The sequence below is a fragment of the Mesoplodon bidens genome, assembly GCF_964165515.1.
Source record: "Mesoplodon bidens genome assembly, chromosome: 18".
NCBI lineage: Eukaryota > Metazoa > Chordata > Mammalia > Artiodactyla > Ziphiidae > Mesoplodon > Mesoplodon bidens.
The window spans coordinates 52,930,882-53,043,107 of NC_138175.1; the positions used below are offsets into that span (position 1 = coordinate 52,930,882).

The 112,226-nt window shown below is 49.5% G+C and overlaps 4 protein-coding genes across 8 annotated transcripts; 2 read left to right on the forward strand and 2 right to left on the reverse strand.

Annotated features, from left to right (window-relative positions):
• Window positions 1-2,712: 2,712 nt before the first annotated feature.
• TPRX2 (tetrapeptide repeat homeobox 2) lies at window positions 2,713-4,474 on the forward strand (the record flags this gene model as incomplete). The annotated part of the gene is made up of 3 exons (XM_081216059.1): window positions 2,713-2,716; window positions 3,296-3,465; window positions 3,983-4,474. 3 exons carry the CDS (start codon window positions 2,713-2,715, stop codon window positions 4,472-4,474), a joined length of 666 nt encoding a protein of 221 aa, XP_081072185.1.
• Window positions 4,475-20,052: 15,578 nt separating this feature from the next.
• On the reverse strand, window positions 20,053-29,477 carry CABP5 (calcium binding protein 5). Of its 2 annotated transcripts, none has more exons than XM_081216215.1 (6): window positions 29,204-29,477; window positions 27,614-27,644; window positions 27,064-27,117; window positions 25,916-26,025; window positions 22,879-23,026; window positions 20,053-20,642 (listed from the first exon to the last, which is right to left on the reverse strand). In XM_081216215.1, the coding sequence occupies exons 1-6, from the start codon at window positions 29,264-29,266 to the stop codon at window positions 20,617-20,619; spliced, it is 432 nt and encodes a 143-aa protein (XP_081072341.1). In that variant the 5' UTR covers window positions 29,267-29,477; the 3' UTR covers window positions 20,053-20,616. The 2 variants fall into 2 exon arrangements, with proteins under 2 accessions (XP_081072341.1, XP_081072340.1); XM_081216214.1 differs by having other exon boundaries at window positions 26,974-27,117.
• A 3,532-nt stretch (window positions 29,478-33,009) lies between these two features.
• On the reverse strand, window positions 33,010-74,592 carry LIG1 (DNA ligase 1). 2 transcript variants are annotated; one of them, XM_081216212.1, is made up of 28 exons: window positions 74,380-74,592; window positions 64,178-64,254; window positions 61,578-61,667; window positions 58,645-58,783; window positions 57,389-57,515; window positions 55,494-55,604; window positions 53,749-53,856; window positions 52,567-52,683; window positions 52,285-52,360; window positions 49,384-49,464; window positions 49,036-49,092; window positions 48,074-48,246; window positions 44,989-45,155; window positions 44,493-44,569; window positions 43,479-43,570; window positions 43,148-43,247; window positions 42,044-42,129; window positions 41,444-41,559; window positions 40,340-40,435; window positions 39,589-39,699; window positions 38,976-39,047; window positions 38,185-38,329; window positions 37,948-38,030; window positions 36,232-36,384; window positions 36,069-36,122; window positions 35,258-35,401; window positions 33,407-33,499; window positions 33,010-33,247 (listed from the first exon to the last, which is right to left on the reverse strand). In XM_081216212.1, exons 2-28 carry the CDS (start codon window positions 64,192-64,194, stop codon window positions 33,164-33,166), a joined length of 2,769 nt encoding a protein of 922 aa, XP_081072338.1. In that variant the 5' UTR covers window positions 64,195-64,254; window positions 74,380-74,592; the 3' UTR covers window positions 33,010-33,163. The 2 variants fall into 2 exon arrangements, with proteins under 2 accessions (XP_081072338.1, XP_081072339.1); XM_081216213.1 differs by lacking the exon at window positions 52,567-52,683 and having other exon boundaries at window positions 74,380-74,485.
• Window positions 74,592-99,220, forward strand: ZSWIM9 (zinc finger SWIM-type containing 9). 3 transcript variants are annotated; one of them, XM_081216209.1, is made up of 4 exons: window positions 74,592-74,849; window positions 75,831-76,223; window positions 85,534-85,846; window positions 97,015-99,220. In XM_081216209.1, exons 1-4 carry the CDS (start codon window positions 74,665-74,667, stop codon window positions 99,202-99,204), a joined length of 3,081 nt encoding a protein of 1,026 aa, XP_081072335.1. In that variant the 5' UTR covers window positions 74,592-74,664; the 3' UTR covers window positions 99,205-99,220. The 3 variants fall into 3 exon arrangements, with proteins under 3 accessions (XP_081072335.1, XP_081072336.1, XP_081072337.1); XM_081216210.1 differs by having other exon boundaries at window positions 74,728-74,845; XM_081216211.1 differs by having other exon boundaries at window positions 74,728-74,845; window positions 75,948-76,223.
• The last annotated feature ends 13,006 nt before the right edge of the window (window positions 99,221-112,226 follow it).

A 112,226-nucleotide genomic window follows, 5' to 3' on the forward strand; every position in this document is an offset into this window, starting at 1 on the left:
TTCCATTTTATGGATATACCATATTTTACTGCTTCATTCATCCATCAATGGACATCAGAGTTGTTTTCACCTTTTGTCTATTGTAAATAATGCTGCTATGAACATGGGTGTACAAGTATCTGTTTGAGTCCCTGATTTCAATTCTTTTGGGCACAAAGGTCACTTCTTTGGGAAGCTTCCCCAAAGTCATCTATCACAAGTCCAAATCCTATATAGGTCCTTTCAAACACCCTTTTACTGAAATGCCCCTAGGGTTCCCATGGTATGTGTTCTCCCTCATTGCAATGAGACAATAAATTTGCTCAAATACTGGTGCTTTCTTGATGGTCTTTGGCCAACTGTATTGGCAGCAATCACCAAGTCTGTCTCAAAAACCAACCTACACTCCCCAAACATGAGAAAGCCAGATTCCCCAACCCCTCAGCTACCAATTCGAGGCATGGAGCCTCTTCTCAATCTTTGCCCATCTAGGGACTTTACTGGTGGTCCCGTGGTAAAGAATCTGCCTTCCAATGCAGGGGATGCGGGTTCGATCCCTGGTCGGGGAACTAAGATTCCACATGCCACGGGGCAACAAAGCCTGCTCACCACAACTACTGAGCTCGCACGTCTCAACTAGAGAGCCTGTGTGCCACAAACTACAGAGCCCACGCTCTCTGGAACCCTAGTGCCACAACTACAGAACCCACATGTCCTGGAGCCTGCGTGCCACAGCTAGAGAAGAGAAAACACGCACGCCACTACTAGGGAGAAGCCCGTGTGCTGCAAAGAAGAGCCCACTGGGCTTCCCTGGTGGCGCAGTGGTTGAGAGTCCGCCTGCCGATGCAGGGGACACGGGTTCGTGCCCCGGTCTGGGAAGATCCCACATGCCGTGGAGTGGCTAGGCCCGTGAGCCATGGCTGCTGAGCCTGCGTGTCCGGAGCCTGTGTTCCACAACGGGAGAGGCCACAACAGAGAGAGGCCTGCGTACCGCAAAAAAAAAAAAAAAAAAAAAAAAAAAAGAAGAGCCCACTAGCCGCAACTAAGACCCGATGCAGCCAAAAAAAAAAAAAAATCTTTGCCCAGCTAAACATCACAATGTTCCATTTAATTTCCTTTAAAAAGTAGGGAGGGCTTTATCTTCCCTGCAAGGTGGAGGGAAGAAAAATCTCCCATGAGAATTCATAACCACGAGCCAGTATTCATAACATTTGTGCCCTAAATTTACACTTCCTATGTGGGGGAAAAAAATCTAGAGCTAAGAATTGAGTTTAAAGTGGTCCCGGTGTGTAATGCCCCAGGGCAAATGGCAGAAGCAAATTTAAATCCTTTTAACCTAAAATTTTGTTGCAAGTTCGAATTTCTAAAGTTTAATGGGGGGGAAAAAAGGCAGCAAGAGTGTATACATTCCAAAATGGTAGTGTGGGAAAAATGGGTTAAAAAAAAAATCTAAGGGAAAAAAAACACACACACAAAAAGTAGGGAGACTGTGGAGGGGTAGTGGGGAGGGTAAGGGAAAGATTGGGAGTCTGGGATTAGCAGATGCAAACTATTATTATAGGATGGATAAACAACAAGATCCGACTGTACAGCCCAGGGAACTGTATTCAGTATCCTGTGATAAACCATATGGAAAAGAATATAAAAAACAATGTCTAGGGGCTTCCCTGGTGGCGCAGCGGTTGACAGTCCGCCTGCCGATGCAGGGGACGCGGGTTCGTGCCCCGGTCCGGGAGGATCCCACGTGCCGCGGAGCGGCTGGGCCCGTGAGCCATGGCCGCTGAGCCTGTGCGTCCGGAGCCTGTGCTCTGCAGGGGAAGAGGCCACAACAGTGAGAGGCCCACATACCGCAAAAAAAAAAAAAAAAAACAATGTCTATATATGTATAATTGAATCACTGTGCTGTACAGCAGAAATTAACACAACATTGTAAATCAACTATACTTCAATTAAAAAAAAAAAAGTAGGGAGAAGGTGGCCTCGAGTCACATCTTACAGATCAAGGACATTACTAGATTCTCCCCTGTCGACAGCAGCGCCATCGACTGTCCTGGTGACCAACGTGCTCCCAACTGCCCAAGAAGCAGAAAAGGTGTCCAGTTATGGCTGAATGTTGCCAAAACGGAGCAGAGTGAATGACAGGATGCCCCCGTGAGCCACAGAGAGTGACGTGAATCGAATAACAAGTTCTCTCTGCATTGTTTCATGCTGTATTTGATCACTTATTTAATTGTCATCTCCCACTGATGATAATAAAAGTCCCCTGGGGATGAGTATAATAAGCTGTGTCCCCCCCTGACCCCAGGAGACGCTGGCACAAGCCAGGAGTTCAGTCTGATGTTTAGTCCCAGGTCTATGCAGCTGGGAGAGGCGGGAAGCTGGGGACCTGAGACCCAAGCTCCTGAGTCGAACAGGCAAACCAGACCCAGTTCATTCATCCCCAAAGGGAAAAGAGCAGGACCCAGGCTGTCTTAACACAGAGGGTTATTAGCAGCTTCCGGGAAAGGCCCAGCGAGTAGTAGCTGTTGAATAAAAAAGGATTAATCAATTATTGCATCTCCTGCAAGGGAGTGAGTCTGAGGGCGGGGCAAGAGAGGGTGGGTTCCAGGACCCTTAGGGTGTGCCCAATGGGCACAGCATAAAGCTGGGATGTAAGCCCCAGGCCCTGAGTGCAGAGCCTCAAATGCAGACAGCAGAGCAGCAGTGAGGAGGAAGCGAGAACCCAAGTATCTCATGGGTGAGTCTGGGCCACCAAGAGGGTTCTGGGCCGGTGGTGGAGTTGTGCAAGCGGTGTCCTAGGGCCAAGGCTGGGAGGCCTCCTGGGCATCCAGAGAAGGGCCCAGCTGTCTGAGAGCGCTTCTTGCGCTGTGCTGGGGGGAGGGCTTAGCGGAGTCTGGGGAATGGAATTACATTATTGGGGTGAGATGAGCAGAGAGCCTGGCACGCAGGGGTCCCCTGTAAACATCAGGGTGGCTCCAGCCCTTGGATGGGAGAGGGGGAGCCCTAAGGAGCCTGTGCTGCGTGCCTTCCCAGGCTGGGGGCCCTGGAATACTCCAGGAGCTGTGATCAGGCCCATTTCAAAGCTGTGTTCACTGAGGCCCAGAGAGGTGCAGGGGCTGGGGCTGAAGTACGGAGAACCTGAGTCTGACCAAGAACATCTGGTCCCGATGCCGCAGGCCTCTCCACGCACTGCCTGCCGCCCTCAGGCCTGAGCCCCTCGGCTGCTCACAAGGGCCTGGCGCAGGTAGGGAGAGGGTGCCAGGCGGGCTAGGGGCTGTTGCTGGGGCTCATGTGACCCTGCTTCCCCCTTGGCCAGGCCCCACACGGAGCTCAGGACCCCCAAAGAGGCGGCGGCAGGAGCGCACGGTGTACACCAAAGAGCAACTGGACGTGCTCAAGGAATACTTCCAGAAGAATGAGTACCCCGGCTACCAGGACCGCCTGCGCCTGGCGACCAGGCTCAGCCTAGAGGAGCACAAACTGCAGGTCTGATGCGCCCCCCACCAGGCCCCGCCCTTCCCCGCCCCCCACCAGACGCGCCCCCACCTCGCCGTTTATCAAGTGCCCTGCCTCTGGGCCACCTTTCCGCCCTCTCCGCTCTGCGGGAGGGGATCAGCAAGGCCAAAGCGGTCCGGTGCTGCCCTGGGTCACGCAGCAAGCAAGGGGTCTCCCGGCTGCGGACCCAGGGCTGGACCCCGAGTCCGCCTCAGTCCTGTGCCGTACAAGTCCTCCAACCCCACCCGGCCGGGACTGACGCCCCCCGTGGTCTCCCTGTGCCCAGACCTCAGGGCCTCTGAACCCGCGGACCCTCTCGGGCAGACTCCTTCCTGGCCCCCAGGCCCTCCTGCCCTCTGCACCCCTCCTCTGCGGCCTCCTGAACACCAGGGGCCACAAATTGGGTCTGGGAGGAGGAGGGGGAGGGATGGCTTCTCACCCGGGGCAGAGAAGAATAAGCGCAGCCTCTTGCCTCTTAACACCTCGTCCCGGTCCCCTGTTTCCCCAGGTGTGGTTCAAGAACCGCCGGGCCCAGCGCTCCCGGCTGCAGCGACTGGCCAAGGGCCGAGGCCAGAGGGCCCGCGATGCTCCCACGGACCCCGGAGCCCACGGCGCCCCGGGCCCTGCGCCTGCCCCTGTCATTGCCGCTGCCGCCGCAGTTGCCGGCCCCGCATTCCCAGACGGCCCGGGATTCCGCAGGCCGCCTCCGCCCAGCCCTGAGGGGATGCTCGCAGCGCCAGAGCCCAGCATCTCCAGCCACGGCCGGGCCATGTGGGCCCCGGCACAAGGCGCCCAGGCGCCCGTCCAGGCTGCTTCAGCACCGGCCCCGGCCCCAGTCTGGCCTCTGGACCCCTACGCCCCCAACTTTGGCCCAGATCCTTTTCCAATTCCAGTGATATTCTCACGCCAAGACCCTTCCTTCCCGACGTCTGGGTACCAAACAGAAGATAGCTTTGTGGATGAGAACGACTTAGGCCCCGGCCGGTTACTGAATCTATAGGGTCATCTGTCCCCGCAAAGTCCTGCAGACCCCGCGAGGCCAGAGAGAACTAACGCGTTATGGGCGCGGATGCGGGAAGTGGTGGCCGCTTGTCTTCACAGCTGGTTATTCTCAGCCACTTGTCCGCACCTCCCTTGATCCAGCCTGGGGAGGGGGCATTTTTGTGTCACTGTGAGGCCATCAAGGGTCGCGCAGCTCTGAATGTCCCCCTCCCAGTTACTATTTGGGGGACACGTGGGCATTTCTGTCAATGCCTAAGTCAGAGGTGGAATTACGTTCGCAGTGTACATTTCGCTTTCGTGGATGCTCCCAAGAACTTTCTGTAGGACCTTCACCAGCCTCGCAGTGAATTTAATTAAAATCGCATTAAATCTTTACCTTTCTTTGATGTCTAGAAAGTTTTGTTTTGGCTTGTCCTTGCCTGTAGTTTCAAATACGTGTGAATTTTAAAAAGCGCATTAGGGCTTCCCTGGTGGTGCAGTGGTTGAGAGTCCGCCTGCTGATGCAGGGGACACGGGTTCGTGCCCCAGTCCGGGAAGATCCCACATGCTGCGGAGCGGCTGGGCCCGTGAGCCATGGCCGCTGAGCCTGAGCCTGTGCTCCGCAATGGGAGAGGCCACAACAGTGAGAGGCCCGCGTACCGCAAAAAAAAAAAAAAAAAAGTGCATTAAATCCATAAACGGTTTTGGAATTAATTGACATCTTTGCAATACTGAGCTTTCCAATCTAGGTATATTACTTATTTATTCATCCATTTGGTTGTCTACAAAGACTCTCCATTCAGTGTTATTATTTAACCACAGTAGTCTTACGTATATCTCTCTGTAGGTTTATTTCTAGCACTTTCTTATTGTATGACATTTTAGATGGTATTGAAATGTTTATTTTATAATTTTTATTTTATGATTATAATTTAATTTTACACTTAAATTAGAAAATTTTAATTTTATATAGAATTTGACTGATATATTTATTTTGTATCCAGGGACCTGGCTCAGTTTTTTAAAAAATTCTAACAACTTATCTGGATGTTGTTTTGGGCTTGATAAGTTGAAAATTCATAAAGTTCATGGTCATCTGGTAAACACTGTTTCCTACAGAGCCAGGGAGTGTTATCCCCTCCTTTGGTTTTACCAAACGCTGTAGGAATCTCTCTCATCTTTTCTCTCTGCACCTCTGTCTCCCCATCAACCTATTCCTCTACCGCCCTCCTGTGGCCATCCTGGCCCCTGAGTCTCCCCACAGCCGGTCCTCTGACCCTGTCCTGGTCCCATTTAGCAAAAGCTCCAATCCTCTTAGGCCAGGCCAACCTCAGCAGAGCAGAGAGAGAATTAGATCAGATTTGGGAGGGGGACACTCACGTGACAGGCTCTGGAGTGGAGTGCTGGGGGGAAGGGAGAGGCAGACTACCAGGATATAATGAAAGGCCCTCTTGCTTACCCGACGGACTCTGGTGAGAATGTACACACACAAGACCACTGAAACCCCACCCACTCAAACCCTGACATTGTAGCCGAGGGCAGGGAGGATCTAATATTCCGTCTATTCCAGGAGAAGGAGCTGAGGTGGGGACGTCCCTATGGGCATTCTGGGGACAGGGGAGGAGGGAGATAAGATTCAGACTCACCCTGGGCAGGGGGGAGGGAGAGGGGTGCCCCTATAAGGATCCTCTCACCCCCTCTGAATCCAGGAATCTTTGCCATCACCTAGGAGGCTCTCCTGGGCTCTATTCCACCTCCCCTCCACAACCTCAGGCTGTGTCCTGACCATCCTTAAAGGAAGCCCTTGGAGACCACCATCCTGCTTTCTCTTTCTCTATGAGTTTGACTAAATCCCTCAGACAAGTAGAATCAGGCACTATTTGTCCCTTCCATCTACCTTATTTCACTTATCCTAATGTCCTTCGGGTTCATCCCCATTTTCACAACTGGCAGAATATCTTTCTTCTTTAAGACTGAGTAATATACCATTGTTTGTATATACCACTTTTTCTTTATCCACTGATCTGTCAAACATTCTCCACGTTAGACTATAGGTTAGGCTAAAGCAGTATTTTGGGTTTTTTTTTTTTTTGCGGTGCACGGGCCTCTCACTATCGCGGCCTCTCTTGTTGCGGAGCACAGGCTCCAGACGCGCAGGCTCAGTAGTTGTGGCTCACGGGCCTAGTTGCTCCGCGGCATGTGGGATTCTCCCGGACCGGGGCACGAACCCGTGTCCCCTGCATCGGCAGGCGGACTCTCAACCACTGCGCCACCAGGGAAGCCCAAAAGCAGTGTTTTAAATAGGGGAAAACTGGCATGGAAGATACCCAAATTCATCTGCAGGAGAATGGGTAACTACACTATAAATCTCAGTACCCAATACTGAGCTAGTTATATAATCAACATGCAGTGACACCCAAATATAAAATACTGAGTGGAAATGTAAGTTGATGAATGCATTATACAGTGTGCCATTTTTCTAAGTTAAAAAAAGCCTCCATAAGTGCATAAATATATTGCTTATGGTCAAACACCACATAGTAAGAGAATAATGCTAGTTTGGGAATTATATACTTCAAAGTCATAAGAATAATAAGTTGGAGAGATACGGGCAATGGAAAGAGAAAGCGCCTTAACTGCTCCATGATTTTATTTCTCCACTTTATTAAAAACTGACATAATTTGAGGTAATACTTATATTATTTCTTTACCACTCTGTATGAATGAAATGAAACATTATAAACATTTTTTTTAAACTGGGATGCCACAACGTGAACTAGGGGCACTCTGAAAATTTTTAACAGTCAAGTCATCAAAGATGCAGAGATTTGATCATTCGAGACTCCAGGATGAACTAACAGGTTTTATGCAATTCCCGCCAGTCATTCCCATGTATGAGGACGGGAGAACAAATATCAATCTCCATATAAGATCTAGAAGTTTTGGAACATTATTCCCATGGCAACAGCTATTGAGGAAGATCTGTTATCTTCTCCTGGAATATTTTATCAAAAGTTTCAGCTTGGGCCACCATGATGTAATTTTTCCAGTAATGCCTGACAAACATAAGATAGAGAGTCGGATCAGATCTAGGGGTAGGTCTGAAGACCCCAATACATATCTTCCTGAATCTATTTCTTCTGTCTACTTGACATGGAAATTGTAGCTAATATAGCAGAATGACCAGTGGTTCATTGGTAGGCTTTTATACTGCCTGGCAGTCATACCCATTTATACCCCTGCCTGCTTGGAAACAATTTCCTACCTTCCCCTCTCCCCCAACTCATCTTGTATATAATTCATCAGCAATAGTGCAGCCTCTATTTTCTGATACAACCAGTACTCTAGCCACTTTTTGCAACCTCTATTTCTACCACCTTGGTCCAAGCCAACGTCATTTCTCACCTGGGTTATTGTACTTGACATCTAACTAGTCTCTCGGTTTTTGATCATTTTCCTTTATAAGTTATTCTTAGCATGACAGCCATATGGATCCCTTGAGAAGCTAAGCCAGATTGTGTCACTTCCTGGTCAAATTCTCTAAGAACTTCTGTTTTCACTCAGTGAAAGTGCTTATGGCATTCTCTGTGGCTTCAGGTGATTTGGTCCCCTGTCATTTCTCTGACTTCATCTCCTATGACCATCCACTCTCTTGCCCCACTCTGTCACAGTGAGTCTTCTGATGCTGTCCCAAACATGCTAGGCATTCCCCCACCTCAGACTACTTGCATTTCATGTTCCTTCTTCCTGGAATGCTATTCTCTCAGATATATCCATGTCTCTCTCATTTGTTTCTTCAGGTCTTTTCTCCAATGCAAACTTCTCAGTGATGTTCTCTCTCACCACCCAATTTAGAACTATAAATCCCCATCCTTGCTGTATTTTACTTCATAACTCTTATCATGTATGATATGCTATATGTATTTCCTCTGTGTACATGTGTATATGGTATGTATGTCCAATATATGTAAGTTTTAGAAATTCACATATTTTTCTTTTTAAATTACCAAAGACAGCGTTCTGAAGAGTCATAGACACATGGTAGGTACTCAAATATTTGTTGAAAACATGATTCCAAGAATGAGGAGTGTACTACTCTTGACTCCATTTTACCGATGAGGAAACAAAGACCTGGAGAAGCTACACTTAGAAATTGATGGATGTTGGGACTTCCCTGGCGGTCCAATGGTTAGGACTCCATGCTTTCACTGCCGAGGGCCCGGATTCCATCCCTGGTTGGGGAACTAAGATCCTGTAAGCTGCATGGCATGGCCAAAAATCAAAAACCAAAACAAAACAAGAAAGAAATTGATGGATGTGGATTTGAAGCCAAAGATTTTGACTCCAGAAGCCACACTCTTAATTATATGATTATATTATTATTTTATATATCATATAAATTAATATGTATGTATCATAGTAATATAGTAACTAAATCAATATATTAATTAAATTAATATATAACATATAACAATGATAATTATATACAAGTTAATAACATATGAACATAGATTAGACCCTCTTATATGCACAGTATTACAACAGAATGTTTAATAAGTAATTGATGCCCTATATACACTTTACTCTCATGCTCATCATTACCTTCATTATTAGAACAATTTTTCATATCATTGATTTCTTATGCTCTGTGTCATCCATAACACACTTGATTCTTGGTAAGGCAGAAGCCCAAATCTCTGTAAATTCAATACTGTCGCCCCTAGTAAACATCAGTCTAGATGAAAGAATCCAATAATTCTATGCAGGTGTCTCTGTAGTTCTAAATCCTAGTTCTAAACCCGTTTTCAAAACTCTACGAATCTTTCAGATGTTAATTTCTGCTTAGGTCTCTCCTTATTCCTTTTCTCTTAAAAACCTCCCCGAGCTCTTGTGTATTCATTTTCTAGGACTGCTGTAACAAGGTACCACAGACTGGGAGGCTTAAACGACAGACATGTATTTCCTCACAGTTCCCGAGGACAGAAATGAGAGATTGAGGTGTTGGCAGAGTTGGTCCCTTCTGAGAGCCCTGAGGGAAGGGTCTGCTCCAGGCCGCTCTCCTTGGCGTATACATGGCGGTCATCTGCCTTTGTCTTCACACCGCCTTCCCTCTGTATATCTCCGTGTCCATATTTCCTCTTCTTACAAGGATACCAGTCATACTGGATTAGGGTCCACCCTAAACAACTCATTTTCACTTAATTACCTCTTTAAAGACCTGATCTCCAAATATAGTTACATTCTGAGGTACTGGGGGTTAAAATTCACATATGAATTTTGAGGAGATACAATTCATCCTATGAGATTCTGCCTTCTGGCCACCCCACCCCACCCCAATTCATGCCCTTGTCGTATGCAAAATACATTCACCCCGTCCCAACAGCCCAGAAGTCTTAACCCATTCTAACATCAACTCTAAGTCCAAAATCCCATATATGTATATATATCTATTATCTATCTATTATCTATCTATCTATCTATCTATCTATCTATCTATCTATAGTGTAAATCAGGCATGGGTGAGACTCGAGGTATGATTCATCTGAGGCAAGATTCCTCTCCAGCTGTGAACCTGTGAAACCAAACAAGTTGTCTGCTTCCAAAATACAACGGTAGGAAAGCCAATGGTAGATATTCCCATTCCAAAAGGGAGAAATCAGAGAGAAGAAAAGGATCACGGGTCTCAAGCAAATCCAAAGCCTAGCAGACCAAGTTCCATTAGATTTTTTTTTTTTTTTCGGTACGCGGGCCTCTCACTGTTGTGGCCTCTCCCGTTGCGGAGCACAGGCTCCGGACGCGCAAGCTCAGCGCCCATGGCTCACGGGCCCAGCCGCTCCACGGCATGTGGGATCTTCCCGGACCGGGGCACGAACCCGCATCCCCTGCACCCGCATCCCCTGCATCGGCAGACGGACTCTCAACCGCGCCACCAGGGAAGCCCCATTAGATTTTTTTGGATCGTATTATCTGTTTTATTATTTTTTCTTTTTAATTTTAATTTTTTGGCTGCGTTGGGTCTTCGTTGCTGCACAAGGGCTTCCTCTAGTTGTGGCGAGTGGGGGCTTCTCTTGTTGCAGAGCACGGGCTCTAGGCACGTGGGCTTCAGCAGTTGCACGCAGGCTCAGTAGTTGTGGCTCACAGGCTCTAGAGCACAGGCTCAGTAGTTGTGGCGCACGGGCTTAGTTGCTCCGCGGCATGTGGGATCTTCCCGGACCAGGGATTGAACCTGTGTCCCCTGCATTGGCAGGCGGATTCTTAACCACTGTGCCACCAGGGAAGTCCTCCATTAGATTGCAAGGATTGAGAATAAGCCTCTTTGTCTTGATGCTCTGACCTCCTGGCCCACTGGGGTGGTGGCCCCCTCTGCCCTGGGTAGCAGCCCTCACCTGCTTGAGGTCTTCTGAGTCGTTTAATTCCTTCCTTCCATGGATCACCATCCTGGATATATCTGAACTATAGTATTCGAGCCCTGGTCCGGGAAGATCCCACATGTTGCAAAGTAAGCTCGTGCGCCACAACTGCTGAAGCCTGCGCGTCTAGAGCCCGTGCTCCACGACAAGACAAGCCACCGCAATGAGAAGCCTGTGCCCCGCAACGAAGAGTAGCCCCTGCTCGCCTCAACTAGAGAAAGCCTGCATGCAGCAACGAAGACCCAATGCAGCCAATAAATTAATTAGTTAATTGATTTTAAAAATTCTTTTTAAAGGCTGGAAGAAAATTACACTGAGATGCCTGCCCAGCAATTGCTTGAGACAACAGTTAAAGCAACTAATCAAGTTAAAGATTGACAAATGTCCTGAGTCCCTTTGCTTGACCCCTCACTGGGGACCTCAAAGCCTTCTACACAAAAATGGATAAAGTGGCTGGGGGATAAAAAGGAAACTTTCTGGGACTCCTTGTAAGACCAAGACTTGTTGATGGGGCCCTAATGGAAGCTGAAGATAAAGGTATAAGTGTTGATAGAATTGAGATGAAAGTTTATAATGATTGGTGTATTTGAAAGGGTTTTATATAAGATGGTAACCTCTCTCTTGCCTAATTATATTATGGGATAGACATTATGTCTTACTGGGGAATGGTTTCCCTGCCTGATGTTATAAGACAGGGCATATAAATCTGCTTCTCAGGCAATATTAAAAACATTTTTTTTTATTTGCTTTTGGCTGTGTTTGGGTTTTTGCTGCTGCGAGTGGGCTTTCTCTAGTGGCGGCCAGCAGGGGCTACTCCTAGTTGCAGCACATGGGCTCAGTAGTTGTGGCTCACGGGCTCTAGAGCACAGGCTCAGTAGTTGTAGTGGACGGGCTTAGTTGCTCCATGGCATGTGGGATCTTCCTGCACCAGGGCTCAAACCTGCGTCCCCTACATTGGCAGGCGGATTCTTAACCACTGTGCCACCAGGGAAGTCCTGCTCCTCAGGCAATATTAATTAAACACACTAAAGGAAACCAATAGGGTTACCTGAGCCCACACACTATAAAGTAAAAACTGGGGACTCATATTCAGGGACTAATAAAAGCAAATTTTTTAAAATGTAGTTGGGTAAATCAATCTTTTGATATCAATTAGGCAGCAGACCAATTCTTTGGGAAATTAAAAGCAACTGTCTTTGTCTTGCAAATCTCTACAAATCAGAAATGTAAATATAGCCCACAATGACCTGAGACTGAACCTAATTAGCTCAGTCAGGTAGAATCTGAAACCAAAGGAAAAAAAAGGATGAAGGGAGTAAATGAGGTCTTTTCATTTTTTAAAATTTTTAAACAAATTTTAAAACTATTTGAAAAATAAAATGTCCATAAATAGGTTTTTTATGATCACTTTTTTTTCACAATCACTTTATCTTTGTGTTATAGTATATAAAGATGTAATCTATTAGGAAAGCATCCGATAAAACATTAAAAAACAAAATATTGGTGCTATAGACTCAAGTACACATAAACATGTGTATATACATTTATATTTCCTTGGTTTTTTTGTTTGTTTTTTTTCATGCCCCCTCCCCCCCATTTCCTTGTATTTTCCAATAAGGTAATGAACTGCAAACATTCTAAAAGGACAATAGAAAACTTTTTAAATATCCTTGGAACCTTCAGAGAACATTTTTGTTTTGCTGAGACTTCCCAGCTTCTCATGAAGTTCCAAAATGATAAATAATTGAGCAATTTCAATTGTTGTTTTGCCAAAAGGTACTGTGTGTGTTTTTCTGTTCACCATGACTTGTGAAATTCAGCTGTATCCTTGGTCCTAGCTAGCTAGAGCTGGGAAAATACAAAGCCATTCCATTACGGCTCAGAGAGGACTTTAAAAAATTTTTTTTATTTTATTGAAGTATAGTTGATTTACAACGTTGTATTAATTTCTGCTGTACAGCAAAGTGATTCATATATATATATATATATGTGTATATATATTCTTTTTCATATTCTTTCCCATTATGGTTTATTACAGGATATTGAATATAGTTCCCTGTGCCATACAGTAGGACCTTGTTTATCCATCCTATATATAATAGTTTGCATCTGCTAATACCAAACTCACAATCCATCCCTTTCCCCCACTCTTGGCAACCACAAGTCTGTTCTCTATATCTGTACTTACGTTTCTGTTTCATAGATGAGTTCATTGGTGTCATACTTTAGATTCCACACATAAGTGATATCATATGGTATTTGCCTTTTTCCTTCTAACTTCACTTAGTATGATAATCTTTAGGTCCATCCATATTGCTGCAAATGGCATTATTTCATTCAAAAAGAGGCCTTTTAAAACTCAAACTGCTGCAAAGTCTCCCTCACCCCAAACTGAATTCACAGAGAAATATATTTAGGACTATTAATAAATAATGTTTGTTGCCACACTAAAAAGTTTTCTATAAAAAAGCACAAGTTTTTTAGAAATCATAAATAGTGTCTATAATTTTGCCAGTCTACAGAATGCTAATGTAAAAGACAGTTTGTAATTGCTTACACCTTAGTTAAAGTAAAATTTGAGTAAATACATTTTAATATTAAAAGTAAGCTGGTACAAAACTAGAATTTTGTTTTCTCTCTGTGTTAAGAGAACAAAGGTTTTTTGGAATATTGATCTGCTTTTGACAACGGACTGTAAAGTTTCTTTACCTTTTCAATAATCTGTGGTAACTTTCTGTATTTGCCTTAAAATTTTTTTATTGTATTGTCACTTTGGTTGAATGAGTAAGTACTGTTTCACAATAACGTATGATCTTATTTGACCAAGTATGCGGGCCTCTCAGTGTTGTGGCCTCTCCCGTTGCGGAGCACAGGCTCCGGACGTGCAGGCCCAGCGGCCATGGCTCACGGGCCCAGCCGCTCTGCGGTATGTGGGATCTTCCCGGGCCGGGGCACAAACCCGCAACCCCTGCATCAGCAGGCGGACTCTCAACCATTGCATCACCAGGGAAGCCCTTAAAACCTTTTGATATCTTTAACAAACTTCCCCAAGTCAAATTCTAAATGAATTTCTTTTGACCTCTAGCTAACTTTGGGATGATGTTTCAAGGGGACCCTGAAACATCCCAAAGAGATAAATTAAATTGATTGAGTTTATTTGATATATTAAATTACATGGGAAACATTGTCAAATAAGAGGTGATGAACCTTCTTAGGTTATACTGTATGGGTAAATATCATTAATATAGATATTCCAAAAATTATATGGAATTCTTAAAAATCTGGTATGTCCTGGTTATTATTATCAGTAATAGTTCTAGTTATTATCTTAAAATGTTGTAGGTCACAGAAATAGCCAAGTTTCTTTTCAATTGCATTATAATCAGATCTTTAACCATGCCACTTTAAGTCTTTTGTCATTTATAGACAGTCACTGTTTTACTCTGATGCTTACAAAAGGAAGATCTTCAAGACAATTCATAAAATAGACTTTTTGACAAATAAGGTTTCTGATGATTTTCAGATCATACCATTGAACTGGGTAAGAAATTAAAAATTCTAATGGAAAACCTGATGGCTTCATCCAGATCAATAGGAATTAATTACATGGGACTGAATGAGCTGATAAATACGATTTATAATTTTATGACTGCCTGAAATATTACTGGCTTTTAATCTTTGTTTTCCAGAAACCCTTTCCTCTTAGGCTAAATATATCTTACAGCAAAATGATAAAGTATATCTTTGTAAACAAAGATGAAACATTTATCTTTTTCTCTCTACCCGATCCCCCCAGATTTTGGCTTCTCCAGCTGACTGCCCTCTGGACTTGATGGCTTATTGCAATCCAGATTAAAACTAGTTATACTAATCATTTTAATTTTCTCTCTCTTTGTGGTTTTCAAACTGTTTATGCTTCGTGTCTTTCTCTGCTATACTATGACCTTATTAATGTCACTAGCTATATTATTTACATCCTGTCTATTTTGTAAGATTGCAGTCTCTTGCATTACCCAAGGTGTAATCAGGCCTCTGACAAAATGAATGATGGATAAATGTCTTAAGGCAATTGATCACATATACAACTATATAGAATAATTGTAATAGTGCAACTCTAGGTATAGGAAGAAGAAACAAGGGAAAACATTATCAGGATCATAATAGACTAGTAAGACAGACAATCCAGACAACTTTAGTTTATCAACAGGGCCTAATCCAAAAATAACATATTGAGTGTCCTGTCAATGAAATTCTCCTCTGACCTAGGAATGAGACATCATAGAGTTGTGATACAAATTGGTCACCAGATGCCTCCCAAACCTTGGTCAAATTTATGACCAACAGGGGGCACTGTAAACAAAGAATATTGCCTGCCATTCCAGTTCTACAAGGATCAAGCCATTAGCCACTGCAGCTGCCCACCAATGGTACACCTCAAGGGAATTCAGGATGGAGAAAAACAGGCAGAATTCTTTGCTTTGGATACTGGTCCTAGATAGTTAAGACTGCATATCTAAGGAATAATTTCAACGAATCCACATTCTTGCATCTTCCCATACATTAAAAAAGCGCTAAAGTGATTAACTTGCGAAATCTGGTCTTTGTAATGCACAGTACTCTCTAGATGTTCAACTACATGTTTTTCTTTCCAGCAACAACAAGAACAAACAAAAACAAAACAAACAAACAAACAAAAACCCTAGTGTATATCTTTGTTCCTCTCTTACCCCTTTGGAGCAGTTCCTCAGAGCTATCTGAAGGCTGTCTCCCAGGCTAGAGTCCTCGGTAAGATCCCTGAATAAAACTTAACTCACAAGTTTTCAGTCGTGCGTTTTTCTTCAGTTGAGAGTTCCAATGGATAGCACTGAGTATGTGATATTCAAGCAAATGCTAATTTATTCTTTTATCCTATCAAGGAAATTGTGCAAGGAAATGCCACCCATGTGCTCAGGAGGTGGAGGTATGAAACAGATTCAGTCCCTGATCTTCCTGAACTTCTGGGGGGGACAGGTGAGAATGCAGGTCATTTCAAAGTAGCAGGTGAAAACATTGAAGAGCCTGAAGAAGCCCTCAGGGGAGTCCCTCGCCCAAGCCTTGTGAGAGAGGTGCAAGGGCTAGAGCAAGCCTTAGACCTCAGTCTGGGCATTGGGGACATTTTGGCCCGGATCATTCTTTGTTGAGCAGGCTGTCCTGTGTACCTACAGCATGCTTAGCAGTAATCCTGGCCTCTACCCACTAGATGGCAGTAGCACCCCTGCCCCCGGTTATGACAACCAAAAATGTTCCCCATGGGCCCTGGTAGAGAACCAGTGTCTTGGAGGAAGGGGTGTGAAAGCTGATATTCTCAAGAATAAGGACAAGTTACCCAGGCAAAGAGGGTCTGCGCCTCTCTGAGAGAGGAAGAATAGACCATCACCGGGAAGTATATTTATAATAGAGGCCATCTTCCAAATGGACACATATTTCCACCTTTCACGTTCATTATTCTGAATCCTAAAAGCAAGAACATACTGCAATTGCAATAGCAATAATATAAACAACAACAGCAACCATAGCTGGTGTATTTGAGGTCTTCATGCTGTTGATGACTAGCCCTCAGTAAGAGAAGGAAGTGGATTTACACATTGGCTGTCTGAATCCAGAATGCACGCTCTTAATTACAACACTGTAATTATCAGTTTGATCCAACAGGAAAAAAAGATAAAGTAACTCATCCTTGGTCACAGAGTTAGAAAGTGACCAAGTTGTGATTCAAAATCTAGTGGGGGGCTTCCCTGGTGGCGCAGTGGTTGAGAGTCCGCCTGCCGATGCAGGGGACACAGGTTCGTGCCCCGGTCCAGGAAGATCCCACGTGCCGCGGAGCGGCTGGGCCCGTGAGCCATGGCCACTGAGCCTGCGCGTCCGGAGCCTGTGCTCCGCAACGGGAGAGGCCACGGCAGTGAGAGGCCCGCGTACCAAAAAAAAAAAAAAAAAAAAAAAAAACAGAAACAGAGTCACAGACATAGAAAACAAATTTATGGTTACCAAAGGCAAAAGGAGGGGAGGGATAAATTAGAAGTTTGGGATTAACAGATACACACTACTATATATATAATAGATAAACAACAAGGACCTACTGTATAGCACAGGGAACTATATTCAACATCTTGTAATAACCTATAATGGAAAAGAATCTGAAAAAGAATAGATATATGAACATATATATGAACATATATATATGAATAACTGAATCACTTTGTTTTACACCAGAAACTAACACAACTTTGTAAGTCAACTACACGTCAATTTTTTTAAAATGGTGCTCTTTCTATTGTAATATTAGAAGACCACTTGACCAAAGGGAACCATTGTATTCTTTGTCTCTTTCTTAATTTTTTAAATCAATAAGGAAAAAAGAAACAGTATAAAAGAAAAGGACTTTGAGAGATTCTGTTTATGTTTTTTCAAAGCCAAGACACTTTTGATCATTATATGATTTCTATTTTTTGTGCACAGGACAAAAGACATTTAGTTTGTTTTAACTAATATCCTACTGCTGGGTATTTAAACTGTTCCTGCTAGTAACCATCTTTTGCATATTTAGGATTTACTTTTCCCTGGTATCACTGTCTTTCATTCTCTTAGATCAATGCCCCCCCCTTTTATAATAAATATAACATCCTTTTTACTCCCCTGAAATGAAATTTATAAATAACATTACCTATGTACATTCATCATTTCAAAACAATGAACATATTTCTTAACTGTAATATAAGGCAGAAATAAAATGAAGGAAATTGATACTAAAGTAATAAGCATGCATGACCATAAATAACCTAAAGGACATTAAAAAGTGGCCACAGGATTGTACCTCTAAGCAGAATCTCTTTGATTACACGAGCTAAAGTGACTACAAGGACTTCCCTGGTGGTCCAGTGGTTGAGACTCTGCACTTCCATTGCCCGGGGTAGGGGTTCTGTCTCTGGTCAGGGAACTGAGATCCCACAAGCCGCGTGGCGTGGCCCAAAAACAAAAACAAAATGAAAACAAACAAAACAAAACCTGGAAGCTATTACAAGTAGACCTCAGAGATATTGTGGGTTCCATTCCACACCACTGTAGTAAAGTGAGTCACATGAATTTTTTGGTTTCCCAGTACATATAAAAGGTATGTTTACACTATACTGTAGTCTGTTATGTGTGCCATGGCGTTATGTCTAAAAAAAGTACATACCTTAATTTAAAAATACTTTATGGCTAAAAAATGCTAACCATCATCTAAGCGTTCAGGGAGTTCTCATCTTTTTTGCTGGTGGAGGGTGTCACTTGATGCTGATGATCGCTGACTGATCAGGGTGGTGGTGGCTGAAGGTTGGGGTGACTGGCAGTTTCGTCAAATAAGACAGCAATGAAGTTTGCCATATCAATCGATTCGTCCTTTCATGAAAGAGTTCTCTGTAGCCTGTGGTGCTGTTTGACAGCATTTGACTCAAAGTAATGTAGAACTTCTTTCAAAATTGGAGTCAATCCTCTCAAACCCTGCTGCTGCTTTATTAACTAACTTCATATACTGTTCTGTATCTTGTGATGTCATTTCACCAACCTTCACAGCACCTTCCCCAGGAGTATTTTCCATCTCAAGAAACCATGTTCTTTGCTCATCCATAGGAAGCAACTCCTTATCCACAGCTTGTGCGTTTCAGGTTGCCCAAAACAATTATAATTGTCACGTCAAAGATCTCTGATCACAGATCACCGTAACAAATACAATAATAATTTAAAAGTTTGGAATATTTCGAGAATTACCAAAATGTAACACAGAGGCACGAAGTGAGCAAATACTGTTGAAAAAATGATGTCAACAGACTTGCTCAATGCAGGGTTGCCCCAAACCTTCAATTTGTTAAAAATGCAATATCTGTAAAGCACAGTAAAGCAAAGTGCAATAAAACAACGTAAGCCTGTACCGCCTCTGTTGAAAACTTCCACCCCGGTTCAGACAAATCAGGATCAACTGGTTGAAATTGAATTAGAAAATTAAAAATAGACATTTTTTTTAAATGCTGGAAAAGAGGTCCCCAGGGAATTCCTTGGCAGTCCAGTGGCTAGGACTCTGCGTTTCCACTGCAGGGGACATGGGTTCAATCCCTGGTCGGGGAAGTAAGATCCCACAATCTGCCTGGTGCGGCCAAAAAAAAAAAAAGAATTAAAAAAAAAATGTCCCCAAACATGCTTAAGACATATAAATGGAGGCAAAATTCTGCCAAAAGTACATATACAGACACAATCAGGGCCAAGAGATATTTAATTCCATATCACTGTTTTGAACAAAGTAAAGAATGCAACCCCTGCTTTTTTTAAAAATAAATTTATTTATTTATTTTTGGCTGCGTTGGGTCTTCGTTGCAGTGCGTGGGCTTCTCATTGCGGTGGCTTCTCTTGTTGCGGAGCATGGGCTCTAGGTGCACGGGCTTCAGTAGTTGTGGTACATGGGCTCGGTAGTTGTGGCTCGCGGGCTCTAGAGAGCAGGCTCAGTAGTTGTGGCACAAGGGCTTAGTTGCTGCGCGGCATGTGGGATCTTCGCGGACCAGGGCTCGAACCCATGTCCCCTGCGTTGGCAGGCGGCTTCTTAACCACTGTGCCACCAAGGAAGCCCTGGTTCCACTTGTTTAAATTTAAATTAAAATTTTAGAAAAGGAGGCTATTGAACCAGGTGACCCATTCTCTACGTCTACTTAATCGACTTCAAAAGTGAGAAAAACTCGGAGGAAGGTGTCAAATGAACTCTTTATTTGGAGGACCTTTGAGTTACTGAAGTGTCCTGCTAGCAGGCAGAGGTAAGGAGGAATATATCTTTCCAGTTTCCCAGCACAGATCAGGGTCAGGAGGTGAGGGATGGAATCTAACAGAGGGAACCTCCCTGAGCAGCCCAGGGCAGAGGCACGCGGAGGCAGGGGGCTTCCAGGAATGGCTTTGCGGCGACCGGCTGAGCCGAGGATTTGGAAGAACCCACCCTCACTCTCTTTGCATGATGTCATTTCAAGGGGGATTAATTCCCTGGGGGATCAATTCCCTGGGGGATCAGCTTGCTCTAGACCTTGATAATCCAGATTTGTGATTTAATTCAGTGGTCTGAGTATCTGACACAAGGAGAAGGAAGTAGGAGGCTAGAGAGATAAAAACAGACTGTGCTTCCAAGAAATCAAGGAGGGGTGGGGGGGGGTCATCTCACTTGGATGCCTCTTTAATTAACCAGTTCCATGCCCAGTCTTATCAAGAACGCTGTTTCTACCCTCATGATTGACATGCCTCCTAGTACTGAGAGAAAGAAACTGAGGAGATTTGAAGCAGTTGAAGCAAGAAGGGGGAAGGGTAGACTCTGTGCTGAACTCTTTGAGTCTAACAGGGGAAAAGACTACTTTAACCCAGAGGAACTGCGGGAAGAGACTCTGGCAGGTCATAGGGATTTAGGATTACGTGAAGTCAAAAGATGTCATTAGTCTTTGGAATTTGCGGAGCGGCAACTAGACTGTTCTGTTCACATTTCCACACGCAGACTCTTCCTTCTTAAACTAGTTCCAGAGATGTAACCCCTACCCCATCTAACCCCTATGATAGCCAAAGCTATCGTTTCTAGTCTAACCTCAATCCATAGCACTGCAATGCCAGTCTCCCACCCTCCCTCCTTTGAGGGCCCATGGGGATGTGGTCCTCCACTAGGGCTTGATTCATGTTGACCAGGTGGAGAGTGACGGGGGATTCCAGAACCTCCTCAACGAGACATCATCTTCACAAACTCTGCAAAAACAAAATTTCTGGTGAGGCACCTCTTTGCTGGTTTTTTTTTCTTTATTTGATTTTTAAAATAATTTTTTAATTGGAGTATAGTTGATTTACAGTGTTGTGTTAGTTTCAGGTGTACAGCAAAGTGATTCAGTTATACATACAGATATATTCATTCTTTTTCAGATTCTTTTCCCTTTAGATTATTGCAGAATATTGAGTAGAGTTCCCTGTGCTATGCAGTAGGTCCTTGTTGTTTATCTCTTTTATATATAGTAGTGTGTGTATATGTTAATCCCAAGCTCCTAATTTATCCCTCCCCCCTCAGTGAGGTACCTATCTGTAAGAGTAGCTGCCATTATTTTTTCCAGCCTTTACTATGTGTCAGGAACCACTGGTGATCTTTGGGAAATTAATAACTTGACCCCTCTATGCCTTGATTTCTTCATCTACAAAATGAGAATCATAGGATTGCTATTTACCTTCTATGATTTTTAAGATGGTTAAACAATATAATGCTTAAAAGACACAGTCGGTGTTCAATAAATAATCATTATGAGTCTCTGATTTCAACTTTTCAACCGATCTTGGAGGGGTAAGTACCGTTTTACAGGTAAGCAAACTGAGGCTGGTCAGGTTGACCAACATGGCTGAGATCACGTGAATGGTGAATGGAGAACCCTGGAATGAACCCAGGCGGTACTTGACTTTGCTGGGACTCAATGTCAGGTGGACTTATTGGTCCCACCGAGGTCTCGAGGCCCCTCTGTCCTTCCCTGGCCTGTGATTGGCCTGAGGAACTATTTCCTCAAACCATTGTACCTCTCCCAGATATTCATTGATACCTACTCTGCACCTGAGCCTGGCTAGATCCAGCAGGCATCCAGCAAACATTTGCTATGTCACAGCCATGCAACAAACATCTACTAAGTTTCTGTGCTGGGAATTGCACAGCAGAGATGGGTTAGAGAAGCTCCCTCTGCCCCACAGGAATTTACAACCCAGGAGGCAAATGTAACTCAAGGTCTGCAGTCATAACTTCCTTTGGAGAGGAAGAGAAATATCCTTGTATGTCTTTACAGCTGGGTCTACTACACCAGGTAAGGATGAAGGGAAGCTTCTTAGCAGAGGTTGCACTGGCATGAACTCCTGAGAGATGCATAGGATTTGAAAATGCATTGATAACACGGGAAAGGTGTGGTAAGTGGAAGGAACATCAGGGAGAAAGGAACAGAAGTTGGAGAACACAGAGCAGCACCAAGTGTGCACCAGAGCATAAAAAGTCAGAGTGGTTGTAGAAGATAGAGGCTGGGTGGGTGGGTCACTGGGGCAGCAACATGGATGCACTTGAATATCAGACTAAGAGTTTGAACCAGAGAATGTCACGACGCGAACTTGACGTGCCCTACTGATGTCTCCCACAGAAATGATCCCCCCTCCCATCCGCTATTTCTCATTTATCCAATCACTCAAGACACATGTGCTGAGCTCTCTGCTAGGAATTGGGGTATAATGATAAAAGATTTAGTCTGTGGCCTCAGAAGGAAACAGGCAATCAACGATTGGAAGCTACTGTGATGTCATGTGCCAGTATCACTGCAGAGGCATGCATGGGTGTTACGGGAGCACCGAGGGATGCCGAGCCTGGTAAGAAAGATGGGGCCCCAGCCAGGGGCATAACTAAGACTTAGCCAGAGGAGAGAGGAAAGGGTTTTATGGACAGGACATGAGCAATGACAGCAAGGGGTCCTTAGTGCATGATTTCTTTTAGTTTTTCTCTGAAATTGGGGAGAAAGGTATCATCTTTACTCCCATTTTGCAGGTGTGAAAACTGACACTAAAAGAGAGGAAGTGACTAGGATAAGGCCACATAGTTACTAAGAGGTGATCCTGAATTTGAAACCCATGAATCTGACCCCAGCATCCCAGCGGCTAACTAATCCACTCTCCTTCTGATGGGACATTTTTTTCCTATGACAAAGGCATCCAGGGAACAAAGAAGGGATGGGAGAGGTGGAGTAGGAATGGGCTTCTGGACAGGGTGTTCCAAGGAGTGGCCAAGACAGAAACAAGGAGAGGTGAGAGGCACTGAGCTCTTGGAAATGACATGGGCAGAAAGGGATGAAACAAACACCTCCAAAATCTAACTCCCCTCCTCCAACCTCAAACTGGGTGAAGGGTGAGAAGGAATGGCCGACTTGCGAAAAGATCACACTGGGGAGATGGAGGTGGCTGCCCCACACAACATCACCTTCAAAGTCGACGGTGCCATCTCCGTTAATGTCGGCTTCCTGGACAACCTCAGAGATCTCCTGGGGAGTGAGCTTGTCTCCCAGGAGCCTCTGCATGGCCTGCTGCAGCTCCCCCAGGGTGATCTCCCCATCTCCGTTGGCATCAAACTGAATTGGAGCACAGGGGATGATATTAGCAACAATGACCACAATAATAATAATTAATAATAGCACTGTTTACTGATCACTTACTGTGAGTCAAGAACTCAGCTAAAGATAACCAACAAGGACCTACTGTACAGCACAGGGAACTATGCTCAGTATCTTGTAATGAACTATAATGGAAGGGATGCAAAAAAAAAGAATATATACATTTATATATATATATATATAAAATGGAATACATACAGTTATATATATATATGTATAACTGAATCACTTTACTGTATACCTGAAACTAACATGACATTGTAAATCATCGTAAATTTCACCACTGTGGCCCTGGGTCCAATCCCGGTTGGGGAACTACAATCCCACAAGCCACGTGGTGTGGCCCAAACAAACAAACAAACAAACAAAACTCAGCTGAGAGCTTTTGCACATTATCCTCTAAAAGTCAGCTCCTTGAAGGCAGGTTCAAGGAGTCTTGTTCCTTGTTCCATGCTTAGCCCTCCCTATGCTGCACACCTTTAACTAATCCACTAGAAAGTCTTAGAACATAAGTTCTATGTCCAAACACATCTGGGAGCCAACTGCCCTTCTACAGCTACATTGATGCTAACTAACCTGGTTCAAACCACAATCATCTTGTGCCTGATTATGGCGACAGCCTCCTAATTGGTCTTCCAGCTCCCACTGTGGTCCTACCTAATCTGTCCTCCACACGTTGGGACTTGACATTCGTGTTCATTTAAAACACCAATCAGATCTTGTCCCTCCCTGGCTTAAAGTCCTCCGATGGCTTCCTATCCCACTCAGAAGAAAATCCTGACACCGCTCCGTGACACGCAAACTCCTATGGGATGGGGTCCTGCCTTCAGCAACTCTTGTTTATTTCATGCTACTCTCTGTGGCTCATGCCTCTCCAAGTACTCCAGGCTTGCTCTTCCTCAGACATGCCTTCCTGCCTTTCAGTGTTTGTACCTGCTGCTTTCTAATCCTGGGATGTGATTTCCCCTAGAGCAGTGCACTGCCCAAAGGAAATACAGTGTGAACCTCATGGGTAATTTAAATTTTTCTAACAGCCTCCTACCGCACATACACAAATTTTAAGGGAACAAGTGAAATTAATTTTTTATAATTGATTTTACTTAATCTATCTAATATATCATTTAAACAATTTAAAATGTAAGCAATTTAAAAATTGATTTAACCATGTAATCAATTTAAAAATTATTAATGAACTATGCTACATTCTCTTTTTCTTTCTGGCATCAAACCATTTTATTTACCCAACGTCCTTCTCCTGGCCGGGATCTCTCCAGCTTCACAGTCACTGAAAAGCTGTTATATTCTTTTTATGCATACTGGATTTCATAAGACTTAGTATAATACCATGCTAAGGACTTACTTAGTATGTCCTTAGCATGGTTAGTTAACACACCTACCCTCCAAAGATACTTAAACTAAGCTACTAAATCTTAATCCAGCGTGTATTTTATACTCACAGCACGTCTCAATTCAGACACTAAATGTTATCAGAAATACTTGATCTGCATGTAGGTTTCATGAAGTATATAGTTGAAAAGGTGGATTTGCATACCCAAGTTGTTCCAAATGAAAGTTTTCCAATAATTGCATTGAGTATTCCTTTTTAGATTCAAATGAATTGAAATTATATTCAATTGAATACAAATGGAAATTTAATTGGAACTAATCAAAATTAAATACAATTATGTGTATGCAATGGAATATTACTCAGCCATAAAAACGAATGAAATAATGCCATTTGCAGCAACATGGATGGACCTAGAGATTATCATACTAAGTGAAGTAAGTCAGAAAGAGAAAGACAAATATCATATGATATCACTTATATGTGGAATCTAAAATATGACACTAACTAAGGATTGGGAGTTTGGGATTAGCAGATGCAAACTGTTATATAAAGGATGGATAAACAAGGTCCTACTGTATAGCATGGGGAACAATATTCAATATTCTGTGATAAACCATAATGGAAAAGAATAGGAAAAGGAATGTCTATATATGTACAACTGAATCGTTGTGCTGTACAGCAGAAATTAACACAACATTGTAAATCAACTATACTTCAATAAAATTTTTAAAAATTAAATACAATTAAAAATTCAGTTCCTCAGCCACACAAGACACATTTCAGGCCAGTGGCTACCACTGTGGACAGAGCATTTTCATGATCACAGGAAGTTCTATTGGACGATGCAGCTCTAGATCTTTACATGAAACTGAGACAGAAAACCACACAGCTAGTAGGTAGAGATCTTCCTGGGATTTGGACCCACGTTTGCCTGACTCCAGGGTGTCCCCTTCCGAACACTATACACTTCTTTATTTCTGCCTCACATAGTTGAAAGCTCTCTGAGAGAGAAGAGCATTTTATCTAGGAATCTAAGTGAATTTCAGCAAGCCCCTTACCCTCCCTGGATCTCATCTTTTTAAAGCATCCCTACAACAAGTAGTTTCAACCAGATGATGTCTTGCAGCTTCTTTCTGGGATCTCAAATTCTTGGATTCCCTCTTCCCATTACAGGCATGAGGATTAGAGGTTCTAGCATGTGTTTTGTAGATTGCAGGATCTTGGATAAAGTATGCAATGTCTATGAGCCTCAGTTTCCTCATATGTAGTATTGGGATACATGACTACTTACCCCTAATGTTATTTGTGAGGACAAAATTAGATGAAATAGGTAGAGGACCTTGTGTATTGCAAGTGCTTGAAATATGTTATTTTCCTTCCCTATAAATCCCACCATAGTTAGAAAAATAACTGGTTTTGGTGGGTTCTGTCCATGGTTAATGGCTAATCATTAGACCTCTTGGGTCTCCCTCAACCACCTCCAACATTATGAAACTTACTTCCTTGAAAGCATCTCGCATCTCCTGGACACCAATCATCCCAGCTGTTTCTGCAAGCAATTTGGGGGCCATCAGCTCCACAAAATCGTCAAAATCTACACGGCCACCCACTGAGGACAGAAGAGGCAGGTCTAGTGAGATTCCATATGCCCCCAACCCTCCATTACCTCACTTTGCCCTTCAACTCTGTTCAAGAAATAGATCTGCTCCAATCTCTCTGCCTTCTAAGAGCTTCCTTTCTTAGCCAGCTCATGCCCTCTTGTCCCTCTCATCTGAACAGGAGTGGATGGGGTGCCGTATGGTGGAAGTAACTAACTGTTGGTGTGACCTTGAGAAAATCTCTTAATTGGTTCAGATCTAGGTTCCCTCACCTGAAGATCTGGAGAAGGGAGAATATGAATTAAGTGGGCACTCAATCCCTTCCAGATATGAATACTACCACCTCCTTGAATTCAGCATTGTTTACTCAGTGACATGCCCAGAAGCAAACCCCGTAGCAATTTTATCCCAGCTTCGATGACAAAATCAGCTTTTCTCCATCTAAAAACCCATCTTTCTTGTAACATTATTCACCAACATTAGGCTCCAACTCCAAGTTTGTTTCCAGCATCAAATACAGCTCCAATGTTGCCCCCCACTGACAAAGATAGTAATAACTTATGTTTAATAAGCATTTACTAGAGGCTAAGCCTTTACCTGTATTAACATCTTTAGCCCTTCCTTTCTACAATCCCACAAGGTAAGAAGTGATATCATCTTCACTGGGTGGATGGGGAAACTGAGACTCAAGAGTGGGGGCCAACTCCACTTCTTATATGACTACAATTAGTAAATAACAGAACTGGGACTTGAACCCAAATCTATCCCTAAAAGTCACGCTTTTAACCACTTCAAATGCTGCCTCCCTAAGTAGAGTCTGAACTGTTTCCTTCCAGACTTCTAGCCCCTCTTCCCTCCTCCTTATCTCCAACTCTACTCTCAACCTCCATATATCCTTCCTAGTTCCACCCTTAGCCCTCCCCTAAGCCCAGTCATTCCTTCCACCCCCCTGGCCTCACAGTTCATGCGGATTTGCTGGCCCAGTTCAATCAGTTCCATCTCCGTGGGCATGTAACCCATTGTCCTCATGAGATTCCCCAAATCCTTACAAGAGATGAACCCATCTCGGTCCTTGTCAAACTCAAGAAATGCTTCCCGGAGCTCTGAAAGTTGAGAGAAGAACTTTGGGGAAGTTGAAACAGTCACTGGGGAAGAGTAGCATGCCTTGAAACTATCAATGAGGTACTGACTAAAGACTCCTCGAAAAAGAATACATTATAAAAATTTTTTAAAGGAGTGATGTATGAAATGTGTTAGCAGAAAGACTAGTTCCTGAGACCACTAAATGATAGCATTGAAGTCCTTCACATTTTTGGGTGAAGTTATGGGAAACTTCGAAACTACCAAGAGAAAAAAAACAAGTTTGGACTCATCCTAAAACTCAGGCATCATTTGTGGGTCTCTGAGACGCTTGGGCATGGGGATGGTTTCTAAACACTTGGGGAAGTACTTAAACTGCCACAAAATCACAGTTGAGTGGGAAGAGAGGGTGTTGTAAAATTTTCATGTCAAGGGGTTTACATTGAAATGCACAAGGGAACAGAGAGCAGGTAAGTGGGTGGATGGCAAAGTGGGGGCATTTAGGGGAGAGAGCTTTACCTTCAATCTCATCTGGTCCCAGTGGTCTTTCCTAGAAAGGAATGCAGGGGGCAGGGGATTTGGAGAGAGGATCAGGGATCCACATTCACTTCTTGAAACACATCTCATCCTCATCCTTTCCTGTTTCTCTTCCCTTCTTGCTCCCGTCTCCCCCTCTCACCTTCTTTCTCCCATCTCCCCCTCTCACCTTCTTTCTCCCATCTGCTGACTCCCATTCCATGGCTATTTGTTCCTCCTGTTCTTCCTCACCCCTTCTCATTTCCTCTCTCCCATCCTTGAATCTTGGTCTCTCTCCTCCTGCCTTTCCCAAATAGACATCCATCCTGTTGTGCCGAAATGTGTCCTGGAGGCCATGGAATCCAATCCCCTTCTTCTCCAGATGAAGAAAGCCAGACTTAGAATCACAGCTCACATACTCAGTTTGCTGACTGTGCCAGGCTTCCACAATCATTTCATTTAAACGTCTCTGAGGTAGAGCCAAATATCACTCCCATCTTATTTAAGAGGAAGTCGAGGGACAGAGAGGTTAAGGAACCTGCCTGAGGTCACACAGCACGTAAGTGGCAGATCCCCTCCCAAAGCAGGGAGACGTTAAATCATTCCTTTGAGGTCATGCAGAAATTCAGGTGCATTGAGAGCTGGGATTTGAATGCAGGTCTACTGGCTGCCAGGTCAGAATTCTTTCCACTATACCCCACTGGCTGTTTTTTCCACCTGCCTCCATGCTTTCTCTCAAGGGTTAGAATCCCCTGGCTGTGGAAGCTGTGTTCAGTGGCACCCAGGCAGGATGATCATTGCCAGCATGACCAATTGCTAAAACCTTTCATGTTGCCACCGCCCACTCCTGGACATAACTGAAGGGTCAGGCTTGGGTACATGGCACATCACCTGGAAAATTCCATCACCCCCTGGCCTCTTTCACCCCCTTTTCTCCCTTTATCCTTGGAGATTTTCCCCCAGCTTCTCTTTCTTACTATCCCCTTCTCCCCAAATCTCTCTCAATCTTTCTCTCTCTCATGATCTTAAAAACTAACAATTAAAATCATGACCGTTGGAACCAAACAGACCTGACTCTGCCATTTACTAATTGTATAAGCTTAAAGCAAGGGACTTCATGACTCAGAGCCTTAGTATCCACGTCTGTAAAATAGGAATGAAAGTATTATGGACCTCATGAGTCATTCCGAGGATTAAATGACATCAGGAATGCAAAGCCCTTTGCACAAGTCTGGGCACACAGCGATGACTTAATGAGTGGCATCTATTGTTATCACCACCTCCGTCATCATCACCACCGTCATCACTATGGGTGTCAAAGAAAAGAATGAGGATGATCACCAACAATGACATCATCGTAGTTCCCCTTTCCGTTTTCTTTTTCTTCTCCTTCATCTTCCACCTTTTGGTCCTGACTTCTGACTTCACCTTCACGCATCTTGCTGACCCACGTGTCCCCACGATGCTCCCTGGAATTCTCCTGCCTTCTCAGTTCATGCTCTCCCCACCGGCTCCCCTCTCGTCCCTTCTGTTCCCCGCATCCCAGCTCCCTTTGCCCTGCCCACCATCCTCCCTCATTGTCCCCAGACTCACCCGCTGTTTCTCAGCGATGCCTTTTCTTAGGAAGATGCAGGCGGGACCCATGGGAAACTGCATGGAGGGGGCAGGGCAGAGCTCGCCAGGCGCCAATCTCAAGACGGCTCCCCCCCTTCCTGTCCCCCGTCGTGGCTCTGACTCCTTGTCTTCTCTACCACTCCTTTGCCAACTCTTCCTGCCTCTCTTGGCCTCTCCCTCGGTCACCTTGGCCCCCTTAGAGCTGTGACAGCTGGGTCAGAAATCTCTACTCGGGTTGGGGAGGGATCACAGTTGTTCCTGCCTCCCCATCTGGCTTGAGAATGGAGGCGGAGCCAGTGTCAGGCTCTGACCTTTTATCCCCAGAATAGAATTGGAAGGATAGTTTTGAAAATGAGGATTAGAGCAGAGGGCATCGATTCGCACAATGTTTCAACAGGCACGTTGAGGGATCAGTCTAAGCCTGGCCTCTGCTGGCCTTTGTGTGTGTGAAGATGGAGAGGACATCTGGCCTCCAGGAGCTCTAGGGTAACTCAGGGATGTGTGTAAATGAGCAGAATGCAAAAATTGCGTGATAACCTGACTTCAGGAATAGACATGCACAGTGGCTCAGAGGGGGATATTTGCCCTTCCTGTTGCTCCTCTCGTCCCTTCCTTTCTTCCTGAATAGTTCAGGGGGGAGGGGCGAGGTAGCCATCCAGGCTGGTGGGGGTGGTCAGAGCCCAAGGAGGCCATGAGGGTGCCTGCACGGAATGGGGAGGGGACTGGGGGCCATCGGTGTGGGGAACAAGACCTTAAATAGGAGAGTGGAGCAAGGGGTAGTCGCCACAATTCTTTCCACTATCCCCCCTCAGGCAGGGGGGTGGGGGGTGGAGGTGGCGTGCAGTCCCGCCCAGAGCGTCAGGGCCTGGGAAGGTGAGGAGGAACCCATGGAAGAGCAGCCTGGTGTGGAATACTGGAGCGTGAGCTGGGTGATGAGGATGTCTACACGCAAGTCTCACATCACGTAGGGGAAGGGTTTGCACCATGAGCAGAGTGAAGGCAGCGCTGTGTAGGGTGTTGAAGCCAGATCATGGCGAGAGGCAGCCCCACAGGGGTGGGATGGCAAGGGAGAAGGGAGGTTGGTTACATGTGGGATTGTATGGAGGCTAATGGGAATCGGGTTGCTCGCTGCTGGAAAAGGGAGTTCCTAATGCAGTCTAGAAAGGGGAAAAGGTAGAATGAGCTCTGTGGTGTTGGACTGGAACGGGAGGCATTGGTATATACTCATGGATTTCAACTTACAGAGAGGGATATACAAAGAAACACAGACGTCACTGTGTGTGTAGGGACATGGGAACATATATTCTCTAGCTAAGAGGATACAGAAGCAGTGACACCGCAGCATTAATGAACACCTCTACCATCCAGATCCTGACTTCTAAATACCATTCTCCACTAAATAGGAACCAAGTCTCCTAGAAGCAATGGCTGATTTCATGTCTGGAGCAGGACAAGTGTTAATATTAGAAGATGAGCCTGAAATTTACATCTTCTTGTGCCATAAAGCAAGAATGTGCTCAGAGTTATGGAGGCATGTCAAAAGAACACAGAGGTCAGCTTGAAGAAGCTCCACTGGCCATTTGAAAATTAAAACAAATTATATAGGATAAATAGGAAACCAGGAGTCCATACAAATATAGATAAGGGGAAAGTTTGATATTTACACAGCTCAAAGTACCTCCTCACAAAATACTAATCTCAAAGGAGAGTCCCTTTATAGTGGGGAAACCTGGCAGACACTTTTTCCTTTTTTTAAATATTTCTTTATTTGGCTGTGCCAGGTCCCAGTTGCGGCACTCGGGATCCTCGCTGCCGCATGCAGGATCTTCGTTGAGGGCGTGCGGGATCCAGTTCCCTGACCAGGGATCGAACCGGGGCCCCCTGCATTGGGAGTGTGGAGTCTTAACCACTGGACCACCAGGGAAGTCCCTGGCAGACAGTTTCTTAAATGATTAAAATGAACATCATCAGTAACATAACAAACCAAGATGACACATTCCAATTCATATGCAATTATGAATTTTTGCTCCTGCAAACCTCCCTGCCTCCCCTCCTGCAGACTCTTCCCAGAGCCCAGCTCCAAGAATCATCTCCCCTTGATTGGTTCCAACAATTTTTAGAAGGAGGAACAGGATTTCACCAGGGGGAACATGGTCTCCGCTGCTCCCCTCAGCTCCAGGCTCATCTCTTCAGGGTCTGCAAAATCCAGCCGTCAGCATGATCTTTTCACCCCTAGACCGTACTGTGTCGCTTCTCTGACTGCAGGATAAGGTCACACCCTCCCAGGGGCACACAGGCCGGGCTTGCCACGAGGCACTTTATTTAGGTGGGGTCTGAGTGCAGGGTCTCTTGCAGACTGCCCAGACCAAACCCTGGCCCTCCATTGCCTAGATGGTAGACCTGGGGAAAGTAACTTACATCCCTGTGCCTGTGTCCTCATCTGCTTAATGGGGACAATAAAAGCACCTACCTAGCGGGGTTGTCATGAGGGTCACTGATGAGTGAGGACATCCCTGCCCAGCCCTGGCAGAGGGACATGGCAGCCCTGGCTGGTTGAGTGTGTTCACAGGGGCCCTGCAGGGGCATGGCGAGGAAGGGCATGTCCCTGCCCCCTCTTTCCTCAGGAAGACCCCGGTCCACGCCTAAGGGAGCCGTGGGGATCCATGCAGAGCCGGACTGTCACTGGAATCCCCAGACATACAGTACTTAACACCTAATCAAACATTTTGCCTTAAATGTTTTATTTGAACTTGATAAATACGGATGCACATTAATTGCCAATCCTTTAAGGAAGAGATCTTTCAACTATGAGAAACAAACCCCATTTTTACAGTGGTGTGATCACAACAGGATTTTGTTATTTTTTTCTCCCACCTCCACCCCACCCCCAGGACAAGAAGCTCAGTTAGGCAGCTGCTGCCCTTGGTTCATTGGTTAAGGGTTGTCAGGGTGGCTTTCTCTTGTGACTCTCCTGGTTCGTTCCTCATGATCACAAGGTGGCAGCCCCAGCACCAACCATCACATCCACAGTCAGGGCAGGAAGGAAGGGCTGCCACAACCAGGTCTCCTTTCTGATCAGGAAAAGTAGCACTGACTATACTCCAGGCACTGTGCTATGGGCTGGGGGATGTAAGGATGGGGAAAACAGATAGGTCCACTGCCTGCCCTCACAGGTCGGGTCTGGAAAACTGTGCTGAGGATTCAGAGGCCAGGCGTGGTCACTAGATGGCGGGTGGCAGAGCTGGGAGTCTCACACACAAGTCACCGCACTTAACAGTCTCCCAACAGGATGGGGACCATCCTGGAAAGGTGTGGGGCCTGAAGCCAGACTGCTGAGTCAGAAGCCTGGTGTGGTCCTCCCAGCAGCAGCCCTGGGGAAGCTACTTCCCCTCTCTGTGCTTCCTCATCTGTGAAACAGGCTCTCAACGTGCCTACCTGGTAGGACTGCTGGGAGGTTAAAGGAATTAATATAGAGAGTTTGGATGGCCCCTGTCCAACAAAATAGCCATTCGGCACATGTGGCTATTTAAATGAAAATTAAAAATTGAGTCCTCAGTCATACTGGCCCCATTTCAAGTGCTCACCAGCCACATGTGGCTGGTGACTCTCACACCGCCCAGCGCAGACGTGGCACATTTCCATCACTGCAGAGAGTTCTACTGCAAGGCCCTGGTTTCGACAGTTGAGACACACTGTTACACGCTATCAAAGGGTGAGCTGTTATGGCTGTACCCCCAGAGTCCAGCACGGACACAGAGCAGGTGTTCAACAATTATTTATTGAAAAGAATGATAGAACCCCAGACCCCGGCTGAAACCATCCCCTCCCACACGCACACCTGACTATCAAAACCCGCACCCGGCAACACCAGATTGCTGAGCACCTGAGGCGACACCCCTGGGCCCCCTCCGCCCCCAGCCCCCGGGGAGAGCAGGGGGCCTAGTAGAAATCTTCCAGGTCGGAGTCTGCCTCTGCGCCTTGCTGGTTCTGAATCTGACTTTGCTTCCGGTACAGACAGGCCACCTGAAGCGAGAGGGTGGGTGGTGGGAGGGTCAGAAGCCCTGGGGCTGCCCCACCCCCTTCCATGCCAAGCCAGGCCAGAGCCCACCTTCTCCAAAAAGTAGGCCTGGCCAGGCAAGCCCACCCCTGAGCCAACCACCCACCCCCTACCGCAGGCCTCACCTGGGCACTGGTGGTGGCCTCCTCTGGCCTCTTGTCCTCACGGACGCAGATAAACCGAGGGAAGCGGAGGGAGATTCCCTTCTCGCTATCCACCTGCGGAGGCGAGGCGTGGTGGGTGGAGTGGTGATGGGGACCAAGCAGCAGTCCAGCCTGCTCCTGGCAGCAATTCCCCATCCAAAGTCTCCTCCCCACCCCTACGCCTCTGGCCTGTTTCCTGATCCATAAGCGATGGATCATTGTAAAAATTAAATAAGGTCATTTAGTGCTTGGGGCCGCTCCGCGGAGCAGGAGGCTGCAGTAGCTGTGCTTTATGCTGTTATTATTATTAGGGCCAAGGGGTGGATTCTAGAACCAGACTGTGAGGTTCAAATCCCAGCTCCCACTCTCGAGAGCCTCGTGACCCTGGGCCAGTTACGCTCCCTGGGGCTCTATTTTCCCATCTGTAAAATGGGATGGTCAGTGTCTTGGTGAAGATGAGTGTGAACAAGTGACATGCCTGCTTCACCTAAATGCTCGATAAATGTTGTTCCCATCTCTTTATTACCAGGGGCCCCCGACTTCCTGAGACGGTGCAAGAGTGAGAAATTTCAAGAAGGAAACTAGATAAAAAGTATGAGTTTTGCCTTTACATGGAAGTCAGCTGCTAAGCAGAAAAGCACATGCTAGCTTTTGAAGGATCAGAAAAAATCCCAAAGGGAGTATGCACTTTAAGATTTCCTGTTCCTCAGTCAACTATACTTTAATTAAAACAAAAAACAAAAAACCTCCAAATTGATGTTTCTAAGAATCCATAAAGAGAAAACAATATAATTTGCATTTTAACAATGTTATTAAGATTTGGGATCTCTGGATTTTAGTGTTGAACACTTTGGTTGACAATAAGCTGAATTTTTGTGCTAATAAAAGACATATCTGTAACAGTAAAAAAAAAAAAAAAAAATTTCCTGATCTTCGGAAGGAGGATGCTAAGAGCTGTCCTAGTGACTTGACGGTGGGGGAGTGTTTCCCTGGGGATACTGATCCTCTAGCAGATGTGGAGGACAGAACCACTATGAGAGAAATTAGCCAAGGAATGTTAAAACTCGGTAGCGTGAAAATTAACTACAGTTGAGAAAGAAACACAGTAGTGGACCTAAATGCTCAGCAGGAGGTATCCTAAATTTTTACTGAAAAGAACTGTTTTCAAAAATTACTTAAGAGCGGAATGTGAGATTATGATATTTAAGAAAGAGATTTTAAAAAAGTGATACCAATGAACTTATATACAGAACAGAAATAGACCCACAGACACAGAAAACAAACTTATGGTTTACCAAAGGGGGAAGGGGTGGTGAGGGATAAATTAGGAGTTTGAGATTAACAGATATACACTACTATATATAAAGTAGATAAACAATAAGAACGTACTATATAGCACAGAGAACTACTCAATATTTTGTAGTAACAAAGGGAAAAGAATCTGAAAAAGAATATATATATGTATGTATGTGTGTGTATATATATATAAAACTGAATTACTTTGCTGTACACCTGAAACTAACACAACATGGTAAATCAACTATACTCCAATAAGAACATAAAATTTAAAAAATAAAAATAAAAAATTTTTTTAAATCAAAGAAAGCAATTTCACGGTTTTCTTTCTACTCCTGGGGAATTTCTTTTTTTTTTTTTTTTTTAATGAGACTTTGACCTCATTATCTGAAACCCAAATAAAACGCAAGCTCCAGTCTTCCTAAGCATCACCCAGGAAGCTCAGACATGGGCTCCAAGATCCCCTCCCCCCGTTTCCCCACCCTCCCAGCTGGGGTTCCTTCGGAGGGTCTATTCCAGGGTCCCCCAGTTACTCACCAGGCCCCGGGCAGCCGGATAGATGGGGGAGAGGGAGAGGTCTGCACACTTCACCTCCCACACGGTGCTGGGGTCCAGCCAGTGGTCGGGGGCCACGGCGCCGTCGGCCCGGACATAGGAGCGTGGGGCGGGCAGCACCAGGGCCTGCAGCCAGTGTCGGGAATAAGGGAGAAAGGGTCTTGGATCTCAAAGTCAAGGCTGAGGGGAGGGTTGTGGGGGGCGGGACTGGAGAGTGAGGAAAGAGGGAGGAAGACGGGGGAAGGGGATAGATACAGATGCCCCTCCAAGTAAAAAGCTGGTGGTAGGTGGAGCCGGCGGGTGATGGGGGAAACGGGAGAAAGGAAGAAATGACAGAGACCCTGGGAGCTGAGACAAGAAATTAAAGGCAGAGAGAGTCAGAGAGAGGAACCGAGACCCAGAGACGGGGAGTCAGAGACCTGGGTGGGGGGACACCAAGAATGGGACAGACAGGGCCAGAGACACCAACACACAGGAAAGCCAGAGCACGCCCCAAATGCCTGGGACCAGGACAGCAAACTCCGCGACGACTAGGGGCTCCACTGGCATCCTAAGAGCGAACTCAGGGAATGAGCAACACGCCCTCCCTGAGCCTGTCTCGGGCGCGGCCGAGGCACTGAGCCCGGGGAGATGAGGCTCCCTGACCGGAGGCTCTGGCCGGTAGCTGGCAGGGCTGGGATGGGAACTTGGACGTGCTGCACTCGGAAGCCAGCTCTGCAGCGCCGGGCCCGCGCCCCGAGCCTCCCAGCGAGAGCCCCAAGCGCACACGTCGGTTGTGGGGGTGGGGCCTCACCTGGAGCCTCTGGTGATGCTCCTCTAGCTCCTCGTCGCTGAAGCCCGTTCCGAGCTGCGAGGAGGACGGAGGTCAGAGGCTCCACGTCCTCCCAGCACCCAGCCCCCGAGGTTGAGCCACACCCACTCCCTTCCCGCTTCTGTGGCCCCCCAGCTCCCGGCACCTTGCATATGGCCTGCAGTTCCTCACTCTCCTCGTCGTAGGCGGCCAGCAGGAAGCCCCCGTACCGGCCGGCCCGCTTTCCCCGGCCCAGGTAGGCGCCGATCACCACGAGGTCCAGGGTGTCGCCCACGCCGTCCAGGTAGTCCTTCTTCAGCTGGGAGGAGGGAAGGTGGGGGATGAGGGTGGGACGCTCGGGTGTGGCTCCACCGCTGGAGCTTAAGCACCCTGCGAGGAGGGGCTGGGTGAGAAGACCCATGACAGTCACCGTGTGGAGACTGGACGTGGAACAGGTTTCTAGGCTGCAAGGGTTGATGAGACAGAGGGGACGCAAATGCGAAGAGGAGGCGGGATCGAGGGGACAGGTCAGGCGGGGCGACCTCGGGGGTCACCCCGGAACCCCCCTCCGTTCGATATGGAGGCACATTCCACTCCTTCATACAGAGAACATTTATCCATTCATTCCAAAAACGTTAATTAAGTGCCAACTGTGTGCCAGGCAGGAGCTCAGCCGTGGGGATACAACAGCGAATATTTCTTGAGACTGGCAAGGTTTGTACCTGCACAGCCGCTTACAGCTTAGTGGGGGCAGGACGGACCATAAACGACTAAAAAACACACAGGGAGGGATTTCCCTGGTGGTCCAGTGGTAAGACTCCACACTCCCAATGCAGGGGGCCCAGGTTCAATCCCCGGTCGGGGAACTAGATCCCGCAGGCAGGCTGCACCGAAGATACCATGTGCCGCAACTAAGACCCGAGCAGCCAAAATAAGTAAATATTTAAAAAAACAAACAAACAAACACACACACATAGGGAAACCCTGTCCACAGGCTCCGCCAGCTCAGCGCCCGGCTATCTCCCGCTTGGATCTCCCGGCCCCCTCCTCACTGCTGCCTATCTGCTCAAGCTCCCATCACCTCTTACTGGACAGCTGCCTTCGCCTGCCTGCTCCCACTTTTGCCCAGCACCCCCGCACCCGTCCACCACCCAGAGAGTGGCCGGAGGACTTGTGCCAAATGACAATCAGACCAGGTGACTTCCCCCTTAAAATCTCCGCTGGCTTCCTGAAACCCTTGGAGGAAAACCCAGTTTTCTTTTACCACCCACTGCTGGGTGATCTGGGACCCACTCTCTGCCCTGACCTCACCTCACGCCTCGATGGTCCTCGACCCCTGCGCACACTGAGCTTGTTCCTACCCCAGGGCCTTTGCACTTGCTGCCCACCCCCAACCCCCACCTACATGCTCCGCCCCTGATCTTCACATGACCGACCACTTCCTATCATCCATGTCTTGACCCAAACACTGCCTCTGGAAAGGCTTTTCCCAATCACCCAAAGTACTGCAGACCCTCCCTGGCCCCAAGTGGACTTGCTTTCTTCACAGCACTCATCACTCCCCGACTTTATCCCGTTTGCATGCTGGGCTGACTTCCTGGCGGAAGGCAAGCTCAGAGGGAACAGAAAGCTCCTTGGGTTCCCTCACCCCCACATCTGGGGTGCCTAGCCGGGGGGTTCTCCACCAGTCCTTGGTAAATTTGCTCATGGCGACTCACTGGGGAACAGAGCCAAGGCTGGCTGCAGTGGGAGGTGGGAGGGACTGAGCAAAGGGCTGCGGGGCTCAAATGGGGTGACTGTGGGGACTGGGCATGGACCACCCAGCAGGGGCAGGCTTCTGGTCCCCAGCTCAGCAAGAAAGGGGGTCGGGGGCAGGCTGCACCTTGAGCCAGTTGTGCGACCTCTTGGCGATCTCGTAGGTGGCGTCCACATCCAGGGTCTTCACCATCAGCCCCTCGCAGGAGTCTGGGGGACACATGAGAGCCCTGTGAAGCCCCGGCTCACAGCCTCACAACAGACGCAGGCAGGGTTCTGGTCCAGTCATCCAGGGTGGGGCTGGGATGGGTGCAGATCTTGAGGGGTGGGCGGAGGGGGCACAGACCTTGGCGGATGCCCTCACCTTTCACCGACTGCTCCAAGAACTCGGCGATCTGGTCCGTGTCCTTGGTGTCCAGAGAGGTGGCAAAGACAAACTCGCCCTCTGTCTCCACGAAGTTCTCCCGGAGCAGCTGCCGGCGTCGGGAAAGGGGCTCACGTACCAGGGACTGTGGGGCAGGATGAGAGAGGTGGGACAGCATCGTGGAAATAAAGAGAAGAAACCCCGACCTCGGGAGAAGCAGGAAGCGGATGGGTCACAAGTCATCATGTGGCTTATGGAAATGAGTGTGAAGAGGGGCATTATTTTATATTTTTGCCAATTCTCTAATGTCTGGTTTAACAGAGGTTGGATTCTCACATCTGCTTCTGCATTCGGACGGCTACAAAATGTCGTTCAGGTTGCAGGACAGGAAGGAAATCTCCCTCACACAGATGTTGGGAAAGGGAGGGCCTCACGGTCCACATTTTGAGAACCACTGCCCGAGTGCGGCCTCCGGGCTCAGTGATGAAACTCTAACCGCTGGTTCCCAAGCTCTCCCCCCGGGCTTCCCTGGTGGCGCAGTGGTTGAGAGTCCGCCTGCCAATGCAGGGGACACGGGTTCATGCCTCCGTCCGGGAAGATCCCACATGCTGCGGAGCGGCTGGGCCCGTGAGCCATGGCCGCTGAGCCTGCGCGTCCGGAGCCTGTGCTCCGCAACGGGAGAGGCCACAACAGAGAGAGGCCCGCGTATCGCAAAAAAAAAAAAAACCAAGCTCTCCCCCCACCACCTCAAGTCATGCCCCAGCTGACCCGGACACGATGCCAGAACTCACCTCTCCATTGAGGTAGATGAGGTCGAAGGCGTACAGACACACCTGCACCTGGATCTCTGCCGCGTCCACCTCCTGGGTCAGGGCAGGATGGAGACCAGGAGCGGGGGAAGGTGAGATGGGGCCCAGTGGGGTCCCTTCCCATCATGCCTGAGGCAGACACCCCAGTCACCTGCCATGCCCCCCTTCTCCCCAGCCAACAGGCCGCACACCTGTGAGGGCAGCAGTGCTGCCAGCCACACGCACTGAACTGTGATGGCTCTTGGCTAATCCCAGCCACCTCATTCACCACTGCTAGGTATTTGCTCTCCCAGCCTCCCTCGCAGCTAATGGGGGTGACATGACACAACTCTGGCCAATGAGAGTAAAGAAGATTGCTGGGGTGCAGGTTGTGGGAGCTCCTAGAACAGATCTTTCACAATAAAACAGATGTTGGAAAAGAGGCCTTCCCTCCTTCCAACTTGGCACGCTGGGATAAGAATGCGATGGCTGGAGCTGTGGCAGCCACACTGCAAAAGGCTGCGAGAACTACAACCCAACTGATAGCTCTGTCTCTGGGATTGCACAGGACTGGGTGGAAGATGAGGGCAGGCGGTGGAGAGGGCGCAGAGGCTACCTTGCGTTTGCGGGTGGTGAGCACTTGGAATGGCTGGATCTGCTTCTTTTCCCGGTCCCAAGCCACGGCTTCCGTGTCCAGGATGAAGGATGTGACTGACGGGAGTTTAATCTGAAAGGTGAAGAGGGGGACCCAGGGCTGGTGAGAGGTGGCGGATGAGGCCAAAAGACAGACGCAGGGAAACAAATATCTTTTTCCTTCTGCAGCTCTGAAGATCCACTGACAAACTGACGTCAACCTTAAAGAGACACATGTGAACACAGACCCCTTCTCTTGTTCCCCACCGAGAGGGGAAAAAAACTATGTTTTCTGAGGACTTACTATTTGGTCCCCTATGCTGGAGTCAGCCAGGGGTGGTAGGAGGTACCCAGAAAAGCACTAACTTTCTTTGTGGGAAGGGATAGAAGCTGGAACCCCTTTCCTGTCTGTCTGGAAGCGTGGTGGCTACTTGGAGACCACAGGGGACAGGCATTGGGATGAAATGGAACCAGCCAAGGACAGTAGAGGGCAGAGGACCAAGCTGGGTTTGGGGGACCCTGGTGCTCAGCTGAGCTAGCCTAGGGCCACCCGCCTTCAGATTTGAGAAGAACAGAACATCTGCAGTTGTTCCGTTATTTGCAGCCCAACGCACTCCAATCTCCTTCCCATCAACCCCTGCTGTGCCGAGCTGGCCTGGCTGGGCCTCAGTTCCCTGCACCCGTAAGTGCAGCCCCGGCCCCCATCTGAGTGAGAGGCAGCGGCAGGTGCCCACCTTGTGGATGCGGCTGATGATATCAGGGTACCTTCCGGTATTGTCCTCCTGATTCCTGCTGAAGATCTTCACCTCCCCGCCTTCCAGAACATGGATCTGCCACAGGGGGGGAGCGGAGAGGGACTCAGGGCCAGGTCCGCCCCCAGGGCCCCCTCCTTTCTCTTCTTGACTCCACTTTCATTGGCAGACGGTTCCAGAAGCTCTGGAGGAGGTACTGGTGGAGATCTGAGTGAATCCTCTCCTTGGTTCAAACAGCACCTCCCAGCTGTGTGTGTGGAAGCCCCCACCACCTCCGCTTCATCTCCAATCCCTACCCTCCTCCCCATGCAAGCACAGGTACTTGGCTCTGCGCGTATGTATGATCTGTCTGGATGTTGTTAGGCTGTAAACATCATTCTGGCTTTTATGATTTTAATTTATTCATTTTACTACGTCTGGGCCCCAGTCCTTGAGTAGTGCTACATATGTGCCACCCAACACGTATATTATCCCAAGAAATAGTAGTGTGTGTGTATGACGTAATATATGACTTTACATATGTATTTTAAAAAATCACTGCCACTATGGTAACTCATTTTGTTCATCTTCTCAGCACTGTATTTCAAAGATCCATCTGTGTTGTTAAGCGTCTACTGAACCCACTGTGTGTAGCCTCCTCAAGGCACCACAGGGTGGTGCCCACCAAGCTCGCTTATCCATCCCCAGGTGAGGAACAGGGCGGAGCCAGCCCCAACTCCCCCCAGGACAGAAGAGCCGCAAGGAGCATCCTTACAGCCCAGACCAAGGCCATCTCCGGCCCTGGGAGGCACCCGTTACATTAATACACCCACCAGCAGGGCACGAGTGCAGCCGATGCTACTTGAGCTCCCACTGCCGAGGGTCAGGACTGTGACGATATTATCAAAACTGATTCTCAGAGAAGCCAGTCAGGTGGCTATGATCGCGGATTGCCCGGAGGTGGGAACTACAGCCCCGAGAGATGCGCACGACCGGACGGGTAGTCGTGGCAGAGGCCGGCCGGCCTGGAACTCAGGTCTGAGGGACCCCACGGCCCTGCTCGACGGCGTGCCCCTTTCTGCAGAAGGGATGTGTCCACCCCCTTACCTGTGCCCTCTGCCCATCGTATTTGTACTCGCAGGTGAAAGCTGCCTCCTCAAAGCGCCTCAGGACCTCGCTGACGCCCCGGGTTGGGTGGGCCAACATTGGTTTCAGGGGGACCCCTGGGGGGGTTGCGATGAGAGTGAGGTCAGGTAGACGGGGTGGGGGGGCACATTAGGGTGACAACCTCAGGATGACGAAGTGACGAGACAGAGGGAACCTGGGTGGCTGAGCCCTGGAGTGCCGTGCAGCCCCTCCCTGGCCTCCTGCCTCCCTCTGGACTCTTATGTACAAGAAGACGAGAGTCTGTCTGTCTGCCTGCCTCGCCTTTTGGGGTATCTCTGGTGTAGCAGCTCTAAATCAGAAGCGGGAAGTCCGAGCAGAAAAGCAACGGCTTTTGGCACAGGGGACAGGACTGACTTTAGAGGAGAGGGTCCTGGGCTTCTGAGACGGGTGCTCTCTGGGCAGCGGGCCCTCCCACGGCCGCCCTGGAGGGCAGAAGCCAAGGCCAGGTGGAGGGAGCGGAGCCGGAAGGCGGCCAGCCCAGCGCCTGGGGCCCAGGGTGAGGCTATAGACCGACTGCAGAGGGGCCCGTGGGGCTGGTACCTGGGCTCAGCCTGCAGTGCTCCGGGAGCCGCTCCAGACTGTGCTCCAGCAACACGGGGATGATCCGGTCCAGGTCGGGCACCTCGCTGGGGTGGGAGGCGAGAACAAGGTGGGGCACGTGTTTCTAGAACCCTGCTCTCGGGCTGCAAGATCCACCTCTGCGGGCCACCTGGCCCCAGGTCTACTCCAGCCTATCCCCGACTCCCCTTGTCGCCCCGTCTCTGTCGTAGTCCTCCTCAGCGTCACTATATATCACTCTGACTCTGGCTCCCTTGAGCCGGGCCCGCCATCGCTCCCCAGTCTGTCATCATGAGACGAGCGATTCTCTACCTGGGCTACATGTCACAGCCACTCAAGGACGTGTTCAAAAAAGTGTTTCTTCAAGGCCAGCCTCCACCTGCAGAGATTCTGATTTAACTGGCCTGGGCAGGCCTGAGAGCGACAGTCTGTAGGTGCCCACACAGGGGCAGAGTTAAGGCTGCCGCCCTGGCCCCAGAGGCTCTGCAGGGCTTGTCTGCCTTGTGTACCCAGCACCCAAGGGGCCTGGCCCAGAGCAGGTGCCCCGTGGGCATTTGTGGAATGGCTCATTTGCCCTCCTGCCGCTGACACTCCCTCTGGGCTGTCACTGTCCCGCTGGGGCCAGCCCTGGGTCGGTAGCCAGCCAGGTCCCTCCACGCGGCTCTCTCTGGAGCCCTCACCATCACTCCACAGACGTCCTCTCCGTGACTGTCACGACCCCTCATTGTGCGCCAGTCACCAGCCCCCATCTGGGGCTCTCGTGGCCTCTCCACATGCGCAGTCCTGTCTGGAACTTGCAAACCTCTTGATACCTCCTCCTCTGCTCTGTGTCGGCATCTCTCCTTGCCCCTGTGTCACTGACCCTTCACTGCTGGCCCTCTTCCCGACCTCTGTCATCACCCCTGTGCCCAGCACCAGCCTCGTCTGGATCGCCACCCAGTGCTCTGTCACTAGCCCTGTGATGGTCACGGATGCTTGCTGGCTGCTGGCCCCTCCCACCTCACCCATGACCCCTCGGGCCCTGCCCACCGCCCCCCTCTGGCTCCCCCCACCCCTCTCGCTCTGCCCAGGGCCCCTGGAACTCACCAGAACGTCTGCTTCAGGATCATGCCTTGCTCCTCCAGCCATGTCTTTCTGGCCTCTGCTGTCTTGCCCTTCCCAGCATCCACCACGGCTGGGGGGAATTCTAAGACAAGCCCCAGCAGAAGAGGCTTTGGGATGGGCCCAACCCCGCTCAGCCACCCGAGTCCACAGTGGGTGGTGGTGCCAGGAAGTGTCCGCAGGGGAGAGAAGCCTGGAGTGGCAGTGGGAGGTGGGAACCACGTGTAGGGGTGGGCGTGGGCGTGGACTTCTGACAAGGAGAAGGGCAGCCAGGTTAACTCGAGTGCTGGGCACGGGGCCGGCCACGGGGGCTCACCTTGACCTGGCGGGGTGAGGCTCACGGCCTGGGCGAGGGCCGCCAGCACCGACTGCTCTGCCAGCCCGAGGCGCAGCCGTCCACTCAGGGCTCTGGGGAGACAGCAGGTAACGGGGAGTGGGCTTGTCCGTATCTGTCCGACCCCGCCCTCTACCCCTTGCTCCTCTCTCCTCCAGTCTCCCCCACCTCGACCCTCTCCTCAAAACCAGAGCCAGAAGTGACCTGAGATCGCACAGCCCCACTTAACAGAGGAGGAAACTGAGGCCGGCCAGTAACCACCGCGACCGCTGGCAGCGCCTGCGGACAGAACTAGGGGCCTTGCAGGCGTCTCCGCCTCTGTCCTCAGCTGCCCTCTGAGAAACTGGAGTGGCTCGGGGAAGGTGGGGCAGGGCCAGAGCTGGGCCTGGAACTGGAAGGCAGCCTGCCCCAGGGGTGCCAGAGTGTGATGGTCAGGAACCTGTCCCCGCCACAGGCCTTGCTTTGAGCCAGCGACCTCAGGCAGGAAGCTTCACCTCCCTGGGCCTCCATCTCCCCTTCTGTAAACTGGGGTGAGGCTAACAGGGCCCACCTCCGAGAGCTGCAGGGAGGAAGAAAGCACGTGGCATGGGGCAGGGTACCCAAGAAACACTCCAACGACTATGTCGGACAAATACTTCAAGGACGGCTACCGCTTGGCTACCCTGCTTACTGTCCCCACTCAGGCCAAGGCTGAAACCTCCTGGTTTCCTGGTTTCCTCCCCAGAGACCCTCTCCCTGGGCACGATTAGTGATGTCTGCATCACTAATCAAGCGCAGCACTCTTCACCCACGAGCCCCCACCCTTCTCCAGGCAGTGCTACTGAGAAGAGGAGCCGGCTGCGAAAGGAAACCTATGTTCCCATCCCGCCCCCTCAGGGCCCAGGCTCCTCTCTCACGCTGTTCTCATCCAAGGGCGGTCGGGGCACTAGCAGTGATACAGCTGCCAGTCCCTCTCCACCGTCACCTCTCCCCACCCTCACAGGCCTCCATACTCACCTGGCGATGAATCGTGCTTCTGAGTGGCGGCAGGCCACAAAGAGGCCTTTGATGACGTCCATCTTCTTGGCTGTGGACTGAAGATACGGGGGAAGGGCAGTCAGTGCCTGGGGTGAAGGGAGGGGAGGGGACCACACCTCCCCGCCAACCATGCTGCCTGGGGAGCTGCCACCCTTGGAATACCTGCCCCCCATCCCCCCCTCGCTCCCCCATCCCACGGCCGCGTGCTCACAGAGCGGTGAAAAGCTCGCTCTCTTCTTGCCTCCCACCCTAGCTTTGCTCAGCACATGTCTGTGGAGCCGTGACCCACGGCCCGCACTAGATCAGGGCTAGACTCTCAGGAAGAGGTTCCCTCGGTCTTGAGAGCAGCAGAAGGAAAGGAAGCTCTGATCCCACAGGCAGGACCAAGGCGATCCAGCCCTGAACAGTCTAACCAGAGCCTTTTGGGTCCCCAGGGGAAGAGTCTGGAGAGGGGGTGAGCTGCCTGCCTACTCACAGCGCTGCCGGCCAGCTGCGCGATGTCCCGGAACTTGGTGAAGACGCCGGCGGCGGTGAGGGCGGGCGGGGGCAGCACGAGCCTCTGGGTGCTGCGGCTGCTCTCGGCCACCAGCCCCACGTCGCCCTTCTCGGCCGCCTCGGCCCGGACCGACTCGAGCTGCCGGCCTTGGGGGGCGGAGAGAGAGGGTGCTGAGGGCAAGGAGAGGTGTGGCCACATGGCTCCTGGCTCCAGGCGGCCTGGATGATGAACCCGTCTACACCAGAGGGGATGTCTGGGGTGGTGTCATCAGTGTGTAGACGGGACTTAAAGCCTTGGGGTGGAATGCAATCACCAGGGGAGCAAGTGAGAAGGCGGCCAAATGCAATCACCAGGGGAGCAAGTGAGAAGGCGGCCAAGGGACCCTGTGCCTGCCCTCCAGTTGCTCACTAACGTCCTCCAATGGGCCTTTGCTTGTTTTCTGTCACCTTATCCTTTTGAAGTCATCAATTTAAATACAGTGGAGGTGTTCTGGCCTTACTTATTGTCTAGGCTGGGTCCCATGGGTGCCCCTTGCTGTAAGAGTAGGCGGCTGGACCCCTATGTTCATGGCAGCACTATTCACAATAACCGAAACATGGTAACAACCTAAATGTCCATCAACAGATGAACGGATAAAGATGTGGTATATACATACAGTGGAGTGCTACTCAACCACATAAAAAGAAAGAAATAATGCCCTTTGCAGCAACGTGGATGCAACTAGAAATTATCATACCAAGTGAAGTCAGACAGAGAAAGACAAATACCATATGATATCACCTATATGTGGAATCTAAAATATGACACAAATGAACTTATCTACAAAACAGAAACAGACTCACAGACACAGAGAACAGACTTGTGGTTGCCAAGGGGAAGTGGGGGTGGGGTAGGGAAGGACTGGGAGTTTGAGATTAGCAGATGCAAACGATTATATATAGGATGGATAAACAAGGTCCTACTGTAGAGCACAGGGAACTATATTCAATATCCTGTGATAAACCATATGGAAAAGAATATGAAAGAGAATGTATATATATTGGGTTGGCCAAAAAGTTTGTTTGGTTAGTGAATACATTGTTCAATAAAATTCCTGGTGAAAATGAAAAATGTGTCTTTTATTTTTACTTAAAACCGGACGAACTTTTTGGCCAAACCAACATATGTATGACTGAGCCACTGCTGTACAGCGGAAATTAACACAACGTTGTAAATCAACTATACTGCAATAAAATACATTTTAAAAAGAGCAGGAGGCTGGGAAGGTGGAGGCAAGTTATCACAACAGCTCTGCCTAGCAGTTCTCAACCTATCAGAACCACAGGCCCTTCCCAGGACAGGCATTTTGTGTCACTCCTCTCTACTCCGGAAGAAATGCAGAGATGACACAACTTACCCACACATATCAGGTCAGCACAATGCCCCAACTCATGTACAAAGGAAACAGAGGGAAAGCAATTCACAATGAAACAGCAGGCATTTCAATCTCTGGCCACTTGGCCAGAGATTTTTTTTTTTTTTTTTTTTTTGACAACGACCTACACTTATCTATTCCATAGCATCGCTGATACGCAAAATACAAAGCAGGTTCTGGTGTCTGGATCTACCCCAACTCACTTCCAAAACAATTATATTCCAAAGCTTTATCTGGAAGCCACGAGGACACATGACTGAGTTGCCAGGCCCCGTGCCTGTAAGTGGTATCGCCTGACCAACTCTCCACACCTCCTTGGGCCAGGCAGCCGAGGGGGGCCTGAGGAGACACGTGTGAGCGTGAACACGGAAGGGCGGAAACCGCCTCGGCCCCGCGGTCCCGTCTGGCAGGGAGGCCGGGCGGCACTGGCTGCCGCCTACTCTCTGCTCCTCACTATGTCGGAAGGAGAAATCTTCCTTCCTTTGCGCCAGCGTGGCTGGGTTTTGTTACTGGCAGAGGGAAGTATCCTAGTGGACACAGTCTGCAGCGGGTCTGGTGCGATGTCAGCACCTAAGGAATGTGTCTTGCGTGAACGCGTGGGAGTGTTCTGATCTCAGCTCCTCTGGCTCCGACGACCCCATGACTCTCTTCCATTCCCAGCCAATCTTCCTCAGGCACCTTGTCCTCTCATGAAACCCTCAAACCTCTTCTTCCTTAAGCGCTGGTGCTGCGCAAGGTGTGACTCAAAGCCCCGCCCCTCTCCTCCCCAGAGACCCTCTCCCTGGGCACGAGAACGGGCCAGCACGTAACCAGGCCTCTGAAGCTCAGGGCTCTGTGACCCAGATCTCCTGAGCTTCGTTTCCTCGATTGTTAGGTGGCCCACAGATACAGGTTGGTCCCAAGCTGAATTTAGTAACTTCCCCTGAACCGGCCTGCCCCTCAAGGTGTCTTGTCCTGGTGGCGGGCCCATCATGATGGACCCGGGAGTATTCTTCTCACCTCCCCCACCCCTGACCCCCGCAGGCAGTTCCCTCCTGGCCCCCGTCTCCCCTCTCTTGCCCTCTCCCCTGCTGCCCACAGCTCCCCTGGCCTCAGCTCCTCTTCCCCCAGACCTCTGCCTCACCTCCTCCCCGGCCTCCTGGTTTCCTGTCCATCCTCCACATGGGCCCAGAACCGACCCTGCCCTTTGCCTGCTCAGGACCTTTCCACAGCTCCCCAGTGCCGTCACAATGAACATGGAGCATTCCAGGCCCTTGGCGGGCAGGAGGCCCCGTCCACACGGCCAGCCAGCCTCTCCTAAGCACCGAGGGCTTGGCCCTTGGAGCCTGCCGGCCCCGCCCACAGCCTGCTCTTTCCTCATCTGCCCTCGTGACTCCGCTGGTCAAAGCCCTGCTACCTCCACAAGCCCCAGCCCTCAGTCCCGGCCCCCGGCCCGCTCTGGGCCTGCAGCACCTCCTCCCACCCCGACCGGGCCTTGGCGCAGACCTGGTCCTGCTCTCCCCCCGCACTCCGCTCGCTGCCCTCGCTCTCCCCGTCTCTCCACCTTCCCAGTCCCCCTCCATCGTCTCCCAGGGGCTCCCGGCCTCTCCACTCCCTCCCTCGAAGCTCCCCCCGCCACCGCTGGGGCTTCCACCACAGCACCCCCCTCACCTGTGGCCTGGGCCACCGCCTTGAGGAGGATGCCGTCGCCAATGCCAAGCTCCAGGCCCTGCTGGGGCGGCCCCAGGCGGTTGAGGCTGAGGTAGAGGACGGGGAGGAGGTCAGCAGGTGACAGGGCCGCCACGGAGCGCAGGAGGTTGCTCAGCGTCTCCACCATCCGGAGCCTGCAGGAGGGGATGCGGGGGTGGTGGGTGACCACCTGGCGTTTCAGGAGCAAAGTGGGGCAGCGGTGGAGGGATAAAAGGAATCCAGGCACCGAGACGAGGAGAGGGCTCACGACCAGCGCCCGGTGTGTGACCCAAGCCACAGGCACCATCACAGGCTGCTGGGGGAAAAGGACCTCCATTTGACCGTCATCTATAGAGAAGTAACAGCTGACGCGCATGGACTGTTTTCTAGGTGCCGGGCACTGGTGTTAAGCCCTCTGCATTCTCTAACTCCCTGAACTCTCACAGCTCCCCTGAGCTAGATATTATTTGATTTTACAGGCAAAGAAACGGAGGCGTGGAAAGATCGTGTAACTTGCCCAAGGTCACAGAGCTAGTATCAGGCTGAGATGGGGTTCTCGCTACGAACAAGACCTGGATTTCCTCTAACGTCGAGGCACGTCAGCCACGTGGCAGCTACTTCTGACTACTTAGGCTAGACTCCGTTCCTGCCACCAGGAGGTGGGGGCTGTTTCCTCACGCCAGGGGTCTGGGCTGACCCTCACATCTTGCTCTGACCAACAAATGAGGCAGAAATGATGGCTGGGCCTCCTGAGCCTGGGCCTCCGGAGGGCCTGCAGCCACTCTCGTGGCCATGCCCGTGGCCTGTGGTCTCGGGTGTCAGGGTGAAGCTGAGAGAGGAGAGGTTAAAAGGATTAAGCAGCTGGAGGCGCAGAGGCTTCCAGAGAGACAGAGCCGGAAGGGCCTTCACCCAGCGGCCCCGGCCAAGCCGGCCTGGTTAATTACCGCGCAGAAACCTCTTCGATCTTCTCAAACGTCCGGGCCACAGCCAGGTAAGGGACTCTGCGGGAGGAAAAGAGAAAACAAGAGCTGTGCGTACACCCATGCTGCCCCTCCAGCCACCTTCCTCCCCACACCTCCCTGGGGACAGCCTTGCTAAATCCCCAGGTGCATGCAACCCCGCCCAGCCACTGCCTGGGGCGTTCTCTCCGTCCCCTTCAGAGCTGCCGATGGTCTCCCCAAAACACGGAGGGGAGAGATTTGCCAGTTTTCTCCCACTGAAGCTTCCGGAGACGGGGCCTCCTGCAGTGCCAGGGACTGGAGAAGGACAGTCTGGGGAGGGCCAAGCCTCACCTCTGGCCCACCTTCCAGCAAGCATCTTCGACGGGATGGTAGTTGTTCTTGGCAGGATTGTAGCTGGATGGGTCCAGGTGTCTGTGGAGGGAAAAGGGAGACTGTAGGGTAGATGCCTGGGTCGAAGGGAAGTCATTCCTCCCGCTAATATTTACTGAGCACCTACTAAGTGCCAGGTACTATTCCAGGCACAAGGGCACAGAAGTGAATGAAAACAAGTTTGCTAACCTGGAGCTCACATTCCAGAGGGAGAGTCGGGGGAAAAAACAAACAAACAAAAAAACGTAAGTGAATAAGTCATTTTAGATAAAAAATATTTTAGAAAACCAAGTAGGGGGAGGAATCGGGATGGTAGGTGCTACTTCAGAGGGCGGTAGGGGAAGGCCAGAGGAGACATTTGGGCAGAATGATGTGAGGAGTGAGCAGTGTGGGTACCAGAGAGAAGAGCATTCCAAGTGGGGGGAACGGTGAGTGCAAAGGCCCTGCGGCAGACACACACCTGGCATGTTTGAGGAAAAGAAAAGGGGTCAGCGTGGCTGGAGTGGAGCAGCGTGATCTGAATGTTTTTCAAAGTCCACTCCAAGAGGCAAGGACCTCCCCTGGCCTCTCGACCAATCCCTCCCTCACACTCTGGCTGGAACAGCAGGAGGAGGGTACAGTCCCTGGGTGCCACAAAGAGCCAGGCACCGTGCTAAGAGCACGTCATCTGCTAGCAATCAGCCCTGTAGGCAGGGACTCTTCTACCCTCCGTATCCAGATAAGGAAACTGGGCACAGAGTGGTTAAGTAGCTCACCTGAGGTCACACAGCTAGTAAGCAGCACAGTTCCAGAGCCTGTTCTAAACCTCTACATTATACATGCCTCTAGAAATGCCTCACACTGACCCCATTAGAGCCACCGCAGTCACACTCATTTGGGTTAAAATCCCTGCTCCATCACTGACCAGCTGTGTCGTGGTGAGGAAGCAGCTTCCCTCTCTGAACCACAGTGTCTCCATCTATACGATGGAGCCACCAGGAGTCCCTACCCTGACACGTTGTCATGAGGTTAAGGAAGAAATTATGGTGAGGGTTCCCACTCCTTGGTGCAGTCTGCGGGGAGCATTTTTAGAACAACACTGACTCCCCAGCCTCAGGCCTATTTCTCTACCGAATGTGGGGGCACAGAAGGGCGAGGGAGAAGACTTCAGATTTTTTTCAGCTCTTCAGCTGATCCTGATGCACAGACTGGGTTGAAGATGGCTGAGCTGGACAGAGCATGCTCAGTGAGTTGTAAGGACTCAGCGTTTGATAAGCGGTAGCCCTCCTGGCCCTTCCTATCATTACAACGAGAGAGACGGCAGAGCGCGGTGGGTAAGAAATTCTACAGCCACACTGCCTGGCTCAAATCCCAGCTCTATCATACACCCCGTCTGTGACCTCAGCAAGGCAATCAAAACAATAACAGTAATAATAGTAATAATAGCAGCCACAACTTGCTGAGCTTGGGCATGGCCAGGCCCTAGTCTAAATGCTTCAAACCCTCAGGACGAAACTGGCCCAAAAAGGCTAAGTCACTTGGCCAAGGTCACACAGCTGACAAATGTAGAGCTGGGATTTCTAACCTCTCCACAATACTGTCCTGCCTCCAAGCCTCACTTTTCTCACCTGTGAAATGGAGATACCAGCAGAAATGACGCACAAATTTGCTGTGAGGCTTCGATGCATTAGGATATGGAAGGCACGCTGCCTGCTGCCTGGCACACCATTAACAGTGGATAAAAGAGTGTGTTTTTGCCACTGATAAGTCCCCATTTTAAAAGCAAGGAAATTGGAGGCCCTGAAAGTTTGTCTCCTGGAGGCAGCCATCAGCGATCAGACTGGGAATATGATGTAAGCAAAACCATCACAGGGCGTCCCTGGTGGCACAGGGGCTGAGAATCCGCCTGCCAACACAGGGGACACGGGTTCAAGCCCTGGTCCAGGAAGATCCCACATGCCGCAGAGCAACTAAGCCCGTGCGCCACAACTACTGAGCCTGTGCTCTAGAGCCCGCAAGACACAACTACTGAGCCCACGTGCCACAACTACTGAAGCCTGCGCGCCTAGAGCCTGTGGTCCGCAACAAGAGAAGCCACCACGACAGAAGCCCGCACACCGCAATGAAGAGTAGCCCCCACTCACAGCAACTAGAGAAAGCCCACATGCAGCAATGCAGACCCAATGCAGCCAAAACTAAATATTAATTAATTAATTAATTAAAAAAAAACAGAAAACGATCATAGTATCACATGAAATAAAAATCAGGACATAAAACTTCATGTCAGGCAACGATTCTGTTAGAGAAACTTATTTATAAATAACATAAGCATGGACACAGGCCCAGAAGGCAAGATGGGGCAGTAGTGAAAAAGAGGCCAGGCTTAGGAACCAAGTGGACCCAGGTTTCAGGCCTGGCCCTACCCCTGCCTCCCTGTGTGACCCAGGGAAGATGACCTAACTTCTCTGGGCTACTAGTCTCAATGTCTGTGCAATGGCTAAAATACCTGCTTCCTCCGCAGGACTACTGCAGAGATGAAGTAAAAAGGCATAACATAAACCTTTAACACCGGATCTGACACATAGTAGGCGTCCAAGAAAAGGAGCCGACCGTTCCTACAGCGCAGTCACATGCTGAAATGGGGCCATGTAATCTCAGTAATCAGGTCTCAACTGGGGTACAAACTTGCCATTAAGAATCTCCCCCCAATTTTTATTAGAATAATTAAACCCTAATCACAAAAGTTTAAGGCTGAAAGCGTGTTTTTGGTGACCGCCGGGTCTCCTTTTGGGAGGCCTACCTACAAGCAGGTCAGAGAGATCTTGGACTCACTGCCTCATTCTGTTTAATCTGCTGCCGTCTCTACAATAGATCCTGACTCACCCCTTGCTCTCAGCCTTTCTCAGAGCGCTGGGTCCCTCTTCTTTCGCTTCTTTCTTGACTGCTGGCTTCCGGGGAGCTGGGAATGAAGCAGGGAGATGGTGGGTCCTTTCTCCTTCTGACAGCCCCTGCCTGCCAACCACTCTCCAGCCAGCATTGCGAGAGGCGAGTTAGACTTTCTAACCAAGTTAGACTTTTTAACCCACGGGAAAGCCGCAGTCTCTGGAGAAAGATCCACCCACCTCTCCCCAGTGCAACCCTGCAAGGTGGGGGGGAGAAACTCACAGAAGAAACTGCTGAGCGTCTTGGGAGCTTTGGGGGGAGGCTTAGCCTGGCCGTCCTCCTGTGGTCCCTGCTTCACGGCCACCTTGGGCTCTGAAACGCTTTCTGTTGGGGGCTTTGCTTTGAAAGCGAGAGAGGTCAGATGGTGATGCAAACTATTTTGACTAAATTTTTTAACCTCAAGGTCATTCTGACCCTGAAGATGGAAGACATAATCAATTCTGCCCTTTTCCTTTCCATAGTTTCATTTTGGAGCCTCTCAGGCCTGATGCTTCAGGACTAACTAGTGGAATTCTAGCATCTGGCCTGAGATTGGAGATTTACGGATGGTGGGAAAAAAATCTCAGTACGATAAGAAGAAAATATTCCCACTTCTGCAGGTGCAGAAAATCAGATACGATCCTGCATCCCAAAAATATCCTCACAGCGTTTTTTCTGCCATGGGAGGCTTCTGGACACCTCACTGCAGGAGCTGTTCTATGGCCTGGGAGGGTAACTTTAACCTCTAAAATCTTGTAACTCACCCTGGTTATCTAACTTAAAAAAATTATTGCTCGGGACTTCCCTGGTGGTCCAGTGGTTAGGATTCTGCACTTCTACCGCAGGAGAAGCAAGTTCGATCCCTGGTTGGGGAACTAAGATCCCACATGCCGTGTGGTGTGGCCAAAAAAAATTTTTTTAATTAAAAATTTTAAAATTATTGCTCAATTAATAACATACAGTGCCTATAATTTCTGAAAGATATTTTGTTGGAGGATGACTGGCTCTTTTTTTCCTCACATGCACGGAGGAACAATAACAATAAAAATAATAATAGCGGACTTCCCTGGTGGTCCAGTGGTTAAGACTCTGCAATCCCAACTCAGGGGGCCTGGGTTCGATCCCTGGTCAGGGAACTAGATCCTGCATGAAGGAACTAAAAGATCCTGCACTCGGCAATGAAGATCCTGCATGCCACAACTAAGACCCAGCACAGCCAAATAAATAAATAAATATTAAAAAAAAATAATAATAGCAATAGAACCTATAATTTCCCCTAGAATTTGCATTTAGACAACACACTGGAGAATCTTATTTAAGTCTTATCTCATCTGAGCCTTATTTAAATTAACTGTCCTCCAAAGACATCTGACCCCCAAAACCAGAGAGGTGGGGCTTCAGGGAGGAAGAGGACCAGAAACTCACTGGAGGTCTTCAGGGGCTCAGGGGGTGACCTGGGCTGGTCTCCTTCTTCTGCTTCCTTCTTCTTGCCCCCTTCAGGCTCTGTGAGGCTTTCTGTTGGTGTCTCTAATTCTGAGGACCGATTAAAAAAAAAGCCAGGTGGCAAAAAGTCACTATGACCGCTCCCCACAAAGGGCATTTCGATTCCCAAGACACTCTGCCCCCGTTTTATCTCCGCTGTGCTGACTGAACATCTGTGAAGTGATGGGAGGTGTGAGAGCCTGCTCCTGGTCAGCCCTGAACCAGGCAGGGACCTTGAGGGAAACCAACCCCGATGCTCACCTGGGCAGCTAAGAAACAGAGAGGGCCAGTCTTTTCTTATAAACCATTATTTTAGAATTATTCACTGCAAAATAGAACTGGAAAGGGTTCAAAATGCCAACAGTAACTTGTTAGAGATAAAAATAAAGGTGCTGGTTTTTTTTAAGCTGACTGGAAAAAAAAAAAAAAACCCACATCCAGGGTAATAATAAAAACTGCATCAACTATCTTGGGAAAAATCTGCCTCAGTAGAAAGAAGCCCCACCTCACCCCCCAAAATCCCCAGACACAGACAATGGCTAAAACTGCATGATTTTTAGTAAAATTTGTTACTGACTAAAAATTGCCAACTGGAAATCAAATCTCCACCAAACTCAGATCTTCCCTGGGAAAGATAAACCTAATAAGGACCTTATATTAAACAAACAAATTGACAGTGGCAAAGGCTATGATTATTATAATCTCGTATAAGCCCCAAATGATCAATGGATCAGGTCTTTATGGTTGTGTTTCCCACGGAGCACATTTTATATTTTCAAGGGAAATTGGTGACATCTGCTGGACACCGTGTGACCTACTGGCTCAGGGTATTTTGCTTGTCAGTATTAGATCACATTATTGGCAATTCCTGACGTTAGCTTTCTGCAAGGCTGGGTACTCACTGGTGGCGTGATAAAAACCAAGTACTGCACAAAAATCAACAAGGAAAGCGGCAGTGTTCAACTGGATTCCAAAGTCTGAGCAATTGTGCAGTGCCCAGGAGACATCACAACTAGTAACTAATTATGATTATTTAACAGTGAAATTAAATATTATTTTTCCTTTCAACGTTATATGTATTATTTTCTCAAATGCCCAAGCTGCTAGAACATAAATAAATAGTTGTTCAGACATAACAACTTAACAAACCGAACAGTAAAGGTACTGGCCTTGAGGCACCGTGAAAAAGTTACTAAGGCACCATGGGCCCTGCAAGTTTTCGAACCTCTCTGCCTTCTGGTAAGATTTACAACAAAAAACAAACCATTTAGAGGAAAATATATTCCATATGAGAAACATAAAAATAGAAGAGAAAAATGAGAAGCTGTATATGAATTCGTACTGAATTAAGATGGCCAAACGAATGTATTCCAGAATGTTTTCATGGCAAAATTCCCCGGTTGGGGCTGTGGGATTCTGACGGACTCGTGTGGATTCTTGGACAGAGGTGTCAAATCAGTGGGGTCCTCACACCCTGCCCTCTCAGACAGGCTTTCGCCCCTCCAGATCACACTCTCACACACACACACAGACACAGTCAGTCCCACAGGCCCCTGCCTCTCCAGATCACACTCACACACACACAGTCAGTCCCACAGGCCCCCACCCCTCCAGATCACTCTCTCTCTCTCTCTCCCCCACCCCACACACACAGAGTCAGTCCCCACCCCCCAACCCCAGGGCCTTACCTTCCTCCTCCTCCTCCTCCTCCTTCTTCTTCTTCTTGGCTCCTCCGTCCTCGTCCTTGCCCTGCTCTTGCAGGACATCCTGAAATGTCCGTTTGGAAAGCTGCTTCCGGGCTGGGAAGGCAAAGGGCTCAGTGTGGCCTTCTTGCCGGCCCTCCTGCCCCACCCCGGTGAGCTCATACCCCGCGACGATGGGGCCCTGAGAAGGCTCTGGGCTCCTGCCCTCCTCCGCCTGCCCACAGCCACGGCTCCCGTGCAGGTCTCTGCTGCTTCCTGGCTGTGTGACCCCGAGCAGGTTCCTTCACCTTAGGAGCCAGCAGCCACCCTCCTCTCTGCCTCACCTCTCGCCACACACTATCCTCAAACCCTTCCTGCTCCCCAAATCGCACCTTATTGCCCAGAGACGCCGAGGTGTATGGGATTCCCCCATGTGCCATGCTGTTCCCACCTCGAGGCCTTTGCACGGCTGTCTTGGCTGCAACACTTCCCAACCGCCCTTTCTCAGCACAGCCAACCCTAACCCATCTTCCAAGACTCAGGCCAGATGGCACCTCCTCTGGGCCACCTCAATCCAGAGCTCCCCTAGCGTCCAGCGTTACCACTATTTTTCCTTATACCAGCACCATCAGTGGAAATATACAGTGAGCCACGTACATCATCTTTAACTTTCTAGTGGCGACACTGAGAAAAGGAAAAAGAATCAGGAGAATTGTTTGAATAATATTGTTTACTTAACCCGATAAATCCAAAATATGATGATTCCAACATGTTTTGAATATTAAAAGAAATGAGTAACATTCTTTTTTCTATGCTAAGTCTTCAAAATCCGATGCACTTGAAAGCACATCTCAGTTGGGCACTAAATTTTCATCAGAAATACTCGATGTGTTTAGATTTCATGGACTTTACCGTTGAGAAAGTAGCTTCACATATCCGAGTTGATCAAATTATTGCAAAGCTTCAATAATTGAAACTAGAGTCAGCTTTCCAATTTAAGTTGAATTAAAGTAGCATTAAAAATTCAATTCCTGTACTGTACAGCACAGGGAACCCCACTCAATACTCTGTAATGACCTACACAGGAAAAGAGTCTAAAAATGAGTGAATATACGTATATGTATAAGTGACTCACTTTGCTGTACAGCAGAAACTAACAATATTGTAAATCTATTATACTCCAATAAAAAAAAAATTTTAGTTCCTCAGTCATCACGGTTCAGGGTCTCAGCAGGCCGTATCATCCTGCATCATGTGGGGGGGGTCTCTCCCCTTCCCATCCCTGTGTAAAAATCTTCCCACCCCCCCTGGCGACAGAGGCTCCGCTTCTCAGACGGGCTTTCCATGGACCTGCTCTAGTCTCTTTGCTCATTGTCCCCAACCCCACAGCTCTGAGCACCAACACACCTAGCCATCAGTGCCCCCAGGCCCTTTTCCACTCACACTCCCCCAGCCTAGAACCCTCTCCCCTCCTCAGTCCCTGCTCACTCCTCTTCTGTCCCTCAGGGCTCAGCTTGGTTAAGCTCTCTTCTAGAAGTCTCCCTCGAGTCAGGGGCCCTCCCCTGGGCTCCCACAGTGAGCTGTGTGGCCTCCAGCACTGCACACATCACAGTGACAATAACCAACATTTACTGAGCGCTTCCCAGTTCCAAGCACTTACACGTACTCACTTTCACTCCTCCCAAGATCTCTGGGTGGGAGGCACTGTAATTATCATTCGTTTTACGGATACAGTCCGGAGAAGGGAAGTCATTTGCCCAAGGTCACACAGCCAGTGGATGGTGGAGCCGTGCTCTTAACCACAACACTATCGGAGCTGTCACGAGGATGGCTGAACGATGCAGAAGTCCAAGTGTGGACAAAGACAGGCAACCGAAAGGGCGAGGCCAGCGGGTCCTTACCCGTGCGACGCTTCGGGATCCCTGATGGGGAGACGACCGTGGGAGAGGTGCTGGAGTGGGAAGGGCTGCTCTCAGGCAGTGTGCCAGGACTGGGAGGGGAGACTTGTGGGGAATCTGGAGCAGGCTTCTGGAAGGGGAGAGAAAGCAATTCCTGAGTGAGAGGAGGAAGGAGGGAGCACCCAGCTACGTCATTTTCCAAGCACTTGAGAGTACAGAGGGACTCAGCCCCACTTAGGCCTCATCCCCTCTTACCTGGGCCATCCCTCCACCATCCTGCGTAGTTTCATGGTCCCAGACTGTCCCTATCATGGACCCCAATGACAATTCTTTTTTTTCTAAAGTAAAAGAATCTTTGATTTTTAGCTAGGCATAATACAGCCCAACTAAAAACTATACTTCCCAGGGTCCCCTGCAGCTAGGTGTGGTCAGGAGACTGAGGACTACACTTCCCAGCCTCCCTTACATCGAGGTGTGGTCAGAAGCCCCAGGTCTACACAATGCAATGTAAGGATATACAGGTCCCTTGGTTCAAATAACATTCACCTAAAGGCAAGTGGAGTGCCCTGCTCTTCCCACTGGCTGAATGTGGGCATTCACTTGGACAAGGGCATCTAGGGATGGCAAGCAACAGTATAGAAGCACCCTGGGGCAGAGTTAGCCAAGGAAAAGACGAACATGACAAGGAAGAAGCGGCTTCTGAGGGCCCTTGGCGGCTCTGTAAGGACGAGCTTTGGCCTGCGCTGGCAATGCCAGGGGGTTTGAGCAGAGGATCGCACTTCACCATCGACAGCCTGAGAAATGCTGCACTTCAGACGTTATTCTCAGAACAGCCAACAGGCATGAAATGACAAATGAGAGGAGCGAGCGAGCCGATGCACTTGAAGATGGAAAGCCCTCCCACAACAGGAGAGACTGGACGGATTTCCAAGCCCTTCCTCCGCAGCAGGCATTCTTCTCCGATCCGGGTGTGAACCGACTCACTGCACCTTCAGGGCCACCCTACGAGGCTAGGGCTATCTATCGGGAGCTGCTCGTGCCAGCTGAGGCTGCCCAGGCACCCCAGGCCAGGGAGCCAAGCCCAGCCCCCGGGCAGAGGTGGGGTTAGGAGCACAGAGCCCAGGCAGGACCACTCAACTCCTCCACCCGCTGTGGCATCATCTCCAGAATTCTCCTGAGCAGCCACTGCACTCAGCTCCAAAGGCCAATGGGAATGATGGTTTCTTCTGGTAAACGTGGGCAGGCTGCTGGGGCCCTACCTGGCTTTTGGGGGGTTTGGGGGCGTCCTCCTCCTCGTCCTCCCCTTCGCTGCCCAGGACCCGGGCCGCCTTCCTCCCTGGCCTCTTCACTGGAGAGTCGCCCTCAGGTACCACTCTATTCCGCTCCTTCAGCGCCACCCTGGAGGATGAGAAAATGGAGGGTTTTTTTCCAGCAGATAGAGTGGGGACGCTACTCCCAAATTCTCCAGGCCCTTCATTATGTTTCATTCCCTTCCTTGCCTTTCAAGCATTCAATGAACATTTTCTAGGGGCCTCCTCAGCATATACTCTTAGTCACCCATCCACCCATCCCGCTCTCTGGAGGCCTCCTGTGTGCCCACCCTGTGATGGGTGATGCTGAGGAGCACGTGAAGTCCCTACTGAGGGCAGAGACTGGCCTCCAACATCCCTTTGGAGACGCTCTTTCAGTCATGTAAGCCCCTGAGCCCCCTACTGCTTGTCCTCACTGCTCTCTTATCCCTAGAACTTCGACTTGCTGACCCCCTTTGACAATGCAGATGAGGGCAGGACAGAGCAGAGAGAGAGGGAGAGAAAGAACCTGGGTCCCAGGACCACCAAGTGGTACAGAGTCGCCTAGCTGCCCCAAACTGCTTAAACAGCTCAGAATCTTTCAAGTGAGAAAGAGGCAATTTTAACTTTAACCAAGTCACCATGACTTTGGTTACTGGTAAAGCAGCCCAACGACTCCCCCGACACCAGCTCTGAGGCACTCCCAGTCTGGTGAGGAACACAGACACGGCTGTCAAAATACAGCCAATATGCTTGCTGATGGAGGTCACTTAAGGGGCTGAGAACACAGCTGATTCCTACCGGTTTCTGCACTCATAAAGCTCGCGGTCTGGACAAAGACCAAGATGTACACAAACACCTCCCTACTTAGGTCAATGACAGCACGCTTTTGTCATGGAACATTAAAGAGAATAAAGTAAGTTTAGATGAAGTGCATAGCTCTAAGACATTTTTTTTTTTTTTTTTTTGCGGTACGCGGGCCTCTCACTGCTGTGGCCTCTCCCGTCGCGGAGCACAGGCTCCGGACGCGCAGGCTCAGCGGCCATGGCTCACGGGCCCAGCCGCTCCGCGGCACGTGGGATCCTCCCAGACCAGGGCACGAACCTGTGTCCCCTGCATCGGCAGGCGGACTCTCAACCACTGCGCCACCAGGGAAGCCCAAAGACATTTTTTTGTGGGGAGAGAAAGTAGACTGTCAAATCTGCGAGAGGAGGTGCTGTTGATTTTATTCACTGCTAAACCCACAGGGTCTAGGTGCCCGGCACATAGTAGATTCTCAGTGGATATTTGTTGACTAAATGAATCTATACAGTATGATTCCATGAATGTAAAAGATACATGAATGTTTGCCCATATGTACCTGCAACTTGCATACAGAATAATCCTGCTTTTCCTATTTAAAAATAAATTAAAAGTGTGTATTATTGGGCTTCCCTGGTGGTGCAGTGGTTGAGAGTCCACCTGCCGATGCAGGGGACACGGGTTTGTGCCCCGGTCCGGGAAGATCCCACATGCCATGGAGCGGCTGGGCCCGTGAGCCATGGCCGCTGAGCCTGCGCGTCCGGAGCCTGTGCTCCGCAACGGGAGAGGCCACAACAGTGAGAAGCCCGCGTACCGCAAAAAAAAAAAGAAAAAAAAATGTGTATTATTATCTGTTGTATGTCAGGTAGGTGCCAGCTACTTGAGATATAACAGTGACCAAAATGAGAGTCCCTGCCATCCAATATATAAGTGTGGGAAACACTTATTCACTCAGCAATTACCTATTGAGCACCTACTATGTGTCATAACTAACTGTATTAGGCGCACGTATGTTTAATGCATAGAAAAAGGTATGGAAGGATACACCTCAAAGTGGTAACAGTAGTTCCTCTGGAGAGTAAACACTGGAAGCACTTCAAATTTTTATTTACCTACTTCTGAGTTGATGTATTAATAATTACCATGTGTAATTCCACATGTGGGCATCTATGCTAGAAAAAAAAATCTGCATGTGTGCCCAAGAAGTCACACATACAGACTAAATTGCACCATGGATTGTTTCAGCCAAAAAGCAGAAACAACCTAAATATCCCTCGGTAAGGGGATGTTAAATAATTTCTACAGTACATCCATAAAATGGAACACAAAGCAGAAGGTAAAAGGGATCGGATGGTCCTTTGTGTTCAGGAGTGGAAAAAATCTCTAAGTCATACTGTCACTGAAGAAAGCAAGTTCAGGAACCATATACACAGTATGATCTCTATTTTTCAAGACATTAAAACATGCCACAGAAAATAAAACCACACACAATAAGTGTGTATATATAGCAGTGCAAACACAAAGGGGGCAGATCTAAAAGTCGAGAGGGCTGATAAATTATGACCTCATTCTTACCACTTACTGAGCGTCTTTTATGAACCAGGCACTGTTCTATAAGTTGTTAGTGTGTTAAGGCATCAAATCCACACAGAAAGCCTGATATAGATCATGATACCCTGCTACCCGTGAGGAAACTGGGGTACAGGAAGTGAAGTTACTTGCCCAGGCTCCCAAAATGGGGATGTGAGCTAAATCTACCCCGAGTGCATGCTTTGGAAAGCTGACCAATCCAGGGGCAGGGTCTTCCCAAGAATCTGTGACAAGGACGCTGGAGGAAAGAACATTGTTCTCTTCTATTTAGATGCGGCCAGTGGCAGGGTCTCTGCCTTGTGGCGTCTGCTCCAGAATGAAGTCAAGACACTGGGACGGAGCCCTGAAGACAACTCTGAGGCCCTGGATCCAGCTGTGCCTGAAGATGACCCTACCTTTGGCTTGTCCAGTTACCGGAGTCAAAAATTCCCCTGTGGGGCCCTGAGATATTCTGAGCCAGGTCCCGACTGATAAAAGGAACAGATTCACCACATCCCAGCCCCAGAACATACTTTGGAGGGGACTCTGTTTCTCTGGTGCTGTTGGATATCTCCTTCTCTGGCTTCTTCACTTTGCCCTCTTTCTTGGGCTGGAAAAATGACCTGGAGGAGCAGAGGGGGGGGCAGAAAAGGGAATGATAACAGAACCAATAACCCCTCTAACACACGCCACATTCCACAGCTTCCGATGCCCGTCCCTGTCCCAGGACGCAACAGAAGACTTCAAACAACCCCCTTAGACCAATAAGGAAAACTGAGGCTCATCAGACGGAGGAGGCAACGCTCTGCTTATTTTCTGCCCCGACTTGCCACTCACCTGAGAGACAGGACACATCCCGATTTCCATTCCACAGGGATTAACTATGCACTTACTATGTGCCAAGGCCTGTCCTTGGAAGCTAGGGGCAGGGGAATGACCCAGACACATATGCCCCTGCCCGGGAGGGGCTGACACTCTAGTGGGGTAGGCAGACGTTAGCAAGTAGCTAAATATAAAATGTCCAAAGGCGTTACGTGCTCTGAAAAAGATAAAGGTGCCCTCCCCTCTACCTGAGCCTGGTTAGGCTGAGTGGCTTGCCCCAGAGGGCAGAGTACTGAGAGGGGAAAAACAGGGGCTTGACAGCGCAGGGACCTGGCCAAGCGAGGAAGGTTAGCATTGCCTACGATGTCTTGGGGATGTCGTGCACCCCCAATATGAGGCAATGAGAGGGCACCTCACCTCAGTGCCCCAAACCCCAGGCTAATTATGAGAATATCGGACAAACCAAACCGGGGGTAAGGCTACAGGTGACAAAGGAAGCCTGAGAAAATGTCACCCAGAGGAGGCATGAGAGCTAAATGCAACATGGCTCCAAATCAGATCCTGGAACAGAAAAGGACATTAACAGATAAACTGGTGAAATGCAGCTTAGTTAAAAGGAATGTATCCCTGTTGGTTCCTTATTGTGACCAATGGACCACAGTGATGTAAAGTGTCAGCAATGGAAACCGGGTGAAGGGTATACAGGGGACTCTCTGTCCTATCTTTACAACTTCTTGGTACATCTAAAATAATTCCAAAATTAAAAGTTTACTTAATCTTTAAAAAGTAAAATAGGGACTTCCTTGATGGTTCAGTGGTTAACATTCTGTACTCCCAATGCAGGGGGCATGGGTTTGATCCCTGGTCAGGGAACTAAGATCCCACATGCCATGCGGCATGGCCAAAAAAGGAAAAAATTAAAAACGAAAATAAAATAAAGTAAAGCAAGGTGACAGAAAGCAATCAAAAGTGCTATCATCCCAGGAGACACTGTCCCCAGATTTCTCATCACGTGAGAAAAATGCAGCCTGGGATCTGTGTAAGCCACCAACTCCCAGGTCTGTGTGGGTGACATCCAGGTCTGGATCTGTCTAGAATCCATCCCCTCCTTCTGGGAATAGCCCTCCACGTTCCTCTTGTGATGCCCGTTCCCCCACATTCTCTCAGTCCCTATGGTTCGCGTGGGTCTGCATTTTCACCCACAACCAGGGCACAGGCCCCGGACCTGGCCACTCAAGGCCCTGCATCCCTGGGGCTACGACAGTGGCTGCTTCAGGGACCAGCATGCGGCCCAAGGTGGGCCAATGAAACTTAACTCTAGATATTGTTGTGACAGCTGGGAGAGAGACCACCTCTTTCCACCGGGATTGCTGACTCTAGGGTACTAAAAGCCTAAGGAAGACAGCCTGCCAGAGTGATACAACATCCAAGAAAGCAGAGCTGAACGGTGGAGACAGAGTCCCAGGGAGAAAGTCTGCACAACTGGATCTAACTATTAAAGCCAAGTTTCAGGCTTCCCTGGTGGCGCAGTGGTTGAGAATCTGCCTGCCAATGCAGGGGACACGGGTTTGAGCCCTGGTCTGGGAGGATCCCACATGCCGCAGAGCAACTAGGCCCATGAGCCACAACTACTGACCCTGCGTGTCTGGAGCCTGTGCTACGCAACAAGAGAGGCAGCGACAGTGAGAGGCCCGCGCACCACGATGAGGAGTGGCCCCCGCTCGCCACAACTGGAGAAAGCCCTCGCACAGAAACGAAGACCCAGCACAGCCATAAATAAATAAATAAATTAGTTAATTAATTAATTTTTTTAAAAGCCAAGTTTCCACTACACAAGCCAAAGAATTCCTTTTCTGCTTTTCCTGAAGCTAGCGTGACTGAGTACTGGGTTCCTCAAGCTGGGCATTACCGACCGGCATTTCAGGCCAGATCACTCTTCGTTGTGGAGGGCTACCCGGGGCATTGTAGGATGTTTAGCAGGCTGCCTGGCCTTTATCCACTAGATGCTAGTGGGAAATTCCCTCTCCCCACAGGTGGTGACAACCAAAAATGTCTGTTGTTCCCTGGGGGACAAAACTGCCCCTGATTGAGAACCAGGGGTCAGGGTCTCTGAACCTTGCAACTAAGAATTTTGGTTACTACACCACCCATTTTTCCGATCCCCCTTCCCACTTCCCGTACTGCTCAACTCCTGGAAATCCCTACATGAAGACTAACCCGAACTCTTCTAAGACAAGGCGCAGAGTCAGAGAGGCGAGCAGAGACCTTGGAGTACGTAAGCCGGTGGCAGGGGTGTGGGGAGGGTACTTACATAATACTTCGCTGCATGATGGCGTCAGAATCCTCCCCTCCCCTCTCCTCCTCCTCCTCTTCTGCAATGGGCAGTTCCTGAAGTAGACATCCAAATACTTGGTGAGGATACTGATGGTGCAGAGATCAAAACAGAAACTTTCACACGTTGAGGTTTGGGGAAATCACCCTGAAATCTACATCCATCACCTGGCTTGAACTTGACACTCACTGAACAGCCCATCATATGGCCTGTCAAACGTACAACGTGCAGCTGCTTTAACCAACTAAAGAAGAGAATGCATTTACCAGAAATAAAGAACGTCCACTCTGAAGATAGGGATAAATGTCTCCCTTCCTATGACAGCCGGGCTAGTAGCCCTTCAAAGACAAGGTTCCCTTCCCAGGTGCCACGGCCATACTGACTCACTGTGTCTGCATGCTAATCTTTTTTTTTTTTTTGCGGTACGCGGGCCTCTCACTGCTGTGGCCTCTCCCGCTGCGGAGCAACAGGCTCCGGACGCGCAGGCTCAGCGGCCATGGCTCACGGGCCCAGCCACTCCGCGGCATGTGGGATCTTCCCGGACCATGGCACGAACCCGTGTCCCCTGCGTTGGCAGGCAGACTCTCAACCACTGTGCCACCGGGGAAGCCCTTTTCCTCTTTTTGAAACCTTGAAGGAATGTACTCCCGGTCGTGTTTGATGTACGTTCTTTGTTCTAACAAGACATAGAACTGTGCTGAAAACCATGCTTCTCTGGAGCAGTTCCTCAGAACTGAGAGGCTGTCTCCTGAACTACAGTCCTCCGTTTGGTTCGAATAAAACTCTTTTTTTTCTAGTCCCATTATAGATCGTTTCTCAATTATTTACATTGACACTTCTTTTCAGAAAGCAAAAAAACCCACAAAATCAGAAACACGAGTTTCCCCATCAAGAAGAAACTCCAGTTTTTACAGACCAAAATGATTTGCTGGTGAGATTTATTAGTGAAGAAAAGGGGTCTGAGTCAGAGAACAGGCGCTTCCTTTACCGTATGGAGCCTGCTTTGTGTCTAATACAATGACATAATGAAGACCAAAAGGTTTGTTCAGTTGGGTTTTTTTTTTAGCTAAGTTTTCAGGTTAGTGAAAAAAATTTTTGCAGTGATTATATAATGTGCTACAATGGCTGTGAGACATGGCAATTCATTAAGTCATACCCACAGGGCTAAATAAATCAGCTGCTGAGCAGTTTCTAAGGTATACTGTTAACCGAAACAAAGGGCAGACCCTCGTGGGGGGCACACCAACCTCAAAAGGGTGCGGACTGCATGATTCCATTTACATGACACTCTCCAAAGGACAAAACTCACGTGGAGATGAGCAATTGCCAGGGGGCGGGGGCTATGAAGGGGTAGGTAGCACAGGGATTTCCTCTGGGGAGACGGCACTGTTCTGTATCTCAACTGTGGTGGTGCGTCCACAGATCTCTGCATGGGATCAAACTGCATAGACACAGACAGTCACACACACACAGGAGCGCATGTAAAAACTGAACAAGGGCTAGAATCCAGCTAACAGTACTGTCCAAGGCTAATCTCCTGGTTTTAATATTGGATTACACTAATATAAGATGTCACGGGCTTCCCTGATGGTGCAGTGGTTAAGAATCCACCAATGCAGGGGACGCAGGTTCGAGCCCTGGTCCGGGAAGATCCCACATGCCGCGGAGCAACTAAGACCGTGCGTCACAACTACTGAGCCCACGAGCCACAACTACTGAAGCCCGTGCGCCTAGAGCCTGTGCTCCACAACAAGAGAAGCCATCGCAATGAGAAGCCCGCGCACTGCAACTAACAGTAGCCCCTGCTCACCACAACTAGAGAAAGCCCGTGTGCAGGAATGAAGACCCAATGCAGCCAAAAATAAATTTAAAAATAAATTTAAAAAAAAAATGATGTCACCTCTGGGGGAAGATGGGTGTACTATTTTTACAACTTCCTGTGAGTCTCTAATTATTTCAAAATAAAAAGTAAAAAACAAAACAGAATGAAGGCACTATTACTGCTATAGAAAGAAGGCCTAGATCTAGTAAGTAACATTTTAACTAATAACAATAAATAATAAAGGAGGCAGAACAGTGGATATAATATGCTATTGATTTTGCAAGACAAGGGAAAATAAGAATATACATATTCGTTAGTACTGCTTATTTCAGCCAATCAGAAACTCTGGAAAGATAACCAAGAAAGCAACAGAAGTGGCTGGGGCCGACAAGGTGACGGGCTGTGAGCCGAACTGGTCACTGTGTACCTCTGTCCTGATTTTATTTTGAACCATACATATTTATTACCTGTTCAACTTTTTTTTAAAATAGTAAATCTAAGCCCCAGATAACTTTTCTAATTGTCTTTCTCAGCCCCCCACGGGCTCTTCCCTCTGGTGAGGCCCTGCCCCCCACTCCAAGGGCCAGTCCCCTTCGGCCCAGCTCCGAGCTGTTGGGCCGCCAGGAAGCCTCCTGGGGGCACCTGCTAGAAGAGCAGCTCACTTCCCTGGCCTCTCATGGTGGTTAATTAGTACTTCTCTCATCACACTTATTGCATCCACCCCGTGGTCCCCAGATTACGTTCAGCTTAACTTTCCAAACAGATGTGGGGCTCTGGAGCCATGGGGCTGTGCCTGGTTCACTCCCATCTCCTCCAAAAATGATTTCCCAACCTTCAGACATTCTTCATACCACCCTGGCAATTTCCACCATATCTAGGGAAACCCTGAATTTTTTTTCACTGAATTATTTTTTCTGTGAAAGAATCAACTTCTTATGAACTGAGGTGCTTAGTGGGCGGTAGGCACTCTTCCGAAACTTTATATGAATTAATTCATGCAAAAGCTATTACAATTCATCATTGTCCTGATTTTACAAATGAGGTGACGGAAGCACAGAGAGGTCAAGTAACCTGCTCAAGGTCACACAACCTAATGAGTTGCAGAGCCAGGATCCAAAGCCAGATGTCTGGCTCCAGAGTCCATGTCCTTAACCACTAACATTCTGAGGGTGAGGAAAGAAGGGGTCCCTCCATATTGGGATCAAGGGAGATGGAGGTGGCCCTAGAACTGGGGGCTGTTGAGGTAACAACTGTACCAACAATAATGTGACCCCATACTACCCAACCACCCACTCAAGCATTTCCAACTGTTATCCCCATGTCACCGATGAGAAAAGTGAGGCACAGAAAGGTTAAATCACTTGTCCTGAATCACAGAGCTCGTAAGCAGCAAACGGGGGATCCAAATTCAGACAACCTGGCTCCAGATCCTAGGCCCCCTGCACTCCCATTTGTGTCACTCCCACAGACAGAACAGCATCGCTTGTCACAAATAGGAGACAGCCGCAAAAATAAAAAGAACAAAACCAGATGATCAGGTTCTAGTTAAAAGCACCGGCTGCTGGAGGCTCCAAGCCCAGACCTGCTGCTTTCTGTTTGTTCAGAGTGGTAATTAGCCAAGTGCTAGAGGGGGCTGTGAAAGGTACCCTGCACCAAACGGAGCCTTTCTAAGACAAACTGAAAGAGAATATAAAGGGATTAACTTTCTCCTTATGAGCATTAGTGTTATTTAATGTCATACCCATACACCACTTCAAGTTTCCTTAAGTAATTCTGTTAATTTTTTAATGTGTGAAACTCAAATCAGAAAAAGCCTTTACTGCTTAAAGAAGCATGCTGAAATAAATAGGGACAAAATGTCATGACGTCTGTAAACTAGTTCAAATATTTCAGCAAATGCCTGAAGTTTGCTTTAAAATAATTCAGGTGTTTTGGGGGGAATTAAGGAACATACAGATGCAATAAGAATGAACATATTTTGATAATTCCTGGGGCTGGGTAATGGGTACACAGGGATTCATGACACTACTCTCTACTTCTGTGTATGTTTGAAACTTCTACAATAAACGTTAACTTTTTTTTTTTTTTTTTTTTTGCGTTACGCAGCCATCTCACTGTTGTGGCCTCTCCCATTGTGGAGCACAGGCTCCGGACGCGCAGGCTCAGCGGCCATGGCTCACGGGCCCAGCCGCTCCACAGCATGTGGGATCTTCCCGGACCGGGGCACGAACCCGTGTCCCCTGCATCAGCAGGCGGACTCTCAACCACTGCGCCACCAGGGAAGCCCTGTTAAATTTTTTTATTCAGAAAATTAGACGGTGCAAACATAGCAAAATGTTAACAGCTGTAAAATCGAGGCGGTGGCACATTATCCTAGTTGCTCTACTTTTCTGTCTGAAAGTTATTATGAGTCAAAGGCGAAAAAGTAACCTAAAATTGGGAATAAAAATATAATTTGCGTATACAGCCCAAAGCTCAGAATTCATGAAAATCAATAAGGTAGTGAATAACCCAGCCCCTTTGCCCCTCAAAAAACACTAGTATTGGTACGAGTCCCTCACTTGAGAAAGTTCTAATCTATCCTGGACATGAATTATCTGTCAAAGTCAAGATCTTTTCTTCCCAACCAGCCAGGGAGCCCCTAAATTCCCTTCCACACAAGGAAGAACAGAGCCTCACGCAGAAGTCACTGCAGGGCTCCCAAGACTTTCAGTCTCTGGGACAATACAGGAAAGGAAACCCAGGCCCTGCTCTTGAAAAACCTCACGGGCCCCACTGTCAAAGATATGCAAAGTACGGGACGTCCCTGGTGGTCCAGTGGTTAATGCTCCACGCTAACAAAGCAGGGAGCAAGGGGTTCGATCCCTGCTGGGGGAACTAAGATCCCCACATGCCGGCGTGGCCAAAAAAAAAAAAAAAAGTACAAAGTAAGTAAGGGTGAAATAGGACTCAGCGCTCCAACAAGGAGACTGGAAAAAATGAAGGAACGAACAAACAAATTAACGAACTCGACTAAAACCCAACTTCTTGATTCGAGGCTCAGGGCTCAGGGCCCTGGCGATAAATACCATTTATATGCTGATTTATATCTCAAACAGCCTATTTATTCTCCAACCACCACCCCTAAGTTGCCAGCCAACTTCCTTTAGGAACCCAACTCCAAAAGTTTCCCAGTCCTTCCCTAAGTCTACAAACCAGTCAATCCTCCTCCTTTTCACTTTCCTTCTGCATCACGTCCTCCCTTCCTGCCTTGACGCGGGTGGATTCCGGTGCACCATTACCGTCTTTCGTCGCTCTCTTGCTCTTGACTCCGGCCCTCCGTCTCACCGTGCAAAACCCCAAAGCTGCTGATTCCAGCCAACTTTCCACCTACCCTGTGCCTGCACCCGCGGAACGGACCTGGACTGGTCCCCAGGGGTCCTTCAGACTCCGGTCCAAGTCTCTCCATTCCCCCAGACCCTTCAACCCTCCTGCTCTCCCAGACCGTGTTTCACACCAGCTTCTCCAGCCGCCAGCACCGCCTCCACTCTCCTCCTCGGCGGAGGAAATGGCAGCAATCGGGAGAAAAACAAGTTCCCACCACCTTATCTGCCTCCGCAACTGCGTCTGAGCGCAGGCGCTCCGACTCCCAGCTGTAGGTACTGGGACCACCCAGCTGTGCCCTCATTGAAGGCCAGACCCTCGACCAGCGCACGCAGATCTTATGCCCTCTCACCTCCTCAAACCCCATGCTCCAGCACGCCTCTCCCTTCTCTCCTGCGTCTTTTCTCTCTCTACTAGACCATCCCTATCAGTTTACAATTCTGCTGTGACTCCTCCCACCTAAACAAACAAACAAACAAAAACCCCTCTCTTGACCCCACGTGCTCGTGGCAGCTATCGCCCCATTTCTCTGCTCCCCTTTTCAGAGAAGTCATAGAAAGAACTGTCCCAAGGCACCACCTCCAGTGTCTCTCCTCCCATCCCCGCTTGAACCTTTAAGTTTTCCCACATCACTCCGCTGGACCTTGCTCATCAAGGGGACTGAGGACCTCTGGGCTGCTAAATCCAAAAGTCATTTCTTGTTCCTCATCTTGGCCCATCAGCAGCAGTAGAAACATCTGACTCCTAGCTCCATTGAAATTCTTCCTTCAAACCACACCCTCACCGATTTCCTGGATTCCTGTGATGGGTCTTCCTTAGCCACTGCGGTGAGAAGAATAAGTGCTCCCAAAGATGTCCCCACGCTAATCCTGGACCTGTGGATATGTTACCTTACGTGGCAAGAGACTGCAGATGTGATTAAGCATTCTGAGGTGGGGAGAGTACTGTGGATTATACAGGTGGGCCCAGTGCGATCACTTAAAAATGATTACAGGGGCCTCCCTGGTGGCGCAGTGGTTGAGAGTCCGCCTGCCAATGCAGGGGACATGGGTTCGTGCCCCGGTCCGGGAAGATCCCACATGCCGCGGAGCGGCTGGGCCCGTGAGCCATGGCCGCTGAGCCTGCGTGTCCGGAGCCTGTGCTCCGCAACAGGAGAGGCCACAACAGTGAGAGGCCCGCGTACCGCCAAAAAAAAAAAAAAAAAAAAGATTACAAGTGATCCTTGTAAGTGGAAGGAGGGGCTTAGAGTCAGAGATTGGAGATGCTAACTTGCTGGCTTTGAAGATGGAGGAAGGGGCCACCAGTCAAGGAATGCAGGTGGCTTCTAAAAGCTGGAAAAAGCAAGGAAATGATTTTCCCTAAAGCCCCCAGAAGGTATGTAGCCCTGCCAACACCTCGATTTTAGGGAAACCAATTTTAGACTTCTCGCCTCGGAAACTGTAGGAGAATAAACATGTGTGCTCTTTTTTTTTTTTGCTGTACGCGGGCCTCTCACTGTTGTGGCCTCTCCCGTTGTGGAGCACAGGCTCCGGACGCGCAAGCTCAGCCGCCATGGCTCACGGGCCCAGCTGCTCCACGGCATGTGGGATCCTCCCAGACCGGGGCACGAACCCGTGTCCCCTGCATCGGCAGGCGGACTCTCAACCACTGCGCCACCAGGGAAGCCCCCATGTGTGCTCTTTTAAGCCACTCAGTTCCTGGTAATATGTTACAGCAGCAACAGAAAATGTAGCAACTCACTTTTCTAACGGGTGCAGTGCCCAAGGCCCAATCCCTCCTCTCTGTCCTATTTACACCCACTCCGTTGGAGACCTTATCCAGTTTGATGGCTTAAACATACTCTGGGATGATGACGACCCCAAAATGTCTACCTCTCGCTGTGACTCCCCCTCTAGACTCAAGGACTCATATTTCTAGTTTTCTGTGCTGTTATCTCCATCTAGATATCTAACCAACATCTCAGACTCAATGGGACCAAATCCAAACTCTTAGAAAAGACACACACACGCACGCATACACACACTTTTATCCCTCCTCCAACCAATGTTCTCCATCTCAGCATTGGTAGCTTTTTTCACCCAGCTGCACAGGTCAAAAACCTTGGAGTCCACTACATACCTATTATTTAATTATCAAACAAGTGACAATACCAAGGGCTGGGGAAGATGTGGAGCAACTGGAACTCTCATATATTTCTGGTGGGAATGCAAAATGGTCCAGTCACTTTTGGAAAAGTTTGGCAGTTTCTCAAACTGTTAAGTATACATTTACCGTATTGACCCAGCAATCCCACTTCTGGGTATCTACCCAGTGAAATCCTATGTTCACACAAAAACCTGTAATCTAACGTTTACAGCAACAGGTCTGTTTATAATCGCCAAAAACTGTAAAAAACCCAAATGTCCTTCAGTGGGTGAATGGATGAACAAATTGTGGTACATCATACAATGCAGTTAATTGCTGGCTAGTATTCCATCGTAGAATATTCTAAACTTTGTTTACGCTTACTCGGCAATAAAAAGGAGTGATCTACTGATACACTACAGGAATGGAGAGGAATCAGTGGTTGCCAGACGGAGGGCTTAAAGGGAGGCCCAGAATCGTTTTTAGGGGTGATGGAACGGTTCTGTACCTTGATTGTGGTGGTGGTGACATAACTCTAAATGTTTCAAAATTAACAGAATTATACACCGAAGAGAGTAAATTTTACTATATGTAATTTTTTTTATTATTAAAAAAAAATCAATGGAGTTACCAATGATTCAGGTCCGGCTACCGCCACCCCTGGCCTGCTGTACTGTCCCCCGCCTCTTTTTCTTCACAGCACATAGCACAACCTGACCTTATAAGTTAGAATCTGTCTCACCCTCTAGAGCAGTGCTTCAAACAGGACTTTCTGCCTGATAGAAATGTTCTCTATCTGCACTATCCAGAAAGGGAGCTCTAGCCATATGTGGCTTCAGAGCATTTGAAAGGCAGCAAGTGCGACTGAGGTACTGAGTTTTTCATTTGTTTCTAATTAATTTGAATTTCAATAGCTACTACTATGTATAAAATAGATAATCAACAAGGACCTACTGTATAGCACAGGGAACTCTACTCAATATTCTGTAATAATCTATATGGGAAAAGAATCTGAAAAAGAATGGATATATGTATATGTATAAGTGAATCACTTTGCTGTACACCTGCAACTAACACAATATTATAAATCAGCTATACCCCAGTATAAAATAAAAATTAAATTAAAAAAATAATAAAAGTAATACCTACTCATAAAAAAATTCAATAGCTACACGTGGCTAATGGCTACTGTATTAAGCAGTGCAGGGCTCAAATGTAAGTTCCATAAAGATAGGGATTTTGTCTATTTGTTCAAAGATATGGCCACGGGACCTAAAACAGTGCTGGCACTGAATGCACTGGCCCACACACACTCCTTTGATTACTAAAACTTGGGATAACAAAAACATTACTGAAGAATTTAGGGTTTATAAGCAAGATCTTTCAAACCTGGAGACCATGGTAACAAGGGGGAGGTAAAAGGGTGTTTAGGGGTGAATGGTCTGAGGATGACAGGCCAGAAGGCTCAAGTCTGCATTTCTTCTATTTAGTAAAAGCTCACATTTCCTGACCTGTCCCCTATCCTCACCCGACCCCTGCGAAATATTTTACACCTTTCCCATAAATATGCTACTCTCCCTCCTGCTCTGAGGTTTAAAACAGCTCAGCATTCCCCCAAAAGACAACTCAGGAAGCTGAGACAGGAGAGGGAAACTGCCTTGTCCAGGGCCACACAGTTGGTCAATGACGCATACTATAAACGAAGGGTGCCAGTTCTGAGAACCGCCAGGGATTCACGTTTAAAATATCCCCACCGCACTCCCAGACCTACTGAATCAGAATCCTGGGAATGGAGGGGGAAAATCTGCAGGCCAACCGAGCTCCCAGGGAATCCTAAGATAAGATGAAATTAAGGAGGTCTTACTTAACACGTCCTTCCTGCCTTTTCCTCGTGCCTTCTTCTCAGGCTGCCTAATAAGTCAGAGATTCAAACGGGCTGAAAAGGGGATGGTGGCCAAGGAGTGAAGTCCTTAATCCCATTTTCTGCTGGCTCCCCTCACTGATTCTCCTCAGCTTTCAGATGCCAGCTCTCCTTTCCAAACGCCCCCTCTTCCTCCCAAGTACCCTCCCCCTTACTCTTGAAGCTTCCCCCTCACTTAAGGGCCTCAAGATCCTTCTCTCTTCCCTCCCCAAGCTCTTCTGGCCCTCCCTCCACCATCTCAGGTAACAATTAGCCCAGACCTTTCAGCTAACCTCCTCTATGGCCCCACCCCCTCCCAGGCCTTAGCCTCCTCCTCGCTGTCCAGCCTCCCCTTCACTGCTCTTCCCTTGGCCCCGCCCCCTCATCAGGCATACACAAGGCCAGACCTCCCCCCGTCCAGAAGGTTCGAGACCTTTCATAAGGCCTTTGCCTAGGCCTAGCTCTTACCACTGACTTTCCTCTGGCCCCACCTCCATCTACCTGGTCTCACCCCTTAAAGCTGACCCCTCGCCTTCAACCTTTCCCCCGGCCCCGCCCACTGTTCAACTTTTCCCTAGCCCCACCCCTTCCAGGTGGGCACACCTCCCCCGGCCCGTCCAACTTCCGGATGGCCTCGCCCACCGACAGCCTTTTCCCCGCCCCTCATCCCTATATAACCACGCCCCTTCCAGGTAGCCCGCCCCTCCAGGCCTCTCTTCGGACCCTGTCCCGTACAAGGGTTTCGGCCCTCGTCTACCTTCTACCCGGCCCTGAACCTCCAGCGGACGCAGCCCCGCCCCCTCCAGCGGCCTGCTGCCCGCGCTCTCCCCTCCGCAGCGCGCTCCCCGCCTCCTCAGCGACCCCTACGTCCACTCTCTGCAGCCGATCGACCAGGAGAAGGCATGAGCCCCGAGTTTACGACACGCGTGCCGTTCCCCAACCCTGAAACCCCTCACGGCCGGCGCCACTTGCCTCGCGCCGAGCCCGCGCGCCGCTGTCCAGAACGCCACACCCGGAACCGCTCGGCGTTACACTGCAGTCCCAAATTCGCGCCACGGACTTCGCGCGCAGACTTCGGCGGGCGGGGGCGGGGCCGAGCCGAGGGGCGGGGCCGGGCGACGTCCGCGCCACCGCCGCGCGGAGGACGCTGGGAGTTGTAGTCTCCCAGACGCGGTAGTGCCAGGAAAGGGGGTGAAGTGGGGCAAGTTCTCCCGCAGAGCACGCTGGGAAACAGCCCCAGGCCTTCTGTTGCTCTGGATGAGTGGGTGTGGCTGGGGGTCTGCGGAGCGACCGGCGGGAAAAGGGAGATTCGGTGGAAGTCGCTGCGCGACGCACGGCGGGAAGAGAGGCGGGAGGCCGCGCAGGGCATCCCGGGAGCAAGGGCCGGGCCGGGCCTCGGCGCGGGGCATTGTGGGATGTGGACGCCGCTCCGGGGCGGGTAGGTGAGTGGGGAGGGGCGGGAAGGGTGCACATCTGGGGGAGGGGAGAGGCACAGCTGGGTGGGACAGCCGGGATGGGAGGTGCCAAGGCAGGCGGGGCTGGGAGGGGTTGCGGAGGCTGGAGCCGGTTGGGAGAGGCTTCATGAGGAGGGAGGCGCAGCTGGACGTGGGGGAGCATCTGGGGTGATGAAGCCCATCTAAGGACGACGGGCCATGTTTAGGACGAGGACCCATATCTCGGGGAGGATGATAGATGTAGATGGGAGGAGGGGGCCACAGCTGGGCTGGGCGGTGCATCTGGGCAGGTGGGGACCACAGATGAATATTGGTGACACTTCTGAGAATTGGCCACAAGTGAATGGGGCACACACCTGTACGCGAAGGGGCCATACTAGATGTGGGGAGTAAGTCTGGATATGGGAGCATCTCTGGGAAGCAGAGGCACAGCTGGATGTGGCAACCCATATAGGGGTCACATGTTGGAGAGGAGCAACAACTGCCCAGTATCTGAGACACATCTGGGGAGGAGCGAGCCACAGGTGCATGAAGAATATGACCGGGGGTGAGGGGTCCATGACTGGATGTGCAGAGCACATCCGGAGATGGAGCATCTTTAGAGGCGGGCACAGCTGGATGTGGGTTATAGCCCCTGTGTACGCTCATGGAAGGGGGAGTTCCAGACGAATGGAGGCACTAGAGGTTACCGCCAAATGTAGGAGGCACATCTGGAAGGGGAGGAGGTCCTACCTGGAAGCCGGGAACACATTCGAGGAGGTGTCCACAATTGAGTTTAAGAATCATATATTGGGAGAGGGACCCCAACTGTGCCTAGGGATCACATTTATGGAGGAGGTGACCAGAACTGGAGTTAGAGATCAGGATGACAGGTTCCAGCTGTCCCAGGAATAAAGCAGGGGGGTGGAAGGAGGCCAAAGATGGGCTAGAGGTTCATGTATAGAGATTAACGTGTATATCCCGCCCCAGGCCCCACCTGGATAGAGGCATCAGCACCCAAGAGGCAGGCCGAGAATGGAGGAAGCAGGACGCCTTGGGAGGGGATGGATCTGATATCCACGTGTCCTCCCCACCCCTCCCACCCAGGCGCCCCAGGATGGAGCCCCCACCCGGCACGGCAACGGGGCAGGAGGAACAGGATCTGCGGGAGAGGGCCTTCTTCTCGTGGGCCGAGTTCAGCCGCTTTTTCGACGCGTGGTGCCAGCAGCGGCTGGCGCTCTTCTTCGTCAAGAGCTCCATGCACCTGGCGCGCTGCCGCTGGGCCAGCGCGCCCCCGCTCTACACTCTCATCGATGTGCTGAAGTACAGCTACGTGCGGCTGGTGTGCAAGGACGTGCGCGCGCCCAGCCGGCCCGCCGTGGGGTGCGTGAGCTGAGCCTCCTGTCCTGCTGGGGGCTGGGGGGGAAGGGCGGCCCGGGGGAGGGGGAGGCAGTGAGCCCTCACCCCAGAGATTGGGAGGGGAGAGGTGCCAACTAAAACCGCTAAATACACCTTGAAGAGAAGCCGAGAGGGTCAAGGAGGGAAGCTTCCTGAGATGGAGACAGAGCCAGTTTGCTGGAAGGACCGAGGCACAGACAGAGGGTGGGCTCCACTTAGAGATTTTAACAGAGACCCGTGGAGAGGCAGGGAGTGAGATAGACACACACAACCAAGAGACATTAAAAAAGAAAATTCCAGAAACATGGAGACGTGGCACCAGAGACACCAGCCAGCCAGAAAAACAGGTGAGAGCCAGATTTGGGACACCTACAAAGAGATCAGAGGCTGAGCTGCAGAGAAAGCCACAGGACAAAAATAGAAAAAAAAAAAAATCCATCCATTCAGTAAATACAGGGCCAGGTCCCATGCTGGGAACTAGGGATATTTCACTTGGGGGAGTGGGGAGTTCAGCAAGACAGACAAATTCCCCGCCCTTCTGGAACTTTCATACCGGACAGAAGGCTGACATGATATGAACAAACTCACAAATAGTTCCCTCCAACTGTAATGCTACAAAGGGCTTGAGGAATCCAAGAGGGCTAGGAAACATACCCAAGTGGCCAGGGGTGTTTTAATTGACCCCAATTTTAAACCCTAAACATTCCCCATACAATGTTGGGTTTCCAGCTTCCCTTCAAGCTCGGGAAGAGGCTGAGACCTTGTTCTCATGTGGCAGATGGCCACCCCAATTAGACGGGGCATTGGCACTCAGGTTTGCCCCAGACTCCACTGCTCTCTGCCACCTCATCCTTTGCTACATCCTTGTTTTGCCTGTCTGGCCCCTGTCTGTGTGTGAGTTGGAGACCCTTGGATGGGAGCCATGGACAGAGAGGTGCACTTAAGAACACAGGCTCTGCCTGCTGGCTGCTTGAGACTGGCTCCACAACTTCCTGGGTGGGTCTCTTTGGGCAACGGACTTCACATCTCCAAGCCTCAGTTTTCTCATCTCTGAAAGGGGGTTAGCGCAGTACCTGCCTCGTGGGGCTGTTAAGAGGTTACCGTGAGCAGGAAGGCGTTTACCCAGTGCCTGGAACACGGGGGGGCTGGGTGCAGGAGAGCTGTTACAGGAGCCAAGAGCACAGACCAGGGAGCCGGCAGCCTGGGTGCCCACCATGGCTCCACTGATGATCAGCCTGTGACACTGAGCTCGTGACGTCCCCTCTCTGGGCCTCAGCTGCCTCCCTGGGAAAAGGCGAGAAGCCATAGTATTGATCGCATAGGTTTTGTGAGGATTAAATGAGCAAATACATGCCAGTCATTCAGAAGAGAGCCCAGGTGAGCACTCGGTACCAGTGATGCTCACTCACAGTTAATTAAACATTTATTGTGAGAATTACGGTTCTCAGTAGCTTACTCACTGCTTATTCAGGAAACAGACTTGGAGATCCGGAAGCAGAACAGGATCAAACACCCATCATCACCCAGATACCTAGAACACGAGAGCTTGCTGGAAGCTTAGGCCCAATCTGGAATCTCTGCTTGTTAACAGAACCCAGTGCAAAGCAACAGACACTTACTGAGCCCCTACTGTGTGCATGCTCTTCGAGAGGCGTGTGGAACCCAGAGAGCAGGTCTCTGCCCTTGAGCAGCTCAGGATCTAATGTAGGAGACAAAGACACCCCCCCCAAAAAAAGATGGCCCAAAGTAGTGAGAAAGATGTTGAAGAGGGAGATGGAGGAGGATAAAAGAGGAATGGTCAGCTCTACTGAGAGTCTCCAGGGTGGATCTAGAAGGCTTCCTGGAAGAGGTGACCAGTAAGTGGAGCCTTGAAGGATTTTCTTTATTTATATATTTGTGTATGTCAGTATTTGACTTAAACACATGGCACATATTACATGCAGGCACTGTCCCTCTACAAATATCGGAGGGGAACCAGGGGGCAGAAGGGATGGGAGGGAGTGACAGGCCAGCCAGGAGGCAAGGACAGTGCCTTGGGCTTGGGCCTGGTGACTGGGTGGACAGTGGGATGTTACCTGGATGGGGAGCCCATCACTTCTGAGCCCCTCCATCCCTCTAGCTGCTCAGGAAGGGCCTGACCAGTGTCACAGCCCAGGGACCAAGGACAGAGTCTGGAGAATTAGTATATTAGAAAAGGCAGGACATGTGGCTAGCATGGTGTCAGGCCCAGACCTGCGGGGCTGAGTCCAAGGGCTGGGACTTTATCCTAGGGCACTGGGGACCCCTGGGAGGGCTGTGAGCCGGGTCAGCTCTGGGGGTCAGAAGACCCTCTGGGGTCTCATGGGGGATGGACTGGAGGAGAGAAACCAGAGGCCAGGCAGGTGGCTGGGGCTAGGGCCCAGGGAACTCACAGAAGGGCCATCTTTCCGGCCGCTCCTTCCGCCTTTCCTGGAGGTTGCACAGTGACCTCCAAATCACCGTCCCTGCCTCTTCCCCCCTCCAGCTCCGGCGCTCTCCCACTCTCCCCCAGCCTCTCACGGCACTTCTGTTGCTAGAACAGGATTGCCAAACTTTCCCAACACACACCAGCCTTTGGAAGCACAAAGATCTTGAGAACCTGAAAGATCCAGAAGAAATGGACAAGTGGAGTGCAAAACAAAGCAATGGTACTTTTTAAATCTTTTTGGCTGCACCGCGTGGCTTGCGGGATCTTCCCGGACCAGGGATTGAACCCAGGCCACAGCAGTGAAGGCCCGGAATCCTCACCACTAGGCCACTAGGGAAGTCCTAGCAATGGTACTTTTAGAAGAAAAAAAGATGTTTGAAAATAGCAGCGACTTTTTAAACTAACTGTTTACCAGGCACCAGCCCCTTTTCTAACCATATACATAATTTAATCCTCTTATTGAATCCTTCAACAACCCTGCAAGGTCAGTATTATTATTAGCCCCAATTTCCAGAAAACTGAGGCACAGAGAGGTTAAAGGATTTTCCCAAGATAACACAGCTGCTAAGAGGGAAAACCAGGATTTGGACCCACACAGTTTGACCACAAAACCCATGTTTTTAATTACCATTCTATCTCCCTCTTCCTCTCTCCCTCCCTCTCCTCTCTCTTTATTTCAATCATGGATCGTTAATATGAGAGTTGAATGTGCCAACACCCTAAGGATATTTTGGTCCTAGGTACCATGTGTTTGTTCATTCACCCAAGAGGTTCGTTTTGAGCACCTACTATGTGCAGGGTGTATATGTTTTCGATGCTGGGATTTCAGTGGGAGTACTCCACATTCAGTGGGGAGAATTCATTACAGATGGGCATCAATCAAATCATCACCCCAATATGTGATGGAATCTGCCTGGGGACGGTCAGGGAAGGCTTCCTGGAGGAGTGATGCTGGCTCTGAGTTGTGAAGGATGCGTAGGAGTTAACTAGATGAAGGGAAAAGGATGTTTCGGGAAGAGGGAAAGAACTTACAGTAAGTTGGTTGCAATGGAAATGTGAAAAAAGTGGACGATTTGGAGAGTTCAAAAGGCATGAGAGGGCTTGTGATGGGTGGTTTTGGTGGGGTGAGTGATGAGTGGTGTGCCTGGTACCTGGGTTTCAGACAGGGGGATACAGTCATTCACTCATCGTTCCTTTACTGAACTGATCACCTCCCAGGGGCCAGGATCTGTTCTAGGTGCTGAGGATACAACAGTAAACAAAACAGACTAAAATTCCTGCCCCTGTGGAGTTTCCAGTTACGGGGGTGGGGTAGTTGGTATTATTCCCCCAGATAGATGGAGAGAAATGGCCTATTGAGGCTGCCTTAGACCATTGTGTGGGATACTGGGAACCCACAGAGGGGACATGCCATTCTCTGGTAAGATGCACGGCTTCCCAGAAGAGGTAACCTCCCCTGAGCGGGGCGGGGTGGTGGGGGGGAGTTTGTTCTACGGCCAAAAGAGGTCAAACCAGAGAGTTTCCCCAAAGCCCGTGAATTTTTCTAGACAAATGTACTGGGTAGAACCCCATGAACTTGCCATTTTGGTAGGTCAGAAATGGCTGTGTGTTGGAAATTTGTTTGAGTTGCATCTGATACCATCATGGTGGCTCCGCATTTGTATTTTATTTAGAATGATTTTACACTTTCAATTTTTCTGAATTTGCATTATTTTTGTTACTTTAAGTTAGGCAAAAAGTCTTAAATGCTTATGTAGATTTTTAAAATCTGTCAGCCTCCAGGGTTTTACTTCGTGCATAAAGGAGAAAAGGGTGTGTCAAGGATCCCCTTCTGACTTAACAAAGACAATTCCTAAGTATTTAGACTGGAGGTCCTCAGGGTGGATCCTAAGAAGGATCCCCCTCCTCAGAGACTGTTTAGAAAGAACGTAGGAGCATTTTGGGTGTGGGGTGTGCTACTGGCATTTACCCCCTGGGAGCCAGGCTTCTTAACTATATGCCAGGCCCCAGATGGTCTGTGTTACAAGGGTTGGCAAACTAGGAGCCCTTGGGCCAAATGCAACCTGCAGCTCAACTTTATAAATAAAGATTTATTGACACACAGCCACACCCATTCATTTACATATCACCCAAGGCTGTGTCTGCAGTATAGCAATAGGACATATCTACCGTCTGGCCCTTGGCAGAACAAGTTTGCTAACCCTTGCTCTATAAATGTGAAATCTACCAAAAATGCTGATTATCACCTCCCCTTGGAGAAACATGGACCTGCTTTCAGACAGCAGATGCCAATTTAAATATTATCAGGGAAATATACTCTGATTTTCTTTTGCCCTATTCTCTTTTTTTTGTTTTGTTTTTGTTTTTTAAATATTTATTTATTTATTTATTTATTTGGCTGCATTGGGTCTTGGTTGCAGGTCTTAGCTGTGGCATACAGGATCTTTCGTTGCAGTGCGCAGGCTTCTCTCTGTTTGTGGCGCGTGGGCTTAGTAGTTGCGGCGCTCTTTAATTTTCTACCATGCTGGATGTCACTCCCTAAATTGATGTTAGGTGATGGGCCATGCCCTTCAGTTTGAAAACCGCTGTTCAGGACAGACTCTTGCTCACACACAAAGAGATGTATAAGAGAGTGTTCACTCAAGTGTTGTTTGTAAGAAGGTAGAACTGGAGGCAACATAACAGTTGGCGTAGTTGCAGAGTGGAATATCAGGCAGCAAGTAATGAAACGTAAAAGTCTTGAAGAGCTGAGGAGTGAAAAAGCAAGCTACAAAAGGATATATAGAGTGGGATGCTTATATTTGTTTCCTGTTGCTGCTGTAACAAATAACTACAAATGTAGCGGCTTAAAACGTGTGACCTAACACCTCTGAAGGTCAGAAGTCCAACACGGGTCTCACTGGGCTAAATCAAGGTGTCTGCAGGACTGCGTTTCTTCTGGAAGCTTGAGGGGAGAATCCGTTTTGCTGCCTTTTCCAGCTTCTAGAGGCCACCCACTTTCCTTGGTTTGCAGCCTCTTCCTCCACTTTTAAAGCCAAGAGCGTAGCATCTTTCAATCTTTCTCTGAGACTCTGACGTTTCTGCTTCCCTCTTCCCCTTATAAGGACCCTGTGATTACCTTGGGCCCAGTATCTTCTCCTCATCTCAAGATCCGAATTTAATCATGTCTGCAAAATCCATTTGCCATGTACAGTAACATTGCCCAGCTCCTGCGACTAGGATGTGAATATCCTTGGGGGGGCTGTCATTCCGCCTGACATCATGCTAGAAAACAAAAATTTCCCAAGTAAACTTCTACTTATTTATTTTTTAATATTTATTTATTTATTTGGCTGCGCCGGGTCTTAGTTATGGCATGGGGGATCTAGTTACCTGACCAAGGGTGAAACCCAGACCCCCTGCTTTGGGAGCACGGAATCTTTTTTTTTTTTTTTTTTTTTTTTTTTGCGGTACGCGGGCCTCTCACTGTTGTGGCCTCTCCCGTTGCGGGGCACAGGCTCCGGATGCGCAGGCTCAGCGGCCATGGCTCACGGGCCCAGCCGCTCCGCGGCATATGGGATCCTCCCAGACCGGGGCACGAACCCGTATCCCCTGCATCGGCAGGCGGACTCTCAACCACTGCGCCACCAGGGAGGCCCGGGAGCACGGAATCTTAACCACTGGACCACCAGGGAAGTCCCCCAAGTATACTTTTAAAAACACACATTCAGAAAAGTGCACACATCCTGCATGTACAACTTGATGAATTTTCCCCAAGTAAAATGCACATGTAACCAGCACCCAGTACAAGAGACAGAATACATCCAGTGCCAAGAAGCACCCCCTCCACCATGCCCCCCATAACCACTCAGGGTAACCACTGTCCACTCTTTGGCCAGCAGAGGTTAGCTTTGCCTGTTGTTGGACTTTCTATAAACTACAACCATGTGGTGGATCTTCTTTTGTGTCAGACTTCATTCATCCAGCAGGTTTGTGAGATCATCCATGTTTGGGGGGAGAGTAATGGTTTGTTGATTCTTATTGTTGATTAGTATGTTATTTTTAGGAATATATCACAACTTGTTTTCCTATTCTATTCTGTGTTTGGGTTGTTTCAAGTATTTGGCTAATATGAATGGTGCCGTTATGAACAGTCTAGTACACATCTTTCGGTGCTCATCTGCAGGCATTTATCTTGAGTGGAAATGCTATTCACAGAGGAGGCACATGCTCAGCTTCAGTAAATAATGCCACTCAGTTTTTCAAAAGTGACTGTACCATTTCACACTTGCATCAACGACATCTGAGAGTTCCAGTTGCTCCACATCCTCACCAACAGTTGATGTTATCAGTCTCTTTTATCTGCTGGTGTAAAGTGGCCTCTCCCTAGGGTTTTTTTTTTGTTTGTTTGTTTTTTTAATTTATGGCTGCTTTGGGTCTTCATTGCTGCACGGGCTTCTCAGTGCAGTGGCTTTTCTTGTTGCAGAGCATGGGCTCCAGGCGCGTGGGCTTCAGTAGTTGTGACACGCAGGCTCAGTACTTGTGGTACACGGGCCCAGCCGCTCCACAGCACGCGGGATCCTCCCGGACCAGGGCTCGAACCCGCGTCCCCTGCATTGGCAGGCAGACCCTAAACCACTGCGCCACCAGGGAAGCTCCGGGTTTTTTTTTTTAAATGAAATATACTTGATTTGTAATGTTGTGTTAGTTTCAGGTGTGCAGCAAAATGATTCAGTTACCCACACATATATATATTCTTTTTCAGATTCTTTTCCATTATAGGTTATCACAAGATATTGAGTATAGTTCCCTGAGCTATACAGTAGGTCCTTGTTGGTTATCTATTTTATGTATAGTAGCGTGTATATTTAATCCCAAACTCCTAATTTATCCCTCTCCCCCCTTTTGCCTTTGGTAACCATAACTTCTTTTTTTTTTTTTTTTTTTTTGCGGTACGCGGGCCTCTCACTGTTGTGGCCTCTCCCGTTGCGGAGCACAGGCTCCAGACGCGCAGGCTCAGCGGCCATGGCTCAGCGGCCATGGCTCATGGGCCTAGCCGCTCCGCGGCATGTGGGATCCTCCCAGACCGGGGCACGAACCCATGTCCCCTGCATCGGCAGGCAGACTCTCAACCACTGTGCCACCAGGGAAGCCTCATAACTTTGTTTTTTATGTCTGTGAGTCTATTTCTGTTTCATGAATAAGTTCATTTGTATCATTTTTTTAGATTCCACATATAAGCAATATCATATGATATTTGTCTTTCTCTGACTTACTTCACTTAGTATGATCATCTCTAGGTCCATCCGTGTTGCTGCAAATGGCATTATTTCATCCTTTTTTGTGACTGAGTAATATTCCATTGTGTATATATACCACCCTAGGGTTTTGATTTGTGTTCCCTTGATGCCTAATGAGTTTGAGCCCCTTTTCATGTGTACAAAGTTTTAAAACCTGGTAACATACCTTCCACTGTTTTTTTTTTAAACTTGTATTTTAAAATATTTATTTGTTTGTTTGTTTATTTTTGGGTGCATTAGGTCTTCGTTGCTGCACACAGGCTTTCTCTAGTTGTGGTGAGCGGGGGCTACTCTTCGTTGCGGTGCGCAGGTTTCTCATTGTGGTGGCTTTTCTTGTTGCGGAGCACAGGCTCTAGGTGTGCAAGCTTCAGTAGTTGTGACTCGCGGGCTCTAGAGCGCAGGCTCGGTAGCTGTGGTACACGGGCTTAGTTGCTCCGTGGCATGTGTTTATAGATACATTAAAACATATGTGGGAATGCTCAATACCTAATTTGGGTAGCGGCTACTTCTGGGGTCAGAAGGAGGGAGGGGACATTGTTGAGACAGGGTTCACAGAAGGCCTCAGCTTGCAATGTTGTTATCACTAAATCAAAAGCAGATACAGGAGTATATGAAATATTTTATTTCTTAAAGTTGATTGAGGTAAGTATAATAAACTATGCATTCACTTTTAATAGAGCTGGGGGTGGTGGGTGCAGAATTCTAGCAAACGTACAGCGCTCCCCCATGTTCCAGACAGTGTTTTTCAGTGCTTTCCAGGTATCAATTCTTTTAATCCTCGCAACAACACTATGAGAAAGGTATGATGATTATTACTCCCTTTTAAGAGGAAACTGAGGCCCAGAGACCTGAAGGGACCTGCCCAAGGTCACAGAGCTGGCATATTCTTAAGGCCCTCTATTCTTCTCTATGTTGGAAACAAATTTTTTAAAATTTTTATTGAAATATAATTGATTTACAATGTTGTGTTAGTTTCAGGTGTGCAGCAAAGTGATTCAGTTATATATGTATTCTTTCTTTTAGATTCTTTTCCATGATAGGTTATTACAAGATATTGAGTATAGTTCCTTGTTGGTTATCTATTTTATATATGGTACTGTGTATATTTTAATCCCAAACTCCTAATGAATCCCTTCCCCTCCTTGAAACAATTCTTTTTTTTTTTTAATTAATTAATTTATTTATTTAGGGCTGTGTTGGGTCTTCGTTTCTGTGTGAGGGCTTTCTCTAGTTGTGGCAAGTGGGGGCCACTCTTCATCGCGGTGCACGCGCCTCTCACTATCGCGGCCTCTCGTGTTACGGAGCACAGGCTCCAGACGCGCAGGCTCAGTAGTTGTGGCTCACGGGCCTAGTTGCTCCGTGGCATGTGGGATCTTCCCAGACCAGGGCTCGAACCCGTGTCCCCTGCATTAGCAGGCAGATTCTCAACCACTGCGCCACCAGGGAAGCCCCTGAAACAATTCTTAATGTTAAAGAGTCAAAATAAGAATAAAGGAGAGGGAGGAGAGAAGGCAGAAGAGGGCAGGCAGCAGGGTGATGTGACTGGCGGCCGTGGTCGTTCCTCCCGCAGGTCCCCCCAGCCCGGCTGCCCGGCCTTCATCATCGTCAAGCTGAGCCCGCTGCGGGACCGCCTCGTGGTGACAGAGTGCCAGCTGACCCACTCACACCCGGCCTGCCCGCTCGAGTTCGCCTACTACTTCCGCCCGGGCCACCTGCTGGCCAACGCCTGCCTTCCCGTGCGCACCACCAACAAGATCTCCAAGCAGTTCGTGGCCCCGGCCGACGTGCGTCGCCTCCTCTCCTACTGCAAGGGCCGCGACCACGGCGTCCTGGACGCCCTGCACGTGCTCGAGGGGCTCTTCCGCACCGACCCCGAGGCCAAGGTGGGGTCTCGGGAGAGGCAGGCGTGGGTGGTGGCGGCGGGGTGGGGAGGGCGCGGCTGCGGAGAGGCACGCCCAAGACTCGAGGGCCGTTCATTCATTCATCCATCCGCCCACTCATCCATTCACGCCTTTCATTCATTCCTTTGCGTATTCATTCAAGATTTATCGAGGCATGGGGTGGTGGTCGGGGGCGGCCGCCTGCAAGATATGGCCCGGTCCCTACCCTCAGAGAACTCATCCCCTAAGGCAGCGCCCTCCACTAGAACTTTCTGCGGTGATGCGAATGCCTTGTGATCCCGCACTGTCCAGTATGGTAGCTCCGAAGCCACATGTGGTTATTGGGCGCTTGCCCTGCGGCCAGTAGGACTGAGGAACAGAATTTTTAAATGGTATTTCATTTTCACGAATTGAAATGTAAATAGCCACTTGCAGTGATTGGCTACTACAACCTTGCAGTTGTCCGGGGAGAAACCAATCATAGACGCATCCAAATATGATATCAGGTCATTAGGGTTGCGGCTAGGAGAAAGAGGATCCAGAGTGATGGAAAGTGCTATTTAAAAAAAAAATTGTTTTTAACTGAAACGACACACATAGAATATGCACAAATGATAAGTATAGAGTTTAGTGAGTGTTCACAAACACCCCTGTGCCCGCCCCCCAGATCACGTCTCAGTAGGGAGGGTGCTACATGACATAATACGATGGATTGGGGAGGAGAATGGTGAAGAATGGGCGAGGGCGTGGACAATTGTAAGGGTGCTATTTTAATGTGAGTGGTCAGGGAAGGCCTCTGTGAGGACATGATGGTGAAGCAAAGGAGACAGACTGGAGGGAGGGGGTCCCCCATTCTGTCTTCAGAAGGAAGTGAGTTCCAGGCAGAAGGAACAGCCAGTGCGAAGGCTCAGAGGCTGGAGCGAGATCCATGTGCTGGAGGAACGGTGAGGCTCCTCCACGAGGAATGTTTCTGTTGCTTTGATCCAACTTCAGGGCTAGGGTGGGCTTGGAGGGAAGGGAAGAAAGAAGGAAGGGAAGGAAAGAAAGAAAATCGGTTTCTCCTTCAGGCTGTGCTTTTCTTTCATGCATGGAAGAGGTCCCAACTCAGGGTAGAGATGAGGCGTGAACCCACTCTCCAGAATCAAGTCCAGAGCACTCCCCCCATCTACACCTCATACCCAGTAACCAGCCCTCTTCAAGCCACCAACAGAAACCCAGCCCTCTATCCATACATAGTATTGATAATAATTTAGGAAACGTTTATCAGGCACTTACTATGTGCTGGGCACTACCCTAAGTGCTTTATAAATTGTAATCCATTTAAATACCACTAGCACACTATGAGAAAGGAATCCACCATTCTCATCTTCACTTTACAAATAAGGAAACTGAAGCACAGAGAGGGCAAGTAACTGGCCCGAGGTCACACAGCTACTTAACCACAGAGCTGGACTTCAGACCCACACAGTCTGGATCCAAGGCCATGCTCTTCACCACTCAGCTATTCCCCAGTTTGGAAATGAGGTTCGGGCCCCTCCCGGTCAGTTCTAGCTGTATCCTGGAAACACCCTATGTAGGGTCGCCCTTGCAAGAAGCAGCATATTCATAATGGAAAGCCTTCAATGTCAAGGGATCATCCTTTTAACGCCCAGTTTGGACGCTGTCATGAAATCTAGCCTAAACCAAGTTTGACTCCTGGATCTGTGATTTGCCCCACCTTAATTTTTTTAAATTGCATTATAGTTGATTTACAATATTGTGTTAGTTTCAGGTGTACAGCAAAGTGATTCAGTTATACATATAAACATAATCTATTCTTTTTCAGATTCTTTTCCCTTATAGGTTATTACAAACTGTTGAGTATAGTTCCCCGTGCTATACAGTAGGTCCTTGTTGGTTATCTATTTTATATATAGTAGTGTGTATATGTTAATCCCAACCTCCTAATTTATTCCTCCCCCTGCCTTTCCCCTTTGGTAACCATAAGTTTGTTTTCTATGTCGGTGGGTCTATTTCTGTTTTTGTTTTGTTTTGTTTTGTTTTGTTTGCAGTATGCAGGCCTCTCACTGTTGTGGCCTCTCCCGTTGCGGAGCACAGGCTCCGGACGCACAGGCTCAGCGGCCATGGCTCACAGGCCTAGCCGCTCTGCGGCACGTGGGATCTTCCTGGACCAGGGCACGAACCCGTGTCCCCCGCATCGGCAGGCGGACCCTCAACCACTGTGCCACCAGGGAAGCCCTATTTCTGTTTTGTATATAAGTTCATTTGTATCATTTTTTTAAGATTCCACATATAAGTATCATATGGTATTTGTCTTTCTCTGTCTGGCTTACTTCACTTAGTATGATAATCTCTTGGTCCATCCATGTTGCTGCAAATGGCATTATTTCATTCTTTTTTTTGGCTGAGTAGCATTCCATTGCATATACATACCACATCTTCTTTATCCATTCCTCTGTCGATGGACATTTAGGTTGCTTCCACATCTTGGCTATTGTGAATAGTGCTGCTATGAACATCGGGGTGCATGTATCTTTTCAAACTAGAGTTTTCTTAGGATATATGCCCAGGAGTGGGATTGTAGAGTCATATGTTGGCCCACCTTAATATTTTTTAAAGAAATGAAGAAGTTCTAGAAAACCAAGAGACATACCAGTGAAAGGGTTATTCCTTTTTAAAAAAATTTAAATTGGCTTTTTGAATATGTAAGACATTCACATGGTCCTAAATTCAAAAGGTACAAAAGGGTATGTAGTGAAAAGTACCCTTGTCACCTCCTGACCCTCAGGGCCCCTCCTCAGAGGCTGCTGGAGTATCAGTGGCTTATCTATCTTTTATATATCTTTCTGTTCTATGGCCCAGTGCTGTCCAGTAAAACTTTCTGTGATGCTAGAAATGATGTGTGTCTGCGCTGTCCAGTAGGGTAGCTGGTGTGGCTATTGAGTGCTTGAAATATGGCCAGTATGACTGAGGAACTGAATTCTTAATTTTTTTTTTTTTGTCACAATGGACGGCATGTGGGATCCTAGTTCCCCAACCAGGGATTGAACCCACACCCCCTGCAGTGGAAGCGTGGCGTCTTAACCACTGGACCGCCAGGGAATTCCCCTGAATTATTAATTTAACTTAATGGAAATTTCGACAGTCCCATGTGGCTAGTGGCTTCTGGATGGAACGGCACAGCTTTATACACAGATACATTTGCTTGTCTTTATTTTTAACCTTATTTCCCCTTGTCCCCTCCCCCAGCAAGGTAGCACGTTATACCCACTTTTTTGCATCTTGCTTTGTATACTGGGGCGTGCCAGATGGTAGCATCTTTTGTTCTTCCTCTGGGGCCGATCAAATCCCCCTGAGAAAACTCCAACCACTTGGCTGGCTGGCAGGTAAAGAACAGGCTGCTGGCTTCTGGGAGCCATGTTGGGGAAGAGAGCTGGGGAGCTGGCCCTCCATCAGCAAGATGCACAGAACTACCACTCCCCCATGCCCCGCCAGCAGATGGGCCCGATGTCCCCAGGGCCAGCAACCCTTTTTGTTTTACCGCCTCCACAGAATAAATCTCCAGCCACCTGGGGGTGAGAAAAAGCATGAGCTTACCAGATCTAACTGCTTCTAAAACAGCCCTCACATCCTTTGTTTTAACCTCCCCGCACTGCCGGGATTTGCCAGTTCCTTTTGAGGACTCTGCTATTGGTCCCAACTGATGGGGGTTTTTGGGGAGGTTGCTTTTGTTTTCTTTTTTGTTGGGGGGAGCGGTGGTCAGCTTGTTCACCTGCTTTCCAACTTCTGAAGTTTGGGTCCTGTTGTCTCCTTTCCTAATGCCTCTATAACTTTTTTTAAAAACCCCTTTTCTATAGAGGTACTTGAAGGTCAGGAAGGAGTGAAATTAGCAGGATGTGTTCAGTCTGTCACCTTTACACGGAAGTTTCACCTGGCTTTTTTCACTTATAAGATATAGCAAAAGCGTTCTGGATATTATTCTCTCTGCTTCCAGCAGTTTCCTGAAGGAGCGATTATATTTGAGAAGCTGAATGCCGGGGACCCCCTGTGTTGAGGTCGTTCACTTGGTCTTGGGAGGGGATCAGACAAGAAGAGTGTACCCCAAAGCCACAACCACCGTTTGTGGGCAAGACTGAGTAGCTGCTTCAACCAAGGAGGTGTTAAGACCTTTTATAATCTGCCCTGAGGCGGTGATGATGGGCTGAGGCATCTAATCCCATCTCCTTTGTGGCAGGCTCCAGAGTAACCAGCAAGCAAGCTGGCTTTCTGGGTGAAGATGGATCTTGCACAGAAACATTGCAGCCCTCTCTCATGTGTACGTTTTGCCTTCTGAGAAAGGTGAAAGTTGTTCTGAGTGTGCTACTTTTAAGAATACTAACTGGTCAGCTGGTACAATCTCAGCAGAGGACTCTGTCAATATCTGTCAAAATTACCAAGTCACTCACCCTTTGACCACTCCCTCTCCCACTGCTGGGAATTTATCCTGCAGATGTAGTTGCACAGATGCCGAATGATTTCCACGCAAGGTTAATCATTGGGGTTCGTGAAAGTAAGATTGGAAACAACCAAACCCCACCCATGGGTAATGGTTACATAACTGGAATACTATGTAGCTTTAAACAAGAGTGAGAACAATTCTAGGAACTGATCTGAACAGATCTCTCAGTTACAAAAAAAAAAAAAAAGAAAGCAAGGAGCAAAACAATGTACGTGGTATATCGTATGTGTAAAACGGAGAAAATAAGAATATAAAGGTGACTTGCTTGTATTCACATAAAGAAAATCTAGAAGAACAGCAAGAGATGTGGATGGACATAAGAATAGCGAATGGCAACAGAGTGGTTAGAAAATAGAAGTAGGAAGAGGACCCAGTGCGGGATAGCTTTCTATTATTTGGCTTTGGGACCTTGTGAATTTTGGCACATTTGAATAATTCATTTTAAAAGAGAAGATAAAAAATAGACAATAGTCCCAATGTGCCACACTGATCTGTTTCTCTCTAGAAAAGAAAGATTTAGGATGAGCAATGAGTGTCCTAAGACATGACAGTCAGGATGGCCTGGGTTTTGCCTTAGTAACAACCAGCCCTGGAATCTCAGTGGCTTTACCTCACTGAACTTTATTTCTTGCTCACTGGCCAAAGCTAGTCACGTGACCGTGGAGAACTGCAGGGGGGCAGAGAGATGCAGTCCTGCCAAGTGCCCAGGACAGGAGAAACCCACCATTACTTGGCACAGGGAAAAAGACAACCACAGGCTTATAGAACTGTTTCACTGAGGGTCTCCCAGAGCCCTATCTGAATCTGGGGCTTGTGTTTCCCCTGAAAGAGTCCAGTTACCCTGGACTCTTGTGGCTCAGTCTCAGCCTTTCTGCCTCTTCCTGGCTCCCCAAGGGAATCTCCTCTGTGTCCAGTAGCCTATTTTTACATCAGGCCAGCCACTTTGGGGGTGATACAGTAACAGCTAAAAACTTGATTTTATTTGTACAGATATACACTAAAAACTTTACATACATTCTAGCTGTGCCATTTCCTGGCTGGGGAACATCCAGTAAGTTGTGAACAAGTTATGTAACTTCTCCAGACCTTGGTTTGTTCATCTATAGAATGGGGATAATAATAGACACTACCTCATAGTTGTTAGGGTTGGGGTGTGTGTGTGTGTGTGTGTGTGTGTGTGTGTGTGTGTGTGTGTAAGGAACAGTGCCTGGAAAGTAGGAAGCTCTATATGGTTTAGCTGTTTAGCTATTATTTTTATTCCCTCATTTTTTGCGGGGGAACAGTCTAGAGAGTAGTAGTATTCTGTTCACATGAAAAAGGAGGCTGTGTGCCTGAATATAGGAAGAGGTGTGGGTAGGGAGTGTTGTGTGGCATGGTTTCTGATGTCCACATCTGTGGAATCTGGTCTATAGTTAATGCATCCCTGTGCCACCGATTTGTGTGTCTAAGACGGTACCCACGATCATTCCCATCCTCCAGTCGGCTCCTTCCTGGGCTGCTCCATCCCCGCTTGTGCCCCACCATCCACTCTACGCCTCAACCCAGAAGCCTGTGTGTCAGGCCCATGCAATCACTTTTGTGAAGAGTCTGGTGGTCAGCTGCACAGGCCCTGCGCCCAAACTGCCTGGATTCAAATCCCAGCTCTGCCGTTTACTACGCGTGTGACCCCAGGCAAGCAACTGAACCTCTCTGTGCCTCAGTTTCCCCATCTGAAAAATGGGGATAGTAATAACAGGACCTGTTGTGCCCGATTGTTGTGGAGGTTGAAAGAGTTAATGCCTTGGAACTGGGGGGTTAGTTCTCCCCAGCACTTTACACACGTGAAATCTCCTGTTCATATTTATTCATCTTTGGTTTGCAGGCTCTCTCTTCCCACTCAGAGGTGTCTTATTGGCCCTCCTCAGTGCTTGAGCAGCACTTGGCATGTCTGATTTGCTCAGTAAATATTTGGTAGAGAAATTCATTCTTTTTTTTTTTTTTTTTTTTTGCGGTACGTGGGCCTCTCACTGTTGTGGCCTCTCACGTTGCGGAGCACAGGCTCCAGACGCACAGGCTCAGCGGCCATGGCTCATGGGCCCAGCCGCTCCGCGGCATGTGGGATCTTCCTGGACTGGGGCACGAACCTGTGTCCCCTGCATAGGCAGGCGGACTCTCAACCACTGCGCCACCAGGGAAGGCCAAGAAATTCATTCATTTATGTATCCCCCTCCCACCTTCATCACATGTTACCACACCCCTCCAGTGTCACCCACACATCTCCGTCCACACCTTGTCTTTTCCCCCACCACCATCCTTTATGACCTGGACTTGAATCCCAGCCCTATTGCTTGTTAGCACCATGATCTGGAGAAAGTCACTTCCCTGGTGTAGTCAGGGACCCTAAGACCACCCTCAGGTTCAATAGGGACTCACAGAACTCAGCAAAGCCATTATACTCACAGTTACAGTTTATTACAGTAAAAGGATACAGAGTACAATCAGCAAAGGGGCGCATGGGGTGGGGTCCAGGAGAGACCAGTGGTCTCTCCCAGTGGAGGTATATGGACAGTGCTTATTTCTCCCGGCAACAGTGTGTGACAACATGCACGGAGTATTGCCCACCAGGGAAGCTCACCCAAGCCTCGAGTCCAGGGTTTTTATTGGGGTTTGGTCATGTAGATATGACTGCCTGAGTGGCTGACCTCAGTCTCCAGCCCCTCTGGAGGTCAAGCCCGAGGCCCCCACTATAAACCAGTTGTTAGCAAGGGACTATTTAGGGTGGCCCAAGCCCCCCAAGTGAACAAAGACACTCTATTGGGCAGGACATTCCAAGGGCTTAGAGGCTGTCTCCTAGGAGTCAGGAAAGAACCAGACCTTTCTTTGGAAGGTGTGGGGTTTGGACAACCCAGACCTGCTGAGTTAATCTTTTACAGCAAACCTGGAATCTCTCAGCCTCAGTTTCCCTATCTGCAATATAAGGAAAATAATGGTCCCCTCTCAGCAATCACCCTCTCTCAGTCAGAGGACCCCACACTGGGAATTCCCTGGCAGTCCAGTGGTTAAGACTTGGTGCTTTCACTGCCCCGTGGGCCTGGGTTTGATGCCTGGTCGGGGAACTAAGATCCCCACAAGCAACCACACACCAACCTCTGTCCCATTAGCCTTTCTCTTTAGCATGTCCTCCACACTTGGATGATAATAATAATAATAATAACAGCTATCACTCAATACACACTGACCTCGTGCCAGGCACTGATCTCCATGCTTCATGCAGATTAACCCATTTAATCCTCATAGCAACTTTATAAGGTCAATGCAGTTACACTCCCCACCTTTGTGGATGGGAACAGCTCAGGCACAGAGAAGTTCAGACGCTTTCCCTAAGTCACACAGCTGATGCATAAATCCGCACAGTTAGTAAGAGGAAAAACCTGGATCTGGATACCTACGGTCTGGCTCCAGGGTCCAGGAACCCTTACCTATCCAGTCATTGGGCCTCTCGGCTGAAAGCAACACTAGTTGTGTTATTGTTCATGGAGACTTGGCCAGTCCAACAGGACAGGACTTGCACCTGCCTCATTCAGTCCCTTCTGTCTCCTCAAGGCTAACACAGTGTCAAGCACATAGTAGGTGCTTAGTAAATGCCGTTTAATGAACAAATGGCTGTGCAAGAAAAGCTTATGTGCCCTCTTTAGAAAGAAAACTCAAGATCAGAAATCTAAGTTTTCTCTTTAAGAATGAAAGTCAGCTTCTAATTAGGCAAGTGCTGGCCAGCTCCAGAAAAGTCTCAAGGCAAATACGTTTTGGTGTTTTTACTTTTCTCTTATTCCTTTTCCCAAGGAGAAAAAGGTAAGAACTTACCTAATACTATAGAAACATGTAAGGTTTTTTTTTTAAACCCATTATGCCTATTAAATTTTTTTTTTCAAATTGAAGTATAGTTGATTTACAATGCTGTATTAATTTCTGCTGTACAGCACAATGATTCTGTTATACACACATATACATTCCTTTTTATATTCTTTTCCATTATGTTTTATCATGGGATGTTGAATATAATTTCCTATGCTACACAGTAGGACTTTTTTTTTTGGAGATGTAATTGACCTATGACATTCTATTAGCTTCAGGTGTACAACATAATGATTTGATATTTGTATATATTGTGAAATGATCGCCCCAGTAAGTCTAATTAACATACGATGACTTTTATCTTTACGTTAGTTTCTAGACCAGCACCGTCGAATAGAACTTTCTGTGGTGATGGAAATGTCCTCTATCTGCACTGCCCCATAGAGTAGACACTAGCCTTACGTGGCTATTGAGCAGTGAAATATGACCAGTGTGACTGAGCAAGTGAATTTTTATATCTTTTTAAATCTTAATTTAAATGTAAATCGCTACTGTATTGGACAGAACCATCCTAGATGGAAACATCTGCTAAGATAAATTAAATCATAAAGTAATAGTAGGTGTAAAAATTAATGATGGTTGAAAAAAACGATAGTGGTATTGTAAGCAATTCAGTGGTAAGCTGACTAGGCTTTTCTATAAAATTTATTGAATGCCTCTTCTATTTAAGATGCTGAATGTATAATTTTAGGGTGAGGAAAGCAATTTTCTTGTTCTTTTTGGACTCCACTAGACTTTTTTTTTTTCTTAATAGAGTTGTTTTGTTGTTGTTGACTTTTTGGGTTTTGTTTTTTGTTTTTGTTTTCTTTTGGTCTTGTAAGTGGAGAACTGTGCCTTGCATTTTAACTGGTTTCATAGGACGAGGTCCGATTATGGCAGAATGGTTTGTGGAGAGATCTGTGTTTAAACTGTATTCCAATCCTGGTTCTGCAGCTGTGGGCCAGCTCTGCAGCGCCTGGCTGAAACAGTCTAGCCATCTGCCTGGTGTAGGGGACCCTAGCTCATCGCTGCTAATCTCCCTACCCCATTAAGTGGCTTTTGTGCAAAAATAATGAGGCCAGAGTGGCTGAGGCCAAGGCAGACGAGAGGGACAGAGATGAGGCTCAAGGGCCTGATCGCCCAGTGCACAGCTGTGGCCTGAACTCTGGATTTGACTTGAGGGTGATGGGAAATTCTGGGAAAGGTTTTTAAGGAGGGGAGGGGTTGATCTGGTCAGAGTCTTGAAAATGCCCCCAGCAGCCGTGTGGGGGACATGGAGAGACAGGGAGCCCAGGCAGAAGCAGCTACAATAATCCAGGTGACAGATGGTGATGGCTCTGACCAGTGGCCGTGGGGGTGGGGAGAAGGGGTCAGATTCTGAACGTCGCTGCTAGGATTTGGGGATGGACTGCATGCAGAGGAGCTAAGAATCAGCCCTGAGTGCCGGAGCCTGAGCTATAAAGTGGGTGGTGGAGCCATTGAGGAAGAGACGGCCGACCAAGGAGGGGCAGGTTGGTGGGGAGTGAGAATCAAGGGTGCCTTCAGGCCATCAGTCTCAAGGGACACGTGAGCTGTCTAAGGGTCCATGTTGCTGCAGAGACAGGTTAGTAGGTGGGTCTGGAGCCTGGAGATACAGAACTGAGGGTTATCAGCTTAGAGATGCTAAAGGCCATGTAACTGGATGAGATCACCTTGGCTGAGCCTAGAGACACGAGAGAGGAGAGGAGAGGGCCTGGACGAGCTCTGCAGCGCAGCAACATTTAGAGGTGGATCAGAGGAAGAGGGGCAAGCAAAGGAGACTGCAGAGGAGATGGCTGGGAAGAAGGAGGAAAGCCAGGAGTTTTTCAGGGTGACAGAAGCCAAAAGAGACCGACATTCCAGAAAGGGGACAGGGTCACTGTACTGAATGCTGCTGAGAACTCAAGGGAGATGGTGATGATAGCTGGGATTTGATACATGCCAGGCATCATTCCAAGCTTTGGACATGGATAATCTCTATTTAGCCTCACCACAAGCGTTAAATAGACATATATTCCCATTTTGCATAAAAGGAAACTGAAGCTAAAGTGCCAGAGGAGAGAATTCCCTAGCGGTCCAGTGGTTAGGACTCCATGCTTCAACTGCCAGGGGCCTGGGTTTGATCCCTGGTTGGGGAACTAAGATCCCACAAGCCAGCTCGGTGCAGCCAAAAAAAAATGCCAGGGGAAGTGACTTGCCGGAGGTCTCACAGCTGGGAAGAGACAAAACCAGGATCCAGAACTAGGATTCAAAGCCAGGATTCCCTGCGCTTTACTTCTAGACCAGTGGCTCTCAAACTTGAGCGTGCGTGGGAATCCCCGGGAGGGCTTGTCAAAGCAGATTGCTGGGCCCCTCCCCGGGAATTTCTGACTCAGCAGTGCTGCGGCGGGCCTGAGAATATATGCATTTCTGTCAAGGTCCCAGCAGGCGATGCTGACGCTGCTGCTCCAGAACCTATACTTTGAGAACCACTGCCCTAGAGTGCCTCTGACCGCAGGAAGGAATGAATACCCAGTTCCCAGTAGGGGGAACTGAGGCTCAGAGAGGCTGTCTAGTGGGCAAAACCACACAGCTCTTAGGTGGTGGTGCCGGCATCGGAAACCCAGGCAATCCGGAATCCGCGTTTTTAATCATTCTCCTGCACTGCCTCCTGCTGGTCAAAAATGCACGCACGTAAGAAAGAATGAATGAACGGAGTCCCGTTTCCCCCGAGTGGGAAATCGTGGGCGGGGCGACCCCGGACACCTCCTGACCTCTTTCCCCGCCTCTCCGCCCCCGCCCGCAGGTGAAGCTGGTGTTCGTGGAGGACCAGGCGGTGGTGGAGACCGTGTTCTTCCTGACATCGCGCACCCGGGCGATGCTGCGGCGCTTCCCGCGCATGCTCCTGGTGGACCGGCTGCCGGGACTGCAGGGCGCGCTGGATCTGCTGGCGGTGCTGTGCGTGGACGGCGCGGGCCGCGCGCGTCAGGCCGCCTGCTGCGTGGCGCGGCCCGGCACTCCGAGCCTGCTGCGCTTCGCGCTGGCCTCGCTGCTGCAGAGCGCGCCCGACGTCAAGGGCCGTGTGCGCTGCCTCACGGCCGGGCCCGAAGTGGCGGCACAGCTGCCCGCCGTGCGCCAGCTGCTGCCGGGCGCGCGCGTGCAGATCTGCCGGGCGCAGGGCCTGGAGACGCTCTTCAGCAAGGCGCAGGAGCTGGGCGGCGCCGGCCGAGAGGACCCGGGCCTGTGGCCGCGCCTGTGTCGCCTGGCGGGCGCGTTGTCGCCCGCCGCCTACGCCGAGGCGCTGGCCGAGCTGCGCGCCCATGGCCCGGCCGCCTTCGTCGATTACTTCGAGCGCAACTGGGCGCCGCGCCGGGACATGTGGGTGCGTTTCCGCGCCTTCGAGGCGGCCCGCGACCTGGACGCGTGCGCCCTGGTGCGCGGCCACCGCCGACGCCTGCTGCGCCGCCTGAGCCCCTCGCGCAGCGTGGCGCAGTGCCTTCGCGACCTGGTGGCCATGCAGTGGGCCGACGCGGCTGGGGAGGCGGCGCCGGATGTGTCCGACGATGGGGGCCCTTGGCTGGAGGGTGAGCTGGGGAGGGGAGCCCAAGTGGAGGACGAGAGGATGAAGGGCGTGGAAACCGGAAACTGGGGCGGGGCGCGGAAGGAAGGAAGTTTTCGGAGAGAAGCCCAGTTAGAGAAGGAATGGGCCAGAGGGTTGGAGACCAGAGACCGGGAAGGGGCTCAGGTAGAAAATGAGAAGGGGAGAGGGTTGCAAATCCGAGACTGGAGAGGGGTCCACTTGGAGAACCAGAAGGTGAGAGGGCTAGAGGGGAGTGTCTGGAGAGGGTCCCAGTTGGAGAACGAGCACTTGAGAGGGCCCGCGATCAGAGACTGGAGGGGGGGGCCGTTGGAGGGTGAGAAAGACTGGGGACTGGAAGGTTATATCTGGAGGGGGGCCCAGGTGGAGGACCAGAGGTTGAGAGGATTGGAAGAGTATACCTGGAGGCTGGCCCAGCTGGAGGATGGAAGGATTAGGCTGCTGGAGACCCCAGACGGGAGGGGGACCCTGTTTGATTATGAGAGAACCAGCACTCTTGACGGGAGCCCCTGGAGGGGGGCCCAGGTGCACGATGAGAGGGTAAGTGGACCGAAAACCAGAGACTGGAAGGGGCCGCATTTGGAAGCAGAGAAGGAAAGGGGGCTGGAGGTCAGAAACTGGAGGAGGGTCCATGTGGAGAAGCCCCCGGAATTGGTCCCCGAGAACGGAGACCTAAGGGGGCCCCAATGGGGAGATGGGAGGCAGAGAGGGCCAGAGACTAGAGAAGAGCGAGCAGTGAGGTTGGATGTCAAAAGAAGAAGGGACCTGGAGGATGTAGTTCTGGTCCAGCTGGGGGACACAAGGGTGACAGGCCTGGAGAATGGAGATGGAGAGGGAGCCCAGGCTGGGGGCCCCAGGAGCAGAGGAGGGCAGGGGATGGAGTGTGGGGACACAGCAGGGGGCCGTCTAGGGCTGGGGAATGGAGTCACGTGCAGCACTCCCGTGGGGACTGTGTTGGAGGGTGACCCAGAGTGGGCAGTGACAAGGAGGATGTACCTGGCGGCCGGAGAGAGCGCACAGGAAGGAAGCGGAGGAGAAGGCCCCAGGGAATCAAAGAGGCCTTGCTGCCCCTCGGAGGAGGAGGAAGTGGACTGGGAGCCCCTGGCCAAGTTCCGAGCGGCCTGCGGGCCAGAGCTGGCAGAGCTGGTGGCCGAAGAGCTGGCCTTCGCCCGGCAGCACGGGACCCGCGGTTTCCATTGGACAGGAGCTGGCTTTGCCCTGAAGGACGGCACCTCGGACTTCTTCCTGGACGGAGCCCTGACGCGCTGCAGCTGCTCCATCCATGCCGCCCGGCGTCTGCCCTGCCGCCACCTCTTCGCCGCGCGCCTGCTCACGGGGGCAGCCTTATTCCACATGGACCTGCTCAGGGATTGCTGGGGGAGAGCCCCCGAGCCCTGAGCCTGCTCGCGCCTGCCCGTCACCCTCCACGGTGGGGGCGGGAGGGCATTCTTCGATCCCAAAGATAACAGGGCTGAGCCCAAGGAGGCCACCTCAGTCCCCCCCCCGGCCACCTCCTGGGGCATCCAGCGACTTCATCTGGGCAGTTTGCCTCTCTGGGTCCGAGGGGAAGCAGACGGTGTGGTCTCGGAGGTCCTGGAGCCGCAGGTGTGTCAGATGGTGGTGGCCAGGGTGAATTCTGAGGGCTTCCCTCCAGAGAGGAAATGTGTGGTGAGAGGGTGTAGACAGGGTCAGGTCCGGCCAGGAGAAGGAAGGGAATAAAGCTGGGGGAGGGGAGGACACCAGGATGTGGGGAGAGCCTGGCAGGAGGAGGGAAAAACGGGGGGTAATGAAGAAGAGGGAAGGGGAGGAAAGACAAAGGGGACACAGACATGGAGGAGAGAGGACAAGAAAAGAGGCAGAAATGGAGAAGAAATGGGGACAAACGGGAAGGGAGGAAAGGAGAGGGGGGTGGGGGAGGGGAGGAGGAGACAAGGATGGAGGAGAGGGAAGAAAAAAGGGAGATGGGAAAGGAAAGGAATGGGGGTGGGGAGAGAAGAAACGAGAGGGGAATGACTTGGGGATTTCTCTAAGGCCTGGAGTCTTGGACCCCCTTCACCTTCTGGTTGGTCATTCCCGGAAGAGGCAGAATAAGAGGGGGCCCTGGGAGTCTGGTGGGATGGGCTGAAGGCTCTCCAGTTGGGGAGGGGAACCCTCTGGACTTCTGTGCTTCAAGATTAGAATAAAACAGTATTATTTTGGTTTCTGTGCTGAGTTCTTGGCTTGTGGGGGAGGTTGGGAGGCCCAGACCCAGAGGGCAATTGAGATGGTCCAGCATTCCTTGACTTTTTCAATCAACAGGCCCTACTGTTGATGGAATGCAGGAACCCAACATGAATCCATCTTCATGGCAGCTCAGGCCTCATCCTCCCTTGCCTGGACCAGTATGCCATGGGAACAGCTTGCCAACATCCGTGGATCCTCCAATGACTAGTCCATGCCAATCTCGGCCACTATGCCAGTGATTGGTTTAAGAATGAGCGTGGATCCTGATCCTGCCCAGTGGGTCTGCTTAGGTCCGGAGGCTTCTAAAGTTTCTCTCAATCCTAAGGAGAAGCCCCAGAATGAGATGGTTAGGCCTAAACCTGCTTGCAAGCCTCTTGATAGAATGTGAGAATGAAGGATGTCATTGAGGATGACAGAGCTAAGAGATGAAGAAAATCTGGGGAGCCCCCTGGCGGTCCAGTGGTTAGGACTCTGCGCTCTCACTGCCAAGGGCCCAGGTTCGATCCCTAGTCGGGGAACTAAGATCCCATAAGCCGCGCTGCAAAAAAATAAAAAGAAAGAAAAAAGAATATCTGCATCTGGTTGAGTCCCTAAAGTCTGCCCTCTGAGGGGGGGCTTCCTAAGTAAGATAAAAGATACTTTAATACTCACGGCAGTTTGAGTTGGGATTTCTGTTATCTCAACTGGTGCGGGGGACTGCAGGTGATAGAAATTCAGGTGGGAATAGCTCGGCACTTCTTAAACTTTATGAACAGATGAATCACCAGTCGGTCTGCGGTGGGGCCCAAGATGGTGGAAGGTTCTCCGATGATGTGGTTGCTGCTGGATTGTGGAGCACACTTTGAGTAGCAACGAAGGAGCTTAATGTAAAAGGTCATCCAGCCATTCACGTCGCTGGGAAATCAGTCTTCAAGTGCAGCTGAATCCAGGGGCTCAAATAATGTCAGGTTTCTCCCTTGTGCTTCTGCCCTTTATGTCATGGCTTCCTTCAAAAGAAGGCTATCCCCTTTGACTGAGAAAGATAGCGACTTGAAGCCGTAATCTCATATCCTTAGATCTTGATCCCCAAAGACCTTTCTACCAGCATCCCAGCATCAAATCTCAAAGAAGAAGCTGATTGGGTTTACTAAGTGTATCAGTATCAGTTATCTATGGTTACATTGATGCTGTGTAACAACCATGACACTTCAAAAGTATTTAGTGATAAGCATTTATTGTTTGTGCCTTTTATTGTTTCTTGTTTATGTGCTCAAACTTGAGCAGGCCTCAGGAAACTGATTACCCAGAGACCATGTTAAAACACAGACATCCCTCCCACCCCGAGTTTCTGATTGAGTAGGTCTGAGGTAGGGCCTGAGAATTTGCATGTCTAATCAGTTCCCAAATAATGCTGATGCTTCTGCTTCAAAGACCATCCTTGGAGGGTCTGCTCTGAGCCGTCACCCTGGATATCTGCCCATTCTTGTAGCAGACTGACAGGGCAGACAGAATATACAGGGTCACAGAGAGTGAGGAGAGGAGTTGTTAAAGAAAGTGAGGCAGGAGATAGATGGGTCCCAGGCTAAACAGCTGCAGTTTGTCCCCTGTGGACAGATACTCCAAGATGAAGATAATAGCAGGATAATAAGAGAGGCTGAGCCCTGCCCAGATAAAAGAGACCACATATTTCTCATTCTCAAAGTCAAGGAGACCTTCCCAACAATGCATGCACAGAAAGGCTCCTTGGAGGTCAAAAAGGGAGTGATGTCAACCTACCCATAGGCCTCTTTGCTGGAATCCATCTTGGCTAAGAGATGCGCGTGTACACAGGGGAGGACCCTGAGATAAACCAAATACAGATCCAAAACCAGGCAAAGCACGATGATTGGCCAAAGGAAACCCAGAAGAAACGCTCCATATAAGTGATTCAAACTGCCACAAGGGCGCAACTCTCTGCGCCCGCCAGTTTGTGCCTATTCACATGTACTCTTTTTCCTCCTAATAAACACTTTACTTGTTTCACTACTTTCCGTTTCTCTGTGGGAATACATTTCTACAAAGCTGACGGGCCAGGGGCCTTGTCACTGGCCACTGGTCTAGTGGCTAGGATTCAGCGCTCTCACTGCAGTGGCCTTCAATCTCTGGCTGGGAACCAAAATCCTGCTTCAAGCCGCTGAAGGCAGAAGCCACCTAAGATCAAAAGGAGGCAGGAGGAATCCTGGGCAGGCAAACCCAATAGCAGTCCAGTGCAGACCAATGTCCCAAACTTCCCCACGTGACTCTTTTATCCTTAGACTCTTGGATGTGGGTTAGGGAGAGTCCTAGGGAGGGAAAGAGCTCGAGCCATACCATAAATTGAAAAAGGGTTAGTAGAGGGGGGTCAGGGTGTGAAAAAGGGAGAGATGTTAATAGTGGCCATCAGGGCCTTGTAGGTACAGGAAGAAGTGAGTCTTTATACTGGGAGCAGTGGGAAGCCATTCAAAAATTTTCAAGCAGGAGCATGGCTTGATTGGATGCACAAAAATAAAATTACCCCTGGCAGCTTTATTGTGATAAATGGATCGGTTGTGAGTCCAGAGAAGGAAGAGATTTATGGTTAGCAAAACGGGACAGAGACGTAGTTTCTTCACAGAACCGGATCTTTTTTTTTTTTTTTTTTTTTTTTTTGGCTGCGCTGGGTCTTTGTTGTGGCACGGGCTTAGTTGGCCCGCAGCATGTGGGATCTTAGTTCCCCGACCAGGGATCGAACCCACCTCCCCTGCACTGGAAGATGGATCCTGAACCACTGGACCACCAGGGAAGTCCCTCAGAACCGGCTCTTGAAGGATGCATTTGACAGGGAAAGAACGGGGAAGCGCATTCTCAGCAGAGGGAACAGCGTGTGTAACAGTCTTGCCTTTGGGGAAGGCAAGAGAAAAATCCAAACGTCAGTGACCCTTGGACCTCTACATGCCCCACGTGCCCAGCACAATCCCTCAGGCCTCTACTCAAATGTCACCTGCTCCTAAAAGCCATCCCTGAACAGTCCATTTAAAGAGTCATCTCATCCCTTTTCTCCGCTTTATTCTTCACAATTAACACTGCCTGAAATTATGCCACACATGTCTACCAGTTTAGCACTGTAGTTAAGCTTACAGAGTATGAATCCAGATGGTCCTGGTTCACATCCCAGCTCTACTCCTTGCTATGTGCCCTTCTGTTGCTTAATCTCTGTTTGTTACAGTTTGGCGATAATAACAGTGCCTGTCTCACAGGGCTTTGTGAGACAGATGAATTCGGGTGTGTACCAATGTTCTCATATGATCCGCATTTCCACTTCTTCCGAAGCACCTCAATAACCTATTAATACCGTTTTCTCTAGCGATTTGTGTTCATCATTGTTATTAATAGTCAATCTCCTCCCATCAAATTATAAGCTCTATTTTGTTTCCCATTGTATCGCCAGTGCCTAGAACAGTGTCCGGTGCAAAGTAAGCCCTGAGCAAGAAAGATGAAAGAATAAAAATGGCAGACTGGCTACTAGGGCTGGTGCTTCATCACGCTTCATTGTTGCTGTGGTGACAGTGGAGCCTGCCCGACGATTCTCAGCTTCAGTAACCTTGTTTATATCCGGCTCACCCATTGGCCACCTGTGTCTCCAGCTGTGGCAGCCAGAGAACTACAACTCCCGGCAGGCTGAGCGCCTCCAAACGCGGTCCGTAAGGGTGGGCGCCTGCGCAGTAGAATCTGCCACCCGACATTCCCCCGGAGTGTGTACCTGCTGCAGGGCGCTTAGTCGGATGGGGGCAGAAGAATGGGGAGGACGCTTTGCTCTCGCTGAGCATTGTGGGGCCCCCTAGTCTCTCCCGGCTCTCTCGGGTCGGAAGGGTCTGGGTCCCAGAACAGCCATCTCAGCGTGGGGTGGTGGCGTGGGGGAGACCTCTCCGGTTTCCATGGTGATGGACCAGGCTAGGCGCGCGTGATTGCTGCGGGTGCGTTGCCATGGTAACCCTGGAGCGGAAGGGGGTGGGGTGAGATGAAGGTGTTTAAGGGCTGTCTTGGGAGGAAATAGAGTAGCAGCAGAGGAACTGAGGTGCTCATGGAGGAACGGAGCGTGTGATGGGGGAATCGGTGTGACATAGGCGGAGTTGGGGAGATACTAAGGGATTGGGAGTGTTTTGGTGAATTCATATGTAAAAGGAACCGAGAATTGGGTTGTTTGAACATATGTACAGTTGTTACAGGATTCTTATAGGGGCGAGTGGAGGCTTGTAGGGAACACTGAGATGTTTTGGGAGAGTGGGGGAATTATAAGAAGAGTTTGATGTTTTGAGGTGTGATGGGAAGTTGTATAGCTATGTTGCCCAATACCCTAGCATGTAGCCACATGTGGCTAAAGTAAATTAATTAAAGTGAAATATAATTAAAAATTCAGTTCCTCAGTCACACTCACTCCATTTCAAATACTCAATGGCTCCACTGTATTGGACACTGAAGATCTACAATATTTCCATCATGGGAGAAAGTTCTGTTGGCCAGTGCTGGTATATAGGGTGAATTGGGATGTTTTGGCGAATGCGGAGTTTCCCGGTTCCTAACTGTCCAGCCATATCTCTTATCACTTGCCCTCCTGCCTCACCTACAGTGGGCTCCACCCCGTTCCCCAAACAGGACCAGCTTAATCCAATTTTTGCCCCTGCCGTTCCCTGCCTGGATTGCCCATCCAACTCTTTACCTTTCAAACTTAAATGTCACCTCCCAGAAGAGGATACCCTGGACAGCCCTATTTAAAGTAGCCACCACCCCATTCCCACCACCAGCAACTATTCCATTCCCCTTTCAGAAACTTTATCAGGATCTAAAATTATCTTGTCCATCATTTGTCATTTAATTGTCCATCTTCCCCACTAGGGGGAGGTCTTGTGCTGTTTACCATGAAAAATTCCAGGGCCCGGAAGTGTGCCTGGCACAGAGGGGACACTCCATAAATTATGTTGATGAAATGAATAGAGGCGATTCAGAATTTGGAAGCAGTGATATTACAGGGGAGATTGGGGGTATTAGTGAAACAGAGTCATAGTGGAGCTGCGGGACATAGAAGGGGAATAGATACCAGGAATTCAGGTGATAAAAGAGGAACTGGGGTGCAAGGGTTACATTAGAAAACAAATGAGGGGGTGGTAGAGGAGGACTTGGGATGTTCCATGGAATACATTGTTTGCAGAATTATTAAACGCCCAGTGCCTCAGTCTCCTCATCTGTAAAATGGAAATAATAGTAGTATCCATCTCTTAAGTTTCTTGGAGGAATAACTGAGGTAACACATAGGATGTGTTTGGAAGACTGTCATGATCAAAATTATTACTGAAGTTAAAGCAGGAGTTGGGATACAAAGGGTCCTGCCTCCCTGCCCCACCCCATCCCCCAACTTGGCATAACGCACCTGGGAAGAACTCTGGGGTTCCAAACAAATGGTTTGAATTCCAGACTGCTGAAGCACGCCATCTCAGACTATGGGCCTGTGTTTTTGTAGCAACAATTGGCAGGAGACGGGTAGCAGTAACTCTTCTCTGTGTGGATAGTAAAGAACTCTCTTTGGGGCTTCCCTGGTGGCGCAGTGGTTGAGAGTCCGCCTGCCGATGCAGGGGACACGGGTTCGTGCCCCGGTCCGGGAAGATCCCACATGCCGCGGAGTGGCTGGGCCCGCGAGCCATGGCCGCTGAGCCTGTGCGTCCGGAGCCTGTGCTCCTCAACGGGAGAGGCCACAACTGTGAGAGGCCCGCATACCAAAAAAAAAAAAAAAATATATATATATATATATATATATATATATATATATAGGCTAATAACATTATCTCTAACACCATCCCCAAATTCACAGATGAGTATGGGTTTGTGAGGGCTGCTTTAGTGTTACTTTCCAGATTCAAATCTTGACTCTTCCACTCCCAAGCTCTGTGACCTCGGGCAAGTGACTCACCTTCTCTGTGCCTCAGTCTCCCTGCAGAAGACTGGGTTATTGTGAGCACTCAGTCTGGTGCTTAGTATCCAGAAGGTGCTGAATAAACGCCAAATAAAAGGTGTTTTTTTTTTTTTTTTAGCTGTGTCCCCTCTGTGGAGTCTTGGCTGCAAATGGCATGTATTGGTTTCCCATGAAACCAATTACCACAAATTTGGTGACTTAAAACTACACACATTTATTCACTTACAGTCTGGAGATCAGAAGTTCAAAATAGATTTCACTGTGCCACAATCAAGGTGTCAGCAGGGCTGTGCTCCCTCGGAGACGTTAGAGGAGAAACCACTTCCTTGCCTTTTCTATCTTCTAGAGCGGCATTCCTTGGTTCCTGACCCCTTCTTCCATCTTCACAGCCAGCAGCTTAGTATTTTGGTTCAGTGGTCACATCACCTTCTTCTTCTGCATCAAATCTCCCTTTGCTTCCATCTTATAAGGACACTTATGATGACACTCACGGTCACCCAGATAATCCAGGGTAATCTCCCCATCTCAAGATCCTGAATTGAATCACATCTGCAAAGTCCCTATTACCATTTAAGGCAACATTCACAAGTTCTAGATATTTAGGACCTGGATATATTTAGAGGCCATTATTCAGCCTACCATATGACAGAAAACCCCAACTCAAACTTGCTTAAGCAACAAAAGGTAATTTATTGCCTCACCTAACCAAAGAGTGGAGGAAAGGATGCTTCAGGTGAAGCTAGATCTAGGTGCTGTCTAGATCTGGGAAGCTAGGTCTAGGAAGCTGTCTCTCTCTTTTCTTGGGACTGTTTTCCTCTATGGATATTTCATTGCCAGGCTGACTCTTCCCACAGGGTGCAAAAGATGGACACAGGCAGTTCCAGGCTCACACCCAAAGATAAGTGCTATGGAGAAAAGTAAAGCCAGGAAGCAGGTAGGAAGAATCGGAGGGATAGCATGAGTTTCAATTTCAGATAGAGTGGTAAGGAGAGGCCTCAGGGAAAAGTGACATTGGACCAAAGACCTGACCAAGGTGAGGGAGGAACTGTGCGGCTGTGGAGGGGAAGAGGGTTCCAGGCACCAAGTCCGTTGAGGAGGCCTTGAGTGTGGCCAGAGCCTAGTGAGCAAGAGGAGAAGGCGAGGGATGAGGTCAAAGAGGGAACACAGGTGGGTCATGCAGGGCCTCCTGGGTCGTGAGGACCCCCTGGGTCGTGAGGACTTGGGCTTTTCCCTGAGTTAGAGGGGAACCAGGGGAGGCCTCTGAGCTGAGAAGGGACCTGAGCTGACTTAGGTGTTAACCGGCGCCTCCTGGCGGCTGCGTGGGGAACAGACCTGAGGGGTGGAGGGCTGAGGCAGGGAACCCAGAGAAGAGGCCACAGCAATAGCCCGGGCGACAGATGATTTTGGCTCACAGAAGGGTGCTGGCTGTGGAGATGGTGAGAAGTGGCCCGATTCTGGCTGTATTTTCAAGTTAGAGCCAACAGGCTTGATGAGAGATTAGATGAAGGCGTGTGAAAAAGGGGTGTCAGGTTTTCGCCCCGAGCACTTGGAAGGAAAGAAGGAGCTGCCTTTTGCTGAAATGAAGGCGTCAGGAGGGACGGGGGTTGGGGGGAGCAGAATTTCAATCTTAACCCATTTAATCCGCGTTGCCGCTCCAGGAGGGCGGTCCCGTTATCTGCCCATTTTACAGATGAGGCGGCTGCAGCCCCAAATCCACAGTCATGTCTGGGCAGGGGTGGGATGGGGGGGATGATGACCCGAGAACTGAGCCCATTCTTCTCTTCCAGGCGCCCGGAGGAGACGAGGCGGAGGCTCCGGCCCTGGTGCAGCTCATCGATGAGCACGGGCCATACTCGACTGCACGCCTGGTTCCCGACGGTTCTGCGGAGGAACGCTCCGGTAAGGAGGAGCCAGGCTCGCTTCGCAGCGGCTCCGAGGGCCGGGGCGCGGGGGGGCGCTGGCGCGGCCCAGGCAGTTCTGCTGCGCGGCCTGCGGGAGGGCCTTCAAGCGCGCGTGGGAGCTGCTGAGCCACGAGGTGGTGCACACGGCGGCGCGGCCCTTTAGCTGCGGCCTGTGTGCGGCCGCCTTCAAACGCCACTCGGACCGCAAGAGCCACCGGCTGGTGCACAGCGACGAGCGGCCGCATGGTTGCGAGGCCTGCGGCAAGCGCTTCAAGCGAGCCAGCAACCGGCAGGTGCGGAGAGGGGGGCGGGGCCGACGAGAGGCCGAGGTACGCGAAAGGGGCAGGGGAGAGCGGTGGACCCGAGGTGGGCGGGGCCTGTTGCGAGGGGCGGGGCCTGCGGGGGAAAGGCAGGGCAAGGCAATGGACCTAAGGTAGGGCCAGGTATGAAGGGAGGGGTGGAGCTTTCTGGGACCAGGGTGAGCAGGGCCTTGGACTGGAGGTGAGCGGGAGCCGGTGGGGAGAGGCAGAGCCCGCCGGAAGAGGGAGAGCATAGCTGGGCCTGAAGGGAAAGTGGGCGGGGTGACCGGAGGCCGAGGTGGGGAGGGGTTCAATGTATGTGGAGGTGAGTTAGAAGGTAGAAGAATCCCAGGGAAGAAGTGAGGGGAGAGGCTTAGAGAAATTGGTCTTGGCACTCAGGGAGGTAGCATCTGGGATGATCATGAGATGATAGGAAACTGGGGATGGGTTTTCGAGGAAGGTAAGAAGGAGATAGGGGTCAGATTTGGAGGAGAAGGTACTGGAAAAGGAGGCTTCCATGGCTCCGGAGGGGTGGGGGAGGAGGGAGCTGTGTTGAGGGCCATGATGGAAGAAAGGAGAGGCTGGGAGTTAGCCTGGAGGCAGCCCAGCTCTCAGAGCCCTACCCTGGATCTCTCCTGTGACTGGATGCTGCCCTGACCCTCTCCTGCTGCCCCTCCGTGTGTGGACAAGGGGACAAGAGACCCTGGGACTCCCTACCCAAGGGGCCCAAAGTCTGCTTCCAGGGCTCTCTGGATCCACCATCCCCAGGGTGCACCTTGCCCCGCCTGTGTGCACAACCTCTAGGCTGGACGGGTGGAAGGGAGGCTTGGGCATGTGGACTGGGCTGTCCTTCTGTGGGTGCGATATCCCCCGAGGCCTGGGAAACCCCAGCCAGCTCTCATGGGCCACCAAGTTCTAGTGTGGAACTCTGAGGATTCCAAAGAATATAAATTTGAACCTGGCCTTCTGGGTCATTGTGAAGGTCTATTTGTCAAGGGGGGAGGAAGAACGTATTTTATTTAATAGCTTGGTTTGTAATTTTAAAAATTTTAGACAATTGGTATGTGTATCTTCATTTGGTCTCTCTCTCGGAGACCTGCAAGGAGTAGGGGTGAACCTACCTGGAGAGGCATGTCCTGCAGAGGTGAGCCACTTCCTCACTCCCGGTGCTGGCCTCTTCCTCAGGAGCACTGCCACCTCCACATGGGCGAGCGCCCCTTCCCCTGCCTGTCCTGCCCGAAGCGCTTCAAGACCCCCTACGAGCTGCACCGCCACAAGCCTCTGCGCGGCCCTTCCCCTGCCGGGGCTGCAGCAAAGCCTTCTCCAGGCCTTCGCTGCTCCTGCAGCATTGCCGTGTGCACAGCCCCGTGCGCCCTCACACCTGCCGCTTCTGCCCTAAGCACTTCAAGGACCTGAACTACCGCGCCATCCACGAGAAGGTGCACACGGGAGACACACCCTACAGGTGCAGCCTCTGCGGCAAGGGCTTCGCGCGTCCCAGCAACCTGCTGTAACATCAGAGGGTGCATCGCGATGGGTGAGGGCGGGGTGCCAGGCAGTGGGGGTCCAAGGAGGGCTCAGTGTCCCCAGAGCTGGAATGGGGGGTAACCATGTCCAATGGAGGCCTGATTTAGGACAGCGCCGTCCAATAGCATCTCTGCAGAGAGAGAGAAACATTCTGCATCTGCGCCGTCCAGTATCTTAGCCACCAGGCACATGTGGTCCTCTGAGCGTTTGAAATATGGCTAGTGCCCCTGGGGAAGTGATGTTTTTTGTGGGGAGGGTAACTTTCTTTTTTTTTTTTTTTTTAATTAATTATTGAATTTATTTACTTTTGGCTGTGTTGAGTCTTCGTTGCTGCACATGGGCTTTCTCTAGTTGCGGCGAGCGGGGGCTACTCTTCATTGTAGTGCGCAGGCTTCTCATTGCGGTGACTTCTCTTGTTGCAGAACATGGGCTCTAGGCACCTGGGCTTCAGCAGTTGTGGCACGTGGGCTCAGTAGTTGTGGCTTGCGGGCTCTAGAGCGCAGGCTCAGTAGTTGTGGCGCACGGGTTTAGTTGCTCCCCGGCATGTGGGATCTTCCCGGACCAGGGCTTGAACCCGTGTCCCCTGCATTGGCAGGCGGATTCTTAACCACTGCGCCACCAGGGAAGTCCCGAGGGTAACTTTCTAGTTTGAAATCGTTTAAGACTCACAAGGAGTTGCAAAAATAGCACAGAGTCTTCCCATGTACCTTTCACCCAGCTCCCCCCATGAATACTATCTTAAATAACCTTAGAATATTGTCAAAAACCAGGAAATCAATTCCGGTACAATTCTGTTAACTCAGGTGCAGATCTGATTTAGAGCTCACCAAAACATAAATGAATATTTAAACTCACTAAATTTGAATCAACTTCCATTTAAACAGCCACAGATGGCTAGCTGCTGCCATCCTGGACAGCACAGGTCTAAGGTATGAAGGCATGAGGGGTGCCCGGTAGTGGCTGTGACATTTGAAGGATTGCCACTGATGCCCATGTAAGCCACTTAATATACTTAATATTCTTGAGAAGGACTTTGCAGAGGGCCTTTAACAAAACCTTTTTTTTTCCCCCCCTGCAAAGCCAAGAGGCAAGTTTATAAATCTCATTCCAGGGTAGCAAGTGCACACACCCAACCGAGCACACTGGTTATGTGGTATAAATGTACATGGTAATAACTTTAATCAAATCAGAGCTGCTGGTCTTCCCTGGTGGCGCAGTGGTTGAGAGTCCGCCTGCCGATGCAGGGGACACGGGTTCGTACCCCGGTCCGGGAAGACCCCACATGCCGCGGAGCGGCTGGGCCCGTGAGCCATGGCCGCTGAGCCTGCGCGTCCACAGCCTGTGCTCCGCAACGGGAGAGGCCGCAACAGTGAGAGGCCTGTGTACCGCAAAAAAAAAAAAAAAAAAAAATCAGAGCTGCTACCATGTGTAACCTGTTAGGTGGCCCTGTATGTGTGTCAGTGTTCCTCATTTACTAAAACGTCGATGTGGTAATGAGGTCATCTGGTGGTGAGGATGTCCCATTGGTGGCTTGTGGCGTAAAGAATATCAGGGTAGCCACAAATGCAGGTAGCAGCTGTAGGAGCCTTTCTTGAATGTGAGCACTTCTGGATCCTCCTCCACCACCTGTACGTAGACCTTTGGTACTAAGGCCTTGCTGGTGACTCTTGTCAAATTTGAAGAAGTTCACGGATGGATGGATAACTCTTCACTGTGGACACCCTGGGTTATGTCCTTGCAGGCATAACACAGCAAAACCATTGGTGCTGAGATCTTCTAGTTGGTGGTGTATGGCATTTTAGGAACAATCATTTTGCCAGACATTGGCGTGACCTGCACTTCAGGTGGGCGTCCCACCTCTGTTGGCTGCTTCTTGGTCCCCATCTGTCAGATCAACGTGTAATGGTTGGAGGCCTTTCCACACCATCCACAATGTTCCCTTTGACCCTAGCATCAGCTCCATGAGCCCTACCTTTGGATGGACGTCCACTCTCATAGACCTTGCCTTGCAGGTGGTTGGAAGTCTGATAAGATGGCTTATGGGATGGTGGCCTCAGTGGTGTCCAGAATATCTGAGTCGTCCCGTCCCAGCTCTGAGATCAGCTCTACAGACAGTATTTTTTGTTGTTGTTGTTTTGTTTTGTTTTGTTTTAGCGGTACGCGGGCCTCTCACTGTTGTGGCCTCTCCCGTTGCGGAGCACAGGCTCCGGACACACAGGCTCAGCGGCCATGGCTCACGGGCCCAGCCACTCCGCAGTATGTGGGATCTTCCCGAACCGGGGCACGAACCCGTGTCCCCTGCATCGGCAGGCGGACTCTCAACCACTGCGCCACCAGGGAAGACCTGAGATATTCTTCTTTTGATTATTTTTTTCCAACCATTTAAAAATGTAAAACCTTAGGGAATTCCCTGGCAGTCCAGTGGTTAGGACTCTGCTTTCACTGCTGAGGGCCTGGGTTCAATCCCTGGTCGGGGAATTATGATTTTGTAAGCCGCGTGGTGCAGCCAAAAAATTTTTTTTTAATTAA

Bases quoted from the DNA above. Each gene is read 5' to 3' on its own strand.
- ZSWIM9 (XM_081216209.1), top strand. From the start codon at position 74,665: ATGAGTGGGTGTGGCTGGGGGTCTGCGGAGCGACCGGCGGGAAAAGGG. The intron at 74,850-75,830 runs GTGAGTGGGGAG...ATCCCGCCCCAG, and splicing joins CGCCGCTCCGGGGCGGGTAG to GCCCCACCTGGATAGAGGCA. The intron at 76,224-85,533 runs GTGCGTGAGCTG...TTCCTCCCGCAG, and splicing joins CCCAGCCGGCCCGCCGTGGG to GTCCCCCCAGCCCGGCTGCC.
- LIG1 (XM_081216212.1), bottom strand. The intron at 53,857-55,493 runs GTAAGGCCCTGG...ATCGGTCCTCAG, and splicing joins GGAGGAGGAGGAGGAGGAAG to AATTAGAGACACCAACAGAA. The intron at 40,436-41,443 runs GTAAGGGGGTGG...CCCCTGTGGCAG, and splicing joins ACGATGGGCAGAGGGCACAG to ATCCATGTTCTGGAAGGCGG.
- CABP5 (XM_081216214.1), bottom strand. From the start codon at position 29,266: ATGCAGTTTCCCATGGGTCCCGCCTGCATCTTCCTAAGAAAAGGCATC. The intron at 27,118-27,613 runs GTAAAGCTCTCT...CTCAACTTTCAG, and splicing joins GGGACCAGATGAGATTGAAG to AGCTCCGGGAAGCATTTCTT. The intron at 20,643-22,878 runs GTGATGTTGTGT...TTGTTTTTGCAG, and splicing joins TGGCACCGTCGACTTTGAAG to AGTTTGTGAAGATGATGTCT.